This window comes from Oryx dammah, unplaced genomic scaffold (assembly GCF_014754425.2).
Source record: "Oryx dammah isolate SB20612 unplaced genomic scaffold, SCBI_Odam_1.1 HiC_scaffold_28, whole genome shotgun sequence".
NCBI classification, from domain to species: domain Eukaryota; kingdom Metazoa; phylum Chordata; class Mammalia; order Artiodactyla; family Bovidae; genus Oryx; species Oryx dammah.
The window spans coordinates 28,003,870-28,132,765 of NW_024070212.1; the positions used below are offsets into that span (position 1 = coordinate 28,003,870).

Here is a 128,896-nt window from a genome sequence, read left to right on the forward strand (position 1 = left end):
GCACACCCAGCAGTGGCTCCGGGCAGAGTTGCTACGTGACGGATGATTCTGTTGCTCCAGTTAGGGGACTCACTGGAGAGAGATGAGTAATTTCCTTTTATAATATCATCTCCGTGCTGAGTCTCAGGCACAAACCTGGAATTCTCTTAGAGGAAATTGGACATCTGCCCTTGATAGGGTAATACGGATAAGGCATAGCATCTGTGACCAGAAGATTAAGATCTGAGTCCCAGCTGTGCTACTCTTTGCTGTGTGACCTTGAGGAAGTCACTTAATCTCTCTGAGCCTCAATTTTCTCATCTCTAAAAAGAGGCTAGTGGTAACAGTGTTGTGTTGGAGATGTGTATATTAAATGAAGTAATAGATACTTTGTAAACAGTGGTCTTATGATTAATCACAACTTAGTTGTGATTATATATTTTTCCAGCAATGAGGAGAGGATAGGTGAAAGGCAGTGCCCTGAGACTCTCCCTCATGGCTAGAGTCTACATAGGGGTCACCTGGCATTTATAGTCTTTTATTTTTATTATTAGAAAAACAAGCACAGGTGTCTCTTAGAACTTGCAGCATGGACACCTGAGCCTGAGACAAAGGCAGTGGTGAGCGTGGGCAGATGGGGTAACTTCCAGGGGACTGGGCTTTGGGGGGATGAGCCATTTCCTACAGGAAGAGCACAAATGGCTCAGGAAAGTAAATGAAGAAGGGAGAGGCAAATATCCATTATACACAGTTAGCAATCACCCCCCATGGATTCCAGCACCCGCAAAGCTATTGCCTTTCCTACCTCTGTCTCTAACTGCCCAGATACTCCTTCTAGCCTGACTTTGAGGAGGCAAGGATGCTAGAGAAGGAAGACATCTTGTGAGGTTTGCCCCAGGACCCTGCATCCCCTCATTGTCAGAGCAAGCTCGGCTCTATCACATCCTTAGACAGAGCAATGACCACACCCCCACGGAGAAAGGAGTGTGAGCCTTGAAGCTTGGTGTTAGAGAACAAGGAATCATTCAAGTTCTGCCACAAAAGTGCTGTGACTTCAGCAGTTCACTTAATCTCTGAGCTATATTCTCAGGCAAATGGAGATGTTAACATTTGTTCTGACTTCCTCATGTTGTTGATATGAGGATCAAATTTAAAAACAAAACAAAGAAATCATGGGAACAAAAAAGTCTGTTTAAATGTTTATTTTTATTATTTTTAAACATTTTGTTTATTTGTTTACGTAGAGCTGCGCTGGGCCTTCGTTGCTGCCCTTGGGCTTTCTCTGGTTGCGGTGAGTGGGGGCTACTCTCTGTTGCCGTGCACGGGCTTCTCATTTAAGTGCCTTCTCTTGCTACAAAGCACATGCTCTAGGGCTCAGGCTGCAGGCGTTGTGGCACACAGGCCTAGCTGGCCTGCAGCATGTGGAATCCTCCTGGACCAGGGATGGAGCCCACGTCCCTGGCATTGGCAGGCAAATTCTTAACCACTGGACCACCAGGGAAGTCCTAAATGTCTATTTTTATGAGAACAATAAAACAGTTAAAAGCAATAGGCTAGGTGAACACCTCACAACATGGTTGGATCTTAAATACCTGGCCCTAAATAGAAAATGCAAGAAGTATATAATGAGCTCTCTAACACAATGCCAGTCACATAAATTTAAAGCATATGCTCACTAGAAATAATAAAATATATGCTCACAAAACAGTCATTCACATTTTTCAAAAATTCAGCCCTAAGCAAATTAGAACAGTAATAGGAGTAAGGAATGGGGATAAAATGAATGAATGAATGGCAAGGGTTTGCGTGGACCAATGGTGGTAGTATTCCATGAGCTGAGGAGTAGATTAATCCAATCCCATGTACCTAAAATTCACACACACACACAAATTGTTATTATTAATGTGTCAACTGTGGGAAGTAAGAGAGGAGTATCGACAATATTTTCTTCTGCGATGTGGTCATTCATTCAGTTAAACATCTACAACAGACCAGACTATGCCAGCTGCTAGAATTATAGAGCTTTAAAAAAATAGGTCCCATCCTCACATCTGCTGTTTACAGAAAAGGAAACAAATCATTACAGTATGAGTGATGGTATCTGACAGAGATGAGGATGAGCGGACCCAGAGAGAGGGCCTTCACCTAGCTTGGGCCGAGGGAGTGGGCTAGGGCAGCGAAGGCTAGAAGAGGGGTGCTTGGGCTGTACTGGAAGGATAAAAGGTGGGAACAGAGGCTTCAGGTACAGGAAATGGCAAGTTCAGTGGCTTTCAGTTTAAGTTCGAGGCTTAAAAGAGTGAGAACAAGGGCCCCACAGAGCTGAGGCTGGAGACACAGGCTAGACACTGCTCTGAAGAGCCTCTCAGAACAGGATGGGGAGTCTACATTTTCTGTAAACTCATGGGTGCCAATGTGGCTTCACACAGGAGAATATCACACCCAGAGATTCATTTTTAATAACCTCTCTGGACACAGATATTTTCTATGAAGGAAGCTTGAAGGTGAGGAGACCACTTAAGGGGTTGTGGAAACACAGGAAGCCTGATCTAAAGCAGCAGCCGTGGGATGGAGAGAAGAAGCCAGTCTCCTCTGACCACCTCTGACCACCTCTCTACCTGACGTCCAGCTGGACTCCAAGCCACGTGATCCTGGATTCTCCCTCCCTCTTCCTATCTCACGTCCTTGGTCTCGCGTCTCCATCTCCACAGCCACCTCTTTAGTTCCAAGCTTCTTTTCGGACCCCAAGTTCAGGTGATCATGTCCTTCTCCAGAACAGGAAATCCAGGAGGAGGCAGGCTTGGGCAAGACAATGAATTCAGTTTTGGAGAGACTGAGTTTAACTTTCAGTAGGTTGTGCACACAGGAATGCAACTCAGGAGAGGCTGCCGGAGTCCAGCTCCAGCAGCCCAGGATTCAACCTGAAGAGAATAAGACAGCCTCTCATTTTTCTATGGACTGCCTGTTTATTCCAAGTTTAAGATTCTCTTTTATACTTTTACAAAAACATTAGGCCACAGGTTTGACATTTTCAGTTCCCCCTCTCCCAGATTTATTATCTCCATAAATCATTGTTGCTCCTCAAACAGAGTTCCTGCTTCAGTGATTCTCTCGGAATCAACCTTATCATCTATTATCTACCTCCTCTAATGTGTCCTATAGTTAACTTGTGATTACATTGTAACTCATGCTACATTCCTCAGTTTACTACTTATCTTCCTAAATCCTGTTTGCCCCTAATATCCTGAGCTCACTATCTCTTAAAAAGGCTTCTAGCTATCAGTTCAGTTCAGTTGCTCAGTCATGTCCGACTCTTTGCGACCCCATGAATCGCAGCACGCTAGGCCTCCCTGTCCATCACCAACTCCCGGAGTTCACTCAACTCACGTCCATCGAGTCAGTGATGCCATCCAGCCATCTCATCCTCTGTCGTCCCCTTCTCCTCCTGCCCCCAATCCCTCCCAGCATCAGAGTCTTTTCCAATGAGTCAACTCTTTCCATGAGGTGGCCAAAGTACTGGAGCTTCAGCTTTAGCATCATTCCTTCCAAAGAAATCCCAGGCCTGATCTCCTTCAGAATGGATTGGTTAGATCTCCTTGCAGTCCAAGGGACTCTCAAGAGTCTTCTCCAACACCCCAGTTCAAAAGCATCAGTTCTTTGGTGCTCAGCCTTCTTCACAGTCCAACTCTCACATCCATACATGACCACAGGAAAAACCATAGCCTTGACTAGACGGACCTTAGTCAGCAAAGTAATGTCTCTGCTTTTGAATATGCCATCTAGGTTGGTCATAACTTTTCTTCCAAGGAGTAAGCGTCTTTTAATTTCATGGCTGCAGTCACCATCTACAGTGATTTTGGAGCCCCCAAAAATAAAATCTGACACTGCTTCCACTGTTTCCCCATCTATTTCCCATGAGGTGATGGGACCAGATGCCATGATCTTCGTTTTCTGAATGTTGAGCTTTAAGCCAACTTTTTCACTCTCCACTTTCACTTTCATCAAGAGGCTTTTTAGTTCCTCTTCACTTTCTGCCATAAGGGTGGTGTCATCTGCATATCTGAGGTTATTGATATTTCTCCTGGCAATCTTGATTCCAGCTTGTGTTTCTTCCAGTCCAGCATTTCTCATGATGTACTCTGCATAGAAGTTAAATAAGCAGGGTGACAATATAAAGCCTTGACGTACTCCTTTTCCTATTTGGAACCAGTCTGTTGTTCCATGTCCAGTTCTAACTGTTGCTTCCTGACCTGCATATAGGTTTCTCAAGAGGCAGGTCAGATGGTCTGGGATTCCCATCTCTTTCAGAATTTTCCACAGTTTATTGTGATCCACACAGTCAAAGGCTTTGGCATAGTCAATAAAGCAGAAATAGATGTTTTTCTGGAACTCTCTTGCTTTTTCCATGATCCAGAGGATGTTGGCAATTTGATCTCTGGTTCCTCTGCCTTTTCTAAAACTAGCTTGAACATCGGGAAGTTCACGGTTCACATATTGCCGAAACCTGGCTTGGAGAATTTTGAGCCTTACTTTATAGCATGTGAGATGAGTGCAATTGTGCGGTAGATTGAGCATTCTTTGGCATTGCCTTTCTTTGGGATTGGAATGAAAACTGACCTTTTCCAGTCCTGTGGCCACTGCTGCGTTTTCCAAATTTGCTGGCATATTGAGTGCAGCACTTTCACAGCATCATCTTTCAGGATTTGAAATAGCTCCACTGGAATTCCATCACCTCCATTAGCTTTGTTCATAGTGATGCTTTCTAAGGCCCACTTGACTTCACATTCCAGGATGTCTGGCTCTAGATTAGTGATCACACCATCGTGATTATCTGGGTCGTGAAAATCTTTTTTGAACAGTTGTTCTGTGTATTCTTGCCACCTCTTCTTAATATCTTCTGCTTCTGTTAGGTCCAGACCATTTCTGTCCTTTATCGAGCCCATCTTTGCATGAAATGTTCCCTTGGTTTCCCTAATTTTCTTGAAGAGATCTCTAGTCTGTTCTTTACCTCTATTTCTTTGCATTGATCGCTGAAGGTTTTCTTATCTCTTCTTGCTATTCTCTGGAACTCTGCATTCAGATGCTTATATCTTTCCTTTTCTCCTTTGCTTTTCACCTCTCTTCTTTTCACAGCTATTTGTAAGACCTCCCCAGGCAGCCATTTTGCTTTTTTGCATTTCTTTTCCATGGGGATGGTCTTGATCCCTGTCTCCTGTACAATGTCATGAACCTCATTCCATAGTTCATCAGGCACTCTATCTATCAGATCTAGGCCCTGAAATCTATTTCTCACTTCCACTGTATAATCATAAGGGATTTGATTGAGGTCATACCTGAATGGTCTGGCGGTTTTCCCTACTTTCTTCAATTTGAGTCTGAATTTGGTAATAAGGAGTTCATGATCTGAGCCACAGTCAGCTCCTGGTCTTGTTTTTGTTGACTGTATAGAGCTTCTCCATCTTTGGCTGCAAAGAACGTAATCAGTCTGATTTTGGTGTTGACCATCTGGTGATGTCCATGTGTAGAGTCTTCTCTTGCGTTGTTGGAAAAGAGTGTTTGCTATGACCAGTGCATTTTCTTGGCAAAATTCTATTAGTCTTTGCCCTGCTTCATTCCACATTCCAAGGCCAAATTTGCCTGTTACTCCAGGTGTTTCTTGACTTCCTACTTTTGCATTCCAGTCCCCTATAATGAAAAGGACATCTTTTTTGGGTGTTAGTTCTAAAAGGTCTTGTCGGTCTTCATAGACCCGTTCAACTTCAGCTTCTTCAGCGTTACTGGTTGGGGCATAGACTTACTTGGATGCAATCTCAAAAATGACAGAATGATCTCTGTTCGTTTCTAGCTATAGTGTCTCTAAAAATTCCTAACTTCTATAAGCTATAGTAAAATATGCTAACTTTACAACTTTCCTTAAATCTTTAACTTCTAACTACTTAATTATTTCTAAACCCTAAATTCAGTAAACTCCTTTGCCATAAACATTCTTCTTGCAAATAGGCTTCAGATATCAATCCCTCCCATGGCCTCAAGCTGCGGCCTGTGTGCTCATCCTGGAACACTCTTTTGTAAAAGTCCTTGAACAAATGTCAATGATTAACTTTATGAATTATTTTCAGAGCAATGCTGCAGAAGGTTTTGTGCCTTCTCATGCTCCTCTCAAGAACAATAAGCACCTTAATATTCCTTTTCAGTCAACTCAGCCGAGGAGAGGAAAAGACAAGTCAGAATTACAATCCCTTCATCCCGGGATACATGCCTGCAGAATGAGGAGAGGGGGCTGGGGACCATGCCTCCATTTTGTCAGTAATGCCTAACGCGTCTCCCAACAAGAGGCCCTGAGTTGGAAATATCCACATTTGGCAGCACTGAAATGTGAAGCCCCTGGAGGAGATGATACATCAGGGAGAACTTAGAGCTGAAAGAAGAGGGCCAAGAACAGACCATTCATTTAAGGGATGGGTGGGGGAATAGAGACTGTGAAAAAGGGGAAGAAGAGAGACCAGAGGAGATGAGATTAAAAGGGAGTGGTGGGGCTCAGAGCTAAAAAAATTCCGCCTGCCAATGCAGGAGACATGGGTTTGATCCCTGACCCAGGAAGATCCCACGTAATGCAGAGCAACAAAGCCCATGCGACACAGCTATTGAGCCTGTCTGTGCTTTAGAGCCTGGGAGCTGCAACTACTAACGCCTGAGCACCCTAGAGTCCATGCTCCACAACAAGAGAAGCCACCACAAGGGGAAGCCTGTACTCCACAGCTAGAGAGCAGCCCCCGCTCGCCACAACTAGAGACAAGCCTGCGACGAAGACCCGACATAGTCAAAAATAAGATAAACAAATAAAATTTTAATGAGTCATGAAAAGGAGGAGGAAGTCAGATTCATCAGATAATGCAAACAGGTCAAATAACATCAAGACTGAGATGAGTACAGCAACCAAAAGGCCTGTAGTCACAACAGAGAAAATAAAAGCAGCAGGTACAGAAAACTTTTTCAAGAGATCTGGCTAAGAAGAGAAAGAGGGAGATAGAACTGAGACTAGAGGGAATCAAGGAAGGAATTTTAAAAGAATGAGAACATACAGCATATGGAACCGTATTCAATATCTTATAATAACCTATAATGGAAAAGAATCTGAAAAGGAATATATATATATATATATATTATATATATATATGAACCACTTTGATATACACCTGAAACATTGTAAATTACCTATACTTACATAAAACAAACATTTTTTAAAAAATTTTTGAAGAATGAGAACAACTTGAGTATCTTTAGAGGAAAGGTTTGGTGAGAGAGGAAGAGATTGAAGATTCAAGTTTCGTTTAGTTCAGTCACTCAGTCGTGTCCGACTCTGCAACCCCATGGACTGCAGCACACCAGGCATCCCTGTCCATCACCAACTCCTGGAGCTTGCTCAAACTCATATCCATCGAGTCAGTGTTGCCAACCAACCATCTCATCCTCTGTCATCCCTTTCTCCTCCCCCTGCCATCTTTCCCAGCATCAGAGTCTTTTCCAATAAGTCAGTTCTTCGCATCAGGTGGCCAAAGTATTGGAGCTTCAGCTTCAGCATCAGTCCTTCTAATGAATATTCAGGACTGATCTCCTTTAGGATTGACTGGTTGGCTCTCCTTGCAGTCCAAGGGACTCTCAAGAGTTTTCTCCAACAACACAGTTCAAAAGCATCAATTCTTTGGCACTCAGCTTTCTTTATAGTCCAGCTCTCACATCTGTACATGACCACTGGAAGATGCAAGAAAGATGGGAAAACTGACTCTAGGGGATCCCAGAGAAGGTGATGAGGGCAGAGCAAGGACACAGCTGAAAGGGCCCATATGGATTGAAGAAGGGACACCTTTACCCCTGGATGCAATGAATTTTCCATCTTTCCTGAAATAGTAATGTGTACACAGCTTTCTGCTCCCTGTAAAATAAGACTGGTATCCGTTAATGAGATTACTCTAAATTTTGATGACTTCCCCATTTTCTCTTTCCCCAACTTCCTCCAACAATGGCAAGAATGCTGAGGGGGGTGCCTGAGAAGCAGGAAGAAGGGCCAGGAGCCAGTAGAGCTGGGAATGGGAAAGGGAAGCAGCCCATAATGGGACATAGAGAGGCATCAACATTCCTTCTAATCGCCAATGTAATGCCTCTGCTGAACCAGGCAGGCACAGAGAAACTGTCCTGGCTTCCTCACTGTTTAAACCTGTTCTTAGTTGCCCCTCCTCCCAACTCCAGATCCGCCTCTCAGTGTTTAACTTCCCCACTGTTCTTTTATTGCTGGCTCCCGAGGCTTTGCTCCACCTCCAGAGTTCTGCCTTGTATTCAATACTTTGACACTCCAGAGGGCTTTTGTCTATCTTAGGCAAAGGGATCTGAGGTGGTTAACTAAGATATATTGAATATAACAAGATTTTTAAATACTTAGATCACGAATCAAAAGAAAAAGCAAAATTAGAATAAGATAAATTCAAGGTAAGGTGAAAATGCCCAAAATACATTCCATAAATTTCTTTTACTATAAATGATCATAGATTGAGGACTTCCCTGGTGGTCCAGTGGTTAAGAATCCGCCTGCCAATGCAGAGGACATGGGTTCAATCCCTGGTTGAGGAACTAAGATTCCACATGCTGCGGGGCAACTAAGCCCATGCATCATAACTACTGAGCCCACGCTCTAGAGCCCAGGCTTTGCAACAAGAGAAGCCGCTGCAACAAGAAGCTCGCGCATCTCAGCCAGAGAGTGGACCCCATTCTCTGCAACTAGAGAAAGCCTGTGTGCAGCAGTGATGACCAAATGCAGCTTAAATAAATAAAATAAAAATGATCATAGATTGGCCTCCTAACAGCCAATATAAGGCAACAGGAGAAGGTATGAATTTAACGTGCTTTTAAATAAAAACAAATGTATTAAAATCAAGAATAAAGGGAATCCAAAACAAAAGAGGGGCAAAGGGAATCTCCAAGATGAAAGTTAGGACAGTTCCAGAGTACTAGCCATCAGAGAGAATGTTGTAGGAGCTGTCTCCATCAGAGGAAACTGATGGAATACCTGATACGTTTGAAAGTATTAAAAAGTCTAGACAATTAAAGGAATGTTTGGCATGAAATAATGATAAATACTTAGAAATTAAGCATAAAGACATGGTAATAATTATCCCCAGCATTAACAAATAAAACAGTGTAAGAAAGAAAGACTAATAGTGCTGCTACAAATAGCATTTCTGTGGTCCTAATTATGTAACCATGAAATATCAATATAATGTTGATCACGTCTATGCCATAATGAGAGGAGAAGAAAGTCATTGTGAGAGATAATAATGTTTATTGCTTTAATTTGCTAGTTTGGGTGTAATTGTATTTCTCACTATAAAAATGAAAAAGTAGGAAATTGATAACACCTCAAACAACAAAAAAAATCAGGAAGTAGAAGTTTAAGCCTGTTATTTAGAGATATGAAAGTTTGTAACAACAACAAAAATAGCTTACAAAATTAGGGGCTGGAGATCCACTTCCAAGACGGCTCATTCACACGTCTGGCAGGTTCCTGTTGGAAGATGGAGAATGGAGGCCTTGGTCCCTTACCACACAGACCTCTCCTCAGGGCTGATGGAGTGTCCTCGTAACAAGCAGCCAAATTCCCCCAGAATGGGCAGGACCGGGTGGAAGACGCAGGACCTGATGAGGCTCTAGCTTCGGAAGTCACACTCCGTCATTTCACAGGATGACACTACTCAGTGGGGGCAGTGACTAGAGAGAGACGTGAACTGCCAGGTGGCCCGGTGGTAAATAATCCACCTGCCGCTGCAGGAGATGCACGTTCAATCCCTGGGCTGGGAAGATTCCCTGAAGGGGGAAACGGCAACCACACTCTAGTATTCTTGCCTGGAGAATCCTGTGGACAGGGGAGCATGTTGGGCTACGGTCCATGGGGTTGCAAAAGAGTTGGACGTGACTGAGCGACTGAGCGCACACACACACAAGGATTATTGAAGGCTGCTACACAAGTATCCAAAAGTATTATACAAACTTGCTAATAAAGTAAACCACATTCTTAACATTCTTATGATAAGGACATCGTTAGGCCAGTGGCATAGCAGAGAAGTCCTGTTCTAAAAAGCTAGCCAACCAAAGGCCAAAATGATAGGTGCCAGCACCCAGCTCCCTGAAGGTCTCTGTAGGTCTGACTTATCTGTAGATAAGACAGGGAATCCAGAGGGAATGCATGTCTTTTGCCTCCATTGATGCTATTTTTTGCAACCGAGCATTTGGTAAATGTTGAGCTGCAGGAAGCTCAATGTTATGTTATCTGACAAGTACATGGAGTTCAGCTCCTCCCTGCTACCAATTAAGAACAGATCCACAGTCTTTAATAGGCTGAGCTGGAGATGGGCTGTCATCCACCTGGGAAAGTTCAGGAGCCTGGCTGGGACACATGAGTGGTTAGAAGGACAGCCTCTTGGATGTAATATCTGTCCTCCATACAGATACCCTTGGCATTTAGGACATCCCAGCTTTAAATCCATAACCTTCCTTTATGCCCAAGAGCAGAAAAATGATTTGTTTCTCTTTTAAAGTTCTGTTTTTTTTTAAATGTATTTATTTTAAAAAATTATAGTTATTTTGGCTATGCTGGGTCTTCTTCACTGCCCGGGCTTTTCTCTAGGTGCCATGAGTGGGCTTCTTATTGTGGTGGCTTCTCGAGTTGCAGCTCCCAGGCTCTAGAGCACAGGCTCAGCAGTTGTGGCTCATGGGCTTAATTGCTCTGTGGCACGTGGGATCTTCCCAGATCAGGGATCGAACTTGTGTCTCCTGCATTGGCAGGGGGATTCTTTACCACTGAGTCACCAGGGAAGCCCTATCTCTTTTAAAGTTCTATCAACCCTCAAAGTCCAGTTCAAAGGACCCAATCCATCCAGGCTTCTTCACTCCCTCCATACCTGCTATTCTACCTTCTCCCAGCGAGCGCTCAGGCCTCTCAGACTGCTCCCTATACAAAGTATGGTTAACAGGGTGGACGTAGTTACCCCAACAACTCCACGTCTCTTTCAGGTACAGGTCACACCTCATCCAGGCTTGTACCTTCCTAGGCCTCAGGTCTGTCCACAAGAAGCCCTTGGCACTTCTGCATCTACAAAGTGTGCCTTCAGAACTGGATGATTCCGGGGGTACAGGGATGCCCGCAAAGAACAGCCATGATTTTGTGTGTTTGTTCAGACATTTCTTCCCCCTAAGGAAAGAAACAGTTTTCATCAGAATCTCATGGCCCAAAGAGGTTAAGAATCCTTGTCAGAGGACACAAATCAAAGGGCATGCAAGGTTACTGGTTTGGACCACAGAGTGTTTGGAGGAGGAAGGGAACAATATTTAAAAGTGAGAGGGTTTTACACAAAAATAAAGATTTATAGCCATACAAATAAAAAACAGACCCCAAAAATGGAAAAGGAGGCAACACTGAGCCCACATTCCCCGGTGGCAAGAATTAGCTAGTTCGGAGCAGAGCTGCTCTTCAGATGGGACACAGCCTCCCCACAGTCCCCACCAGACCAATTTCTTTTTGATGATCCTGCCTTCTTGACCCTGGTTTAGATTTTTTGTTGTAGATCTTCAAAAACTGGTGACTGTTTCTCTCCCAGCAGTCGGTTTTTACTGGTTTCAGGCCACTGCTGGCCATTTTAGGAACTCTCTGCACCCCAGAGCCGCGTCTCACAGGGGAGCTCACCCTTACGCAGGCTGTTCTTCCCATCAGGCTGTTCTTCCCATCGCAGACATCTCCTTGCCAGGAAGGGACCTATCAGAGCTGACACTCCTGCCTGACCCCGCCCCCCATTCCTGATTGGCGGCTGAGCAGAGAAAGCTGGCTTGTCCTTCCTCCCTCCCTCCCTCTCCTCCCGCCCCAAGCTATCAAGCGAGTGTGCCTCAGTTTCTTCGGGCCTTGTGGACATGTGTACAAGGGAAGGACATTAACAACCTCTTTGCTAGATATCAGAGCTTTTTAGAAAAATAGCTTTATTTAGTTATTTATTGTTTTAGCTGTGCTGGTTCTTTGTTGCGGCATGCTTGCTTCTCAGTAGCAGTGGCTTTTCTTGTTGCAGAGCATGGGCTCTGGGACACGGGCTCAGTTGTGGCTCGAGGACTGTAGAACCGGGGCTCAGTAGCTGTGGCACAGAGGCTTAGCAGCTCACAGCACGTGAGATCCTCTCAGACCAGGGATAGAACCTGTGTCCCCTGCATTGCAAGGCGGACTCTTAACCACTGGACATCAGAGAAGTCCTACATATGAGAGCTTTAATAGGTAGTGAAGGTGATACTTTGTTCTCCATTGGTCTACACAGTTGTGTATTTTCTCTTTAGACTGTATATGCAGGAATCACAGTGCTCTACACTGTGACCTTAGGCAAATCATTTAATCTCTCTTCTGCCTCAGTTTCCGGGGCTGTAGAAAGAGGATAAGACTAGTGTCACCTTCAGTGAGATGTTTAGAATACACCAGATAATCCATTTTTTACTTAATATTCAGGACACAATAAGAACTCAGTAATTGTAATCTATTATTGATATAATTTCTCATCTCATTACTAAAAATTAAACCAAACAAAAGTAAGAAAGCCAATAACAAAATAGACAAATGCAGATTTTCTTTGGTTGGAGCACTCCTCTTCCTCCTTTCAATGGCCTCTGAAATGGTCCCAGGAAACCCCCAGGCATTCACTCCCAGGGGTCCTCCAGTTCAGTTTGGTTGCTCAGTCACGTCTGACTCTTTGCAACCCCATGGACTGCAGCACATCAGGCTTCCCTGTCCATCATCAACTCTCAGAGCTTGCTCAAACTCATGTCCATCACGTTGGTGATGCCATCAACAATCTCATCTTCTGTCATCCCCTTCTCCTCCTGCCTTCAGTATTTCCCAGCATCAGAGTCTTTTCCAATGAGTCAGTTAGTTCTTCTAACTCATTGGTGTGTTCTATTGAATACACCAATCTGGTGTATTCTATTGAATCAGGTGGTCAAAGTATTGGAGTTTCAGCTTCAACATCAGTCCTTCCAATGAACACCCAGGACTGATCTCCTTTAGGATGAACTGGTTGGATCTCCTTGCAGTCCAAGGGACTCTCAAGAGTCTTCTCCAACACCATAGTTCAAAAGCATCAATTCTTCAGCATTCAGCTTTCTTTATAGCCCAACTCTCACAACCATACATGACTACTGGAAAAACCATAGCTTTGACTAGACGGACCTTTGTTGGTAGAGTAATGTCCCTGCTTTTTAATATGCTGTCTAGGAAGGTCATGGCTTTCTTCCAAGGAGCAAGCATCTTTTAATTTCATGGCTGCAGTCACCATCTGCAGTGATTTTGGAGCCCAGAAAAATAAAGTCAGCCACTGTTTCCACTGTTTCCCCATCTATTTGCCAGGAAGTGATGGGATCAGATGCCATGATCTTAGTTTTCTGAATGTTGAGATTTAAGCCAACTTTTTCACTCTTTCACTTTCATCAAGAGGCTCTTTAGTTCTTCTTCACTTTCTGCCATAAGGGTGGTGTCATCTGCATACCTGAGATTATTGATATTTCTCCCAGCAATCTTGATTCCAGCTTATGCTTCATCCAGCCCAGCATTTCACTTGATGTACTGTGTATAAGTTAAATAAGCAGGGTGACAATATACAGCCTTGATGTACTCCTTTCCTAATTTTGAACCAGTCCATTGTTCCACGTCTGGTTCTAACTGTTGCTTCTTGACCTGCATACAGATTTCTCAGGAGGCAGGTAAAGTGGTCTGGTATTCTCATCTCTTTAAGAATTTCCCAGTTTGTTGTGATCAACACAGTCAAAGGCTTTAGCATAGTCAATGAAGCAGAAGTAGGTGTTTTATGGGAATTCTCTTGCTTTTTCTATGATCCACCGAACGTTGGCAATTTGATCTCTGGCTCTTCTGCCTTTTTTAAAACCAGCTTAAACATCTGGAAGTTCACAGTTCATGTACTGTTGAAGCCTGGCTTGGAGAATCTTGAGCATTACTTTGCTAGCATGTGAGATGAGTGCAATCGTGCGGTAGTTTGAGCATTCTTTGGCATTGCTTTTCTTTGGGGTTGGAATGAAAACTGACCTTTTCCAGTGTTGTGGCCACTGCTGAGTTTTCCAAATTTGCTGGCCTATTGAGGAGTGCAACACTTTAACAGCATCATCTGTTAGGGTTTGAAATAACTCCACTGGAATTCCATCACCTCCAGTAGCTTTGTTTGTAGTGATGCCTCCTAAGGCCCACTTGACTTCACATTCTAGGATGTCTGCCTCTAGATGAGTGATCATGCCATTGTGATTATCTGGGTCATGAAGATCTTTTTTTAATAGTTCTTCTGTGCATTCTTGTCACCTCTTTTTAATATCTTCTGCTTGTGTTAGATCTATACCATTTCTGTCCTTTATTTGTCCATCTTTGCATCAAATGTAATCTTGGTATCTCTAATTTTCTTGAAGAGATCTCTAGTCTTTCCCATTCTATTGTTTTCCTCTATTTCTTTGCATTGATCATTGAGGAAGGCTTTCTTCTCTCTTGTTGCTATTCTTTGGAACTCTGCATTCAAATGGGAATATCTTTCCTTTCTCCTTTGCCTTTAGCTTCTCTTCTCTTCTCAGCTATTTGTAAGGCCTCCTCAAACAACCATTTTGCCTTTTTGCATTTCTTTTTCTTGGAGATGTTCTTGATCACCGCCTCCTATGCAATGTCACGAACCTCTGTCCATACTTCTTCAGGTACTTTGTCTATCAGATCTAATCCCTTGAATCTATTTGTCACTTCTGCTGTATAATCATAAGGGATTTGATTTAAGTCATACCTGAATGGTCCAGTGGTTTTCCCTACTTTCTTCAATTTAAGTTTGAACTTTGCAATAAGGAGTTCATGATGTGAGCCACAGTCAGCTCCCAGTTTTGTTTTTGCTGACAGTATGGAGCTTCTCCATCTTTGGCTGCAAAGAATATAATCAATCTGATTTCGGTATTGACCATCTGGTGAAATCCACTTGTAGAGTCTTCTCTTGTGTTGTTGGAAGAGGGTGTTTGCTATAACCAGTGCATTCTCTTGGCAAAACTCTGTTAGCCTTTGCCCTGCTTCATTTTGTACTCCAAGGCCAAATTTCCCTGTTACTCCAGGTATCTCTTGACTTCCTACTTTTGCATTCCAATCCCCTATAATGAAAAGGATGGCTTTTTGGGGTGTTATTTCTAGAAGGTCTTGTAGGTCTTCAAAGAGCAGTTCAACTTCAGCTTCTTCAGCATTACTGGTTGGGGCATAGACTTGGATTACTGTGATATTGAATGACAACTGTTAAAGACAGCGGAGTAGAAGGATGTATGCTCATCTTCTCCTGAGAGCATTCCAAAATTACAACTCACTGCTGAAGAACTGTTGACAGGAGAACATTTGATCCCACCATAAAAAGATACTCCATGTCTAAGAGCAAAGGAGAAGCCCCAGAAAGATGGTAGGAGGGGCAAAATCACATTTAGAATCAAAACTCATATCTGCCAGAGACATTCAGAGGGCTCAAATGCTGGGAGCCAGCATGGGAGATCCCACCCATGACAAGGTCATGTGGAAGAGAACTGTTAAGCAAGGCTTCAGGACTCGAGGGGCTCCCTAGACTTTCTTGGGCATCTACCCCAAAACCAGTCTGTCTGCCTTATTGTATTACGCCTGTCACCAATGCTCCTGACGTTAACAGGGGGCTATCCCTGACCACCTTTCCCTGGAGAAAATCAACTTAGGGCTCTAGCTAATAAGTCTCCTGGACATGAGAGGAATATTTCAAATCAAACCCCCTCTGTTAGCATTCTAGCTTGCTTGGCAGGTATATCCAGACTCTTGCAGCTACGCATATGATTATTTACAGCCTCCCAACTGTGAGAGGCACGGGGAGCCTAAAACATAAAGCCTTTCAAAGAGTTAAAAGTTATCAGAGTAGTGCTGGTGTAGGATTTCATTATTGGGCCAATGCTTGTTGCTAAGTTCCCATATCTCTTATCCACTGTGCACCTGGGAATGCATTAGTTAACATAGTGAGAATGTAAGAAAAACAAGTATAGCCTTGAAATTAACCACATCAGACCTTTGAGCTAACTGGTTCTTTCTTATAAGTCACTGCACATTTGCCCTGTGAAAAATGTAACTCTGTTTAGCATTTTCTGAGGCTGACAGAGATTAGAAATATAAAGAAAAAACACTTTGAGGGAAAATAAGTTTTCTGGTTGAGCAGCCTTTATCAAAAGAGGGTCATAAAATGTTCACAGGCCTCCAAGGCCAGAAGATACTGTACACAACATCATTTGTGGGAAAGGTATGCAGAAAAAATCCTGGTTTCAATAAGGGCAAAACTGCTGGAATGTTTGGGCTGACTCTGTATGACCCTCTATATATAAGGCAAGGTATAAAAGTACCGTTTGAAAAATAAAGTAATGGGGCCTCACTCACCAAAGCAGCTTGGTCTCCCCGTGTCAATCATTCTCTCTCTCTCTCCTTCTCCCTCTCTTTTTCAGGCTGATCCCTTGGAGCATAGATGCTCCCTGCGTTCACTTATCTGCCCGGGTTTCTAAGACCTGAACAGGAAGACATTCTGCGTCTTCACTCCCTCGGGAGACCAGGAGGGCACCTGTGGCCTCCGTGAACAGGGCAAACTTCTTGTCTCGGAGTTTTATTGGCTTTCTATGTAAACCAAGAAACATCAGCCTTTTTCTCTCCTCTATTTTCTTATCTACAATATTCTTTCCTTTTCTCTCTCTATATCATCCACTGATGCCGTTTTTCCTTCAGGTTCCCCTGTATCCTGAGGGGGCTGGACCCCAGCACTCAAACAAAACTTTGTGTGCATCAGGAGACCCAACAGAGCCTGAGCCAGACCTTCCTTTGAGTGTCTGAGTGTCTCCTGTGGACGTACACGTCAGCAGTGGCCTGCCACAGGGGCAGGGGCTCTGGGTGCAGCGGACCTGGATATGGCATAAGCCCTCTTGGAGGAGGTTGCCTTTAACCCCACCATGGAGCTGCCAGAAGTTACACAGGACTGGGGAAACAGACCAGGACCCAGGAGGGCACAGACAAAACCTTGTGCACACCAGGACCCAGGAGAAAGGAGCAGTGACCCCACAAGAGACTGACCCAGACTTGGCCATAACTGTCCAGCAGTCTCCAACAGAGGTGTGGGTCAGCAGTGGCCTACTGCAGGGTTAGGGGCACTGAGTGCTGCAGTGCATGCACGGGACCTTTTGAAGGAGGTCGCCACTATCTTCATTACCTAAACCATAGTTTGGTCCTCAGGTCAAACACCACAGCCCTGTCCACAACAGAAAATTGGATTAAAGATTTACTGAGCATGGCCCCGCCCATCAGAACAAGACCCAGTATCCCCCTCAGTCAGTCTCTCCCATCAGGAAGCTTCCATAAACTTCTTATCCTTATCTATCAGAGGGCAGACAGAATGAAAACCACAGTCACAGACAACTAATCAAACTAATCACATGGACCACAGCCTTGTCTAACTCAATGAAACTATGAGCCATGAAAGATGGGTCATGGTGGAGAGTTCTGACAAAATGTGGTCACTGGAGAAAGGAATGGCAAACCACTTCAGTATTCTTGCCTTGAGAACCCTATGAACAGCATGAAAAGGCAAAAAGATAGAACACTGAAAGATGAACTCACCAGGTCAGTAGGTGCCCAATATGCTACTGGAGAATAGTGGAGAAATAACTCCAGAAAGAATGAAGCAAAAACAACACCAAGCTGTGGATGTGACTGGTGATGGAAGCCTGATGCTGTAAAGAACAATATTGCATAGAACCTAGAATGTTAGGTTTGTGAATCAAGGTAAATTGGAAGTGGTCAAACAAGAGATGGCAAGAGTGGACATTGACATTTTAGCAATCAGTGAACTAAAATGGACTGGAATGGGCAAATTTAACTTAGGAATCTTCCAAACTTAGTTCAAAACCACTTTTTTTTTCTTCAGACAATACTACAAAGCTACAGTGATCAAAACAGTGTGGTACTGGCACAAAAACAGAAATTTGGATCAATGGAACAGAATAGAAAGCCCAAAATTAAACCCGCACACCTATGGCCAATTGTGTGTGTTAGTCACTCAATCATGTTCAACTCTTTGTGACTCCCATGGACTGTAGCCCACCAGGCTCCTCTGTCCTCTAGTATTCTCCAGGCAAGAATACTGGAATGTGTTGCCATGCCTTCCTCTAGGAGATCTTCCCAACCCAGGGATCGAAACAGCATCTCTTATGTCTCCTGCATGGGCAGGTGAGTCATGTACCACTAGCACCACCTGGGAAGCCAAATCAACTATATTTTAATTAAAAAAAATAGTGCTTAAAGGAAAAAAACCCTTAAATATATATATATATATTTTTTTTTTCTTCTGATATTTCAATGTCCTCCACCAACCTGGTGCTAGAGTTAGACACCTGAAAGTTACCATAGATTCCTCTCTCTTCCCTACTCTTCAGCAATGCCACACTCTGTTGGCAATCCCTCCTAAATTTCTCCCCATCTCTCACCTTTTCTACTACCCCTGTCATGAATTCAATAATTCACTCATTTAGCAAATACTGATACCTACTATATGCTAGGTACTGCAATAAATACTATGGATATAGTGATCAAAACAAGCACATCCCTGCCTTCAAGGAAGTTTCATTCTCCTGGAAGAAGACAGGACATAAACAGATAAGTAAAAGATACCATGTGGTAGGTGGAAACAAAGAAACAAACATGGAAGTGGGATAGGGAGAAAAGGACTGTTTTAAGTAAACTAAGGCTCTTCATTCAATTCAAATGATGATTGGACCTACTATTGTGAACAAGAATCCCATAGGAAAAAAAAAAAAAAAGAATCCCATAGAAGAGATGAAGTAGTCCTTATAGTCAACAAAAGAGTCTGAAATACAGTACTTGGGTTCAATCTCAAAAACAACAGAAGGATCTCAGTTCATTTCCAAGGCAAACCATTCAAATCACAGTAATCCAAGTCTATGCTCCAACCACTGATGCTGAAGAAGCTGAAATTGACTTTTTCTATGAAAACCTATAACACCTTCTAGAACTAACACCCAAAAAGATGTCCTTTTCATCATAGGGAATTGGAATGCAAAAGAAGTCCAGAGATACCCAGAATAACAGGCAAGATTGGCCCTAGAGTGCAAAATGAAGCAGAGCATAGGTTAATAGAGTTTTGTCAAGAGAACATGTCGATCATAGCAAACACCCTTTTCCAACAACCCAAGAGATGACTCTACATATGGACATCACCAGATGGTCAATATCATACAGTCAAAGCTATGATTTTTCCAGTAATCATGTTCAATTCTCAGATGTGAGAATTGGACCATAAAGAAGGCTGAGAGCCAAAGAATTGATTCTTTTGAATTGTGGTGCTGGAGAAGACTCTTGAGAATCCCCTGTACTGCAAGGAGATCAAACCAGTCAATCCTAAAGGAAATCAACCCTGAATGTTCACTGGAAGGACTGTTGCTGAAGCTGAAGCTTTGCCCACCTAATGCAAAGGGCCAACTCATTGGAAAAGACACTGATGCTGGGAAAGATTGAAGGCAAAAGGAGAAAGGGGTGGCAGGGGGGATAAAATGGTTAGATAGCATCACTGACTCAATGGACATGAAACTAAGTAAACTCCAGGAGATAGTGGAAGACAGTCCATGGGGTTGCAAAGACTCAGACATGACTTAGCAACTGAACAACAACAATGCTTCATTAGAAAGGAGACCTTAAGCAAAGGCTTAAAGCAGCTAAGGGAGTGAACCTTGTGAACATCTAGAGAAAGATCATTCCAGACAGGAAAGAGAAGGTGCAAAGGCCCTGAGGTCAGTGTGACAGGCATGTTCAAGGATCAGCTAGTAGTCGGTGTGGCTGAGCCAGGAGAGACGGAGTGGGAGATGAGGTCACAGAGATAATGGGTCAGTCTGGGGGCCTGATGCTTCATTTGTAATGGCTTTGGTCTTTACTCAGAGTCAATGGGAAACCTTAACTGAAACTCATTTCTCACCCGCCTCACTGCAATGGCCTTCTGTCTGGCCTCTCTGACTCCAGTCTTCACTGGTCAGTGCTGCCAGAGTCAGCCTTTTAAGGCTCATCACTCCCATTCGTAACACCTTCAGCAGGCCCCCGCTGTTGCCAGAAAATATCAGTTTCCTTGTTGAATTTTTTAAACTTTGTGGTTCAGGTTTAGATACACCTCTCTCATCTTCCTACAGTGCGGTCCAAGGAGCATACCCTGCCCTCACCCAGCTGAAACCCATTCAAATTCCTGTGTGGGGCCCCACCTCTCACCCTGAATTTGTTTCAGCTGTTCCTTCTGCTTACAGTGATCAAGCCTTTCCCTTCCATCTCTTCTGACCACCCAAGCGCTTCCCTAACCAGCCTGGAGGTGGGGAAGGGCCAGGAGGCTCCCATCATGTGTGTGCCTCTGCCACAGCCCTGTCTCGTTGTTTTCTCGTGGCTCATTCATCTGTCTGAGATAGAGAGTGCTTTGAAGGTTAGTGTCTTTTTCAACTCAGTATCTCTAGTGCTCAGTGCAATTCCTTGCACGTAGTAGCCGCTCAATTAAATTTTAGTTTTAAAATGAATGATCTCTTTCCTTCCCTCTTCAGTCCCAACCCATTAAGCTAGAATTAATCTCTCCTCTGCTCTTAAGCACCTTCTTGCATTTGATTTTTAGCAGTTATCACAGTCCAACCTTCATTAGTTTTGTGTGTTATAGCCCCTCCTGGATTATAAACTAACTGTCCAGGAATATTGGAATTAATTTTGGTAACCACATTCCATTCTCATCCCCTCACTACCTAGAATGATGCCTCTCACAGGGAGATTCTAATAAAATTAAGAACATGGGCTTTGGGATTGAACTGACATTTGATTCTCAGCTTCCAGGTCTGTGAGGGCTTGTCCGGCCACACTTTGTCCATCTTTTTTTGGAAAATGAGGATGATGGTGATGCCTGTTTCAAGAAAAATGAGCACAGGGCTTGTCTGCTCATCAAGGGCTCAACAAAGGCAGCTGTGATTATTAGAGGCCCTGTGCAGAATTTTTCAAATTTGTGTGAAGTTCAGCCCTCATCCCCACCCTACCTTTTAAAAAATATTTATTTAATCATTTATTTGGCTGTGCTGGGTCTCAGTTGTGGCATGCAGGATCTTTAGTTGTGGCATATGGGATCTAGTTCCCTGATCAGGGATAGAACTCAGGGCCCCTGCATTGAATCTTCACCACTGGACCACCAGGGAAGTCCTACTCAGCCCCTTTTATTCCTTTTTTTCCCTTGGGTGTGCTGTGAGGCTTTCTTATCTCTTCTTGCTATTCCTTGGAACTCTGCATTCAGATGCTTATATCTTTCCTTTTTTCCTTTGCTTTTTGCCTCTCTTCTTTTCACAGTTATTTGTAAGGCCTCCTCAGACAGCCATTTTGCTTTTTTGCATTTCTTTTCCATGGGGATGGTCTTGATCCCTGTCTCCTGTACAATGTCATGAACCTCATTCCATAGTTCATCAGGCACTCTATCTATCAGATCTAGGCCCTGAAATCTATTTCTCACTTCCACTGTATAATCATAAGGGATTTGATTGAGGTCATACCTGAATGGTCTGGCGGTTTTCCCTACTTTCTTCAATTTGAGTCTGAATTTGGTAATAAGGAGTTCATGATCTGAGCCACAGTCAGCTCCTGGTCTTGTTTTTGTTGACTGTATAGAGCTTCTCCATCTTTGGCTGCAAAGAACGTAATCAGTCTGATTTTGGTGTTGACCATCTGGTGATGTCCATGTGTAGAGTCTTCTCTTGCGTTGTTGGAAAAGAGTGTTTGCTGTGACCAGTGCATTTTCTTGGCAAAATTCTATTAGTCTTTGCCCTGCTTCATTCCACATTCCAAGGCCAAATTTGCCTGTTACTCCAGGTGTTTCTTGACTTCCTACTTTTGCATTCCAGTCCCCTATAATGAAAAGGACATCTTTTTTGGGTGTTAGTTCTAAAAGGTCTTGGAGGTCTTCATAAAACCGTTCAACTTCAGCTTCTTCAGCATTACTGGTTGGGGCATAGACTTGGATAACTGTGATATTGAGTGGTTTGCCTTGGAGACGAACAGAGATCATTCTGTAGTTTTTGAGATGGCATCCAAGTACTGCATTTCGGACTCTCTTGTTGACCGTGATGGCTTCTCCATTTCTTCTGAGGGATTCCTGCCCACAGTAGTAGATATAATAGTCATCTGAGTTAAATTCACCCATTCCAGTCCATTTTAGTTCGCTGATTCCTAGAATGTCAGCGTTCACCCTTGCCATCTCTTGTTTGATCACTTCCAATTTGCCTTGATTCATGGACCTGACATTCCAGGTTCCTATGCAATATTGCTCTTTACAGCATTGGACCTTGCTTCTATCACCAGTCACATCCACAGCTGGGTATTGTTTTTGCTTTGGCTCCATCCCTTCATTCTTTTGGAGTTATTTCTCCACTGATCTCCAGTAGCATATTGGGCACCTACTGACCTGGGGAATTCCTCTTTCAGTATCCTATCATTTTGCCTTTTGATACTGTTCATGGGGTTCTCAAGGCAAGAATACTGAAGTGGCTTGCCATTCCCTTCTCCAGTGGACCACATTCTGTCAGACCTCTCCACCATGACCCGCCCATCTTGGGTTGCCCTGCGGGCATGGCTTTGTTTCATTGAGTTAGACAAGGCTGTGGTCCTAGTGTGATTAGATTGACTAGTTTTCTGTGAGTATGGTTTCAGTGTGTCTGCCCTCTGATGCCCTCTTGCAACACCTACCATCTTACTTGGGTTTCTCTTACCTTGGGAGTGGGGTATCTCTTCATGGCTGCTCCAGCAAAGCACAGCCGCTGCTCCTTACCTTGGATGAGGGGTATCTCCTCACCACTGCCCTTCCTGACCTTCAACGTGGGATAGCTCCTCTAGGCCCTCCTGTGCCTGCTCAGCCACCGCTCCTCGGGCTGCTCCTCCGGCCTCGGGCATGGGTAGCTCCTCAGGGCCACTGCCCCTGGCCTCCAGCGTGAGGTGTCTCCTCCCGGCTGCCACTGACCTCGGACGTGGGGCAGCTCCTTTCAGCCACCGCCCCTGGCCTCGGACGTGGGGTAGCTCCTCTCGGCCGCCGCCCCTGACCTCGGACGCGGGGTAATAGAGGAAAAGAACAGAATGGGAAAGACTAGAGATCTCTTCAAGAAAATTAGAGATACCAAGGGAACATTTCATGCAAAGATGGGCTCGATAAAGGACAGAAATGGTATGGAACTCACAGAAGCAGAAGATATTAAGAAGAGGTGGCAAGAATACACAGAAGAACTGTACAAAAAAAGATCTTCATGACCCAGATAATCATGATGGTGTGATCACTCATCTAGAGCAAGACATCCTGGAATGTGAAGTCAAGTGGGCCTTAGAAAGCATCACTACGAACAAAGCTAGTGGAGGTGATGGAATTCCAGTTGAGCTGTTTCAAATCCTGAAAGATGATGCTGTGAAAGTGCCGCACTCAATATGCCAGCAAATTTGGAAAACTCAGCAGTGGCCACAGGACTGGAAAAGGTCCATTTTCATTCCAATCCCAAAGAAAGGCAATGCCAAAGAATGCTCAAACTACCACACAATTGCACTCATCTCACATGCTAGTAAAGTAAGGCTCAAAATTCTCCAAGCCAGGTATCAGCAACACGTGAACCATGAACTTCCTGATGTTCAAGCTGGTTTTAGAAAAGGCAGAGGAACCAGAGATCAAATTGCCAACATCCGCTGGATCATGGAAAAAGCAAGAGAGTTCCAGAAAAACATCTGTTTCTGCTTTATGCCAAAGCCTTTGACCTTGTGGATCTCAATAAACTGTGGAAAATTCTGAAAGAGATGGGAATCCCAGACCACCTGACCTGCCTCTTGAGAAATCTGTATGTGGGTCAGGAAGCAACAGTTAGAACTGGACATGGAACAACAGACTGGTTCCAAATAGGAAAAGGAGTATGTCAAGGCTGTATATTGTCACCCTGCTTATTTAACTTCTATGCAGAGTACATCATGAGAAACACTGGACTGAAAGAAACACAAGCTGGAATCAAGATTGCCGGGAGAAATATCGATCACCTCAGATATGCAGATGACACCACCCTTATGGCAGAAAGTGAAGAGGAACTAAAAAGCCTCCCTGTGGTCATGTATGGATGTGAGAGTTGGACTGTGAAGAAGGCTGAGCGCCGAAGAATTGATGCTTTTGAACTGTGGTGTTGGAGAAGACTCTTGAGAGTCCCTTGGACTGCAAGGAGTTCCAACCAGTCCATTCTGAAGGAGATCAGCCCTGGGATTTCTTTGGGAGGAATGATGCTAAAGCTGAAACTCCAGTACTCTGGCCACCTCATGGAAAGAGTTGACTCATTGGAAAAGACTGTGATGCTGGGAGGGATTGGGGGCAGGAGGAGGAGGGGACGACAGAGGATGAGATGGCTGGATGGCATCACTGACTCAATGGACGTGAGTCTGAGTGAACTCCGGGAGTTGGTGATAGACAGGGAGGCCTGGCGTGCTGCGATTCATGGGGTCACAAGGAGTCGGACACGACTGAGCCACTGAACTGAACTGAACTGTGCTGTGAGGTACATGGGAATCTGAGTTCCCCAACCAGAGATCAAACCCAAATCCTCTACAGTGGAAGTGCAGAGTCTTAACCTCTGGACCACCAGGAAGCCCCTCGTCCTCCCCTCAACCCTTTCAGCCCCTTTCAAAGGGGACATTTTTCATAGGCTCCCTTAGAACAGAAGTGCAAAGACAGTGACTTAAAAATATCTATAAATTGTGTCTTTATAAAAGGTGTTAGTAATTTTGTAAAACTTACCATAAGACTGAAAAGTCAAAATTCAAGCAATTGTTAAAGAACTTGCGGAAGCTCAGGCTTGTGTCCACAGGCCTTTTTGTTTACTAAGTGGACTTGGGACAGAACCAAAGGCCCAAAGGCAGAGGGGTGGCTGGCGGAGGCAGTGGGCGAGGGAAGGGGTACGGGGAGGGGCGGTTGGGAGTCCTTTGTTCTTCCCATGGTGGGGAGGGGGACGCTAGGGAGGAGGAGTCAAAAAGCTGGTGGTTTGTCCCTGGAGACTCTAGCTTGGTGTACAGCCAGCTGGTAGGAGTGAGGAACCTCCCACCAGAGCCCCAGAACCAGCAGCGCCTTGCACAAGGCTAAGGGGAGATCAACTGTGGGCAGAGGCAGAAAGAAGTTGTGGGATAATGTTGTAACTCAGAAATTTTTATCTGTAGCAGTGGGAAAAATCACCAAGCTAACAGAGGGTCATCCAAGCAAAGAAGAACCAGGGCAACTTCACATGAAGCCAGACCCCTGCTTCTTCCTGGCCCCATACCCTGCCGCAGCCAAGGCGCCTTTGGGGTCTGCTTCATTGCTTGTCTCTAAAGATCACTTCTCAACCCCAGGCCTCCGAGAACACACGCCTCCCCTCTCCTCTCACCTGGCAGAAGTCAGTTTCTGGCAGTGACCCTGGCCACTGACCCAGAGCGGAAACATCTAGAGGTTCTCCGAGATCGTGAGAGCCCCCTCCCCGACCCTAGCATCGTATGGCAGTTTCTCCCACAGTCAGACAGGCCTTGGCCTCCACAGTAAACAGACCAATCACATATTATTCCCCCTCCCCAAGACCGAAAGAAACATCTAAATGACCCAGGCAGCCACAGGCCGACTCCTTCAGCAACTGCAAACAGAGATCATTTACATTCAGAATGAATCTGCAGAGGGCAGTGGCCTCTCCATGCTCTTTTCACACTGGAAGAGGCTATCGAGCTGGGGATGTTATTTTCCTCCACTCAGGAGACTTCAGAAGGAGTGCAGATGTGCAGCTAAGCTGAGCACACTTAAACATTCCCAGTGGCATCTCTGCGGGCTTCCCAGGTGGTGGTAGTGGTAAAGAGCCTGCCTGCCAATGCAGGCGATGTAAGAGACATGGGTTCGATCCCTGGGTTGGAAAGATCCCCTGGAGGAGGGCATGGCAACCCACTCCTGTATTCTTGCCTGGAGAATCCCATGGACAGAGGAGCCTGGTGGACTACAGGCCATGGGGTCGCAAAGAGTCGGACATGACTGAAGCAACTTAGCACAGCATAGCAGCCCTGCAGGGGCAGACAGTGTCCTTTCCCTACAGCCATCGAATGTGACACAGCTCCTGGGAGCCCTCTTTCCCCAGCTGTCCAATCCTTAGTTGTCTCCTGGAAGAGCTGTAGATGAGAGGAAAACCAGCTCTGTTCCAGATCTTTGTAGTGTAGACCAGGATCTGAACTTGGAAAAGAAACTCAGCTGCTGACCCAGAGCCCAAAGGCCCCAGCAGAGCTCCCTTGCCTTCCATCACTGTCTTAGCCCTTCTTCAACCTCCTCCCTCCTCCCTTCCCCACTGGAAGTTGGAACCCTTTTCCAGAGGCCAATTTGGCAACGATGTGCGCCAAAGGTCTTACTAAGTCCGATTTCTAGGAACTATCCCAAGAAAATAATGTTTTGTTTATATCCATGAGTGTTCTCTTTGGAGTGTTATTTATAATAAACACAAAATGACCCAACAGTAAGGAGACTGAGTAGACGATGGTATCCTTATACAATAGAGTATCATAAAATCTGAGGGGAAAAAATATAGGGGAAAGCCCAGGCTACATTGGGAATTGTTTAGAAGCATTTTCCAATACATTATTTCTGCATATTGCCAATGACACAAAGATAGAGGAAAGCAAAAATATGTACAAAAGAGGACTAGAAAGTTATGTTGTTGTGTGGTGGGTATATGGATGGTTTCTTTGTACTCATCATTTTTTCCACAGTAAACATGTCTTATATTTCAGTCAGAGTGTAAAAAGCAATTAATTGTCCATCTTTTTAAAACACAGATACGTACTTTTACCCAATACACGTATTTGTGGAGCAAACATCTTACTGGTTGGTCTTCTGAGAAAAACTAGAGCTGGAAAGGGCAGATGACAGAACAAGTGATAGGTCAGTGAAAGAATCACCGGCTGGTGGGTCTAGCTACATAACTTCAGGACCCAGTGCACAATGAAAGCAAAGGGGCTTCTCTTTCAAAAATTACGAACCGCAAGACAGCAAGAGCAGAGCATTAAACCAGGTGTGGGACCCTTCTAAGTGTGGGGTCCTTTGTGACCCCTGTGCAGGCATCACACGCCCAGGAAGCTGATTCTGTTCATTGGCCTCGAGCAGAACACTGTGGCCCAACAGGTGAGGGTGCGCAGACCAGCAGTGAGCTCGGAGGAACTGCTCAGAGGCCCCACTGCCTCCTCGCTTGTTGCTGAACAGGTTTTCATTCTTCATGAATTCCCCTTCCCAGCAATCAACCTCTGAAACAAAGGCAAACTTCACCATCTACGTGCAAATCAGAAACCAGCCAAGATGACTTAAACCCTGGATCATAACCTCCCTCACCTTTTTTTTTTTTTGAAGGTAACTGCTTATTTATTCTAAGGATAACAGAAAGATGCCAAGCCATCTTCTACCCTGAAATTAATGACTGTCCCTACTGAGAATAGAATGTGGATTTTTTTTTAAAGCAATTTCTGATTGTTTTCTCTCCAGAATCATCAAGAACCCAATTGGCACAGTTTCATGGTCTTTTTCTGCTCCCAGTCCCCCCTCCGTTTTTTTTGGCCAATCCCTTTATTTTGCAAGCAGAGAGGAAATTCATTAACGAATTCACTACAGAGCATTATTCATTCCACATGTCTCATTCGGAGGTTTTTAATATTAGGAGTTACAGTAAATCACCTCTGAGTTGTGATCCTATGAATCTAACAAGGCTCATAGAGCAGCATCCCTGCTAATGACCAAACGAAGGCAAGGTTGGGGGAAAGTGTGTTGATTCCCCTTGTCTGGGGAGGAGCAAACTCAGTAACTAACCCTTGGATTAAATTATGTGCAAAGCAAATCTCTCCCTCTGCAGCCAGTCACAGAGGCCGCCTGCTGCAGAAATGCAAACAAGTCGGATTCAAACCACAGCCAGACACCTGCCTAAACCAGAGCTTGTGAAAATGGATTGGGAGTCGCTGAGGCACAAATGTACACACCAAACTTCTTCCTCCAACTTCTCCAGGAGACTTCACCTGAGGCCGAGTCCGGGTGGGTGGGGCAGGACCCAGGTTCAACCCCTCACCCTAGTAGCCAGAAGAGCGGCGCGCATTTTCCAAGGTGTAGCATGCGGAGCTCTGCCAGCCATTGCCCCATGGCCAGCCATTCCAACGCCTTTGAACTCTTCTCTCTTGACTTCCCTCTTTTTTATCTTGCTAAAAACTTTAACAAAATTTGAATGTTGGAAAATATTCTGAGGGGCATCTATTCCACTCCTCTAACACTTGCCTTCCTCTGTGAAGCCCCACCCAACTTTCACCCAGCCTTTGCTCGAATACCTCCAGGAATAGGGAGCTCACTACCACCAAAGGTAACAAAGCATTCTAGCAAGGGCTGACCATTCTTCCTTTTGTTAAATGGAACTCCCTCTCTTTGTGTAACTTATCCCTACTAAGAGCCTTACTTTACACTTACAGGCCAGATGAAACTGTTATGATGACCTTTCTCATATTTGAAGACAGGGCTCTTACTTCCCACAGGTCTTTTCTTCGGTGGATATTAACAATACCAGATCCCAGTGACCTTGCCTTGTGACAGCCTCTGGAAGCTCAAATTTCTTGCTTGTAGAATAGAGATAATAACATCAACTTTTCAGGACTGTTGTTGGGATTAAAAAGAAGGCATGCAAAGCATCTCACAGGAGCCTAGCGCCCAGTAGATGCCTAATAAATAGTAGCAGATCTAATTCGCCATTTCACCTAGGGCAGAAAAGAACACTCCTTCTCAGACCTGACCCAGCAGAGTGACCAGACTGACTCCCGCAGCCCCCTACCCCCCGCCCCCCACCGCCCCACTAACGCTGTGCTTCTCATTTGGCCTGAGATGTCTCATCTTCAGGGGCAGTCACACGACACACAGTACCTACTAACATAAACCTTATAGCAACTAAAAGCCTGAAGTCTTTTTGTTTGTAGCCTGTCATGCTATCGAAGGTGATTGTGAAATGGGAAGATGCCTATCAAGGACACATTGTAAAGCCTCAAAAAAAGCGAGGAGCTGTTAGCTGTTACCAGTTGACCAAGACTGTTCAGGAGGCGGAGGGGAGGCTGGCTATGAGGCGAGTTGCTGTGGACCCCTGGCAAGTTCCCCTGGCCCTCACTTCTCAGCCCTATCTCCGCCATCTCTTGCTGCCTTTGTGCCAAATTCCCTTTGCTGTTGGCTGTTCCCCTAATTTTCCTTCTCAGACTTAGAGCTGATTCCCAGCCCTCACCTTCCCAACAGCTGATTCTTCCTAAGGTCAACTTTCTCCATGTCACTCGGTGTCTCATCCCTTTGCTCTTCTGCAAGAAGCCTCCTACGCACACACCTGTCCTCATCCTGTGTGGGCTGGTTCCCTCTCTCCATCACACTGACCATCAACCTCTGCCCAGATGCCAGCCTTTCCCCTTCTGGAAACAAACACTGAGTAGAAACAGGAATGGAGCAGCACCCCCCTTTGGGAAGTCCCAGTGCCCTGTGAAGCCCCAGACAGATGCACCATGATGCATGGCTTCCCCCGCTTCTGGGGTCTGTCCAGGACCCTCCCACATGGACACAGGGATGCCTGAACCAGGATGCTCTGCACTGTGTGTGTAACAGTGAGAAGTGGGAACAGCCGGCAGGAGGGGAGAGACGGGCGCAAGAATAGAGCGGGAGTGAAAATGAAGGAGCCGGAGCTCTGTGACCATTCTGGGCAACCTCCAAAATAATGCTGGAGCTTAAAAAGATTGCATACATGTACTTAATAGAAGGCACTGCCCTGGTGGCTTAGCAGTAAAGAATCTACCTGCCAATGCAGGAGACCTGGCTTCAATCCCTCGGTGGGGAAGATCCCCTCTGGAGGAGGAAATGGCAACCCACTCCAGTATTCTTGCCTGGGAAATCCCATGGACAGAGGCGCCTGGTGGGCTACAGTGCGTGGGGTCTCAGAGTCGAACATGACTGAGCAATGGAACAACAATAACATTTATAGAAGATACTTTTTATGTGAATTTTAAAACATACAAAATAATTCTACAAGCTGACTTGGTACAGATATGTGCAATAAACATATTGTTTTAAACACAAGGGGATGATACTGATTTAAGGATAGTAATGACCTGTGAAGGAGAAGGAGATCAACCCTGAGATTTCTTTGGAAGGAATGATGCTAAAGCTGAAACTCCAGTACTTTGGCCACCTCATGCGAAGAGTTGACTCATTGGAAAAGACTCTGATGCTGGAAGGGATTGGGAGCAGGAGAAGAAGGGGACGAGAGAGGATGAGATGGCTGGATGGCATCACTGACTCGATGGACGCGAGTCTGAGTGAACTCCGGGAGATGGTGATGGACAGGGAGGCCTGGTATGCTGCGATTCATGGGGTCGCAGAGTCGGACACGACTGAGCAACTGAACTGAACTGAATGACCTGTGAGGAGAGAAGGGAGGTGAGGGTGGGGAAGATCTTTAACTGAATCTGTAAGCTTATATGTCTTTTTTTTTCTTTCAAGAAAGAAAGATCTACAGCAAGCATCAGAAATGTGAACATTTTAAGTCTGAGTGGTGATTCACGGTTGCCAATTACATTATTTTCTGTACATTTAAAATATCAATATTTCTTAATATAAAATATTTAAACAAAACTTCCCTCAACCCTGCTTCTCTTTCTCTCCACCTCCTGCCCAGCACACCTGCCTGTCGAACACCCAGTTTCTTCAGTGAGCAGCCTTGTTGCACTGCCTCCCCTTCCCTCCCTAACTCGCACTTCTCAGCAAACGCCCTCCAGCTGCTTCCCTCACCTTTCTGGCCTCTCTGAATGTTTGGGGGTCCCGGCTGCCTCCTCCTTCTTGGTCCTTCCTCCTCTCAGATTTAGAAATGAGGACTTTCCCTAGTTCTACGCAGTCTCTTTCCTCCACTGGCTCCTCTTCATTCTCCCACGCATGCAAAGCCGCTTCAGTTGTGTCCAACCCATTATAAACCTATGGACCATAGCCCGCCAGGCTCCTCTGTCCATGGGATTCTCCAGGCAAGAACGCTGGAGTGGGGCGCCATTTCCTCCTACAGGGGGTCTTCCCCACCCAGGGACTGAACCGGTGTCTCATATTTCCTACGTTGGCAGGTGGGCTTTTTACCATTGGCGCCATCTGGGAATCCCCTCAACATGCTTAGTTCGTTAGTTCAGTCGCTCAGTTGTGTCTGACTCTGCGACGTCATGGATTGCAGCACACCAGGCTTCCCTGTCCATCATCAATTCCCGGAGCCTACTCAAACTCATGTCCATCACGTTGGTGATGCCATCCAACCATCTCATCCTCTGTTGTCCCATTCTCCTCCCACCTTCAATCTTTCCGAGCATCGGGGTCTTTCCAATGAGTCACTTCTTCACATCAGGTGACCAAAGTATTGGAGTTTCAGCTTCAGCATCAGTCCTTCTAATGAATATTCAGGACTGATTTCCTTTAGGATGGACTGGTTGGATCTCCTTGCAGTCCAAGGAACTCTCAAGAGTCTTCTCCAACACCACAGTTCAAAAGCATCAATTCTTCAGCACTCAGCCTTCTTTATAGTCCAACTCTCACATCCATACATGACCACAGGAAAAACCATAGCTTCGACTAGGTGGACCTTTGTTGGTTAGCTCAACTCAAAAAGAACTCCCTTAGCAATATGGCCTGATCGAGAGTTTTGGGCTTTTATTTCATTGTACACCCTTAGAGGCAATTTATATTCTCATAAAACTCACCTAGTAGCTCTTTCCTGACTATACTTGCACCTGACCATCTCCACACCTGGGCTCCTGCCAGTGTCCTCTCCTGGGGCACCCTTTCAGTCCAGCCCTTCCTCTGAGGCCACCTCAAACACTACCACTTGATGGCACCTCTTCAAATCCCCCTTCTGGAGTACAGACCACTCCCTCCTTGGAATTCTCATGAAGCACTGCTCTCTAACATCACTTATCCTAAACTATCCAGCCACAGGCAGAGGGAAATCCATGCCTATCTTATCATTCTACCCTTGGCCGCCTCCCCATTCCCCCATCCCAACTGAGTAGTCAGTTTCTGAGGCCTGGAAGTCATCACGTCTTCTTAGCCCCCAGCGCAAAGTCTGGCTCTCATTAAATGTGTTGGGAATCACTGTTTTGAGGCTTAAAACCACTGCATTTGTGCTGTGTAGGGTGGGTGCCAAAGGCTCTGTAAACAGTGCTGCTGTTTATTATTTCTGTGGGTGGCAGGCCTGGAGGTAAGTGCTCTACAGAGGCTGCAGCCCAAGGCGAAGATGAATTCCTAGGAGGTAGGGGGGGGGCATCCAGTGAGACTTGCTCCAGGGGATGCACAACTGGCAACAGGTCCTGTTCCTAGGAGACTTATAAGGAAAACTGTGCAAAAAAAGAACTGGCTAGGGTTCTGGCTGCTGGCTGTCTCATGAGGGAAGCTGCTCCTTCAGGAGAGCTTGTGTGCTGGTGTGTGCTCCATCGTGTCTGACTCTTTGCAACTGTGTGAAGCAAAGAGTAGCTGTGTAGCCCGCCATGCGCCTCTGTCCATGCGGTTGGTTCTTCAGGCAAGAATACTGGAGTGGGTTGCCATTCCACTTGTTGTGAACAAGTTTGGAAGGAGAGGACAGCCCTGGACCATGAGGACCCTCCTTCCTCCCTTTGTGCCCTTCCCTCTCCCTGTTCTTCTCAAACATCCATGAAGCCTGAGGAGTAGCTACCACCGCTATAAAGAGGAAGTCAGTCTAGTCTGGGAAGATGGGTCCATTAACAAGCAGTGACATACAGCAAGACACCATGACACAGGTACTGGAGCCAGGAGAGACTCTGGGGCAGCTCAGTTGGGAGACCCCTGCAGAGGCCCAGCTGAGTGATGATGAGAGTGGTGTGCGGAGGGGTCCTCCCTCCAGCCAGGCTGACGACCCTCTAGAAGTTGACACACCCCCCATACCATGAACAAAGTCCTCTTGTTGCACAAGTCTGACCACACTGCAATGTGGTTTCTATTTACTCATGTCTTTAAACCACAAGTCCACAAACTGTGAAGACATGTCCACGTCTGTGGACATTGACTGTTGTGAGGAAGTGAAGTCGCTTAGTCGTGTCCGACTTTTTGTGACCCCATAGACTGTAGCCTGCCAGACTCCTCTGTCCATGGGATTTTCCAGGCAATAGTACTGGGGTGGGTTGCCGTTTCCTTCTCCAGGGGATCTTCCCAACCCAGGGCTCGAACCTGGGTCTCCCGCCTTGTAGACAGAGGCTTTAGCGTCTGAGCCACCAGGGAAGTCCAACTGTGAGGAGGCACGTAGTATATACTTCACCAATATCCATTACAGTTTTCATTAATCAATTGCCTGTCCAAGCTGGCTTTGACATTGGGGTGTTCCCACAGGTGCTGCTTTTCGCACAAGCTCCATTCAGACTTGAGAGTCTCTCAGTGACCTTCCCTAACGCAGCTGTGTGTCTCACCTCCAGATGTGCTTCCCGCTGTATAACTAGGCGGACTTCCCAGGTGGCTCAGTAGTAAAGAATCCACCCGCCAATGTGGAAGCCACAGGAGATGTAGGTTCTATCCCAGGCCTGGGAAGATCCCTTGGAGGAGAAAATGGCAACCCACTCCAGTATTCTTGTGTGGGAAATCCCATGGACAGAGGGGTGGCTACAGTCTATGGGTTGCAAAGTCGGATGCAACTGAGCATGCGCGCCCTATAACTAGGCATTGGGCTTCGCTCTACACTGCGTGGTGTTCTGACTTGCAGCCTGAACACCATCTATGACTGCGTTTTCTGCCTTCTGATGACCGCTCACAGTGGTTCAATCTCATAACAGGGTCCAAGTTCCGTAGAAATCATATCCCCTTTGAGAGTCTGAGATACCTATTACAAGTTCCTTTCATTTGTAATAATCAACTCTCCTAATGATGTCTTTTTTTATTTGTACAACATCCCCTTTATCCTTCTTGCCAGACAGGTTCCTTGGCTTGTCCCATTCCTAGCACAGTCACGAAACACTCTACGATAAATCTTAATGGAGTGATCTGAGCAGCAGGCCTGTGTGTGGCTCTGTGATTTACAAAACACTTTCACATGTGTTATCTCATTTTAGTCATCACACTGCCCCTGTGAGGGAAATACGAATATTGTTGTTACCTTACAGGTGAGGAAACTGAGATTATGCAGGCAGAATAGAGCTGAACTACAACTTGAATTTCAGATGTCTGCTCTGGGCCCTGCCACTGTCCCGTCCTCAGGGAAATGGTAAGCCATGCTGATCTTTTTCAGACCATGAATCAGTAAGAGTGTTGAGCTGCCTCCCTTGTCCTCATTAAAAACCCACAGATCATAAATCCCAATTTGTGGCTGATAATTTGTCTGCAATTTACAGGCTTTCAAATGAATACTAAAGCCCAGTTTAAATAAGATTACTTCTACCTCAATTTAAAATCCAGTGATAAAGACTTCCCTGGCCGTCCAGTGGTTAGGACTCTGCGCCTTCACTGCTGTGAATCCAAGTTCAACCCCTGGCTGGGGAACAAAGTCTGCAAGCCACAAGTGACAGCCAAAGACCAAAACAAACAAACAAAAAACCCACTGATAAAACTAACGTTTCCCTTACCTACTTATTAAGCTAATGTTTCTAGCTTACATCATTAAACCTTCCCTTAGATATCTAAACAATATACAGCAGTAAAAAATATTTCACCTCAGTCTGGACTAAGGAGGGTTGGAAAGGACGGAGAGAGAAAGAGAAGGGAATTTGTAGGTCATAGTCAGGAATGAGAGGAGAAATCCACAGCTGTGTGCGTTTACTTCCCCCTCTGCTGAGAGGGAAAAATGCTTAAGAATCCAGGTCATCAGGCAGATATTCCAGGGGTAGAACATTGAATCCTCAGTCACTGCCAGCATAAACCATATACCTGCTTCACAAATCACTGAGTAAACTGATCACATCATGCTGGAAGGCACTGGAAGGGCATGGTGAGTTAGAAAATACTTGCATGACTTGAGGGTCCTAAACCAGATGACATTAAGCCTCTTCCAGATTAAAATAGGTTATGCTTCCGGTCTGTAGAATACTCTGCCACATTCCTTGTGATGCCAATAAAAGTACCTGGCATGATTGCCAACTTGAAATCTTTCAGAGCCTTTTAACTCTTGTTCCATCCAAGCCTAAGTGGACAGCCAATTAGAAACAGTGATGGAGATTTCTCAGAGTGGCCCCAAAGGCTACAGGGAGAACTGATAGGTGACAGTGAAGGAGCAGAGAGAAGAAGCATGAAGAAGAAAAGCATCATAGCCGCACTGTACACAGCATAATTGGTTCTGAAGGCATCAGGGCAAAGCAACACCATGCAGTAATTGATGTTGATAACCCTGAGTCACCAAGAGGTTAAATCATAGATATGTCACTGCGAGCTGATCACTCAACTCATTTTCAAAGTATTTATCAGACACCTCATGTGCGCCTGACTCTGCCTGGATCCCCAGCATAGCAAGATGAATATGACACGGTCCCTGCCCTCAAAAGGCTCTCTGGACTGCAATTTCCTCCAGTGTAAAAGGAGAGAGCTAAACTCAATGATTCCTAAGATTCCTTCCTGGAGATCCTAAAAGCTTTATGCATTAGGACTTGAACCTCAACAGTCCTATGAGATGGTAATCCAGATAACATAATCCTATTTTGCAAATGAGCACTGAGATTCAAGGAGGTTAGCATCTGACTCAAGGTCACACAGTGGATGAGGAGCAAAGCCTGGACACTCAGCCACACGAACCCGTCACACTGAGATGGAAAGGTCTTTCTCCCTTCCCTGTGCTCTCTCCACACTGTCTTCCTTCATCCCAAAAGACAGGCAGAATAGATGGAAAACAGCTCATGCATTTCACAGCTGCCTGGATTTACAATATTTATAATATTCAGCAACCACAAAACAAAAATCATGTGCGATTGGACAGTAATAAGTATCTGTAAGACGAAGTGCAACCAAAGTGCATTGAAGGATCTGTCAAAACCAACAGCAAATAAATCCAAAAAAGTCAACAGTGATGGCTACTAGGGACACATGCTGAACAACTGAAATATCTCCAAGGGAGAAAACGTGGTAGAAGGGAAAAGGCAGCTTGGGAGCACTGTATTTTTTAAAAAAGAAAAGAAAACTAAGACCTACCCACACACACATCATTGCTGGTGGGGTTGGTTCAGGTGCAGAGAAAGGGTGGAGGTGCTTCCCCACAGCCTGCTTTCTTCCCCCACTGCTGGCACAGGACACCTGTCAACCCTGCTGTTGTTGATCATGTACCGATTATGGTGGGGAACAAGGGCTCTCTCTTCCCATAGACAGTGTACAAGTGGAGAGCGAAGGCAGCCAGAGAACCAGTGGATTGAGACAGATGGCTGATCACCACACAGGGATGGCAGCTGCATACTGTCTGATATGAGACTGCAAGTCACAGCCCTGGGGACAAGCATGCAGTGAGCTCCTTTATTTTCCTGGATATTCTGCTAGATATTTCATACACAGTAGTCCGTCTACCTCTCACAACACGTCTGTGAGTGGGTAAGACTCACTGACCTCGGAGAATTGATTTGCCCAGGATCATACAGCCAGTGAGTGGCTGAGCAAGGATTTTTGTTTTCCCCTTGGTGGCAAAAAGCTTTATTGTTTCTATTTAGTCCAAGGGTTGGGAGAGGGACCCAGGGTGGTTTAAAACCTGCCTAGTGGTTGCAGAGAGGGGCTTCAGACAGAAGCCCTATTAGGGGGGCTCCTGAAAGGCCGCTGGGTCCCTGAGGCTCCTCGCCGTGCTTAAGGGTGAGCCTTTGGAAGATATATCCACCCAGCCCAGCATGGGGACCAGCCAGCCTGTGGGGTTGGTCAGGTGGTCACCCATCTTCGGAAGAGTTTCAAGTTGCACCTCCTCACCTAGGAACTGGCTCCCCAGGAAGTTACAGAGGTGGGGGTCTGCGCGGGCAGACCCCAGGCCATGCAGACCCAATATGGCCAGGTTTGGGTTCTTCTGTATGAGCAGGGTGGCTCCCAGGGTGTTCCGGGCTTTCCACCACTCATCTTGAGACGGCTTCTGCCCATCCTGAGGAGGGCGTGATGCCACCCCGCTGCTTTTGCGTTTTCAAGAGACCTTTGGCACCCTCTCACTTCTCCTTAGCCAATTTGTAAAAAAAAAGTGGCCCAGGCCCTCCAGAGCCACATCATCTCAGTGGGAATAGAAGCCCAGAGAGAGGTAGATGTAGGAGGCCGGCAGACATGCTGACCAGGTGGTTGATGGCAGGCTCCACCTCAGTGGAATAATTTTGACAAATCTGGGAGTTCGTCAGTTCAGTTCGGTTCAGTCACTCAGTTGTGTCTGACTCTTTGCGACCCCATGGACTGCAGCACACCAAGCTTCCCTGTCCTTCACCATCTCCCGGAGCTTGCTCAAACTCACGTCCATAGAGTCAGTTCTTCACATTAGTTCATGGTTGATCAGTAATAAGGAGTTAAGCTCAAAAAATGATGTTGGCTAAATATCGTATATTAACACATAAGACTGGAATCTAGAAAGATGGTACTGATGAGCCTATTTGCAGGGCAGCAGCGGAGACGCAGACACAGAGAACAGACCTGTGGGCACAGCAGGGGAAGGAGAGGGTGGGACGGATTGAGGGAGTCGCATGGAAACATACACATGACCACATGTGAAATAGATAGCTAGGGGAATTTGCTGTGTGATGCAAGGAGTCAGCACCGGTGCTCTGTGGCAACCTCGGGGAAGGGATGGAAGGCGGAAGGAAGGTTCAAGAGGGAGGGGACATAGGTACACCTATGGCTGATTCTTGTTGATGTATGGCAGAAACCAATACAATATGTAAGGCAATTATCCTCCAATTAAAAATAATTTTTTAAAAAAAGTAAAAAAAAAAAAAAACCAAAATGGTGTTGGCTGATGGAGGACAACTGAGTGGCTGATTCCAAAGGGTGCGAGTGGAAAAAAAGTTGGAGGGTGGTCAGAGGCTGGAGCAAGGAGCCTCCCTGGGTCTTTTTCATCCAAGCACGAGACAGATCCATGGGACTGCGGGGGCGTGCTGCACCTGAGCAAAGATTTGAACTCAGCTTGTGTTCAGAGCTCTAGCTCTTCCAGCTCCTCCACATAGCCTCTAAGACTGTGTTCTGGCCCCACGACACTCATGATGATGCAATCTTAGACCAATCATTAAATCTCTTATATTCCTCAGGTTCCTGAGAATTGCCTGTCTCATGGAATTGTTGTAAAGTCCGAGGAGATAAAAAGCATGAGCCTTTCTTAATCTGAGAAGACTCCTGCAACCAAGATGATGTTGATAACGATAACAATGCTTATTGAGCACCTATTATGTGCCAGGCACTGGTTTGCTGCTTTACAAGGATTACCTCACTTCGTTCTCACAGCAATACGTGGAATTGGTATTATCCGCATTCTATAGATGAAGAAACCCAGGCTCGAAGAGAAATAATAGGAAATAGGAAAATAGTAAAGAGAAGTTAATAGGAAACCCAGGCTCAAAGAGAAATGATAGGAAATGGCAGGGCTGGGGAGGGAATGGGCTTAACTGCTCCATGATCCCTGCTGTGAACCAGATGCTGAACAACAAAGGTCTCCCCACTGCCTTCTGTAGTTTTATTGCCTTCCTCCCCTGGGGCCACAGGGCTTAGCCTCCTTTGAGACATTCTCCGTAGATGTAGGAGCTAGAAATTGTCACTGTGAGAAGGCCAGCATGTCCCGCAGTTGAAAAGAGACTGCATTCTGTTTTTATCTGTAGCTTGTCTTTGTCCAACTGAATTGAAAAATGTCACCAAAAACGTTTACTTCTTGCTGAACTGAGTTAGGGGACAAATCTGCCCAGAGTTCCAAGGGTTCACAGTCTCCCGGGGGACCACAAATACAGTATTTATTGAGCCCCGTCTCTGAGCCAGGGTCTGGGTGAGGCCCTGGGGACTCAAAGAATAGCAAGACACAACACATGATGGTACGGGCTCCACCTGGGATGCGCACAGGGTAAGTCAGGGCCCAGAGGGAAAAGACCCTGGCCCTGCTGGAGGGTGGGGGGACCAAGGGAGATTGGAAACAGCCAGAAAAGCCTCCCAGTGGAAGTGGGGCTTGAGAGCTACATTCTGATAAAGAGTCGGCATATATCGTCTCTAATCCTCATTGCAACAATCCTCTTGGGCAGATATTATTATCTCATAGATAAGGTATTAAGCAACTTGTTCAAAGCATCAGAGCACAGCCAGATGCCGACCCAAGGATCGTTCTGACTCCAAGCTTGCCAGACCCTAAAGGAGCATCAGGCTGCTGCAGAGAATAGTGTTACAAGCTACGATGGATAAAGAAGCAACACACCAGGAGGGGCTGGTACAGGGGAGCGTAACTGAGTCGCCATCTCTGAGGTGTCAAGAAGGACAAATGGTGTGAGCCAGTCGTGGTACAATGATTCAGGACAGGCCTGCACAGATTCTTCATTATTCTAGTGAGTCCTCTAGGTCCCAGGCAGGGAGGAACATTTCTAAAGCAGGGGTCCTCAACCCCTCTAGCAGGCCCCACGCCTATTAGGAAGCAGGCCACACAACAGGAAGTGGGCGGTGAGCGATGGAAGTTTCATCTGTACTTACAGCTCTTCCCCATCACTCCCTTTACTGCCTGAGCTCCGCCTCCTGTCAGATCAGCGGAGGCATTAGATTCTCATAGGAGCACAAATCCTACTGTAATTGTTCATGCAAGGGATCTAGATTGCATGCTCCAATCTCGAAACCATCTTTCCCACACCAGTGCATGGAGAAATTGTCTTCCACAAAACTGGTCCCTGGTGTCAAAAGGTCAGGAGTCACTACACTAAAGAGTCAAGGCCTCAAGGCCACGTGCCCAACAATTCAGGGGATGGGGTGATGTTTTTGGTGGGAAGGTAAGGTAAGATGAGGAGTCAGATTTGGGTTGTAGGAAACCTACTCATATAACTTGAACAAAAAAATAAATTAAGAAAAGCAAACAAGAAAAGGGAGTATTTAAGGATTCAGGCATTTTGTAGAACCCAAGGGCTAATGAGGTATTGTGACCACAGGAGGGCTGGTTGAGATCACTGCTCACAGTCCGCATCAGCTGCCCCCTCCCTCCTGCCTCTGCTTCTGTCTGGTGTCTCCTCATCCTTTGCCCTCTGTGATCTGGCTCTCACTGTCTCTCCACGGCAGGGAAAAGATGCTTCCAGACACTCTCTCAGACCTAACATCTCTGATCACAATTCTAAATCCTCAGGAGAGGCAATCTGATTTGTTCCCCTTGGGCCACACAGTTGTGGATGAGGAGGTAGGGTGTCCATTCTCAGAGAAGGTGGAGTTGGGAAGGCTGGAGGTCATGACCCGGAGGTCATGTCAGGGTGTTCTGGAGATGTGTCCAACTGCAGATATTGTCAGAACCCATGTTCTGGAGAGAGGCTGCCAAGAGGCCTTCGTTTTTACTTTCTCATTCTGCTCTGCAAAGTAATACACTGGCTTCCACATTTATAATTCTTCTATGGCATAATTAAATCCATAAATAAAGATTTAATCTTTTAAGCTCTGCATTGTGAGAGCAGAAGTTAAAGAGCAGGCAGAGGAGAGCTTACCAGGCCTAGTGGCTGGGGCAGCAGAGGAGGATGCATCCTGGCTGCAGGGGCAGAGCAACAGGAGAGGCTGCAGCTGCAGAGAGGGGCTAAGGGTGGAAGGATGGCTCCTGCCCTCTGGCTGAAGCCTGGAAGAGCCCTCCTAGAGCACAGATGGCACTGCTGAGGCTAAAAGTCGTCTCCTGCAGGCTGGGAGACACACCAGGACCGTCTCCACAGCTCTCACGGTGAGCATGTTCTGACATAAAGCAGATGGAGAAATAAGGATCGGTGGAGGGGATGCTTCCAGGAAACTTGGGGAAGAGTCCCTATGCAAGGAGAAGAATCCAGAAAGTTTGCGACTGGAGGAGGAAAAGGGAAAGGACTCTGGTTCCTATTTAGCTCAGAGCCCGATCCCAGAGGAAGCACTGACAGCTGAATCAACAACTTCATTCCTTATAACTCTGCCCTCTCCCTTCCCACCATTTGGGACTTAGACAACACTGGCTCAGGTTCCTCCATGAAAAAGTGACAATATGAACACGTTGGTTTCTCTCGTGGGCAGACACAAAGGCCAGCACTGGGGAGGAGAGGATATTGAGAATAAAGAGGAGAGCTGGGAAGTGAGGGTGGGGAACTCTTGAGGGCAGAATAGGGGTAAAGGGGACCTCTTCAACCTTGCTTGTGATGCAGAGACACGCCTGGACCAAACATCTGGCAGACAGCTGTCCCCACAGCAGCAGCACCTCCTGCTTCTTGACTCCATTCCTGCATCCCCATCCCTGGAGGTTATTGTCTTCAGGCTGGGGGTTGGAGGCAGATGTGGAACTTCTCTATGAACTCTTAGCCCCTCCTTCTCTCATTAGGGCCACTGCTTCCCACTGTCTTTTGTTCAATCCAAACCAGAGGTCATAACCTGCTTCTGTCAAGTGACATGTAATGGAGGGTCTGAGAAGGGGCTGTGAAGCTGTTTTCTGATGATAGGATTCAGCCACCAAAGTACTGTCTCTGAGCAGCAGTTAATTTCCGTTAATGAATTTGGACAGTTCATTGGATGGGCCCACACAGTTCCACTAACCTTCTAAAACGGCTTCCAAAATAGCACTAGCTATTGTACAGGAGCCAAAAAGAAAAAAAAAAAAAAAGCAGAAAGTAGTGACAAGACCTCAAAGATTTCTGCCCTTTCAGAAAAGTCTGAGTGAACTTTTCCAAAAAAATTTTAAGCGAAAAAAAAAAAAAAAAGTAAATAAAAAAGCTACTTTTTTCCTCATTGAGGAACCGGGAAAAGAAAGATGACATAAAGATAGGCACACACATGGTGAGGTTGAAGTACCAGTTCTTAGTCCTCACTCCTCACACTGATGGAGAAGGTAATGGCACCCCACTCCAGTACTCTTGCCTGGAAAATCCCATGGACAGAGGAGCCTGGTAGGCTGCAGTCCAAGGGGTCACCAAGAGTCGGACACGACTGAGAGACTTCACTTTCACTTTTCACTTTCATGCACTGGAGAAAGAAATGGCAACCCACTCCAGTGTTCTTGCCTGGAGAATCCCAGGGACGGGGGAGCCTGGTGGGCTGCCGTCTATGGGGTCGCACAGAGTCAGACACGACTGAAGTGACTTAGCAGCAGCAGCAGCAGCCTCACACTGATGTCATTTACACAGAGTCCCAGAGCTATTAACTCCTCAGGGTCTTCAAAAAGCCACTTCTGCCGTTTGGTGCTGTATCAAGATACCTCTACAGACAGGGCCCGGTCCTCGATCCAGCAGCCTAGGGTCAGGTCCTTCCCTGAGTGTCACATTAAGGAGCCGAGCTCGTCCCCTCCCCAGCCCCACCCCGCGTACACGCCCCCTCCTCGGAGCCCGGGCCCCTTGTCTCCAGGCCTGCGGGAACTCCTCCTCCTCCACAGCCTCTCGTGCACCGTGCGCTGCGGAACCAGATGTTCCGTGGGCAGACCCCTCTGTGGGCTGACAGGTGGTGATTACTGCTGCCAGCCTCACATTACAGAGAACTGAATGGGAGCGAGCCCCCACCCGTCCTGGGCTCCCCACAATAGGGCCTTTGTGAGGTGCTTCAGGGCTTTCTTTTCCCCTGCCTCCCCAACCTACGTCAAGAGCAGCTCCGCCTGGGGAGACAAGAAAACAAAAGGAGGATGACAGAGCCCTGACTGATCAACCTTACCTTGGGTTGGGGCTGGGCGAGGGAGAGATATCCTCGGGGGAGTGGGGGGGAAAGACCAGGTCCTTTTCCCCTCCTGCTAAGAGGTTAATAACCAGGAGGACCCCAGGGGCTGCTCCGAGGTCAATTTCACTGTCAAAGCAGTGGATCTTGTCCATCAGAGGGCCTTGCTCCTGAATGTTGGTCATGAGGATGAGGCTGGAACGGGGCCTGGTACAGAGCTCAGCAGATGCCTAGAGAATGGACTCCAAAACCTAGGTTTCCGTCTCCTGTCCCTTCTCCCTTCCCGCAATGGTCTTCTGCATGTCTCGACCAGAGGCCAGGGTGCTAGGCAGCAAAGGGTTAAGTTTCCAGGACTTCTGGACAGACTTCCCCGAGGTCCAGGACTGAGGTAGGTAGGTGGGGGCGAGGTGGGTGGAGAGAAGGATGTGTTGGGAAACTGGTAAGGACGTGGTCACTGCCCCTCCTCCTCACCCAAACCGCAGACGCTGTGGCAGCTGGAAAATCAGAGTGCTGCAGACCAAGAGTGCAATTGAGCAACCTGGCCCTGGGGGTGAGCCCCATGCTAGAGATGGGAGCGGGCTTCAGTGTAAGGGGCGGCGCAGAGTCCACTTCAGAAGTGAGACAGTTCTTACTGAACACATGCGTATATTCAGGGCTCTAGTTCCCACGTTCGACTGCAGTGTGACTAAAATCCATTTTCTGCTTCAAAACCTCAGAGAATTGGAATTGGAAGCTCTGCCCCTGGGCCCCAGTCCCATGGCCACAGGCACAGTGCCATTTGGGGTTCTGGGAAGGCTGGTGTGGACAACGGTGGGTGTGGAGGGAAGCCTTTTGCCCAACCTCCCTAAGTGGCAGATACCCCGCCTCCCCAGGCGCCTCCCGATGAAGTCTGTAACTAGAGAAGCCCCTCTGCCTTGACCTGGGAGCCTATCCAAGGCCCTAATGTGGCTTAAGGAGTGGCTATGTGGCGGAGAAAATGGACGATCACGGGGAGAAATCTGATGCAAGGGCTACCCCAAACACACACAGGCGAGGAGCAGTGGATTTTCCTTTTAATGCAAAAGTCTGCAGTACAGAAGGAGTCCCATTCTCTAGGGCACTGAAGGGAAAGGGAGAGAGGGCAGAGCTAGAAGTCTCCTCCTCACCGTCTCTCCCCTGACTCCCACTGAAGCCAGAAACATTCTGTTGCCTGATCATTGGGGTTGCCCCCATGTATTTAAAGGTCAGAGCTCTGGAACGGGGTCTTCTTTCACTGGCTTGTAATTTGTTTACATGGGGCAGCAGAGGAGTGAACATTTGGGGCTTTCTTTTAGCTCGGAAAGGATTCCTTAAGATCTGGAGTCCCATGTGAAATGCATGGGGCCAGGAGAATTTAGCTTCCATGGATTAAAAACATGAGATTTGAATCACAACTTGCCCACATCTGGAGAATGAAGAGCAGGAAACTTAGGATATAAATGTATGGAGGTGAAAGAAATTCAAAAAAATAAGACCAGCTCCCTCAAACTTCTTCCTCTTTCTTCCTCATCTCCAGCTTGTAGACAATCTGGTAGCCATCATCCCAGGCGTAGAGCTGGCGCTCACGGGGGTTATAGCGCAGGCTGGCATGGGCACCATATCGGCGGGGGAAATAAGGGAGTGCTGCCCTTTCAGGGGTCAGGGTGCCGCTGGCGTCAAAGGAGCACTGGACGCGAGCACGACTGGCAGGGCGGGTATTATAGACGACGTAGAGGGTCCCACAGATGACAAAGGCGGCCTCGGCATTCTCTCGGGGACATGGGGTATCCCACTGCTGTTCTGTGTCCAGTGTCTGTGGGTCTAACTTGGCCAGACACAAGTGCCTGTCATCCTCCCGGGTGGCATAGACAGCCCAAAGGCCCTCCTCGTCAGCAGCCAGGTCTATGTACGTGTCTGCCGTCAGCCCGTACGGGGGGATCAAACCCTCTGCTGGGAACACTGAACTGTCCGCCACTGTCCGGTTCGCCAGGTGGAACTTGATGAGCTGCAAAGTGTTCTGCAACTCACCGCCCCCTCCAGGCTCTCCGGGGGGCCTCCGGGCATAATACAGAAAGCCACCATATACCAGCTGGCCCGTGCCTACCCAGGGGAAGGGCACCCGGACCCGGGAAGCCTTCCGGGCGGCCATGGCAAGGGTGAAGTCCCGCAGTCTTGGGAAGACAAAGGCTGTGTCATTCTGGGTGCCATCTAACACGTAGATCTTCTCTGCTGGGCCCAGTGGATCCTTTGTCCATAGACCGGCTGGGCCACCAAACCGCTTCAGGATCTTCATTGATCTCACCTGAGAGATCGTGTAGCCACAGTCTCATGGGAAAAGAGAAAAACACAGAACAAGGAAATACAAGCAAGAGTTAGATGCTCACTGCAGGAACCTCCCTGGGTGGGCAGTTTGGACAAGAGCAGGCATTTGCCCAGTGGATGCCTCTACTCTATGGAAGATTGGGAAAAAGGGCACCAGAGGCCTGGGTCCCCAGAAACTCTCCTTAATGAACCTGATATTACAGAGATTTCCCTAAAAGAGACTCCAGAAGATAGAGCCAAATAGACTGGGATAAGGAGAAAAAAGGGAAAGACTCAAGGAAGAACACAGGGGTCTGTTTCAGATTGCTTACCTGTTATCATATCATACTTCTCATTTCTTCTGCCCTTGCCTTTGGTTCCAGGGCCTCCGGTCACCTTCTCATCAACCTCTACACATGGCAGGGCTGGATTCTGGGTCTCCAGATAGTCCACCTCCCGCTCCAGACGGTCTACTCTGCCGGAGATGGTGTCAGCTTCGGTTCTGAGTGCCTCCCGTTCCTTCTCGGCCACCTCCAACAGCGGCAGCATCTTGTTCTTGAAGTCCCGCAGTTCAGCAGCATGCCGACTACTCTGGTCCTGGCACTGGGCCAGCCGTTCCTGAAGGGATGGGGCAGCAGGAAGGAGGGCTGCAGGGTCACAACTCCCAGGCAGGAAGAGGCCCGAGCAGGGAGTCAGGAATGGAAAAAGGCACAAACTCAGCCAGGCATCAGCATTCCCCACAATCCCCACAGAAAGGAAACAAAATGTTCAAGATGCTAAATGTGCAAAGAGCCGGGCTAAGACCCATGCAGGCCCCTATCCTGACTGCATCCTCTGGCCTGCTCTCTGTGAGCAGTGCCACCAAATCATCTGAGCCTCTAGGGCAGTCTAAGTGCATGAGGGTGAGAAGGGATCTCTGCTCCATTATGCTATTCCCCCTCTTAGGAATTAGGACGCTACAGGCTCCAAGCCATTAAATAGAAAGTTGCAGATTCTCTTGAGAACAGCCAACTTTTAATAGAACCATCAGCTCCTTTTGAAATCCTGGCAGTCCTAGCTCTCACTTCCACTCTGTTCCCCTATCCCATTTAATCCCAGGGGTGAAACACAGAGGTCAGTTTGCTTTAGAACTGCACTATGGATGCTGGCTTCCCTGGTGGCTCAGTGGTAAAGAATTTGCCTGCAATGCAGGAGATGCAGAAGACTGGGGTTCAATCCCTGGGTCTGGAAGATCCCCTGGAGGAGGAAATGGCAACCCATTCCAGTATTCTTAAGAATCCCATGGACAGAGGAGCCAGTTCATGGGGTCTCAAGAGTCGGACAAGTCTGAGCACACATGAACTGCATTCTATGGATGTGGGGAAAGAGGGAGACTTGGAATTCTGAGACTCCTCTTATTAAAAGATGGGAGTTTTCTGTAGGTACTTACAGAGCCTAATTTGTCATCCATCCCCAGGTCCCTGACAAACTGGATGAATCAACTTAGAAGATATGGAATCCTTCCGGGCTGGGCCAGAAGAGTCACTTACCTCTAAGGCAGCTAATCGGCGTTCCATATATTCCACAAGGTGGTGCTGCTGTCCTTGAAGGGGTCCCAACCATGACAAAAGGAACAAGATCTGGAGCGGAGTGCGGGGCCCCATGGCAGTGGAATAGTAGGGCCAGAGTGTGTAGTCGTGTGTGCGGTCGGCCTCTTCCACTCAAGCCGGCGGGTTAGCTTTGGAGGCGGGGTGGGGGCGGTGCCTTCTCTCCTCCATCTCTGGTCTCTCTCACTACTCTGGAATGCTTTCAGTCTCTTTAAGGCCCCCGCCCCCTCCTTTCCGCCTGGATTGATCAAACACAGATGGCCCTATTGCAGAGCAGCCAGAAGCTTTAACCACTTCCTGCCTAGGCTGCAGGCTCCCCAGGAGAGGAGACGGGGACTGGAAACCTAGGGCAAAGGCCTTCTGGGCAGTCATCCAGGAAAAGGAGCTAGCAGGGGGAGGCAGAAACCCCAGAGAAAACTCAATAAACTCTTATTTCTGCTTTAGAATGCTTCCGACGCTGACTTCAGAAACATTCTTCATTTACCCTTCCTTTCCCAGCAATAATAGCATGGATTGTTTTCTGCCTTTGGTGGAAGTTGGAAGCAGTGGAGATGAGGTCTGAGGGGAAGAGATGGGAAAAAAAGGCCATAGTGCTCACGTCTGTAGTACCTTCCTCTACAGCTCCCTGGCGCCACCTTGTGCTAAACACCCGGTGTCATCTCAGAATTAACAGGAAAACCAAGGCTTAGACTTCACCTCCAGTGGAAAATTTTCCACAAGGCAAGCCAAGCAGACTGAATTTACAAGGGTTTTCATGATTAAAATGCACCTTTCCCCACAGACTATCCAATTACTTAAGGAGCCTCTCTTTGATTTAGCCTAAGAAAGACAATGTAACTGAGATTAAAACTAAAGAAACAAAAAAACCCAAAACAGGTCATTGAAAAATTAGTAAATTAATTCTTGATTATCTGGAAGACAGCCTGACAGCAGAGTCATTCTATATTCCCCTTTGCCTGAAAGCTCCTAGAATATTATCTTACCAAAACTAGGGAGTGTTCAGTGAGTTCACAATAATTTCACTCATTTAGGGGGAAAAATATGAGAAATTTGTTTGTAGTCTAAATTAAAATAAATGTACTCTGACTTCCCTAGTAATGGGAGAGAACAGACTATTGATAATTTCTCTTGGTTATGGCTCCAAAGGGCGTTTCTGTTTTCTCATTTCTATATTCCGACTATGACTGCAGGAGCCCCAAATGAATTAATGGCCACTGTAAGATAGACTTGTCTTGAAACACATACATCAAAAGAAGTCAAATGAACATAGCATGTATTCAGAGACCCACGGTGATGAATCTAGACAAATCAGGAGAAATTTTATTCATTTTAATCATGAGAAATCTGATCAGAAATTCTCCTCTAAAAAACAGACAAAAACTAGTCTTCTAACAGTACAGCTTGAAAGGAGGGGAAAATAGTATCATCTTGTGGTTAATTCTTATTTTCATTTTGGTACTTTAAATGTTTGGTGGAACATGCTAGGAAGCAGTTTCATTAATGAGAGTCAGAAGTTTCTGCCTTTTCCAAAGGGCTAGATCCAGATGCTCTTAAGTTAGGGCCCTGGACACTCCATTCTGGGGAAATGTCCCCTGTCAGGCCCTAGTCATTTCTGCTGTGGAGATTTGTATGAAGAAGGAACTTGTCTCTAACATTCTACCAGTCTTCAGATGCAACATATTCAGCCACTCCAAAGATGCCATTGTTGATCCTCTTTGCACCCTTTGTAACCCAAGTCAAAACCAGTCACATGAATCAGAAAATTTACCCATTTTATTGATGCATTGCAATTGCTCTACATTTTACCATATTATGTAGAAAATACTGAAAATACAAGCTACTTTGTAAAACCAAAGACAAACATTGAATCCAAAGATAAACTATGTTTTACACAATGGACCCTTTTCCCGTAGTTAGTATTAAATTTTAAATATCTATTTTTTTTGTTAAAATGATTATTTTACATACTCCCTAAGTACATCTGCGTTACAAACATAGCTCAGTAATTCTCAGAAACTGTTTCTAGAGGCTTGCTGTAAAAGGAAGCGCACAACCAGAAAAGGGAGAAAGCAAAAAAAGTTTAAATCGCACACAATAACTACCATATCAAATACATTTTTAATAAAGTTGGAATTTCATTGCAATTTCAAGGATTCAAAGCAGAAATACTAACGTTACATATAATGTACATAAATGTACTGCTACATGTAGTGAGATTATTTTTCAAGCTGAATCAAAACCACACATTATATAAAGTTTAGCAACAAACAACCATGTAGACATGCTGCACCATCCATCAGTTTAAAACAAAATCGAAATAGGAAGCAGGCTTGGGTCATTCCTGTCACTGAGAAGCAATTTCATTTCCTATCCTAAAACAAACCATCCTAACCAGTGGGTTTCTGCGTAATAATGCTGAATAAAACACACATTACTGCACTTGCCTGGCTAAGGGCAGTCAAGCTAGCCCCTCCAGTGGAGGACGATGGATGGCCAGAACTGTTTAAATGGTGTTCTCATTCCTGGGGCTGGGGTTTTAGCTGAGCACTGACCAACTCTGGAGTGATCAAGTGTCCTGATGAGCCTAGAGTGGCTGCACCTTCCCACTTTCTCTCTCACCCCTGAAGTGGGGAAGCTGGAAATACAAGTTCTGAGAGGACTTAAAACCTTAAGCCTTTTAAGCCTGAGGTGAGGCCTCTGTGACCTGGACCAGCTGCTCACTTTATTCAAGGGGCTTCCCTCATCCTGTCAGGGCTAGCAATGTTAAGCCCCAGAGACAGAATCTAAGCCACATTGAGCACATACGCATTCAGCAGACACAGATGCATTTTCATCTTGGTAAATCTGAAATGCCAATTTGCCAAATTAAAACTCAAGATCTCTAAAATTCTTAAAGCCACACACTGCTAGTAAGGTGACTATGATAACAATATAAGCTCTGAGTATTATTGTCTTCTCCCCATGAAGACTCCTACCTTAAGTGGTATCCACTTACTAGACTGAAGGTGGGGGGTGGGGGGGCGCAGGAGTGGAGTGTTTTGTGGTTTTTCCCCCTCCTGCATCTCATTTCTTACAAAAACAAAACTTATCCCTTGTAGAGGAAAGATAAGGAACAAAAAAAGCTTCCATAGATCTGCCTTTCAGCAAGAAAATGAGAATGTGTTTGGCAAAAAGAGACACAAAGATCACCCACGCTGACACAGAAAACTGTATAATACTAGTGACAGAAACTGTACAAACTGCTTGGGTATCTTGACCAATACAGTGCTGAAAAGAGACCTCAATATAATGATGAAAAGAAAGTAGAAAAACATCAACATGTTCCTGGTAGGCTGTTCTGACTATCTGCCCCATCCTGAAAGCCCTTCCTCCTTCCAATGAAGAAATTCCAAATACCTTGACAGCTCCTCGGTGTTCAACCTGGTACAGAGCTTGCTGACCAGGTCCCATGAAATCTCCCATCTCCATCCTGCACCTCCTTGACACCATCTCTACAAAGAACCAGTCCTAGACGTATCCCTCAAATCTATAACCTTCAGTTCAGATGGAACACATCCACATCTTAGGGTTAACCTTCTTCCCCCAAATCTTTTACGGGCAGGAACTTTGCCATCCCCAGTACCCTCTTCTTGACCCAGATCCGTGCAGGAGCTGAGAGTACAAGGACAATTTCACAGTTTGAAGGGCCCCAAGAATACAGAAGTTGTTAAAAAGAAACCTCAGAAGCCCAATGACTCAACAGGCTTTGGTTCCTTCTTAATATTCTTCACCGGTTAAGAAACCTTTCTGTGAGTTCCTGGTCACCAGCGGCATCACAAAACTCCTCCTCATAGTATTGGGGACATGGTAAGCAATACAACAGGCTCTTTGGTATAAACACATCTGTTACGTGTTTTTTTCAACAAGCAAATATTTTGCTAGGAATGTTGACTATTCACAGGAAGGACTGCCACATGGGAAAAGGAAAAAATCAATCATCTAAAAGTGATTGCACATACTTAAAAAAACAGGGCGGGGGGAATGCATATTTAATATTGACTTGACTCCTCTCACCTGCTTCCTAAATTCTCACAGAAGCAAGGTAGCAATGCACAGTGAGAGAGCCACATGGGGAAAATGCTTCTGTGAGAACACAGCTGAGAATCCAAAACAGAAAAGGGTAGAGGTGGTGGTGAAAAAGAGAAGCTGCTGTTTTTATTTTCCAATGTTGGCAGGGAAACTGAGAACAATGCATATACACAACACAGCTACTAATCCTGTTCTGATAAATCCCAGTGAACAGCTTTGGGTCCACGGGGGCTTGCTGGTCCGTCCTAAGGCAAGCTCACTGTAAACTCTATGAACCACTACATTATCATATAAGGCACTACAATAAGGGAAGGAGGAGAAAGGGAAGGAAGAGACACACACTGAACAACTCCTCACCAGACACACCTGTGCAAAACAATTCCAAGGGTCTCCTCTCCTTGCAGGCAATGCCCCTGCTCACTCAGCACTACAGTAATATGCTCTATTATAATCGCAGTTAGTTCACATACATTCCAACAAGTATCAGTTCATTTTGGTTTAAATACAATGGAGACATCAATTTTATCTCCGGGGTAACACTGGAGGATCAGATACACACTAAATACACAATTCAAGTGTAATCACTACACATTTGATTACAAATAACATTTTGGGTTAGCAGGAAAAATTGCTTGTTATAGTCTTCTAATCAGTATGTACATATTTAATTATGCAAAATATTAAAACACCACCATTACAAAACTTCTAAAATATTTTTAAATTCAGTAATAAATTTTTAAAATATTTTTTGCAATTCCTACATGCACTTATTATATAAGTCTTAGTAAGAGAGCATTCAATTTGCTGCTGGCATACAAAGAAAGCTACTTTTAAATATAAAAGCTATACACAACGTTCTTATCTGATTTCAGATCCTTTAGCTTTCTCCCCAAATAAATCACATAGAACAAAGGGAGAGATGAGGCAAAGAGAGAAAGAGGTGTATTATTGAAAATTCATACTAATCTTCAGGCAAAGCTCATCAATGCTAGTATCGCCTAATACAAAAAGAGCTTGCATATAATAAAACAACCACCACCATACAATAATAACCACCTTAATGGCTTTTCCAAGAATAAAATTGAAGCTGAATCAGAGAAAGACTTTTTAAAAATAATTTAAAAAGAATGCACAGGGCTTCATTTAAAAAGAACACCCGGTGCTTTCTTGGTAGGTATGGATTCTCTCACACTAAGTTACCAGCAAATGGTGAGCTGCCTTTTTTAACACTACTTTATAATAAACACAGGAGCAACTGAGAGAATCCCAATAGTAACAGAGTAGTATGTAACCAGTTTTGCAAAAATAAAAATTTCCCACTAAATATAACATGACATGAAAACAAAACTAAAACACTGTAAGCTTAAATGTCCCATTAGCAAAGGTAAAATTCTGAGAAATGCGAGACAGTAAAATACAGACTTGTGCAAGCTGCTCTTAAGAGAAGCAATTAAGTCTTGATTTTTAAACAAGCAGAAAGTAATGGTTTTCCTTTCCTTACTTGTTACCAGATTTCAAGTCCTCCTATCAGCATGTTTCCTCTGACCAGGAATTACAATAAAATAAAGTTAAATAAAGAGATACTTCACTTGTTTTTAAAAGCATTTATAGAAATCAAGTCAGAGAGGGAAAATGTTTTTCAAAGGTAACTTCAGAATGATCTCTCTTCCTTGGAAACTGCAGACAACGGGCATCTGAACTCTTCCAAATACCAAAAATGCTGTCACAAAAATAAAGAATTAAAAACAGGGCAGACTTTGGGAGACTACAACAATGCAGTCAATACTGAGACAGGGTCCCCAGAGAAAAGCCTTCTGCTTCAGTGGGCCCCTGTGGAGCAAGTTGCTGGCTAATGAGTTTCAGGAGAGGGTAAGGGAGGGGCTCGTGACAGCCCATTAAGAACTCGGACCCCTCCCCTCCCTTATGCTCACCAACTACAAGTAAGAATACTGGCTGATCTTGGTAGGACTCAGTGGGTATCCAGTGTAAATGGTTGAGCCTCGGGAAGACCCAATGTAAGACTGGGTGGCAAACTGGTGTTGGTACTGAGCAGGGGCCACGCTAGCAGAAGTGAGGAGACTGGGCCCAACACTGACAGGGACCTGGTGCACCAGAGTGCTCGGATGGGTGGCATAGGCTGCAGCGTGCCTTGAGGAGCCCTGCGGGGAGAAGAGATGAGCAATGGAGGTGGTGGAGCCCAATGCAGCCGCAGAGGTGGGGGCAGCATACGTATACAGATGAGGCTGGCTCGGCAGGTGAGCAGGGGCTGGGGCCAGGTGAGGGTGCCCCGTCGAGTGTAGTGGGCTGCCATGCTGGAAGGCGTAGGGGGCTTGGGAGAGCGGGGCCACAAATGCCTGCTGCCTGCGGGGGGCAGGGTTGCTGCTTCTCTCCTGCGAGGTTGGAGCTGATGATGACTGCTGGTTCTGGAAGGAGGAAGAAGGGAGTGAGGAATCTTGAGGTCACTAATGGCCAATTTTGAGAGTTGAGGTTCTAACATAAACTGCTTTGGGCTGCCAGAGCACAGAACTCCCAGACTGAAAATGCTGTCAGAAGGCAGCCATCCATCCCTCTGCCTCCTGGCAGAACAGATCCTAACCCAGCCCAAACAGCAGCAGTTTGCTCTCCAGTATGACAGAGGAAAGGGGCAAATAAAGAGTTCACAGGGGTTACCCACTCCTACAAGCGAGTAACTGTCAGCTCAACTCACCCTATTCTGGCGTCAGTGACTTTGAATCTTCCCTAACCTCTCTTCCTTGCCATTGTTTCTTTTGTTCTCCTCTAAGTTCTTCACATCCCTCTTGAACTCTGGTGCCTAAAACACATGCACTAACTCGAACGTACATCTGCACCTGCATGTGCTCTCTCTCTCTTCTCACACACACACGTGCACACAAACCCACAGTTACACACTCAGTTACACTTTCTCACTGCTAATAGCTTTCATACAAGCACCAGAATTTTAGCTGAGGAAAAAGTGAACACAAATAGAGTAGGGACCCTCCTCACCCATCAAAAGATCAGATGCGGGGAAAAGAGGCCCGAATCCCAGACTCGAGCAACATGTAAGGCTAGAACCAGTAGATTAAGTGTATAGACAGCTTTTCCCTGTCCCTTGCTTCAAGTAAACAGAATGAGGCTCAAGTTATTTATGACCCAGGTGATAAAAGAAGAGAATCTGGTCTCAATGCTGGTGGTGGTGCAGAACTAGGCATGGACTAAAGCATCCTTGGTGCTTTCTAAATTCCAGGCATTTCTCTAATTATCCAGGACAGACTTGGAAGGTCTGATGGAAAACCTGGATCGTATACTCTGAACACACTCACAGAGGGAATAGAGAGACACGGCACATGCAGATACGATGCGGGCCATGAACACCAAGCTGTTTAACACAAAAGGTGCTTCATTTGGCTTTATTCAGCAACCCAGCCAGAAGCGGGCTTCTCCAGAAAGCAACAATAAGGGGGGTCCCAAACAGAAAGCAGCAGCCCCTAGCGCTTACCTGGCTAAGGTTGAGTGGCTGCGCTGCGCTGGTCCCCCCGCGTTGAGCTCGGTACCCTGTGGGGGTGATACAGCATCCAGATGACTGCCCACTCACTGAAGCCACTGGCTTGGTCTTACTACTCAGGAGACCTAAAAAAAGAGTCAGTCAGGCCTTAGTTATGAGCTGACATGGGCTCAGTATCACTGAGCTAAACCTCACATGCCAGCACATTAATCTGTATGAGGTTTGCAAGAGTTAAGGTTTCATGTATATCTTATTTCCTCAATTATATTTACACCAGAGGAACAAAAACTATGTTATCCCTTTTTGTCTTCCTATAGAGCTCCAAGAGGGTCCTCAGAAGGGTCACTTCAGTAAATGGTATCTGATCTCCAGTAATGTGTTAAGGTGGTATTAGAAATATAAATGCAAGTAAGAACAGACCCTGCTCCCAAGAAGCCTAGGGTTTTATGTATGAAGGAATTAAACAAGAACAGAAATGACAATGTGAAACTAAGATACTGGTAATACTTCAGAACATTAAGGTGTCAAAGGGGTTTAAAGGAAGACAAGATTGTATCTTGTTGGGCATTCACTGTCTTGAAATTCTAAGAAACTACAGCTGAATATAAGCATAATCAGTTTTCAAAATTTTGCTTCCTTCTGTGGCCTCATGAGGAAAACCGGAGCATGTATTCAGTGACTGGTGGAGCATGCTATTTCCTTTGGACCCAGTACAGGACAGAGCTCCTAGTAATGCTGCTCAGGGATTTCCCAGTGGCTTAGTGGTAAAGAATACACTTGCCAATGCAGGAGTCCTAGGTTCGATCCCTGGGTCGGAAAGATCCCTTGGAGGAGGAAATGGCAACCCACTCCAGTATTCTTGCCTGGAGAATCCCATGGACAGAGGAGCCTGGTGGGCTATAGTCCATAGGGTTGCAGAGTCAGACATGACTGAAGCAACTTAGCACAGCTTGGCATCAGAAAGTTTTGCCCTGTCTGCAGTGGACAGCTATTTCTGAGGAGAAGAACCACACTCAAACTAGAACCCTGCTTATGTCTCTGGTAGTATTATAATTCACAGTAAAATACTAAGTTATAAAAGTATGGAAGGGATGGCTATATTGATGCCAAAAATTCACAAGCCTCTCTATAAAGAGAGTATAAAGTTGCCACTGAAAAAGAGCTGCCTAGACAAGGACTATGTTTTCTGGGCCCCCTTGCTTCTAGGTGGGGCCATGTGATGAGTTTTCACTATTTCCAGGGCTAAAGAGGTTACAACTGTGTGTGCCCACTCCATACTTCCTTCTTCCTTCCAACTGGATACTGAGGATTCCAAGGCTCTGATCCCTAACCTTCTGCAGGCCTACCAACCAGGAGCACTGGGAACTCATGTGAATAAGGAGAAAATTTCTATCATGTTAAGCCAGGAAAACTGGGAGTTGTTATTACAGTTTGCATTTCGTTACCCAATAACTAAACCAGGAAGCCTAACCCCAGCATCTCACAGAACAAAAAAAGATGGAGGTAATTCAGTTGATAATACAACCCATAAAAGCATCACTGCTATGCCACTGGGTAAGAAAAGATCTAAAGTACCTACTGCTTTCCAAAACAACTTTTGTAATCATTTTTAATATTATCAGTATTCAATATTATCCTATTTCTGGACTGTCAAATTTGAATCACCTGTGGCAAAAAAATCCCCACCAAAAACTGCCTGCTAATTCTCCATGCCACCCAACACATCTTATCTACCTTCTTCCATCAGCAGTGAGTACATTTCTGAGACTACACGCTTATTCTTATATTAGTCCAAGCAAAATGAACACAAGATAAAAATTGATGGCAAAAAATAATTTCCCATTACAAGGAACTAATTCCTGAATTAGGTAACTTTTAGGAAAATCTATAGCACGAGACTGTACCACTGGCACAAGTTGTCGTTGTTGTTTAGTCGTTCAGTCGTGTCCTATGGACTTCTGTCCCTGGGATTTCCCAGGCAGAATACTGGAGTGGGTTGCCGTTTCCCTCTCCAGGGGATCTTCCGAACCCAGGGATCGAACAGGGATGTGTGTACTAAGGATACACACATTAAAGGATAATTCAATTCCAGCTATGACAATACTCACCTGAGGCCTGGGTTGCTGCAGTGCAGTCACCAAGCTGAGTTTTCAGTGGAGGTACAATGATGGTGCGGGTGCCAGGACCCTCTCCCACGACTCTGCCAGGCCCCTCCGGAAGGGGCCCACTATTGCCCCGGAGAGCACTCAGGGTCTCAGTGGAGTACGGGCTGCTCAAAGAAGAGTCAGAGTCTGGAGAATCATTGACAGTGACGTAACTGATGACATTAGACCTTGCCTTCAGGCCAGAGCTGAGGAGAAGAAAAATACATGAAAATTCAACCTTCTTATAGCAATGTTTCTTTGCTAGTCTCCAGTCCTCCCGTAACAGCAATGATGATAATCGTGATAGTAATAATTAACAGTAGTGGCAACAAATTTCTGAGTACTTTTTATGCGTCAAGCACTATTCTTACACTCTACATGTATCTCATTGAATCCTCACAACACTTCCAGGAAGCAGGTACTTGATCCGTGTTTTGCAGAGAAGGAAACTGAGGCAGAGGGAGATTAAGAAACTTGACTGCAGTCACACAAGTGGTATGTGGTGAAGATAGGATTCAGATTCAGGACAGAGTGACTCCAAAGTACACACTTTTAACAACTATTCTATGTTGCCTCTTAGCCATTCCTATTCACAGTAATTTCAACAGTATTCTTCAAACACCACCTTTTTTTCATATCACCCTGCTATAAGGCAATGGCACCCCACTCCAGTACTCCTGCCTGGAAAATCCATGGAGGGAAGCACCTGGTAGGGTGCAGTCTATGGGGTCACTAAGAATCGGACATGACTGAGCGACTTCACTTTCACTTTTTACTTTCATGCACTGGAGAAGGAAATGACAACCCACTCCAGTGTTCTTGCCTGGAGAATCCAAGGGACAGGGGAGCCTGGTGGGCTGCCCTCCATGAGGTCACACAGAGTCGGACACGACTGAAGTGACTTAGCAGCAGCAGCAGCAGCTAGACTATAAGCAGTTCCTTACTCTATCTAACTACTATAGGTGTTTTCTAAAAAAGTTTCTTCACAAACTGATCCCTACCTTACTACTTTTACTTTTTCCTTAATTTTAAATAGGCTCTGCTCCAGTCAAAGCAATCCTGCTGGTTATATAATTTTTGTCATTAGTATGTTCCTCAGTGGAAAATTTACTTTTTTCTTCCCCAAATCAGTTCAATGACCACTCTCAAAACTTAGTTATCACCTCTTCTATATGCCAAACACCAAAAACCCAATGAAAAAGAACACAGAACAATCAAGGCAACTGACTATGCTCAGACCAAGAGAGGTATGTATCACAGTCCTTAAATGTATCCACTCTCTTAGTTCACTGCTCAATTAAACCCGGATTAAGATGTTGAGATAAAAGGAAACAATCTGGTACTTAAACTCTTAAGCTGAATGATCATGTAGCAGTTGGGGGAAAGAAGGCAGCCCTACTTAAAGCTCTACCTCTTCCAAAGAGGTCTGTTTACATAAAAAATTACACGAATTTCAAATAATCTCGTATCTTCCAACTTGTTCCAATCAACTGTTGTTTATATAATTCTGTTACAGTATCTGTTTTCAGACTCTGAAGTTCCTTAAAACCAGAGGATCATGTCTATAGTATATAATGTGCGTTCTAAGCCAGAGTAGCCCGAGTAACCATCAAATGTGTCTGAACGAATGACTTAACTGATGAACGTAAGTAATATTAAAGAAAACCTGACAGTGTTCAGTGACGGAAACGTCAGTGTTCCGGCTCACTCACGAAAGGCCATGCTTCCAAAATAGTCCTTTTCAGTCCTTCCTTTCACAGCCACTAGTCTGAAGCCAATAGACTAAGACCAAGAGCAGGAGCCAGAGAGCCAGGGGAACTTTCACCTGTCCTACCTATTGGGTTTGTATTTGTTGTCCTCTTCCTCATCAGTGTCGCTGCGGATGGTGATGACACTCACAGCAGGGCTGGGAGTATCTGGAATGATGATTGGCTGATGCTGATCCTGAACAGGAACTAGGGAATTATAAGAAGACGTGGTACGGAGGGGGCTGCTCCCAACCAGAGAATAGACTTGAGATGGCAGAACATCCAGAGAGGACCTGCAACAAAAAGTCATCAGAAAGATCATTCAGGCTTGGTCCCCCAAACTGTAATAGATAACTTTACCCCAGAACTCTTTGATTTCTTTTTACCAAATCATTAAGCCAATATATTTAACTATAAAAGTTCTAAACTAACTGCTCTAGCCAGAGTTTCCAGGGGCAAGAACACCAAAATTAGAATATAGATTTTTATTTTTGTATGCCTTTTTACCCTGTGGTTAAATTTCACTCTGTTAAGTGGGCAAAAAAATAAAACATCAGCCAAAATCAGGCTGGATTCAAAGTAGAAGCAGAAAGAAATGATTAGTGTCACCAGGACACCACTGTTCTGTGTGCATGCCCAAAGGTTAGCTCTTTTCCATTTGGCAGCTTCTTGCTGCTTCATACCACAAGTGTCTATACTCCACACTCTAAATGCCAGGCAACATTTCTCTCAAACTGGCAGTTTAACTATCAGCCCTAACAGAGACTTACTTAGAAGAGACTGGAGCAGACTGCTTATTCTTCTTTGAAGGGAGGGAACTGGATTGTTGTTGTCTGACAACATGGGCAACGCCAACATTAAGGGGCTGAGCAGTGGCCAAAGTCACATGGTTCGTCAGCAAGGATGGCTGCTGCATGATAGTGCTGTACTGGTTGCCATGAGAGTGGGCACTCCTGTAGCGACAGAAAGAGAAGCGTGAATGCTGCAAACACTCAGAAATTAGGACCAAACAGGTACAAAAAGCAATGAAAACAACCAAATAAATAGTTTTTATTTAAGGCTGGGCACCTGGATTATAAAGCTTTGGGGGTTTTCACTGTATGGTTTCTAATTGTATAAGACTTCCTTTAAATCTGAAGAAATCAATTCCTGAACTTAGAACCTAATGTTTCCCTGTATTCGAAGTTTTCTTGTAACTCCATCTCCTAGCCTGATAATGGATTCTTTTCTTCAAGGGTTTCAGAGAGATAAATCTTTCCTTTATATTCTTCCTGTCTCACCAAATCTTCAAGTGCCCCTTCCCTAAAGGATCTGCCCTTGTAAATCTCCCAGAAAGGAACACAGGGCACTTGCCTCCAGTCTGTGAGCTGCTGGCCGCTGCCCATGGCCTCTGGGATCACTGCAGTGGGCTGGACAGAGTTGTGTAGAGCTACCCCAGGCAACTGTTGCCAAGTGGAAGGCAGGAGAATTTGTTGGGTTCCTCCAGGCCAAGCCTGCTGTAAGGAAACACACAAAAAGATCCAGACTTGACTCATTCTTGGCTTTTTCTTTTTTTTTAGATGAAAGAAAAATTCATATCTTAAAAGAAGTTCCTTGTAGATTGTTAACTTGCAGAGATTAAAAAAGGAAGGTCAGAGGGGCTCAAGGTTACAAGTCTCATACACAGGGAAAAAAGAATGCACTGCTTTCTCTTGGCCACCTCCATAACCTGATCACCAGGGTATTAAAGAAAGGCAGATCCCTGTGGTTAAGAGTTTCTACTGCACTGCAGAGTAAAGAGGTAAGCTCCTGTTAAATGCCAAAGTAATATTTTTGCAAAGGGTCTAAAAATGTCCCTAGAAAGAGTTAAGACAACTCCCTTGAGATTAAAAATAAGAATTTAAAAGTGTGAGTGCCAATCAGATAAAAGATATCAGGTCAATTCGACCCATAAAACAAAGAGAAGAATTGTTCCTTTTTAAAACTGTAGTACTTGGAAAATGGAGCCAGATGTGGATGACCAAAGGCCAAAATCCTTTGGCAAACAAGCTTATGCCAGCAAGAGAAAACTAACATCATTTATAGTCATGTGATAGAATTTTTTAAAGGCAATAAAAAATATTTAAGAAATAGATGCAGTGTACCATATTTTGTATTTAGTAGTTTCCTAACTCGACATAAAAACTAATCACTGAAACAAAATACATTATTTGTAGTTTTTAGCAAGCCATGCCACTTGCAATAGATATCAACAAATATGTTTTCTGTACTTCTTATGAAAATTGTGGCATTTCCTTAGAAAAGGGGAACAGATTTGAAAGTCTGCTTTTTAAACCTGAATTCTACAGCAGAGTCACCTACAATGCCTGAGTACATATTGTTCTGTTTCTTGAATTTCAAACTGCAAGGCCATCAACACACTGTTTTAAAAATATTTCTGCAAGTAACAGATCCACTTGTTACAAATACCGGTTCCAAACAAGAAGCCTTCAAATCAGAGAAACTGCAAACATGTCTGCTACCATAAGCAGAATTCAAAACAAAACAAAACAGAAAATAAGAGAAGTATGTTAAGTCACACCATGCGTCTTTCCATAAGCCAACACCTGCACAAGACAAAGCATGTAGTTTAATACAGAGCAAGAAATGACATGTCAACGTGAGGCAGAAATCTGGCGTTCCAAGCGACGAACTGTTTTGACAGAGGAAGAGCAAAAATATGCAAAGCTTAGCAAATGACTAGTGCAAACTTAAGAGAAGCAGCAAAGGAGAAGTGTCAACTACCATTCCCAACCTCAAAACTAGAGGTGTGCAAGTTAAAACCAGTGGCTTGGATCACTCCAAGTTGGAAATTCATCTGACTCCCTTATACTCAGCATTTATGCTTATGATGGAATTATTTTGGCGGTGACAGACTTTTAAACTGGAAACTAAACAAACCCCAGCAACCAAAATATGTATTCTGAAAGTGTTTTTCACTCACATGAGTCCTTGAGAAACAACAAAAGAAATTTAAAGCCACTTTGAAGGATGGCGAAATATCAGGATTCAACAGTATCAAATAGGTTTTCAAATGCTTATCTGATTTTAATTTTTAAATAATAAAATGCTGGACATCAAATAAATAATTCTAACTCCCCCCCCAAAACCAAAACACATCCAAAAATCACTGTTAGGGTTCCAAATGTTGAAATATACCTCAAAGTTCTATCTGAGATAGAACTAATTTCTAAGACCCATACTACTACATTTGATGCTGTATTTAATAACTTTTCTCCATGACTTTTGATAACAAAGATATTATTCTTACATAAAGTTTTTCAATCATATTTTCACCTTGGTATAAAGACCTATTTGTAAAATAATTTATTTCCCTATAAATGAGTTCACTTTTTATTTCAACCAACAAATGAAATATGATCTAAAAAGGCTGTAAGGGGAACATGTTTAAATGGAAGATATAAGCTGCCACTGATCATGAGTGCCAAAGAGTTATCTTCATAGGTTCATGGAGGGAAAGTTAATACCAACTAATGAATAAATTAAGAGAATTTTAAACATTTCTAATGCACAAAATGTTTAGAAGCTTGAAACAGTAGGTAAAGGAAGGAAGCTAACTTGCCAAAGAGTTCAAATTTTGGCCATCCAGGTACCTGCAGCAGAGGCAAACTAAAGGCCACCTCCTTCATTCTTAAGGTTCAGAAGGTAAAAGATAGGGCAGAGAACAGATAGTAGTGCTGAAGCTCTTCTGAGGCTACACCAAGAGCTTTCATCACACTAGGCTGGCAAAGAAGAACCAAAGGATCTGACTCTTCCAGAGTCACACTGAACACCAGAGTCAAACAGTGAGTGCTTCAGCAAATGTCAGGGAGGAAAACAATGAGACATTAAAGATGCAGCAAGAACACAGCCACAAGATGGCACATGCTTCCATGCCCTCTGCAAAGACTAAGTTAAAAACATTTTTTTGGAAAAATGAGAAAACCAGAAAAAAACAGAACAAAAACAAACAGGAAAAATTAAAAATAAGAAAGAAACCAAAGAAACTCCGTTAGTAACACAATCAAGTGAGGGGAATTACCAGTACAGCGGCAGTCTGTTCAACCAGCGCCGGCCGGCCGGCTGCGCAGCTCAGAGTAAAGGGCACCGCATACTGCGGTGTGATGGTGGCTACTTGAGGGTGGAGAGTTGCTACCATTAGTGGTGTACAGCTTCCCTGAAATGTAGATTAGGCAGGTGAGTGAAACAAACACCGAGGCAGGTAATCTGGATTCAGAAGGGTTTTCATCCCCCCCACCAAGTTATTACCAACAATATGCAGTAGTTTCACATCACTTAAAATTCATGTACCAAACACAACTTTCCCCTCCAACTCCGCACAGCATTGGCCAACTAGGTCAAATGTCAATGGCCTAAAGCAAAAAGAAATATATAGGAATCCTTCTTGGACCAGATTCAGAGGATCAGGAAACTGAGTTACTAAAAAACTCAGTTAACAACAGCATGTATTAAGATTTCTCCTCTTCCTGCTCACAATGAGGGTTTTGGATTTCAGGATTTGCTATATGTCGTGGACCACAAACATTTACACACAGAATTTAAAATACAGTATCTGTTGTTTACAGGAATATTTCATGAGTTTCTTGATCACCTTAGTTGCATTTTGCATGGCAGGTATATAGTTTTAAAACTTTCCACTTAAACACAAGGAATGAAGGGATGTATTACTTGAAGAGATATCCTGATATGATCCAACCTCTCAACTGTGATGAAATTCTCAAAGAGTAAAGGGGACACTAAGAGAGCAAAAGGGAAACCTTTTACGTTTAGAATTCAAGTGTTAAAATTACATGTTGTACTTTAAAAGCATCTAAATAAAAGATTAACTTCATCCTACAAAATTAAATTTACTCGGGATGATTTCTCAAAGTCTGGCTATTTAAGTCTCCAAGTATAAGGAAGACCATGGTAGAGCTGCAACAGCATTAGGAATGAGTACATCATTCCATTATAGAGGTTCCTAAGTCCACTGAATATGACCAAGAAAGATCTTATGGTCAAAGCAAATTTCATTTTCTAGGACCAAATATCTGATTCTCAACAGTGCTTCAGGGAACTTCGGCACTATTGAGTGTCCAAGCTGCTCTGGCTCTTACCTGTGTGAGAACCCCCGACTGTATCTGTAGTGGCTGAGCAGCTGGTGCCTGGGGGACAATTGGCACTGCATTATCCATCCTCACAGGGAATCCCGAGTGTTTTGTTGTTGCTTGCAGTCCAGCTGTAAAAAGCAACATCACAATTATATTGCTTTGCTAGGTCTGGGGGGTACTACCTGTTTGGGGGCTTTTTGGTTTTTAGCTTTTCAGTTCAAATAATCCACCACCCAGGTTTTCATTCTAGACGCTTCAAACAAAGGAGTTTCACCAAAGTCTGAGAAGTTAAGAAAATGGAGACTTGATTCCCTTCAGGTTAGATCAACAGAAACATGCTTGATGGGGGAGGGCTAGTTTCAGGAAATTCTAAAACTTTTTTTATCCAACAAAGCTTAAAACATTACACTCATTCCACTCCCATTAACAGTAGAGGCAAAAATAAACAACTTTGCTTCGTAAGCTACATTCACCTTTTAATCTACTAAAGACAGAAAAACACTTGAGCATTTAAAAAAATATAATCTATTAAAAGCAAAGACTTCATAACTTTTAGTTAGATAAGGAACATTATAAAAAGCTCAATAATTTATTATCTCAGTCATCTTCTTGTTTAGAATATTTTAAGGGGATGTTTTTACTCAACTCCTCAAAAATATATAACCTAGTCACAAATTAGTCATATATTTTATCCTTAACTATTACGTGAACTGAAGGAATTATACCTAGGACAAAAGTATTTTAAAAGTAGACATGTGGTTTACAGAAATATTTTTCAGTACTTATTTTAGAAATCTGCTCTCATCACTAATAGCTTTCTAAGAAGACTCTTTTGTTGCCTTTAAAACAATGACCGTATCTCATTACTGTTTTACTCATTATCCTCTGGGCACACATGCTGAAGAAATGTTTCCTACAAATCAGGAGTATCTCATTCTGGGGAAAAAGGAGGCTCAAGATAGCTTCCCCTTTTACTAACACTTGAGAAAAGAACCTTCAAAGCTTTCTTTTAAATCTATCCTGTCAAAGCTTTCTATGTAGAGAATTTAAGCTTCTATTATGCCTCTAATTGACTGAAGCTTGCATTTTTGTTAAAAGAGAGGATACAGCCATTTTAATTAGAATACTCTGTCAGTGACACTTTCTGGGCTATCACCAACTAGTTTCTCTTGAAACTTACTATGGAGGTATCAAATGAGCACAACTCATAAACTCTAATATGTTGCTTCTGGGAATTTTCCATTTCATAGTTCAAGTAACTTAGTAACTAACTGTCATTTAGGAAAACATAATCCAGAAATGTACAAAGTAAGAGAGACTAGTAAAATAAGAATTAGAATACTGTGATAATAACTTTTTAAAAAATGCTCAGTTCAGTTTCAGTTCAGTTCAGTTGCTCAGTCGTGTCCGACTCTTTGCGACCCCATGAATCACAGCACGCCAGGCTTCCCTGTCCATCACCAACTCCTGGAGTTCACTCAGACTCACGTCCATCAAGTCAGTGATGCCATCCAGCCATCTCAACCTCTGTCATCCCCTCCTCTTTCCGCCCCCAATCCCTCCCAGCATCAGAGTCTTTTCCAATGAGTCAACTCTTTGCATGAGGTGGCCAAAGTACTGGAGTTTCAGCTTTAGCATCAGTCCTTCCCTGGTGACTCAGATGGTAAAGCGTCTGCCTGCAATACGGGAGACCCAGGTTCGATCCCTGGGTTGGGAAGATCTCCTGGAGAAGGAAATGGCAACCCACTCCAGTATTCCTGCTTGGAGAATCCCAGGGACGGAGGAGCCTGGTAGGCTACAGTCCATGAGGTCGCAAAGAGTCGGACATGACTGAGCCACTTCACTTCACTTCACTTCACTTCACTTCCAAAGAAATCCCAGGGCTGATCTTCAGAATGGACTGTTTGGATCTCCTTGCAGTGCAAGGGACTCTCAAGAGCCTTCTCCAACACCACAGTTCAAAAGCCATCAATTCTTCGGTGCTCAGCTTTCTTCACAGTCCAACTCTCACATCCATACATGACTACTGGAAAAACCATAGCCTTGACTAGATGGACCTTAGTCGGCAAAGTAATGTCTCTGTTTTTCAACATGCTGTCTAGGTTGGTCATAACTTTTCTTCCAAGGAGTAAGTGTCTTTTAATTTCATGGCTGCAATCACCATCTGCAGTGATTTTGGAGCCCAAAAAAATAAAGTCTGACACTGTTTGCACTGTTTCCCCATCTATTTCCCATGAAGTGATGGGACCAGATGCCATGATCTTCGTTTTCTGAATGTTGAGCTTTAAGCCAACTTTCTCACTCTCCTCTTTCACTTTCATCAAGAGGCTTTTTAGCTCCTCTTCACTTTCTGCCATAAGGGTGGTGTCATCTGCATATCTGAGGTGATTGATATTTCTCCCGGCAATCTTGATTCCAGCTGGTGCTTCCTCCAGCCCAGCGTTTCTCATGATGTATTCTGCATAGAAGTTAAATAAGCAGGGTGACAATATACAGCCTTGATGTACTCCTTTTCCTATTTGGAACCAGTCTGTTGTTTCATGTTCAGTTCTAACTGTTCCTTCCTGACCTGCATACAGGTTTCTCAAGAGGCAGGTCAGGTGGTCTGGTATTCCCATCTCTTTCAGAATTTTCCACAGTTTATTGTGATCCACACAGTCAAAGGCTTTGGCAAAGTCAATGAAGCAGAAATAGATGTTTTTCTGGAACTCTCTTGCTTTTTCCATGATCCAGCAGATGTTGGCAATTTGATCTCTGGTTCCCCTGCCTTTTCTAAAACCAGCTTGAACACCTGGACGTTCACGGTTCACGTATTGCTGAAGCCTGGCTTGGAGAATTTTGAGCATTACTTTACTAGTGTGTGAGATGAGTGCAATTGTGTGGTAGTTTGAGCATTCTTTGGCATTGCCTTTCTTTGGGATTGAAAACAGACCTTTTCCAGTCTTGTGGCCACTGTTGAGTTTTCCAAATTTGCTGGCATATTGAGTGCAGCACTTTCACAGCATCATCTTTCAGGATTTGAAATAGCTCCACTGGAATTCCATCACCTCCACTAGCTTTGTTTGTAGTGATGCTTTCTAAGGCCCACTTGACTTCACATTCCAGGATGTCTGGCTCTAGGTGAGTGATCACACCATTGTGATTATCTTGGTCATGAAGATCTTTTTTGTACAGTTCTGTGTATTCTTGCCACCTCTTCTTAATATCTTCTGCTTCTGTTAGGTCCATATCATTTCTGTCCTTTATCGAGCCCATCTTTGCATGAAATGTTCCCTTGGTTATCTCTAATTTTCTTGAAGAGATCTCTAGTCTTTCCCATTCTGTTGTTTTCCTCTATTTCTTTGCATTGATCGCTGAGGAAGGCTTTCTTATCTCTCCTTGCTATTCTTTGGAACTCTGCATTCAGATGCTTATATCTTTCCTTTTCTCCTTTGCTTTTCACCTCTCTTCTTTTTCACAGCTATTTGGAAGGCCTCCTCAGATAGACATTTTGCTTTTTTGCATTTCTTCTCCATGGGGATGGTCTTGATCCCTGTCTCCTGTACAATGCCATGAACCTCAGTCCATAGTTCATCAGGCACTCTATCTATCAGATCTAGGCCCTTAAATCTATTTCTCACTTCCACTGTATAATCATAAGGGATTTGATTGAAGTCATACCTGAATGGTCTAGTGGTTTTCCCTACTTTCTTCAATTTCAGTCTGAATTTGGCAATAAGGAGTTCATGCTCTGAGCCACAGTCAGCTTCCGGTCTTGTTTTTGCTGACTGTATAGAGCTTTTCCATCTTTGACTGCAAAGAATATAATCAATCTGATTTCAATGTTGACCATCTGGTGATGTCCATGTGTAGAGTCTTCTCTTGTGTTGTTGGAAGAGGGTGTTTGCTATGACCAGTGTGTTCTCTTGGCAAAACTCTATTAGCCTTTGCCTTGCTTCATTCCGTATTCCAAGGCCAAATTTGCCTGTTACTCCAGGTGTTTCTTGACTTCCTACTTTTGCATTCCAGTCCCCTATAATGAAAAGGACATCTTTTTTGGGTGTTAGTTCTAAAAAGTCTTGGAGGTCTTCACAGAACTGTTTAACTTCAGCTTCTTAGCATTACTGGTTGGGGCATAGACTTGGATTCCTGTCATACTGAATGGTTTGCCTTGGAAACGAAGAGAGATCATTCTGTTGCTCTTAAGATTGCATCCAAGTACTGCATTTCAGACTCTTTTGTTGACCATGATGTCTTCTTCATTTCTTCTAAGGGATTCCTGCCCACAGTAGTAGATATAATGGTCATCTGAGTTAAATTCACCCATTCCAGTCCATTTTAGTTCGCTGATTCCTAGAATGTCAACATTCACTCTTGCCATCTCCTGTTTGACCACTTCCAATTTGCCTTGATTCATGGACCTAACATTCCAGGTTCCTATGCAATACTGCTCTTTACAGCATCAGATCTTGCTTCTATCACCAGTCACATCCACAGCTGGGTCTTGTTTTTGCTTTGGCTCCATCCCTTCATTCTTTCTGGAGTTATTTCTCCACTGATCTCCAGCAGCTTACTGGGCACCTACCGACCTGGGGAGTTCCTCTTTCAGTATCCTATCCTTTTGCCTTTTCATACTGTTCATGGGGTTCTCAAGGCAAGTGCTACTTACATAAAAATAAAAGGGAACAAATCCAGGTATAGATTTAAAAAATTACCAGCCATTCTTCCTAAGGCAATGCTATTTAATTAGAAAGCTAGGTAACATCAAAATTCTTGTCTATATCCCCATAGCTTAACTACATTATTATATATATACATATATATAATAATGTAGTTAATATATATACATTATTATAATAGCCTCTTACAAATTGTTAGGAACTGAGGAGACAAAATTTAGAAAGAAATGTTCACTACAGAAGCTCATCTTTGTGTCCTAGGATGATGAAATAAAAAGAGGACAAAATTACAGAATAATAGTTTCCACAGAGCAAAATGTATATCTATTTTGGTCAACTGGAATACTAAAGAAAGTAGTATTTATATACCGACCCACAAATGTGACTCTAAGTATTAGATTGCTACAGTAATTTAGGCTAAGCCACAGCAGTCAAGATAGTTTAAAACTAGCTTTTCCAGGGACGCCTCAAGTGGAAACAAAGAATTAACCAAAGGCAACACTTTGGGAAGGCTCTCCCTGAGTCCTGAACTAAAAGGATTAAAGTTTTATTTTTGTTTTTGAACACAGCTCTTTAAATTAAAACAAAAAACCATGAAAGTATGGAAAGAAGAGTAAAACTATCTAATGAGGATCTACTCTCCTCTAAGTATAGGCATCTTATAAGAGACAACAAAGGAAGGCAAACCTGTAATAGAGGACTGTTGGGCAGAGACCAGCACATGGCTCTGGCTGGCAAATCAACCGACAACTCTTTACCACTATTTGAGTTTAAATACTGAAAGGCAGTAAAGAATAACACACTATATAAACCATGGGCCCCACTGCCTGGGTTCAAACTGTGGTTCTGCCACTAACCAGTCATAAAAAAACTGGGCAGATGAGGGAATCACGATCAATTTTCTCATCTACAAACTGGGGATAATGACATTACCCACTTCCAAAGGTTGGTTGTGAGGATGAATTAATACATGTAAAAGCACTTATCTGACATGCAGTAATACATATCAGTTTTCAACACTGTCATCACTTTATTCTGAAACTCCCTTTCCTTTGGAAATTTTAAAATTTGCTCTACCTAGCTCCTCAGGTTATTTAGGCTTCCTATATAGGAAAAAATTTTCTAAAGCTATACTTACCTAATTATACCAAAACCAGTTAAAACACTTTCCCCTTCTACCTCTTCTGTTTACATTTTTCTTTGTTAAAAGAACTAAAAGTTCTTCTGCCTCATCTCTTAAATATCATCTGAGAAGCAGGAGAAAACTTCAGAGTCCCACATCTGAAAATTGTTACAATGAAATTCACTTTGGAAAAGGTGATGGGGAAGGAGATGGCTATTTGCTAAGTAGAAGAATCACTCAACATATGATAACCCAAAGTACAGAATTTACTATGAAGCACACGAAAAAATAATTTGGTAAATTAGGCTAAATTTGCATTTACGGATTTTGAATCTGCTCCTCCGCTCTCCCTGTGGTTTCTCCCTGGTTTACATCGCTATCGCTCTCCTGTCCTCCCGGTAATCTCTCAGTCTCCCCTAGCCCCTCTTTGCCTTCTGCTTGCTCCGACTCTGTCAGAAACCAAACAAACAAGAGAGTCACAGTCAATAAGTAAGTGAAGTAAGAAGATAAAAATGCTAACCGCTTCTATGGGAACTGCTGTGAGTGGCCTGAATCCAGGTTTATTCCCAGAGGACACCGACACTGACTTTCTAATGGGAAAGTCGAGATGTTGTCAGAATACATCCTTAAAATAATTTAACTTTTTAAATTACTTTTTAAATGGTTCATGAGATCAATGAACACTGAACAACAATGAGAAAATGAGGAAGGACGGAAATGTGAAAATCAAAATCTTATTGTCACACATTGGGTGAGAGCTCCCTTCTTCAGCTATTCTGTTCCTGTTGACAGGCGTTTGTAGGAACAATATAATTTATAAGCTGAAGAAGATAATCTTAATAATGCCTTCCCCACCCAAATACCTCAGCTTGTAGAATTTTTCAGTTCAATAATGATCTTTATTTCTGAATATAACAAGAGATTTTTATATTCTTAAATAAGAGTTTTACATTTTTGAATGAAATTACTTTTTCACTTGGAATACTAATTTTATTTTATAATGGATTGATAGAGGAAATACGATTCAGTATACAGCAGTTCTGTTTCAAACAATTTTTTTCAAGATGTATATACTTTGCACATTGAGAAATACATGTTTAGGCTTCCTATATAGGAAAAAATTTTCTAAAGCTATACTTACCTAATTATACCAAAACCAGTTAAACCACTTTTCCCTTCTACCTCTTCTGTTTACATTTTTCTTTGTTAAAAGAACTAAAAGTTCTTCTGCCTCATCTCTTAAATATCATCTGAGAAGCAGGAGAAAACTTCAGAGTTTGCACATTGAGAAATACATGTTTATGCCAGATACAGGACATTGGTACAAGGTCTCAATGTACAAGAAAACTGGTATCAGGCAATTCAAATAAGCAAACAGTAATTGAACTATGTGTCAGAGAATATCATAATTAGACATGTAACCATTGTAGAAAAGGTCAGCCTTCTTCAGTTATCTTCATATCAGAGACTGAGTTTAAATCTATCAAAGATCAAAACTAAGCAACTAGATACCTAATGAGGAGCTGCCTAAAGCAGGTAGGTCTGATATAGATAATTCTTCAAGAGTTTCCCCACTTACTTTGAAAAGCAGGTGGACATACTATAAATGTTTGCTGGAATGGATCTGTCTGAGTGCAAATCTGGGTAGTTCCAGGCTGCAAGGAAACACCCTGCTGGGCGACACCAGGAACGGGTGCTGCAGATGATGGGTACAAAGCTGACTGGTAGTTTAGCAGGGAGACATCGGAATTAGCCAGGGAAAGAGTAGCAGCTGCTGCAGTAGAACTGGAAGCTAGAACACTGGCCTAAAAATAAAAGGATTACAATTGGTATAAACATTTTCACATACACAGACTCTATCCAGAAAACTAGGAACAAAGTTTTAAAATGTAATGCTAACTGTCTTTGAAATAACTCTCTGCTTAAGAAATTCTTCCTATCTCTAAACTTAAGGTCAATTATAAAATTGGAAAATAAAAAAAACAAGAATAAAAAACAGTTCTGCTCTAGTTGAAGCTATATAAATAAACCCCTACACCTCTTCCTTCTTTGTAAAAAGCTACTGGATATGAGATCCCACAGAATTTCATATGCTCTTCCATTTAAAAGGTAGAACTAGCTAAGAAATTAGCAAACAATGTCTTCAGAAACAAACTTAAAAGTAAATATCACTGTTTGGCAAACAAATGCAAAACCACTCTTAATGGAATTCATAGAAACAAAGAGTCGATCAGTGGTTGGTGGGCAGGACAAGATTCCAGTTTATCAGATAAGTTAATTCTGAGGATCTAATATACAGCATAAAAAAAAATTACTGAAAACACCTTTTTATACATGTAATGAGAACTATCTAACAAAGAGAGTGTCATTTGTCTGAAGTCAGGTATTATCAGTCTGAAACTTCTTATGAAGCAACCATCAAAGCAAAGACTGGTTTCTTTACCTCACCCTGTACTCTTACTAGGTTTTACCCCACTTAGGTTCTGAGTTTCCAAAATCATTTACTGAATACCTGATTGTGCACTGTATTGAGCTGGTTGCTGAAGCTCATAGTTAGATTTGTGCTTGTATTTGGAGCAACATGCGTGGTGAAGGGACTCTTAATCTGACTCACTGTATCATACATGTGGACCCTCCGTTTGCAGATCTCCATGTTCTGGAAACAAGACTTAACACTGAAAAGGAGATTAAAAAGTCAATGAAATAAATCTGTGATTTAAGAAGATAGCAAATAACTCAAGATAAATATGATCAATGTCTTTCCCTCCTGAGTACTTTCAGAGAAAATGAACCAAGCATCTTTCAGAGAAAATGAACCAAGCATTTTTATAACCATAAAGAGGAAAAACACACATCTGATTTTTAATCTCATGACTTTTCAATGAGAAGAAAAACCATCACTGAGCCAAATATGCAAGTACCAAAGCCCACTGCTCATGGGATACTTCCATTTAGCTGTAAGATAAACAGAGAACCTGTTGAGTGTAAGTCAACAGACAACTACATCATGGCAAAATGCCCCAGATCACACTATACTCACTGATTGCTATGTGGAAAATCCAGAAGGTGAGTCATTGTCACAAACTGGTGGTTAAGAGTTTTCAGAGGGGTAATTCTCTTATCTGCATCAATTGTTAGCATTTTTTTTAACAGATCAATGTATTCTCTTCGATCCGCCTTCTCTGCCAACATATCTGTTCCCTCTAAGTCTGTAGACATGTTCACCTTCCAAGGAAAATTTAGAAATATTACAGTTCATCACTTAACCTTTAATGCTGACATTTAACATCTGTATTGTGTATATATATTTATACATATATAATATTAATACGTATGCTTTATGTGTGCGTGTGTGTGTTAGTCGCTCAGTCGTGTCCAACTCTTTGTGACCCCACAGACTGTAGCCCACCAGGCTTCTCTGTCCATGAAATTCTCCAGGCAAGAATACTGGAGTGGATTGCCATTCCCTTCTCCAAAAGAACTTCCCAACCCAGGAATCAAACCCTGGTTTCCTGCATGGCAGGCAGATTCTTTACCAATGTATGCTTTATAGATAAATACAAATATATGTGTATAGATAGATAGATAGATCTCAAGAGAAACACCTGATGAAATTTTTTCACAAATGGAAGCTCTTATACTAAAATATTCAATTTCGTACAGTTCATTGGTAGAATAAAGATGAATAAGCTCTTTTCATTCAAAATCTGTATAAAAGAGGTTAAACAAAAATGACTGTTATTACTTAAATAAAAGTTTCTATTGCTGAAAAAGATAAAATGAGACAGTATGTGATTAAACAGAATTTGGAATAAAAGCCCTAAATAAATGCAGCTTTTATGCAGGAGCTATTTATTCAGTAGAGAAAATGGACAAGAAAGAAACCTTCATAAATAGTATTTCAAAATTCTGACATGCATCAAGACTAGTTAAGCAAAAGCAAAGGAGAAATAATTCTAAAAATATCCTTTGCTAGGATTCAATCATTCTTTTAATACATGGCAGAATATTAATGTGTTTATGTAAAAAATGAAAAAAAACACTATATGATAATAAACTGAATCTATCTTTAATATAACTAATGGAAGTGTATCTCTGATTAAGGAGATACACAAATGTCTGACTTTCTGAAACAGTCCATACTCACCTGAGCCATATCATCTAAACAATTAAAAATGTACTTTCGAGCTTCTTTTGACTTGATCCCGGTTTCCAATTCATGTTCTTCAGGTGTCTACAAAATACAGTTTTTTAAAAATTCTATCCGTATGATATTTCCACATTTTATTCTAAATTAAAGCCAGATTACAAAGAAACAAGTAGCATCATCTTCCCAATCAGAGGTCACAAACATGAAAGTAATTTACAACCAGGAAGTCTTCCAGTAGAGATGGGACCTTGATACCTGGCCTCCCTTTCAAGAGTGTTAAAATAAATGTGCAACCAATGATGTAGCACAGTTCCTGAAGAATGCCAGTTAAGAACAGACATAGCCATTTTTCTGTAAACGCTACTTTCAAATGAAACAACATTTCAAATGCTACCTATTCAAAAGGTTCAGAGACAGAGAGTACTACTGGATTAATTAAATTACTCACATTTCAATGTTTTCAAGAAAATAGGTAAGGTCTTAATATGGGCGGTTATTAAATTATGCTGTTGTATCATATTTATCGAGAATTCACTAAAAAAAAAAAAATAACCACTACTGAATTACTCTAGTTCTTCCTATCACTCAATGATGAGTAAGCACTACTCTCCATACCCTCTTCTTAGCTGCTGATTCAAATATATAAAACAATCTCAGCTAACTGTACTGGAATTTAATGTTTTTTTTTTAACTGAGGATAAGGCATATGAGTACAATGAAATAATTTCTCGAAGTATTTCCTCCTGCAAATATACATTCTTACTGCCCACCGTCCTTCACCTCAATTTAATAACTAAACTTTGAATTCAAATTGAGATTAAGGAGTACAGGAATGAGTAGTATAGAAAAGAAAAGTCAGACCTTAAGTCTCCAGAGCGGGTACCCCAGATTAGGATCTCTGTTGAAAAACCTGGTAGTTTTTGTTCCGGCACTGAGAAGATATTCAGCTGGCAGGCCTTGTGTTTGTGAAATGTAACGAATCTGAAATGTCAAAATCAACAAAACATTGATTTGGAATGAAAAGGGAAATTATTGAAAACTTTCACACTAAAATATTATTAGCTCTAGCCCCCCCAAAAAAGATAGCTACCACAAAGAAATTAACTATTTGATCAATACAAATGAAATTTATCTGTAAATACATATATTATTCCCAAATATTTATTCAGTAACTTTGTCACTATACCTGTTATTTACAAGGAAAACTCAGTTTTGAAAATTTTCTGTGTGACCTTTATTGGTTTCCTGTAGACTTGATACAGAGCTCAAAAAAAAGAGATTTCTAGGACAGAACAGAAAGTTTTCAACAAACTATTTCGTGGATTACCAAGGTTATGTTTGTTGATACATTATCAGATTCAAAAGATCAGGAAAAAATTTCCATAAGCCTCTTTCTTCCTTAGCTACCTCTGGCTCCAACTCTAGCTCAGTCAATGGTCCCTAGTCAACTGTCCCTACTCTAAACTGCCCCAGAGCTTCTCTCTCATACCATAAAATTAAGCACTTAATTCAGTTTCTCTATTCCCACATCAATAAAGGGCAGGTACTATGCTCATTCATTCACTGTTTATTGAACAACTACTTTGATCTAGGCTAGCAGTTCTCAAAGTGTGGTCTGGGGAACATTGCTGCTAAGCTGCTGCTAAGCCACTTTAGTCGTGTCCAATTCTGTGCAACCCCACAGACAGCCTCCTACCAGGCTCCCCCGTCCCTGGGATTCTCCAGGCAAGAACACTGGAGTGGGTTGCCATTTCCTTCTCCAATGTATGAAAGTGAAAAGTGAAAGTGAAGTCGCTCAGTCAGGTCTGACTCTCAGGGACCCCATGGACTGCAGCCTACCAGGCTCCTCCACGCATGGGATTTTCCAGGCAAGAGTACTGGAGTGGGGTGCCATTGCCTTCTCCGGGGGAACACTGAGGGGTCCCCAATATCTACTTAGGAATCTATGAAATATAAACTATTTTCATAATAGTACTAAGAAGTTATTTGTTTTTTTTTTATTTCTTTCTCACAGGTATACAGTAGAGAGTTTCAGAAGTGATGTGTGATGATGTAATTGCTCTAATGGCTAATGAGACATGTGCTTGTATATTCTTGTGTTTTAAAAGTTTCTCAGTTTTATTGTCCACACCTGTCTTTACTTTCACAATTCTCTCTATCCCACAAGGCAATCTGCTCCTTTCCCATGTGGCTCAGCTGGTAAAGAATCCACCTGCAATGTGGGAGATCTGGGTTTGATCCCTGGGTTGGGAAGATCCCCTGGAGAAGGGAAAGGCTACCCACTCCAGTATTCTGGCCTGGAGAATTCCATGAACTATATATAGTCCACGGGGTTGCAAAGAGTCAGACACGCCTGAGCAACTTTCACATAACCAATTGAAAGGAAAATAATAGGTGTGTTTTTTTTTTTACATTCCCCACACCCCTCAGATATGCAGATGACCCCACCCTTACAGCAGAAAGTGAAGAAGAACTAAAGAGCCTCTTGATGAAAGTGAAAGAGGAGTGAAAAAGTTGGCTTAAAGCTCAACATTCAGAAAACTAAGATGGCATCTGGTCCCATCACTTCATGGCAAATAGATGCATAAACAGTGGAAACAGTGGCTGACTTTATTTTTCTGGGCTCCAAAATCACTGCAGATGGTGATTGCAGCCATGAAATTAAAAGACGCTTACTCCTTGGAAGGAAAGTTATGACCAACCTAGACAGCATATTAAAAAGCAGAGACATTACTTTGCCAACAAAGGTCCGTCTAGTCAAGGCTGTGGTTTTTCCAGTAGTCATGTATGGATGTGAGAGCTGGACTATAAAGAAAGCTGAGCACAGAAAAATTGATGCTTTTGAACTGTACTGTTTGTGAAGACTCTTGAGAGCTCCTTGGACTGTGAGGAGATCCAACCAGTCTATCCTAAAGGAGATCAGTCCTGGGTGTTCACTGTAAGGACTGATGTTGAAGCTGAAACTCCAATACTTTAGCCATCTGATGCGAAGAGCTGACTCATTGGAAAAGACCCTGATGCTGGGAAAGATTGAGGGCAGGAGGAGAAGGGAATGACAGAGGATGAGATGATTGGATGGCATCACCGACTCAATGGACATAGGTTTGGGTGGACTCCGGTAGTTGGCGATGGACAGGGAGGCCTGGCATGCTGCGGTTAGTGGGGTCGCAAAGAGTCGGACACGACTGAGTGACTGAACTGAACTGAACTGAACACCTCTAGGAGCTTCCCAGTTGGTGCTACAGGTAAAGAATCCATCTGCCAACACAGGAGACACTAGAAAAGGGTTCGATCCTGGGTCAAGAAGATTCCCTGAAATAGGAAAATGCCAACCCACTCCATTATTCTTCCCTGGAGAATCTCATGGACAGAGGAGCCTGGTGGGCTACCGTCCACAGGGCAGAAAAAAGTCAGACAACTGAGTGACTGAGCACACGTACTCCATATGAGAATGGCTGTATTTAATGATGAAATTAGAAACTTGTAAGCAAGTTTCTCATCTCTCCTCCCCAAAAACTTCAGTTTTAATTATTAATGCAATGTATATTTATAGACATAAGCTATATAAACAGAGCTGTTTGGGGTCCTCAACAATTTTTTAAGAGTATAAAGCAGAGGTCAGTCTACAGGCCAAACCTGGCCTGCTAGCTATCACAAGACAATTTTAGACAACAGCAGGATATTACCCTGAGTCTGTGGGACATACTTAACTGGAAGCTAAAATAAAGCATTAGCAAAACAGAAAGAAAATTTTTTAAATTGTGAATAGGAACACTTTAAATGTGAACTTCTTTTGCATACACAAAGGGTGAAATACCAGGATAAATCTGTACAATTAAATACTATGCAGACATTTTAAATGATAGAAGTATATTTATTGACATTGTAAGAAAGATATTTCGTAATATCCTAAATGAAAAAGCAGATTACAAATTAAACATAACCTCACTTAAATTACACTTCCCTGATTCTAAGAGGCACGTTTTTTCACATTAACATCTTTGCAATTAGGGTATGTGTTAAAAACTTATAGCCATGATAAATCATGGTTTAATTGCAAGCATTCTTTCTTAGACGTACAGAAAAGTAGTACGTCTCTCAACCAATGGTGTCTTAGATTTGACAAACACAGTGTGTATGTTCCTCTATATCCGTTTATATTTGAAACATAACTATATGCAGCGCATATTCATTCATTCATTCTTTCTTTCAGTAAGTACTTATTGAGCCAGACAATGATTTTTAAAACAAACATGGCTCCTGCTCTCATAGACCTTGCAGTCAAGTGAAGGAAACAGACACTGAATGTATAATTCAAACTGAACAAGTACCCTGAAGAAAATAAATAGGCTCCTACAAAAGGAACCTGACCAAGATGGAGGACTGGTGAGGAAAAGGTCCTTGAAGACACGACACTTTAGCTAATAAATGAGTAGGGACTGACTACATGAAATAAATGAGTGGTGGAGAAGCTTTCCCAACTAAGAGAACAGTACGCATGAGGGCCTGTGCTAGAAGGAAACACTCTTAACCAGTGCTGAAATAATGCCAGTGGGTCTAGAGCAAGAAAAGCAAGAAGTGGTGTGAGAGCAAATCTAGAAAGGGAGAGAAGAAGGGGAGGAACAACCCACATAGGGGCTCGCAGGCCATATTAAGAATTCAGCCCTTTAATCTAAGTGACAGGAAACCACTAAAAGAGCAGAGGAGTGGGATCATCAAATTGGTGTTTTAAAAAAAACTGCTCTGGAAAAAAGACTGGAGGGAGGCCAGAGTAGATAAAGGGAGGTTGTCTAGTAGCCCATGTAAGTGATGGAGACAGACTGGACTAGGGTAATAGCAGCAGGAAAAAATGAGTATACTCAAGAGGCATTAGGACACAGATGGTCAGGTGATGCATGCGTGTGCACATGCACACACACACTGCAAAACTACACTTTCCTTCAAAGAATTTATCTCAATTGTTCTACTTAATTATTTGTATAATTATTAATGTCTATTTCCCATCACCAATATATAGGCTCCATGAGGGCAAGGATAATGTTTTATTCAGTGCTGTATCCCACATAATCAGAGCACCTGTGATACAAAGTAGGTACTCAATAAATATATAAAGAAAATTAACAATTAAATGTGTAAATAAATATAAAACATACCAAAATGTAACAGGTTGCCTTGGAGGGGTAGAACTACTAAAGCATGAAATGTTTGTCTCCTGGCTCACTGCATCTTTTCTAATTTTTCTACAATGATGCACTTACAAAATTAAACCATTAAAAAATTTTAATAACTGTTAAAGTAGAATGGGAACTATCATACAGATACTGCTTTTCATAAAGCAACAAAAGCCCCACCTTTATGTAAATAGAAAGTGTTACTGTCATTTGTTATTTTAAACAATTGAAATGTTTTCAACAAAGTTGATGCTATTAACTAATATCTGGAGAGGGTACACACATTTGACTTTAAGATTCACAAACATTTGCTGTAAAATCTCAACTTTAGCATTTCCAAAAACGCCACAGCTGATATCATACTTAACAATGAAAGACTGCTTTCCCCTTAAAATCAGAAACAAGACAAGAAAACCAACTCTTGGTATTTCTATTCAACACTGTACTAGTGTGGTTCAGTGCAAAGCAGTTAAGCAAGGAGAAGAAAGGAATCCAGATTGGAAAAGAAAATGGAAAATTTATTTGTAGATGACACGGTCTTCTAGTTAGAAAACTGTAAGGAATTCATCACAAAAACTATTAGAATTAGAATCATTAGAAAAAGAGTTCAAGAAGGGTGCAGAATACAAGATTACAAGATCACTGCATTTCTATACATGACCACTGAACAACTGAAAATAAAATTAATAATTCTATTCACTATAGCACCAAAAAAAGAACACTTAGAAGTAAACTTAACAAAAGAAGTAAAAAAACTTGAACTCTGAAAATTACAGAACACTGCTAAAGAAAACCTAAATAAACCTGATCATGTTTATGGATCAGAAGCCAGTATTGTTAAGATGGGATACTTCCAAAAGTCATCTTCAGATTAAAGCAATCCCTTAAAAAAATAAATAAATAACTTTTTTGGGACAAAAATAGAAAAATCCACCCTAAAATTCATATTGAATTTCAAGGGACCCTGAATAGCCAGATCAATCTTAAAAAGAACAGTTAAGAGGATTCACTCATAGCTCAGTCAGTAAAGAATCTGCCTGCAATGTAGGATACCCAGGTTCAATTCCTGGGTCATGAAGATCCCCTGGAAAAGGAAATGGCAACCCACTCCAGTATTCTTGCCTGGAAAATCCCATGGAAAGAGGAGCCTGGCCGGCTACAGACTATGGGACTGCAAGAGTTGGACACAACTTAGCGACTAAATCACCACCACCTGAGGACTCAAAATTACTGTTTTAAAAACTGACTGCCACCAGACAGACAAAGACAAATACAAATGGTGCCACTTATATGTGGAATCTAAAATATGACACATAGGAGCTTATTTACAAAGCAGAAACAGACTCCATGACATAGAAAACAAACGTATGGTTACCAAAGAGGAAAGGGAATGAGAGGGATGAATTAGGAGTTTGGGATTAACAGGTATCCCATACAGGGAACTATATCTATTATCTTGCAATAACCTAGAATAGAAAAGAATGTGAAAAAAAAGTACACACACACACACAGGAATCACTCTGCTGTACACTTGAAATTAACACAACATTGTAAATCAACTATACTTCAATTTAAAAAAAAAGAAAGAAAGAAAGCTGACTACCAAACTATAGTAATCAAAATGGCATGGTACTGGCATAAAGACAGATATAGGATATAGGTCAATGGAAAAGAACCAACAATTCAGAAATAAATCATTACATTTATTTATGGTCAACTGATTTTTGACAAGAATGCCCAGACAATTCTTGGAGAAAGGTGTCTTTTAGAAAATAGTATCAAGATAACAGAAAACCCACATGCAAAAAATTGAAACTGGATACTTTGCTCACCCAATATTCAAAACTTAATAAAATGACTCAAAAACCTAAATGTATGAGCTAAAACTATAAAACTATTTGAAGAAAACATAGGAAAAAAGCTTAATTTGATTCGCCAATGATTTCTTAGATATGATACCACAAGTATAAGCAACAAAAGGAAAACTGACTTCATCAAAATTTAAAACTTTTGGGTAAACACTATCAACTGAGTGAAAAGACAGCCACATGGAATGGTAGAGTATTTGGAAATCATTTATTTGATAAGGGATTAATAATAAGAATACAGAAAGAACTCCTGTAGCTCAGTAACAACAAAAATTCAAAAATGGGCAGTGGACTTGAATAGGCTTCTCCAAAGAAGATATACAGATGCCCCATAAGCACCTAAAACAATGCTCATCACCACTAATCACTAGAGAAATACAAATCAAAACCCCAAAGAGATGCCACGACATCCCCATAAGAACAGCTATTATTTTTTAAGAAAAGAAAGAAAATAACCAGCCTTGGCAATGATGAAAGATGTAGGGAAACTGGAACTCTTGTACATTGCTGGTAGGAATGTAAAACGGTGTAACCACTGTGGAAAGAAGCTTGTTGGTTCCTCAAAAACTTAAACATAGAATTGCCATAGGACATTACCATATGACCCAGCAATTCTATTGGGTTGGCCAAAAAGTTCTTACAGATGTTACAGAAAAACTTGAATGAACTTGTTAGCCAACCAATACTTTTAGCTCTACACCCAAAAAAAGTCAAAGTGTTAGTCACTCAGTTGTGTCCAACTCTTTGCAACCCCATGGACTATAGCCCACCAGGCTCCTCTGTCCATGGAATTCTCCAGGCAAGAGTACTGGAGTGTGTTGCCATTCCCTCCTCCAGGAATCGAACCTGGGTCTTCTGCATTATAGGCAGATTCTTTATTGCTGAGCCACCAGGGAAGCACCTTTAATACCCAAAGGAATTGAAAACAGGGACTTAAACATTTTGTTTAAGGCAGGAGAAGGGGACGACAGAGGATGAGATGACTGGTTGGATGGCATCACCAACTTGATGGACATGAGTTTGAGCAAGCTCTGGGAGTTGATGATAGACAGGGAAGCCAGGCTCAGGGCCCAAGGTGTCACAAAGAGTGGGACACAACTGAGCAACTGAACTGAACTGATCCATAGCACCATCATTCATGACAGCCAAAAGGTGGTAACAACCCAAGTGTCCATCAACAGATGAACACATGAAAAATGTGGTATAACAGAAAGCCCAGAGATAAATCCACACACCTATGGACATCTTATCTTCAACAAAGGAGGCAAGAATATACAATGGAATAAAGACAATCTCTTTAACAAGTGGTGCTGGGAAAACTGGTCAACCACTTGTAAAAGAATGAAACTAGATCACTTTCTAACACTTCACACAAAGATAAACTCAAAATGGATTAAAGATCTAAATGTAAGACCAGAAACTATAAAACTCCTAGAGGAGAACATAGGCAAAACACTCTCCGACATAAACCACAGCAGGATCCTCTATGATCCACCTCCCAGAATTCTGGAAATAAAAGCAAAAATAAACAAATGGGACCTAATTAAAATTAAAAGCTTCTGCACAACAAAGGAAAATATAAGCAAAGTGAAAAGACAGCCTTCCGAATGGGAGAAAATAATAGCAAATGAAGCAACTGACAAACAACTAATCTCAAAAATATACAAGCAACTTATGCAGCTCAATTCCAGAAAAATAAACGACCCAATCAAAAAATGGGCCAAAGAACTAAATAGACATTTCTCCAAAGAAGACATACGGATGGCTAACAAATACATGAAAAGATGCTCAACATCACTCATCATTAGAGAAATGCAAATCAAAACTACAATGAGGTACCACTTCACACCAGTCAGAATGTCTGCGATCCAAAAATCTGCAAGCAATAAATGCTGGAGAGGGTGTGGAGAAAAGGGAACCCTCCTACACTGTTGGTGGGAATGCAAACTAGTACAGCCACTATGGAGAACAGTGTGGAGATTCCTTAAAAAATTGCAAATAGAACTGCCTTATGACCCAGCAATCCCACTGCTGGGCACACACACTGAGGAAACCAGAACTGAAAGAGACACATGTACCCCAATGTTCATCGCAGCACTGTTCATAACAGCCAGGACATGGAAACAACCTAGATGTCCATCAGTAGATGAAAGGATAAGAAAGCTGTGGTACATATACACAATGGAGTATTACTCAGACGTTAAAAAGAATACATTTGAATCAGTTCTGATGAGATGGATGAAACTGGAGCTGATTATACAGAGTGAAGTAAGCCAGAAAGAAAAACACCAATACAGTATACTAACACATATATATGGAATTTAGAAAGATGGCAATGATGACCCTGTATGCGAGACAGCAAAAAAGACACAGATGTGTATAGCGGACTTTTGGACTCAGAGGGAGAGGGAGAGGGTGAGATGATTTGGGAGAATGGCATTGAAACACGTATAATATCATGTAAGAATCGAATCGCCAGTCTATGTCCGATGCAGGATACGGCATGCTTGGGGCTGGTACACGGGGATGACCCAGAGAGATGTTGTGGGGGGGGGGGCCTGGGGGGGGGTTCATGTTTGGGAACGCATGTACACTCGTGGTGGATTCATGTCAATGTATGGCAAAACCAATACAGAATTGTAAAGTAAAATAAAAAATAAATAAATACAAAAAAAATAAAAAAAATAAAAATAAAAATGTGATATACATATATTAATATATTTATACACAGACACATATACACAAAATGAAACACTAACCAGCCATAAAAAGTAATGAAGTTCTGATACATGCAACAGCATGGATGAAAAACATCATGCTAAGTAAAAGAAGCCCATCACAAAAGACCACATATTGTATATACTGAATAAAATATACTAGAACAGGCAACTCTAAAGAGACTGAAAGGAGTCCCTAGGGTGGTAGTGGTGGGGCAGTTAGCGGACTGGGTATTGACTGCTAATAAGTACTGGGTTTCATTTTACAGTCCTGAAAATGTTCCAAACTGAGTGTAGTGATGGTTCACAACCCTATGAACATACTAAAGACCACTTGAAATGGCTGAATTATATGGTATGTGAATTATATCTCAATAAAGTTGTTTAAAAAAACCTCAGCTGTAGAAATAATGATCCTGCCTCGTGAATCTTTTTGTATAAGCAAAGATACCTCAAGATAAACTATCCCCAATCCTGCTCTACAACAACAACATCTGATTTATCCATTATTCAACATGGGAAAAACAACTTTCTCCTACTACCCATAGTTTCAATCTATACACCAGCAAAAATTCTCAAAACCACCAGATCATTTCTTTACATGATAAGCCCCCACTGTACCTTAGCTTCTAGATCTAATTTTACTTGGTTCTACTTCCTAGGAACATTACAATATAATCTGTTCACTAAGTTTGACGAGATGCCACAAAACAGCTGCCTAGGAATGGCACTTTGGAGGCTATAATTGCTTGGAGCAAGGTTTCTCAATCAGGTGGTCCATGAATTCCCTAACTTTGTGTATAAGACACTGTATATATATTTTTCTGAGAAGATTCACACCAGATTCTCAAAAGAGTTTAAAACCCAAAGGGGAGAATTAGTGAATTGGTTCAACTAATGGTGGCTTTCCATCATTTAATCTCCTTCATACTTATTTGTGGTTGTTAAAATAAGGAAGGTGGCTCCTGGCTATAAGGTGGATGAAAGACTGAAAAATTAAAAATTACAAAACTCAACCTAACTGGTTACTTATCAAATGAGCAACTCATTGTTTATGTCAGACTCTGATGACAGGAAAGACTGAAGGCAAAGAGAAGGAGGCGGCAGAGGATGAGATGGTTAGACAGCATCAACGACTCAATGGACATGAACTTGAGCAAACAGTGGAGGGGACAGTGGAGGACAGAGGAAACTCGGGCGACAGTCCACGGGGCTGCAAAGTGTCGGACAGGACTTAGTGACAGAACAATAACAACCATAGAGACAAGTCCAAAGAGCCAAACTGTTAGAAATTGGAAAATGCTACATCTACTCTAAAATGGATCTAGGTTGAATAAGAGAAAACACTATTTTACTCTTTTTCCTTTTAGAAATTCAAAATAACCATTCACTTCTCAAAAAAAAAAAAAACAAAAAACAGAAAACAACAAAACAAAAACCTCCTGTATCTACTGTGTCCCAGATACAATGTTAGCAGTTGAGGATACATTGGTAGAATCAAGCAATCTCTGCCCTCAAAGAGCTCACAGCATAGTAGTTAGAATTGGCTTTTTGAAAGAACAAGAAATGAGAATTCACAATTTTCTTCCAAGGCAAAACTTTTCCCTTTAGGACCAGTTTCTTAGGAAGCCACAGCATATCTTCTAAAGCTTGTCTATTCTGAAACATAGATCATTTATTAAAGTACCTTTCAACTCTTACGCTTTCCCTCCTAAATCCTATGTTACAGAGACCTAATACACATTGCAGCTTCTGGGATCCAATGTGTTTCAGTATGCAGAGAGTAATTACTCTAGTGGGGGTCATGTGTAAAAGGAAATAACAGCACTGAATGAGCCAAAGTTCGCTCTTAAAATTCCAACTTCACATCCTTACATTACTTTCATACCTTAACTCACAAGACACATTAGCTAACTAAAGTTAAGTCTCACTACAGGTCTGGAAAAGTAGCAATCTAAAGTAGTACGAATAAAATCCTTTTTAAAAGTACAGAATTGCAAATATAACTTCCAGACTAAAAAGCAGGTAGACAAATTTTAATTCTTTATAAAATTACTTCTAATTGGATTATTCTTTCCCTGCAATCTAAATACTTCACTAGTAACTTCTATTCCTCTAGCATCTTTCACCAGTTAACTACTTGCTTTCTATCGCTATCCAAATAAACACTCTTACCTGATCATATTCTGAAGCACCAGGATAAAGAGGCCATCCCAGGAACAGCTCTGCTATCACACAGCCCAATGACCACATATCAATAGCTTCACAAAATGGTAAGCCAAGAATAATTTCAGGGGCTCTAGCAAAAACAAAAATAGCAGATTAAAAAAGATACACACTAGTTTGGGAAATTGTGCTGTTACTATTAGTTTTAGTATTAATAAAGGTATACTGATTTAATGACACTAAATACAATCTTGGGTATAAAATCTGTAATTTGAAACTCGGCCCTAGATGTGGTTCTTGAATTTCAGAAAAGTCCTACCCATGTATAAACTACAAACTGCATAATAATCCCTATAGAGTTCAGGAAGCATCACATAATCAAACACATTAATATTTCTGCAACAAAACATATGAGCAATCACACTAAGCCAGACAAATACCTTTAATAGCCTTACATTGATTCAAGTCAGGTCTTGCTAATAATAGCTTACACCAAACTTAGAAAAAGATTTAGTTTTGAAAGCTTTCTGAATTTTGAAAATTTAGCACTTTTTATCCTTAGCACCTTTTCAATTACAGAAAAATCAATTAAGTGGCCTGACCAATATGCCTTCTGTAGAAATAATGGTGGTTCATACCCTAGTTCCATTACTTGAAAGCTGCAGGCAATTAATTTCTCTGTATGTCATGTTCCTCATTCATAAAATGGAGATGAGTACCTACTACATAGGGCTGTGGTAAGGTTTAAATAAATAAGTAAACAAAAAGATGATAATGCTGATGATGTTGTTGCTCAAATACTAAAGCTCCTGATCAGTGCCTAGCACACAGTAAGCACTATGAAACTGTTAGATACAATGACTATTATTATTACATCATCATTTTTAAAAGACTGAACCCTCTGTGTGCTTTCAGAAATATTCATTTTGATTAATACTCCAGTGAGAAACCCAACCCTAGGGAACCTTAAAGAGAAGACTACAGTAATATCATAAACTAAGAGCTATATATATATATATATATATATATGAATACATCCAAGGCAAAGTCCCACTTACAGAGAAGGAAACAAACACAAATAGATTAAGAAATTTACCCCAAATCATATAATTAATTAATGGCAGAGCTAGAATTTGAATTCTAGCAGTCTAGCTCTGAAGTTGAGTAAACTGTACTATTACTATCTCTAAGTAAGCAAAAGTTAAATACATACCCTGACATGAAAAGCCAACTCACTGAAAAAGACCCTGATGCCGGGAAATATTGAAGGCAAAGGGGAAGACGGAGGCAAAGGATGAGAGGTTAGATATCATCACCAACTCAATGGACATGAATTTGAGAAAACTCCGAGAGATAGTGAAGGACAGGGAAGCCTGGCATGCTACAGTCCTTGGGGTCACAAAGAGTCAGACATGACTTAGCGACTGAGTAATAACAACCAATACATACCCATCTATATACATCTATTTGGCATTGTGGTATACATGGTGTTTTCCAAACTGTAACAAATAGATAAATGGATTCGACAGGGGGATAATAATAATCAACGACACATATGTAGGGCCAAGTGTGTACCATGCACTGTTCTAGGTTCTTTATAAATATGGGGTTTACTTAATCCTGTTTACAACAATCTTATCAAAGTATTATCACTGTTGAGCCCTCAATTACATGATGCATATTTTTCACATTTTAACATCTCTGAAAGTGAGACTCTTGCAAATGACAGTATATTTTAGTTTAATAGTAATGTTTTTACTTTCTTATTAGTAACATAAATATTTCATCTTATAATCAATGGCACTTTGCCTCTACATTATAAGTATCATTTCTATTTTAAAGATAAAGAAATTGGACATGGACAGGTTAAGGTGCTCAAGGCTGGCCACCAGGCAGTCTGGGTCCAAGAACTGAGCTCTTAAAACACTTTATTATCTCCAAATAATTTCCTTTCCTTCTATTAAGTCTCAGAATTTGAATCCGTAAGGACACTCCAGATCCAGATCCCTCATTTAACAGGAGCTAAATGGAAAAGCAGATCTCTCCATTAGGACCCATCTCATAGCTGTCTCTTTGCAAGTGTCCCAAATTTTTACTTTCAAGCAGTATGTGTTTATTGTTGCACTGTGTGTATGTGGAAGAAGGGGGAGGGGGACAAATATTGAGTGAGGAGGGTATAAAGGTATTTCTTTTAATAAGAATATTACTTTCCTAGAGTAATTTTCTAAACGGCCCCTAGAAAACAGGGTAAATTAGAGGACTCCAATAGCGTAAGCTCCCAGCCCGCTGGGACTTACACTATGTGACCAGAAAGGGCAGAACCACTAATACCATCAGATTTTGTTCCATTTGATGTGCCCTGTGTCTTTTTTAGCCAAAGAAAACAACTTTCAAAAGTGACATTCCTGTTGCAGGAGGCTAGAGCCCCATATTACTGATGGAATTTCAGAGTTCAATTAAATACAACCATGTGTCATATTTGAGAGCCTTAATAAACTAGAGGGTAAGAGTACCCTGAAACATAAAAGCCTTTCTAAAATTAAAAAAGAACAAAATTTTTACTTTCACTGAGCAGACTCATTAATTTCTAAGTTCATGACAGTGCCAAAAATAGCTGGCAGGGAGAATGCAAATGGCTTTGTGCCAAAATAAAAACTGGGCTTAGAACATTCCTAAACATCAATTGAAGAGCAGCAGATTGATTTTGCCATTCCCACTATACCAGGAAGACATTTCAAAATCTGAAAGGTAGGTCACAGGGAGGGGCCAGGCCACCCAATAACTTACTTTTTTTGAAAGATAGCCATAACATGTGATAAGTGTTAGGCTTCAAAGGCTTAAAATTTCAGAGAAATTAAGAAAAATGCTAATCCCATCCCCCAAACTCCATAAAACAAAAACCCCTGAAGATCGGCTGGAATCAGTTTTTCCATTTGGTCTTGCTCTGCTTCTAGAGTAACAAAAGCAGCTAAGGATTTTGAGCTAAAGCTCATTCAAAACAGTTAACTCTGCCACTTCTACTATACAAAATGGTAAGTATCAAAAGAAAAAATACTAAAGCAGTAAAAATAAAATAAGGCTGCTCAATCTACTGAGGATTTTTTACTACCATTACAGCCTCAACACGTTAGACTTATGTAAACTCTAGGAAGCAAAAAGACTGAAGCTATATACTTTTATTTTTTGAAAATCATTTACAGCAGGTTCACCTCTAAAGACAGAATGGTTTAAACTTTGAATTCAGATCAAAATTCTTTGTAATATTCTCATTACGATAACATCTCTCCCCTTGGCCTCTATTATTTCTCAATCCCTCAATATAAACTAGACACTGAAATTCTGGTTCTACCTCATCTATATAATAAGTTACTCACTCTTCTAGGTTCTTATCAGCTCTGACATTCTAACAACTAGGCAGTAAAAAAGATTACACACAGGAAAAAGAAAAACTAGCAGCCTTTAGTAGAAAAATGGCATTAATTGTACTTTGGACATAGTGACTCTCTGAAGATACATTCCGTCCTTAAAGAAAAAATACTAAACAAGATTTCCCAACTTCAAACTCCTGTAAAAATTGAAAAATTCCACCTAAATCATAAAGCTCTGTTTCACTGGAACCCAGAGCAAGCTGAAGTTGGGATAACTTAAGAACACAAATCATTCTCTGCTCATTTTCACGAACACTCTTGTTTCATCCCACCCATCTCAGAGGCATCAAACCAAGTTAAGAGATGTTATATAAAGTCTAACTTCCTGTATCTGTAGCTTAGGTGTAACTGTGGTTTCAGTGTCAAACGAAATTGCATTGCTTTTTGTCTAGGATAAACTAACGATTATACACTGGAAGTGAGAAATAGATTTAAGGGACTATATCTGATAGACAGAGTGCCTGATGAACTATAGATGAAGGTTGGTGACATTGAACAGGAGACAGGGTGCAACCCATCCCTAAGAAAAAGAAATACAAAAAAGCAAAATGGCTGTCTGAGGAGGCCTTACAAATAGCTGTGAAAAGAGAAGCAAAAAGCAAAGGAGAAAAAAGAAAGATATACCCATTTGAATGCAGAGTTCCAAAGAATAGCAAGGAGAGATAAGAAAGCCTTCCTCAGTGATCAATGCAAAGAAATAGAGGAAAACAATAAAATGGCAAAGACTAGAGATCTCTTCTAGAATTTAGAGATACCAAGGGAACATTTCATGCAAAGATGGGCTTGATAAAGGACAGAAATGGCATGGACCTAACAGAAGCAAAAGATATTAAGAAGAGGTGGCAAGAATACACAGAAGAACTGTACAGAAAGGATCTCCACGATCAAGATAATCACGACAGGGTGATCACTCACCTAGAGCCAGACATCCTGGAATGTGAAGTCAAGTGGGCCTTAGAAAGCATCACTACGAACAAAGCTAGTGGAGGTGATGGAATTCCAGCTGAGCTATTTCAAATCCTAAAAGATGACTGTGAATGTGCTGCACTCAATATGAGAGCAAATTTAGAAAACTCAGCAGTGGCCATGGGACTGGAAAAGGTCAGTTTTCAATCCAATCCCAAAGGAAGGCAATGACAAAGAATGCTCAAACTACCACAGAGTTGCTCCCATCTCACACACTAGTAAAGTAATGCTCAAAATTCTCCAAGTCAGGCTTCAGCAATATGTGAACCGTGAACTTCCAGAGGTTCAAGCTGCTTTTAGAAAAGGCAGAGGAACCAGAGATCAAATTGCCAACATCCGCTGGATCATCAAAAATGCAAGAAAGTTCCAGAAAAACATCTATTTGACTATGCCAAAGCCTTTGACTATATGGATCACAATAAACTGTGGGAAATTCTGAAAGAGATGGGAATACCAGATCACCTGATCTGCCTCTTGAGAAACCTGTATGCAAATCAGGAAGCAACAGTTAGAACGGGACATGGAACAACAGACTGGTTCCAAATAGCAAAAGGAGTACATCAAGGCTGTATATTGTCACCTTGCTTATTTAACTGCTATGCAGAGTACATCATGAGAAATGCTGGGCTGGAAGAAGCACAAGCTGGAATCAAGATGGCCAGGAGAAATATCAATAACCTCAGATATGCAGATGACACCACCCTTATAGCTGAAAGTGAAGAGGAACTAAAAAGCCTCTTGATGAAAGTAAAAGAGGAGAGTGAAAAAGTTGGCTTAAAGCTCAATATTCAGGAAACTAAGATCATGGCATCCGGCCCCATCACTTCATGGGAAATAGATGGAGAAACAGTGTAAACAGTGACAGACTTTATTTTGGGGAGCTCCAAAATCACTGCAAATGGTGACTGCAGCCATGAAATTAAAAGACGCTTACTCCTTGGAAGGAAAGTTATGACCAACCTAGACAGCATACTACATTACTTTGCCAACAAATGTCCATCTAGTCAAGACTATGGTTTTTCCAGTGGTCATGTATGGATGTGAGAATTGAACTATAAAGAAAGCTGAGTGCTGATGAATTGATGCTTTTGAACTGTGGTGTTGGAGAAGACTCTTGAGAGTCCCTTGGACTGCAAGGAGATCCAACCAGTCCATCCTAAAGGAAATCAGTCCTGAATATTCATCATTGTAAGGAGTGATGTTGAAGCTGAAACTCCAATACTTTGGCCACCTGATGCAAAGAGCTGACTCACTTGAAAAGACCCTGATGCTGGGAAAGACTGAAGGTGGGAGGAGAAGGGGACAACAGAGGATGAAATGGCTGGATGGCATCACTGACTCAATGGGCACGAATTTGAGTAAACTCTGGCAGTTGGTGATGGACAGGGAGGCCTGGAGTGCTACAGTCCATGGGGTCATAAAGAGTCAGACACAACTGGGCTGAACTGAACTGAAACTGAAAATATGCTTTCCTTATCTAGACCTTGTCCTTCCATACATAATAAAGTGATCTCAGCTCTAAAAAAGGCCAGCTGGCCTGTTCAAAATGGAAAAGCATTGAGCTGTAAGTATGGCAAACCTTTGTGTCTAAAACCCAAGCCCCAAGGACAGCAAGTTTTCTTGGAATTAATCTACATTTACACTTACAGTGGGTTAGGAAATAAAGTATTTTCATCCAGCCACACCTATGGCCAACAGAAACAGCACAGTGGCAAAAACTTATGTCAACTGATAGTATCCTGGCATATTATCAGCGAGATGAAGCAATGTAAACTAAAAGGGAGGCCAGGGGAAGGCTGGCTCTGGAGCCAGAATGCTCCACTAGTCAAAAGGATTACAGAGAATTTTTCTGAAAAGACAAGAGGGTAAGGATTTAATGGACTCTAATAAAGCAACAATGCAACATGAAGAGGACCACTGTGGATAAAATTAATGATGAAAAAGGAACACCTGAGCTGCTACTCCCCTTGCCTTAGGCCCGCCATCAAGTATTACTGTGATACAGCTTTATAAAACTATAAAAAGAAAGATGAAAATAGACAAGGGTGGACTGGAAGACAATGTTGTTGAGATATTGGTACTATACAAGATGATTTGCAGATTCAGTGTGATCCCTATCAAACACCAAGGAGTTTTTTTCAGAAACAGAAAAATCCATCCTAAAATTCATACAGAATTTCAGGAGACTCCAAATAGCCAAAACAACCTTGAAAGAAAATAAAACCAGAGGTCTCACACTTTCTGATTTCAAAACGTATTACAAAGCTACAAGCAGTCAAAAAAGCATGGTACTGGCATAAGGACAGACGTTTAGAACACTGGAAAAGAACAGACAGCCCAGAAATAAACTCTCATACTTATGGTCAAAGGATTCTGACATGAGTGTCAAGACCATTCAACGGAGAAAGGATAGTCTTTTTAGCAAGTGGTGATGGAAAAACTGAATAATCAACATGCAGAAGAATAAAACTGGACCCATACTTCAGAGCATACAAAAATTAACCCAAAATGGATCAAAACCTTAGCTATAAGAGCTAAAGCTATTCAAAGAAAACACAGGGGAAAAGCTTCATGACACTGGCTTGGCAATGATTTCTTGGATATGATACCAAAAGTACAAAGCAACAGCAACAAAAGACAAAATTCATCAAAATTTAAAACTTTTGTGCAAATGACACTATCAAAAGGGTGAAAAAGAAATCCCACTGGATGGGAGAAAATGTCTGCAAATCATGTATCTGACCAGGCATTAATACCCAGAGTATATAAAGAACTTTTACAACTCAACAACAACAACAAAAAAAGACAATCCAATTCAAAAATAGACAAAGAACTTGTCCAAAGAAGATGGCCCCAAAGCACATGAAATGATGTTCATCATCACTAATTATTAGGGAAATGCAAATCAAAACTATATGAGATATCATTTCACATACATAAGGATGGCTATTATCCAAAAAAAAAGAGGGAGAGAGAAAGAAAATAACAACTGTTGGTATATGGAAAAATTGGAATCCCCCTGCAAGGCTGGTGGGAATAAAATATCATGCAGTGGCTGAGGAAAACAGTTTGGTGGCTCCTCAGAAGGTTAAGTAATTACCATCTGAACCAGCAACTCTAATTCTAGTTTTATACCCCCCAAAAAGCAAAAACAGGGACTCAAACACTTGAATGTCAATGTTCACTACACCATTATTCACAATAGCCAAAAATGTAGAAACAATCCAAGTGTTCATCAACAGAGGAAAGATAAATAAAATGTGGTATAGACATGCAATGAAATATTCAGTCCCGAAAAGGAATGAAATTCTAATACATACTACAGAATTTCAGAGATTAACCTTGAAGACATTATGCTAAGTGAAGTAAGTCAGACCCAAAGGACAAATACTTTATGATTCCACTTATCTGCAATATCTAGAACAGACAAATTCACAGAGACAGAAAATCAAACAGAGGTAACTGGGGTGGCTGGTGTAGGAGAACAGAGTAGTTACTGCCTAATGGTTACAGAGTTTCTGTTTTGAGTGATTAAAAAAAATTTGGAGGGACTTCCCTGATGGTCCAGCGGTTAAGAATCTGCCTGCCAATGCAGGGGACATGGGTTCCATCCCTGGTGGGGGAACTAAGATTCCGTGTGTGTGTTTATGTGTGTGCGAGCGCGAGCTTAGTTGCTCAGTTATGTCTGGCTCCTCTGTCTATGGGATTCTCCAGGCAAGAATACTGGAATGGGTTGCCATTCCCTTCCCAGGGGATCTTCCCGACCCAGGGATCAAAGCCAGGCCTCCTGCACTGCAGGCGGATTCGTTACCGTCGGAGTGCAGTGCAGATGACTTGCACCTTGGGGCAACTAAGCCCGGGTGCCACAGCTAATGAACCCGCACACCGCAACTAGAGAAAAGCCCGAGCAACAGTGAAGAGCCCACCTGCCACTGAAGATCCAGCAGAGCCAGAAAACAAAATTCAGAAGCGGACAGCGGGGAAGGCTACAGGGCACTGTGAAGGCACTGCATGACACTGAACGGTACGTGTTAAAGAGCTAAGCACCAAAATTAGAAAAACAAAAAATAGATAGGTGGCATATTTTCTGAATCCCTGCACAGGTTAAAATATCCTTGTATTTTTTTCACTTGTAATATAAAATTCTTAGTTCAGAATTTCTATTCCCTCAAAATGTTTATTAGCCAAACATAAAACTTGACAAAACTTATTTTGGGGGTTATCTTTATTACTGTTTCACTTCTTGATTGGGTGTGTGTACAATCTGTGTTTAATGCATGACCATTAAAATAAATATCAGTTTCCCTAAAATTAATAACTAGACAAATAAATGAGGTACTGAGAAATAAAAGTTCATATAAAGATTTTCTCCTTTCTTTCAGTAATGCGCCTTGATTATAGTACAGACAAAATTCTATATTTTAGCATTTAAGTTCTGTTCCAATAATTACTATGTATTGAAAAGGTAGCTTTATTAGAAGTATCAATATGGAAATATAAATCACTGAAGTATAAGGTGCTTGGGTCAAGGCCATTTTAGGATAACCAAATGAGTTCATATGCAAATAAGTTCAAAGACCTATGGAGAATATTAAAACAAGAAGAGATCTTAGCAATCATCTAATCCAATTCTATTATGCAAGAGAGAAAACGTAAAATAATAAAATGATACTACAGTTAAAACTTGGAATTATTCCAAAGCATCTCACCTGCCAAGACTGGAACCTGGAAAAAATAGCAGCATATGCCCAAATTCATCACAATTAAGTAAATATCTTATATATTTAAAGATACTTCAAAATGGGAAGATTATGTATAAAGGTAGCAAGAAGGAATCAGATGCTAGAATAATTCAACTAGGAACAAATTTCAGAATCAGACTGAATTAATTTTTCTAGAGTTAAAATTTCAGAAATAAAATAATGTTACATTCAGGAATGCCACATATAGGGAATAAACTGAAATATATTACCCTATTCTGTGCTGAAATCTGTAAATAATTCATTGTTATATGTAGCCCTTTGTAGTACATGCTAAATATAAAGACAGATCTCTAGTTTGAGACACGTTTTTTTGCATTTGCCACTTGCCTGTAGTAACGTGACTGTAAGTAGGTTGAGCACACAGCTTTGGAAACGTGACTAGCAGAACCAAAGTCAATGACCTTCACTCGGTAGGGCTGGCGCACTGGATCAACCAGCATTATGTTTTCAGGCTTAAGGTCAGCATGAATTAGACCAAGGCTCTTGAGCTTCATCAGGGCAGTGGCCACCTGCTGCAAGATTGGCCTGATGTACTTGAGTGGCAGTGGACTAAACTTGTTTTGCTTTAGAAAATCATATAAGTTCTGTTCCAGCATCTCGAACACAAGGCAGGTATGATTCTTATGCTGAAAGCACTCATAAGAACGGACAAAATTATACTCATCAGCATTTTCACTGCTTAGGCGGGAAAGGATGCTCACTTCAATCTGTCCCTGTCTGGCATAGGAGGGGTGGTTCTTCAAGATTTTAATAGCCACAATTTCCTTGGTGCTCCGCTTCCAGCACTTAGCCACCTGTCCAAATGTTCCCCGGCCTAGGAACTCCAAGACTTCATAGCTGTTTGTCATAGAGCAAAGGATCTCATGCTGGACCAGCTGGTAATCCCCTTCTCCGCTGGAACTGCTACTCTTGGTGGTGACAGTGGTGGTCGTGGCAGCAGCACCCACCACAGTCCTGTTCTGCAGCATGAGAGGGGGGTGTTCTTCTATGATTTGCACGCTACCGTTGCTGTCAACTTCCTCACTTTTTCTTTTCAATCCACATTTTTGATATGGCTCAAGCAAAGAAACGTTGCTTCTGTGAGTCAGGGTCTGGCTGCTTTGGAAGGTTGACGTAGCAGCACTGGCTGAGCTATCAGCAGCTGTTACAACAATATGCTCCACTGCAGGAGCTGGGAGGAGGAGTCCCTGGTCGTAAGCAGGGATGTTGAAATTTGCTACCTGGTGAGAGGAGTTGGCTTGCCCTTGTGTGGCTGGGAGGGTTTTGCTGTGGGTATAATATTTGTCGTTGCTGCTCTGTCCAGAAACATCCCAGCCAGAGGGCTCTATTTTCAGCTTCTTCGCACTGCAGAAGGCACTCGACGACACTGATGGGGGGGAAAACACCTGCAGCTGTGATGCCATACCTACATTGAGAAAGAGGAAGAGGAATTAAGCCCTTAATTTTATACAACTCCTCACTTAGTACAGTAGGAAATTTTCAGTTCAAAAAACCCACAAGTGAACGTGTATCTGGCTGACGTTTTATTTTATACATTTTCCAAAACTTGTTGCCCATTAAAGAAGGATAAACTTTTTGGTCTAATTACACATCCTGAATCACTCTTTGAGACTCAGCAATAACAGGACAGATTGTTAAAGAGTATGAACATCTGTGATGGTTTATAAAATTAAAACAACATCAATAACAATGCCTTAGATGACTGGTCATCTACTATGTACCGAGAGGCAGTCTAAGCACTTCAAACACAGTAATTTAATTCTCACCACAACATTTTGAAAAAGGTACTATCCTTACTTCCACTCTACAGATGAGGAAACTAAGGCAGAGAGTGGTTAAAGTAACTTGCATCAAATAAGAGAGCCAAGTGGCAGGACTAGAATTCAAAGCCAAGCTCTTTGGCCTCAGAGTTTATTCCACAGCTCTGTCTTCACTAGAGAAGGCAATGGCACCCCACTCCAGTAATCTTGCCTGGAAAATTCCATGGACAGAGGAGCTTGGTGGGCTGCAGTCCATGGGGCCGCTAAGAGTCAGACACGACTGAGCGACTTCACTTTGAATTTCACTTTCATGCACTGGAGAAGGAAATGGCAACCCACTCCAGTGTTCTTGCCTGGAGAATCCCAAGGACAGGGGAGCCTGGTGGGCTGCCATCTATGGGGTCGCACAGAGTCGGACACGACTGAAGCGACTTAGCAGCAGCAGCAGCAGCTGTCTTCATTCCTGTCCTAATTAGCTTTTTAATCAATTATTTAAATTTAGACATAGATGGTATATAATAACTATACAATTCATAGATGAATTAAATTTGGGCAGGATACTCAATATTGCTAAGTAACAGGTCCAAAAGGATCACCAAGAACAGAAACCATAAAGTAAACCTAGCTGATGACATTTAACACAAATACAGACTTCCTACTTAGCTCTGAAATCTGGCTAGCACAAAACACAAGGTTAAGAGATACAAGGTTAAGCAGGAGCATATATGAAAAACACACTTTTGTTAGCAAGAGAAACCCTATGTAATAATGTTCCTCTCTCCTCGAAAGCGAATTCAATCTTAAACTATGTTCACAGAAAAAGTAGTGTCCAGAACGTGGCAGACAATAGCTCTGTCCACTGCACTGTAAAAGGACACTGATAAACTGACCAGAAGAAAGGAATCAGGATGAGGTGAAACCTAGAGAGGATATTCTGAAGAACCCTGGGGAAATCATCCTTAGAAAAATATGGGGAAAGGTAACAAGAATTGCCCACTTATATACAGACACCTCGAGCTCAATAAGCCCAAAGACTAATTAGAAATTTGGACCAATATGGACTTTAGACTAAAGTCCAAACTTGGCACTGTGGTAAAGAATCTGCCTGCTAATGCAGGAGACGTGAGATGTGGGTTCCATCCCTGGGTCGGGAAGATCCCCTGGAGGAAGGCATGGCAACCCATTCTAGTATTCTTGCCTGGAAAATTCCATGGACAGAAGAGCCTGGCAGACTGCAGTCCGTAAGGCTGCAAAGAGTCAGACACAACTGAGTGCAAATGTCCAGACAGTTGACTGAGCACACAAGCCATTTCATATTTATCTTCTCCCTTCCCTATTATATAACCCTCAGATGCCTCAGGGCTCATACTATCCTCCTTCTCTTGTTTCCCTCTTTTTACTACTTTCCAACATTATATATCTGTTTCTCTATTTGTAAATTTTCTCTAACCCAGACTCCTCTCTTCAGGTCCAAATCCTTATTTCACACTTCAATCTGATCCCTTAGAGACATCTCAATTCAACATGCCCCAAATTCAACTTTTTAAGACTCCCACACCCAGTTGTTTACCTCAACTGAGAGACACTACCACACATCCAATATCTCAAGCAGAAAATCTAGGTGGCAATGAGTCTCTGTTTCCTAATCTACAAAATGGTGACAGCAATACCTACATTATGGGGCTCTTCTGAGAATTAAATGATTTAATACAGAGGACAGGCTTAATGTCTAGAACTCATTTAATATTATTATCCTGACTCATTCTCCTCCCTTACTACCTTCCCTTAATCCCCATGTCTAATCTATAACCAAATCTTATCACTCCACCTCCTAAGTGAAGTGAAGTGAAGTCACTCAGTCCTGACTCTTTGGGACCCCATGGACTGTAGCCTACAAGGCTCCTCTGTCCATGGAATTTTCCAGGCAAGAGTACTGGAGTGGGTTGCCATTTCCTTCTTCAGGGTATCTTCCCGATCCAAGGATTGAACCCAGGTCTCCCGCATTGCAGGCAGATGCTTTACCCTCTGAGCCACCGGGGAAGCCGCCAGGACTCCACCTCCTAAGCATATTTCAAATCAGCCATTTTTCTCTACCCTTATTGGAACCTTTGTAGTGCAAACTGCCAGGAGACTCCAAACTCATCTTGAATGCACTCAGGGAATCTTTGTTTTTAAACCATGTAGACTGGTGGACTACTCTTTCTTAACCATCTCCTTCCTTCCGCCTCCAGGGTCTCTCATTGCTTTGAAGGTGAAGGTGAAGGTGAAGTCGCTCAGTCGTGTCCGACTCTTTGCAACACCGTGGACTGTAACCTACTAGGCTCCTCTGTCCATGGGATTCTCCAGGCAACAATACTGGAGTGGATTGCCATTTCCTTCTCCAGGGGATCTTCCCGACCCAGGGATCAAACCCGGGTCTCCCGCATTGGAGGCAGACACTTTAACCTCTGAGCCACCGGGGAAGCTTCATTGCTTTAGATAAAGTTAAAAATCCTCAACCTGTCTTAAAAAGCTCCTCCCAAATCTGGCTGCTGTCTTACAAAATCTCCTCACTTCAATTCCTCCACCACTTCAGCCATGCTGCCGTTTTTGCAGTTTTGGGGAGGCCCTCTAGTATGCTGGGAGACTTTCTGTTAGGGAAACTGTTTCTTCCCTCTCACAAACTCCGTCACCACTGCATTCCCAGCAGCATGCTGTTTCTACCTTATAACATTAAATTATTTATTTATAAGGTTATATTCCCAGGTATGGTAAAAGTTCCATGAGCGCAGGGACCGTATCTGTCTTGCGTCACCAGAACGTGCCACACACGCTGGCGATATACAGACACTCAGTATCTGCTGGGTGATTTGACCACTGCCAGCCAACCTCATTTCTACTCCCTACTACTTGTGCTAAACTCCAGGATACTCAAATGCTTGTTTTGGCTTTTTGACATCCCTCTCTTTTAGCTGTGCTGTCCTTGCGATAATGGGGGAAGTCTCCCCTCTAGTATAGACTGTAGCTTTATTAATCATAAGAGAATAAACACACATACCTAGAAAGGAAGGAAACATGGCAAAGGGATGTTACAGAACATAAAGAAGCAAAGTGTGTGTTTCTTTGTGCCTGAATGTAGCTAAAAACCATCTGCACTGGACCAAAGAGCTCAAAGGAAGAACCCTCAACCTTCAATTTCTAAAATGCTGTCTGGACTTACTTTGAACAAAGAGTTTCCATAATTTATAAGAACCTTGAAGAGAAAAAAAGTGTAAATTAAAAGAACATTATTGCAATTTAACTCCTAGGTTACAAATTCACAAATCATCTTGTTCCACCTATATCACTGACATAATACCAAACTATAATAAAACAAAAACTGAAATCAAGTAGTGCCTTTACAAAATTTACCTATTAATACATGAAAAAATAACATCATAAAATCAAACATTTTTGAAATTGGTTTCCATCATATATTTGCTAAATCTTTTAGCACAACCTTCTTATACCTGAAAGTGAAAAAGTGAAAGTGAAGTCCCTCAGTTGTGTCTGACTCTTGGCAACCCCATGGACTGTACCCTATCAGGCTCCTCTGTCCATGGGATTTTCCAGGCAAGGGTATTGGAGTGGGTTGCCATTTCCTTCTCCAGGGGATCTTCCCCCAATCAGGGATTGAACCCACGTCTCCCACATTGCAGGCAGACGCTTTACCAACTGAGCCACCAGGGAAGCTTCTACCTAAGAGTTTTGTAAAACTATCTGAATACAAAATTTGCAGTTTGTAGCTATGTTAGGAATATGAAGGTTTAAAGTAATAACACTGAAAAGAATTCATGAAATATAACAACAAATTTTTAAAGTATGCTCATAACTAGACATTCGTAAAAATATTCTATTTACCAGAGCAATGTAATGACAACTTGTCACCCAATGAACAAAATAACAGATACTGATGGCTTCAAATTCACACTGAGCACTGCAAAAACTACAAGTTCTAAGAAACTGTTCTGAAAGTTTAAGTATATAAATGAATATAATTCTTATCCAGTAAGACAAATTTAAGTCCACCCATAGGGAAATAACAACCCACAATTTCAGTGGCCTTCCCCCTTCCCCCACCCCCCAGCAAGGGTATGTGATACTGCAGTCAACAGTTTGCCACCAGAACTCTAGTGTGGGTGACATTCATCCTGACCTCAACTAGCACTATGCGGGAAAAAAAAAAAACAGAATCAAAACTGCCTAGAAAAATCTACACTCTTACTTACATTACCATTTGAAACTCAGCTAAAAACAGCCATCTCTAGACACAAAATACTATGTCCCACAAAATTTGCTTTGTCAAATGGGGAGACACTTTTCTTCCTAGGCTGAGACTTCCCAAACAAAACATGCAACAGAATTAACATCTGTGAAAAATTTACTATGTATCACACTCTGTTGAGCATATTACACATATTTTCAATTCACATGAGAACTGCTCCCAATAAATTAAAAGCTAACTTCCTGAAAATGTTGCACCTCTTGACTCTAGCAGTAAACTAGTCTTTGCATTTCAAACCTGATTTTCCAAGGATTTAACTATCTAAATATAATGACAAACTTGCCCACTGAATTAATCCCAAACCAGAACTGGTAGCCAAAAGGCTACTGGTATTTGTATGTATTAACTAAAAAGAGAATTGAGTCTTGCTAGGATCCAAGGCTGGAGAAGGCAATGGCACCCCACTCCAGTACTCTTGCCTGGAAAATCCCATAGACACAGAAGCCTGGTGGGCTGCAGTCCATGGGGTCACTACGAGTAGGACACAACTGAGCGACTTCACTTTCACTTTTCACTTTCATGCACTGGAGAAGGAAACAGCAACCCACTCCAGTGTTCTAGCCTGGAGAATCCCACAGACGGAGGAGCCTGGTGGGCTGCCATCTATGGGGTCGCACAGACTTGGACACGACTGAAGCAACTCAGCAGCAGCAGCAGGATCCAAGGCTATCAAAAACAGTCAAGTTAAGAGCTTCCCCACTCCCTCCCATGGGCACATCTATCTGACAATATTAACGGGGTGCCCCACCTTAGCGGCAGGATTCCCTGGTAGCTCAGTGGTACAGAATCGCCTGCCAGTGCAGGGGACACAGGTTCATTCCCTGGGTGGGGAAGATTCCCTGGAGAAGGAAATGGCAACCCACTCCAGTATTCTTGCCTGGAAAATCCCACAGACAGAGGAGCCTGGCAAGCTACAGACCATGCACGGGGTCTCAGAAGTGCTGGACATGACTTAGCAACTAAGCAACAACCACTACCATCCTATGGGCACTACAGGTAGATAAGCGAAAAGTGAAACTGTTAGTTGCTCAGTTGTGTCAGACTTTGTGACTCCATCTTCTGTAGCCTGCCAGGCTCCTCTATCTATGGAATTCTCCAAGCAAGGATTCTCAAGTGGGTTGCCATTTCTTTCTCCAGGGGATCTTCCGACCCAGGGATGGAACCCCAGTCTCCTGCATTGCTGGCAGATTCTTTACCCACTGAGCCACCAGGAAAGCCCACAGGTAGATAATCTTACCATAAAGAATTCAGATATTATAATTATGAATGAAACTGCTGGGTATGACAATCAAAGTTACCACTGGTCAGTGTTTTGCCTTAGTCTTCAGTAACTTCCTTCTTCTCCCTGAGACACCAATAATAAATTCCCAATGCTTTTACTTGGTGTCACCTTTGTCTTTTTGATACAATTTAACAATTGGTTAACTAAATAACTATAAAATCAGTACTATATACTGATTTCTTCCTCTAGAACTTGTCCTCAGCTGCCATGTACACAGATGTACATATTCTCCAGTACACTGATAAAGAAAGAGTATTCAGTGGGTAAATAAGAATACACATTCTGTAAAAAAAGGTAAGACTGGGAAGAAAACTCTTCCACTGGAACACCAAATATCTCTCACTCCACCCCTACTGTACAATCCTGTACTGCTTACTTCAACTGCCTAACCTGTATCCCCAAATGGTACTCTTTGGCCTTCTTTTTAAGCTCCCTTCTCCAATTCATTCTTCACCTTACAATCAAAGCTTTTACAAATGCATATCTATCTCCCACTTAAAATTTTAGAATAAAGTCCAAAATCTCTAATTTGGATTGTCAGCCTTTGTAAGCTCTGGACCCTGACTATTTTGTAGCCTCATTTCACCGACTCTTTCCCGCAGCACTCCCCTTTCCAGTAGTTCTAAATATCTCTGGGTCTAAACTTGACTTCTCCTGCCTCAGTTCCTTCACACATAACATTGTCTCTCTAAATTTCATTCTACCCTCTTAGTTAGCCTTCTTTTAACTACCATTTATCCTTTTAGCCTCTACTTAAAGCTCATGTTTTCAGTGTGGCACAAGACTGTTGGTCTGGATTATAGTTTAGTCTCTCCTCCATCCCATGCACAAAGCCAGACTCCATTTACCAGTCCCTCTCTCCAATACAAAGTGATACACGAGCCTTTAGCATTCTCTTCCTTTTCCACCAAGAGAAACCCATGAAGACCCAGTTTCTGCCATGAGACAACACTCGAGGGAGGGCAGAGCAGCAAGATGGAAAGAACACGGGTACCTGAATGACCATATAGAGCAGAGTCCCCTGCCCATCAAAAAGTAGAAGGACCCAAAAAGGAAAACAAGGGCCAGAACACATACTGACTTGTGGGCCACTCTGGATTTTTATTCTAAGTATGACTATTTGAAATTATTTATTTAAAAGTTAACTTCTAAAAAAAGGTTGACTTCCCTTCTGAACTGCAAGTTCTAAGAGGGCAATTGTCAACAGCAGAGTATCACCTTCCTTTGTATCACCAGCATCAATCATAATGGATGGAATACAGCATGTGTCAAATGTTTGATAGAATGAATGACTATAAAGAGACCATGTTATTTCTCCATATATAAAGGATCTCAGAAGTCATTCTCACTAAATTAGAGAAATACACGTGATAAAAATTGCAGCCTCTTGTCTACAAGAGAATACTTTTCTAAGTATAGTAATACAGAAGAAAAAAATAACCTTGAAGCCCTGAGGACACTATTTGAATCAAAGTTCCCCACCCCCTTTCCTGTAGCACTTCCTTCATATGGAACCATGTGAAAGGAGCCAGTTCCCCAACCAGTATGCAAAAACAGGGTGTGGAATAGTGGTGTTAGCTGACAAAGTAGTAACTCTACAATTCTATGTAATTTCCAGCCATTTAAACCAATTTTGGAATATTTTGGTAAACTGGCTGAGGTGCTTTCCTTCTAGGGAAGAAATTTTTTTCCTAAATTTCAATAGCTCTCTTAGATTTATTTGGAATGATGAACCTAAAGCAACAGAACAAAAGAAAAGTAGGTTTTTCTGGTGTTTGGTAAAATGGTACTATCCTAGTATGTGCACAGGACAGTCTATTAGATCTATAAAGCTTACAGTAAAGGAAACTATACCTCAGTTTCTATCATAAGAAAAATGACAAATTAACAAAACAGAAACCAATATGAAACACAAACACTAAGAAAGGACCTTTAGCCAGAAAGAGCCTAAGGAAAATAGGACTCAAGTAAGGTAACAACAGTCTGACAGATGGAAGGCAGATGAAGGTCTTACAGATGAAAGAGCTAACTTGGGAAAGTATTCCAGGGGATATGGAAAAATGAAAAGCTGTTTAGAGTATCTGACTGGAGAAGACACTGGCAAAAAAAAAGTATAGGGATTCTTGCAGCTAAAATAGAGCTTAAAAGACCCTTTCTAAAACACCCTAATTCCAAGATGAGAAAAAGTAGACCCAAGAAAGCCACGCAAGTTTTACCCAGAGCTAATGAACAGTAATGCTGTCAAAAAATTCAGGTTTTCTGATTCTTCTTCATTAAGTATGGTGGGAAAGCATTGTCCCAGGCATCCTTAAAGAAGCCAAAAGAAATGCACCTAAGTTTCCCTGTCTTCAAAGAACTTAAAATGTTGCTTAGTTAGTGTGACACATAAAAAAGAAAAATATAAAAACAGGATGTAAAAAATTTTTTAAGTGTCAAATTATGCTCTACAAAAATACATAAGGTATTTAGGGGGCTGGGAGATTGGAAACAAAAAATAAAAACAAAAAAGTAACCAAAAGCAAATCAATGACTGTTGAAGTGGTACTTGAAAGAAAAACTATTTTGATGACTTCTGTTCAGAATGGCATTAAATTTAAGGGAAGAAACTGGGGAGGAATTAATAACTGTAACTTTAAAAATTATGGATTGCTTTATACAGTCATGAAAATAAAAGGGCCAATCAGGAAGTTCATGTTTGCAAAATTACCTCAAATTACAGAAGAACCAGTTACAATATATAACTAACAAGTTGCACAAGTTCCAAGTGTAAGAAGTTCATAAGGCAGGTTTGGCTCACTGATTTCTACCAACAGAACCAATGACTAAGCTGTGCTTATGAAAACCAAACCACAGAAAAAAAGAATTCTATTTTCCAGAGAATTGTGGATGTTGAGATTATCTTTTTTTTTTTCCCCCTGTTAGTAGAAAGTTCTGGTTTGGTTTTCAATCTCAAGTTACCAATCAACTTGCTCTGCAATTCATAAAACTACAGTGTCCAGATAGGATAAAGATATCGCCAGCAAAAGTCTTATTATTAACCAGAGTCAGTATATTTACAAGATCTCATTCACCATTTTACTGGTAAAATGCTTTACTGGCCTGACTGCCTCCAGTTGCAACCACAAGTACCTTACCAAAATATTCTTCAAGCCAGGGAACAGTGTCTTAAAGTCAATGATATCCTTCTTCACACCATCATACCAGTTCTACAACACAGAACCCGGAGATTATTACATGTATCTCCAAAATCACCAGCTGCATTAACAACAACTATATAAAATGACCTGTTAGTATATTTTTTAGATGTTTTACAGAAAGCTTTAGACCTACATATGAAAAAGAGCTGGTAATGATTTGCATTCTCTATAATCTTAAAAAAAAAAAACTACACTACAGACCAGGAATCAAAAATAGCTTTACACAAACAAGAGCAAAATTGTAGGTTTTGCTGAGGGCATCAGCCACTTAATTTAACCCCATTTCATCAGGAGCAGGAAGCCATGCTGCTGTTTTCATCAGTTACTAGGAAACAAGATAAAGGAAGGATTGGGCAGAAGAGTCTATAGCTGAAATTAATAATTTGATACAGTGACTGAAAATTCCCAAAGGAAAAAAGCACCTAGAGCTGCCTCAAAAAGAGAATCTGCAACATAATCAATGGTTTAATTGGAGAAAAGACACACTCGAGCTTGGGGCTGTTTTTTTTCCCCCTTCTCTAGCCCCTCCTCCCTTCCCCCACCTAAACAGGAAAGAAAGCGCGCCCAGCGTAAACACAGGCCAAACCTCACGGTTTGTCACCACAACAAACTGGAGGTTAGACCAGTGCTCTTGGAGACTGAGTCCCAGGTCTCGGTTGCTAGGCACAAAAACGGCCTCTTTCCCACAGACCTGTGAACACCGGGGCGGGGGTGGGGGTGGGGGGCTGGGGCGCGGAGGCTCACCCAAGAGTTTTGGTGGTTTCCTCCCACCCCACCCCCCAGACTTTTTTTTTTAACGAAAGCTTTGGCAAAGTGGCGACAAACAGCAAAAGTTTCCCTTTGAGCCAGACTTCTAGATCTACCTAACACAGATATACATTTAGGTTGGCCGGTCCCACGTAATCTCCACCATCATCACGATTTACCAAGCTCACGATTAAAGAACACAAGCGGAGAGGTAGGAGGGTTTCCACACCCACCCCACCGCCGCCGTCCGTTCCAGACGCCGCTTCCTTGTCCCCAACAGCACAGATAGCCCCAAACCAAGGCGCTAAGCAGAGCCGTGAAATTCACGCGCGCAAGCCATACAGTGGGAACCGGCCACGACACCCGAGGAAAAACCGGCCGGGTGAGGAGACGCCAGGCGGCCCCCTGTCATCTGAGGACAACACGCCCAGGAGAGAAGCAGCAGGACACAGGAGGAGTTGCCCCGAGAAGAAGCCCACAGCCTCCCCACTTTCTTGGGAACGCCATCCCCTCCGCGGCCGGGCCGCAGGGCTTGGCGCCGGGTCCCGGGTGGGGGCTGCCGAGGGAGGCGCCCCCCGCAAGGCCGGGCGCCCCGGAGAGCCCGCGGCCAGCCTGGCCCCGCCTCGGGGACCCGATAGGAGATCGCTCCCCGCCGAGGCCCCTGCCCGCCCGCTCTCCCGCCTCGACTCACCGCCGGTGTGTCTTCTGGTTCTCAGCCGCGAGCTGGGGCTGCCGTGAGGAGGCGGCGGAGGAGACGAGATCCGGGGCCCCGCCGCCGGGTCATCATACCCCCTGCGCGAGCCGGCCCGGGCCCCGGCCCCCGCCCCCCGGAGCCGTCCCCGCGCCCGTCCCGCGAGGGGAGCCTTCTCAGCCTCCCGCCCGCTCCACCGCCCGGCCCCTCTCCGCCGCCGCCGCCGCCTCAGACCCGCGCGCTCCCTCCTCGGCCTCCCGCTGCTGTCCGGGGCCACCGCCGGGCCCCTAGCTCCGCAGCCGCGGTTGTCGCCAGACCCGACAAGCTGAGCGCCGAGCGTCCGCCCTCATCCGGCCCGCCCCGCCTCGCGGGAACTAGTCCCGGGTCCCGCGCCATGACACCTACTGAGGCGGAAGTCCTTGAGAGCGGGAGGATTACGACGACCTCATATTACGGGTGGGAGTGGAAGTGGGAGTGAGTGGACCTCCGTGGGGAGCCAGCGTGGATAGAGTGCTGGGGCCATCTCCCCGCCCCCTCCGCACGGCCAACACCGAGGTGACTTAAAGGTGCCTAGTGTCGGTGTGAGGTCCAGGTTTAAAATGTCATCCCCGCCAGTGTGACATCACCACCGCCTAGTGTGACACCTCCAGAGATAGAGCAGCGCGCGGGGAGGCAGCTGGGCAGGAATGTCCCAGGTTTAGGCTTTAATGTTTCCTTGCTATCTAGAGACGTTCTAGCTGCTTGGCAGAGGTGTATGGGATCTGTGAGCCTCCACGCCCATTAGGACCCCCTCAGGGGGCTCTTCCATTCCCTCCTTGAGAAGCTGGGTTTGCAACAGGAGGTGAGAAAGAATAGCTGTACTCTGAACCCTACCCCTCGAGCGCTTCAGTGAGCTCATACTACCATAATTTTCTCTCCTCTACCAGGAGATAGTAAAACCGGGTGTTCAGGAAAAGGAATGCAACGTTCTGGAAAAAATAAACACTGCCTGAAAACTAGGTTATTCTAAAAGAAAAACAGTTGCCATCTCCCTTGGCCAAGAGATTCTGAAAGTCTTCAGATATACCTCTTGGTGTGTAAAATGCTCTGATTCCTAAAGTGTGGGACATTTTAAGGCAGACAGTTTATTTTTTTCCTTCCTACAAGTTCTGGAGGCAGCAAGGATCTGAGCCCTAGAAAGTGACTGTTCAGAACTATGGTATTTACTTGCATATTACTCTTTAAGGGGGCTTCCCAGATGGCGCTAGTGGTAAAGAATCCACTTGTTAATGCAGGAGATTTAAGAGATGTGGGTTCCATCCCTGGGTCAGGAAGATCCCCTAGAGGAGGGCATGGCAACCCACTCCATTATACTTGCCTGGAGAACACTGGAGGAGAGAGGAGCTTGGTGGGCTATCATCCATAGGGTGGTAAAGAGCTGGACACGACTGAAGTGACTTAGAATGCTGGCACTCTTTAAGGAGAGGTCAGATGCAGCTAAAACAAGATTATACTATCAGGTTACATTCCTCAGGTCCCAGTCATTTTACCTCTTCGGGTTTTGTTTGTTGTTATTATTCAGTCCCTAAGTCGTGTCTGACTCTTTGTGACCCCAGGGACTGCAGCACCCCAGGCTCCTCTGTCCTCCACTATTTCCCAGAGTTTGCTCAAATTCATGTTCATTGAGTTGGTGATGCTATCTAACCATCTTATCCTCTGCTGCCTCTTTCTCCTTTTGCCTTCAGTCTTTCCCAGCATCAGAGTGTTTTCCAGTGAGTTGGCTCTTTGCATCAGGTGGCCAAAGTATTAGAGCTTCAGCTTTAGCATCAGCCCTTCTCATGAATATTCAGGGTTTATTTCCTTTAGAATTGGTTTGATCTTCTTGCAGTCCAGAGGGCTCTCAAGAGTCTTCTCCAACACAATTCCAAAGCATCAATTCTTCGATGCTTAGCCTTCTTTATGGTCCAATTCTCACATCCTTACGTGACTACTGGTAAAACCATAACTTTGACTGTGCAGTCCTTGGTCAGCAAAGTGATGTCTCTGCTTTTTTAATATACAGTCTAGTTTTGTTATAGCTTTCCTTCCAAGGAGCAAGCCTTTTAATTTCATGGCTGCAGTCACCTTCTGTAGTGATTTTGATGCTCAGGAAAAGAAAATCTGTCACTGTTTCCACTTTTTCCCCTTCTATTTGCCATGAAGTGATGGTACTGGTTGCCATGATCTTAGTTTTTTTGAATGTTGAGTTTCAAGCCAGCTTTTTCACTCTCCTCTTTCACCCTCATCAAGAGGCTCTTTAGTTCCTCTTCGCTTTCTGCCATTAGAGTTGTATCACCTGTCTATTTGAGGTTGTTGATATTTCTCCCAGCAATCTTGATTCCAGCCTGGGATTCATCCAGCCTAGCATTTCGAATGATGTACTTACTCTACATAAAAGTTAAATAAGCAGGGGGACAATATACTTGTTGTACTCCTTTCCTAATTTTAAACCAGTCAGTTCCATATCTGGTTCTAACTGTTGCTTCTTGACGTGCATACAGGCTTCTCAGAAGACAGGTAAGGTGGTCTGATAGTCCCATCTCTTTAAGAATTTTCCACAGATTATTGTGATCCACACAAAGGCTTAGGCATAGTCAATGAAGCAAAAGTGGATGTTGTTAATATTTATTTTATTTATTTATTTGACTGCACCAGACCTTCGTTGGGGCATGCGGGATATTTTAGTTGCTACATGCAGGATCTAGTTCACTGATTAGGGATCAAACCCAGCTCCCATGCACTGGGAGTGTGGAGTGTTAGCAACTGGACCAACAAGGAAGTCCCTTGTTAAACCTCTTTGGATCAAAGAGATCATTTTTGTGAAGATGTACTCAAGTGGTTATGCAGCCTGTGGATTTCTCTCTTGCCTTAACAACACTAGAAACAGTTCTATTGGGAAAAGGAAAGTTTATTTCCCTAGAGAACCAGGGGTAGCAAGAATGTTCAATTCCACAGGGAAGTTTTGGTTACTTATTTTAACAGAGACTTGGAGGACATGAAGTGCTACACTGGGCTGACCTGGGAAACATCGAGACATGGAGAGTGGGCAAACAGGGCTGCTTGGGGAGCCAGGAGAAAGGCAGAGCTTGAGCTCCGGGGAAGAGCAGATCTCGCTTGAAAAGCAGGCTTCCAGTACACCAATTGCTTACTGTGCTTAGGTTCAACCCAACGGCATGACAGGCCTCTAAGCTCCTGTTAGGAGAATAGAACATTATGCCCCTTTCTGCTTGTCAAACACATCTCACAATTTGCCCTGAGGATGCCTTTTCCGATTAACTCCCACTTACTTCTAGTTAGTCAGTCCTGCATCGTTATTTGACTACTTCACTTGCTTCTTGTACACTATGTATTTATACTTGTTGGTATCATTTTCATTGCTCTTTGGTCATTTCCTCAGTCAGACTCACTATATGGAGACCTTTTCAAATCTGGTATTTTCCCCTCTCTAATATTTATATCCATCCAACAAACTCTGCCTGCTCAGTGGCAGGTACTCTCCTAGACCCTCAGTCAGATGTGAGATGAATAAGACATGGTCTTTTCCCTCAGAAAATTTAACAATGTAGTGCGGGGGTGGGGGTGGGTAATGCATGGGTGATGTATTTCCATGAAGAAATACATCTACCTGAAGAAGATTTGAGTGACAGTGTCAAGACTGTCATTCGCCATCAGAGAAGGTGATATTTCAGCATGGTCTGCTCAAAGAAGCTTCAGAGTTTAACCAAGGTTCATTTGTACATTCAGCAGAAATCTATTGAGTATCTTCTGTGTGCCAGGCACTGTGTTAGAATTAAAGATACGAAGAAGTAAAGGTGTGGTCTGTGCTCTGAAGGAGCTTCCAGTTCAACAGAGGAATGTCAGGATTCGGGAACTAAAATGGGCTGAGTCAGATTTGGAAAGGCAGCGCAGAGCTAGTAGAATTTAATCAGCCAAGTAACATGAAGGAATGTGTGCTTTAAAGAGAGAACTGGTAGCAGTGAGGAGGATGGCAGGCTGGAGTGGGAAAAGACTGGAGAAACAGAGCGTACTTAGAAAAGAAAACTATGATGAGGGTTTGATGAAACAGAAAACATGGAGAGAAGGGGGCAGATATGTGAACTACTGGGCTTCTCAGGTGGCGCTAGTGGTAAAGAACCCACCAGCCAATACAGGAGAAGAGACGTGGGTCTGATCCCTGGGTCGAGAAGATCCCCTGGAGGAGGACATAGCAACCCACTCCAGTACTCTTGCCTGGAAATTCCCATGGACAGAGGAGCCTGGCAAGCTGCAGTCCACAGGATCACAGAGTCAGACATGGCTGAAATGACTTAGCAGGCACGCATGTGACCTATTTCCTCCCAAATTCAGGGCAGCTGAAGAGGGAGATGGAGCTGTTGCCAGTTGGAAGCACTGATGTCTCATCTAGGGTATGATATTCCTCTAGGGCTTGGAGCCTGGATTCATTATTGTAGGCCAGAAGTCTCTTCCGCAGGAACTGCAGTGCATAAGGCCAAGTAGAAGCTGACCAAAAGGCTGTCTTGAGAGAAACTAAGGCAAAGTACCTACACAAGTAGTAAATATGAGGGACCAAGAAGAAAAAAGATTTCAAATAGAAACCAACAGTTGCAAAACTGGGAAAACCAGATGAGAGTGAAAGGCTGAAGTGAAGCATAGAGGGCAAAACATGGGAAATTTTTTGAAAGAACAAGAGAGAATGCTCACTGATTTTTAAAATTTATTTATTTTTAATCGGAGGATAATTGCTTTACAATTTCATTGCTTTCTGCCATATATCAACATGAATCAGCCATAGGTGTATATATGTCTCCTCCCTCTTGAACCTCCCTCCCATTTCCTGCCCAGTCCCACCCCTCTGAGCTCCCTTTTCATAGAGCAAATGACTACTATCTGTTGTCCATATGGCAATGTATGTGTTTCAGTGCTGCTCTCCCGGTTTGTCCCCCGCTCTCCTTCCCCTGCTGTGTCCACAAGTCTCTTCCCTATGTCTGCATCTCCACTGCTGCCCTGCATATAGGTTCATCAGCACCATCTTTCTAGATCCCATATGTATGTGTTCACATATGATACTTGTTTTTCTCTTTCTGACTTACTTCACTCTGCATAATAGGCTCTAGGTTCATCCACCTCATTAGAACTGACTCAAATTCTTTTTTATGGCTGAGTAATTTTCCACAGTATATATGTACCACAGCTTCCTTATCCATATGTCAATGGACGTCTCAGCAGCTTCCATGTCCTAGCTATTGTAAATAGTGCTGCAGTGAACACTGGGGTACATGTGTCTTTTTCAATTATGATTTCATCAGGGTGTATGCCCAGTAGTGGGGTTGCTGGGTCACATGGTAGTTTTATTCCTAGTTTTTAAATGAATCTCCATACTGTTCTCCACACTGGCTACATCAATTTGCATTCCCACCAACAGTGCTGCAGGGTTCCCTTTTCTCCAAACCTGGCTAGGTTGGTCATAGCTTTTCTTCCAAGGAGCAAGTGTCTTAATTTCATGGCTGCAGTCACCATCTGCAGTGATTTTGGAGCCCAAGAAAATAAAGTCTGTCACTGTTTCCATTGTTTCCCCATCTATTTGCTATGAAGTGATGAGACGGGATGCCATGATCTTCGTTTTCTGAATGTTGAGCTTTAAGCCAACTTTTTCACTCTCCTCTTTCACTTTCCTCAAGAGGCTCTTTAGTTCCTCTTTGCTTTTTTGCCATAAGGGTGGTGTCATATCTGAGGTTATTGATATTTCTCCTGGTAATCTTGATTCCAGCTTGTGTTTCATCCAGCCTGGAATTTTGCATAATGTACTCTGCATATAAGTTAAATAAGCAAGGTGACAATATACAGCCTTGATGTGTTCCTTTCCTAATTGTGAACCAGTCCATTGTTCCATGTCTGGTTCTAACTGTTTCTTAACTGCATACAGATTTCTCAGGAGGCAGATAAAGCAGTCTGGTATTCCCATCTCTTTAAGAATTTCCCAGTTTGTTGTGATCAGCACAGTCAAAGGCTTTAGCATAGTCAATGAAGCAGAAGTAGATGTTTTACGAGAATTCTCTTGCTTTTTCTATGATCCAATGGATGTTGGCAATTTGATTCTCTGGTTCCTCTGCCTTTTCTAAATTCAGCTTGAACATCTGGAAGTTCTGAGCTCACATATTGTTGAAGCCTAGCTTAGAGAATTTTGAGCATTACTTTGCTAGCTTGTGAAATGAGTGTAATTGTGTGGTAGTTTGAACATTCTTTGGCATTGCCTTTCTTTAGGATTGGAATGAAACCTGACCTTTTCCAGTCCTATGGCCACTGCTGAGTTTTCCAAATTTGCTGACATATTGAGTGCAGCACTTTCACAGCATCATCTTTTAGGATTTGAAATAGCTCAGCTGGAATTCCTTCACCTCCACTAGCTTTGTTCATAGTGATGCTTTCTAAGGCCCACTTGACTTCACATTCCAGGATGTCTGGCTGTAGGTGCATGATCACACCATCATGGTTATCTGGGTCATTTAAATCTTTTTGGTTCTTCTGTGTATTGTTGCTACCTCTTCCTAATATCTTCTGATTCTGTTAGGTCCATACCGTTTCTGTCCTTTATTGAGCCCATCTTTGCATGCAATGTTCCCTTGGTATCTCTAATTTTCTTGAAGAGATCTCTAGTCTTTTCCATTCTATTGTTTTCCTCTGTTTATTTGCATTGATCACTTTGGAAGACTTTCTTATCTCTCCCTGCTATTCTTTGGAACTCTGCATTCAGATGGGTATATCTTTCCTTTTCTTCTTTGCCTTTCACTTTTCTTCTTTTCTCAGCTATTTTTAAGGCCTCCTCAAACAACCATTTTGCCTTTTTGCATTTCTTTTTCTTGGGGATAGTCTTGATCCCTGTTTCCTGTACAGTGTTACAATCCTCCATCCATAGTTATTCAGGCATTTATCAGATCTAATCCCTTGAATCTGTTTGTCACTTCCACTGTATAATCATAAGGGATTTGATTTAGGTCATACCTGAATGGCCTAGTGGTTTTCCCTGCTTTCTTCAATTTAAGTCTGAATTTGGCAATAAGAAGTTCATGATCTGAGCCACAGTCAGCTCCTGGTCTTGTTTCTGCTGACTGTATACAACTTCTCCATCTTCGGCTGCAAAGAATATAATCAGTCTGATTTTGGTATTGACCATCTGGTGATGTCCATGTGTAGAATCATCTGTTGTGTTATTGGAAAAGGGTGTTTGCTATGATCAGTTCATTCTCTTGGCAAAATTCTGTTAGCCTTTGCCCTGCTTCATCTTGTACTCCAAGGCCAAATTTTCCTGTTACTCCAGGTATCTCTTGACTTCCTACTTTTGCATTCTAGTCCCCCATAATGAAAAGGACATCTTTTTTTTGGTGTTAGTTCTAGAAAGTCTTGTAGATCTTCATAGAACCATTCAACTTCAGCTTCTTCAGCATTTCTGGTTGGGGCATAGGCTTGGATTACTGTGATATTGAATGGTTTACCTTGGAAACAGAGATCATTCTGTTGTTTTTGAGACTGCACCCAAGTACTGCCTTTCAGACTCTTTTGTTGACTATGATGACTATTCCATTTCCTCTAAGGGATTCTTGCCCACAGTAGTAGATATAATGGTCATCTGAATTAAATTAGCTTATGCCAGTCCTTTTAGTTCACTGTATAAGCTGTATAAGCTGTATGAGCTGTTTATATTTTCTGGAGATTAATACTTTGTCAGTTGTTTTAGTTTGCAATTATTTTCTCTCATTCTTAGGGTTGTCTTTTAATCCTATTTATTGTTTCCTTTGCAGTGCAGAAGCTTTTAAATTTAATTAAGTCTCATTTATTTATTTTTGTTTTTAATCCATTATTCTAGGAGGTGGGTCAAAGAAGATCTTGCTGGGATGTATATCAAAGGTGTACTGCCTATGTTTTCCTCTAAGAGCTTTATAGTTTCTGGCCTTACATTTAAGACTTTAATCCATTTTGAGTTTATTTTTGTGTATAGTGTTAGGAAATGTTCTGGTTTCATTCTTTTACATGTAGCTCTCCGGTTTTCCCAGCACCACTTATTGTATAGCCTCTTTTCTCCATTGTATATTCTTGCCTCCTTTGTCAAAGCTAAGGTGCTCAGAGGTGTGTGGACTTATCTCTGGGCTTTCTTATCTTGTTCCATTGGTCTCTATTTCTGTTTCTGTGCTGGTACCATACTCTCCTGATGACTGTAGCTTTGTAGTATAGTCTGAAGTCAGGACAATTGATTCCTCTAGCTCAGTTTTTCTTTCTCAAGATTACTTTGGCTGTTTGGGGTCTTTCGTGTTTCCACACAAATTGTGAAAATTTTTCTTCTAGTTCTGTGAAAAATACCATTGGTAGTTTCATAGAGATTGAATTGAGTCTGTAGGTTATTTTGGGTAGTATAGTCATTTTCACAATATTGATTCTTCCAATCCTAGAACATGGTACATCTCTCCATTTATTTGTGTCATCTTTGATTTCTTTCAAGATTTTTTCTGTTAATTTATTTATTTTCGTCTGTGCTGGGTCTCCGTAGCTGCACATTGGCTATCTCTAGTTGCAGTGAAAGAAGGCTACTCTCTAGTTGTGGTACACAGGCTTCTCCTTTCCATGGCTTGTCTTGTTGTGTAGCATGAGCTCTAGAGCGTGGGCTCATTTGTTCTGGTACATGGGCTTAGTTGCTCTGCAGCATGTGGAATCTTCCCAGACTAGGGATCAAACCCATGTCTCCTGCATTGACAGGTGTATTCCTAACCACTGGAACACCAGGGATGTCCCTGTCACTGATTTTTTTAAATCTAGACTCCAGAAAACTTTTTATTTGCAAATAATTTCAAACTCATAGAAAAGTTGCAAGAATAATAATAATAATATAACCCATATAACCTTTTACTCAGATTTACTAATTAACCTTTTGACCCTCTTGCTTTAACATTTACATGCTTAGTTGCTCAGTTGTGTCTGGCTCTTTGACCTGTAACCTTCCAGGCTCCTCTGTCCATAGGATTTTTCAGGCAAGAATACTGGAGAGGGTTGCCATTTCCTCCACCAGGGGATCTGTCTGACCCAGGGATCAAACCCGCATCTGTTGCAGAATAATGATATTGTGGCCTTCTCAGAATATCACACCCAAAGTCGGATGATGTCCCTGTCCCTCATTGGGTAATAATATTTTTTTTATTGAAGTGTACTTGATTTACAATATTGTGTTAGTTTCAGGTTAGTTACAGTGAAGTGATTCAATTACATACATGTCTTTTTCAGATTATTTTTCATTATAGTTTATTATAAGATATTGAATGTGGTTCCCTGTGATACACAGTCAGTCCTTGGTGCTTATCTATTTTGTGTATAGTAGTTTATATCTGTTGTGAGTTCCCAAGTGGCACAGTGGTAAAGAAACCATCTGCCAATGCAGGAGACTGGGGTTCAATCCCTGGGTCAGGAAGATCCACTGGAGGAGGAAATGGCAGCCCACTCCATGATTCTTGCCTGGAAAATCCCATAGACAGAGGAGCCTGGCGGGCTACAGTCCATGGGATCACAAAGAGTCAGACACAATTGAGCACAATGCATGAAGTTTATATCTGTTAATCCCATACTCCTAATTTATCCCTCCTCCTTTTCCCCCCTTTGGTAAACATAAATTTATTTTCTACATCTGTGAATCTGTTTCTGTTCTGTTTATAGATTTATTTGTATTATTTTTTAAATTCTACATATAATGATAGAGGCTGAAACTGCAATACTTTGGCCACCTCATGTGAAGAGCTGACTCATTGGAAAAGACCCTGATGCTGGGAGGGGTTGGGGGCAGGAGGAGAAGGGGACGACAGAGGATGAGATGGCTGGATGGCATCACCAACTCGATGCACATGAGTTTGGGTGAACTCCGGGAGTTGGTGATGGACAGGGAGGCCTGGCATGCTGCGATTCATGGGGTCGCAAAGAGTTGGACACGACTGAGCGACTGAACTGAACTGATAATGATAGAGTGATGATAATTTTGATCACCTTGTTGAGCTATCTGATTTCTCCACAACATATTTACTATTTTTTTCTTGTTATAAGTAATCTGTGGGAAGACACCTTAGACCACTAGAATATCCTGCTCCTCATTAAACATGTTCCTTTAGATTTAGCATCAATTGGTGATTCCTGCCTGTACCAATCCTCCCTTCTCTCAATTAATTTAGTTATCTATTTATTAATGATATAGACTTGTGGATTACTATGTTTTTCAATGGCCTTACTGTTCTTAATTATTTGAATGCTGAAAATTTCCAGCATACTCTATAACAAGATATTCTAGATTCCTCTTGTACTTTCTCTTCCTTAACCCTAAAATCAGCCATTTCTCTGAGGAGTCCTGGTTCTTTTTGTGGGGAATTGTATTAGACAACAAAGTCTGGGCACGAGGGATGTAATGTTTTCTTAAAGGATGCCTGTGGCCTTGGGTATGACTGCCAAGCCTGAATGGACAGTTTGCTTACTCATCCCTTCCCCCAGGGTTGCAAGACTCTGGTATCCCCAAGATTTTTCTTTCCAAGACTCCTTTAGGTTGTCTTTAGCAAAGAAAGCTTTGGTAGAAGAATATGGCAGACATTGCTTATTGCCTATTCCATGAAGAGTTCGGGTTCACAACTGCTGTAGCAAATAAAATCCATAACTCTGTGGCTTAACACAATTAAGTTGCATTGCTTGCTCATGTCATTAGTCTGTTGTTGGTGGCCAGAGCAAAGTATCAGGGATGAGAGAGTTGCTCTGCTCTGTGAAATCATTCAAGGATTCAGGTGCCTCCCATATAAATTCTTTCAGCTTCACCATTCCTTGGAGCCTTGAATTTCTCCACTGAGTATTTTGCATCTGGCCAGGAAAAAAAACGGGAAGAGAAAATAAGGGTGATTTGTGTGGGAAGTTTTCATTTATAGGCCAGAACTGGAGGTAGCAAATACATTCATCTACTCTGTACACTTTACATTGGTGAGAACTCAGGAACGTGGATGCTGCTAACTGCCGAGAGATTAGGAGACGATGCAATCTAGGTGTGTGCCTAAGAGGAAAATAGATATGATTTAGTATCTATTCCCTTAATCTAACTATTAAGGGAATAGTTATCGACTCAGTACTCTTGCCTGGAGAATTCCATGGACAGAGGAGACTGGCGGGCTACAGTCCATGGGGTCACACAGAGTTGGACACAACTAAGAGACTAACACTGTCACACTTATCCAGACGCCATTCCCTAGATCCGTTCTTCCCTATTAACAGAATCCCAGTTTCATTCAGATAGAAGGAAGATCCTTTGATTTCAAGGAAGCTAAGTTCCTCTCCGTTAAGTGAAAAAATGAAAGTGTTAGCCACTCAGTCACGTCCGACTCTTTGCGACCCCATAGACTGTAGCCTGCCAGGCTCCTCTGTTCTTAGAATTCTCCAGGCAAGAATACTGGGGTAGGCAGCCATTCCTTTCCCCAGGGCCTCTTCCCGACTGAGGAATTGAACTCGGATCTCCTGCATTTCAGGCAGATTCTTTATCAGCTGAGCCACCGAGAAGCCCTTTCCCACCCCCCAAATCAGGGGATAAATCACAATTCATCTAAATCAATCCTGGTGATACTATTTCTCCTTGCCAATGATTGGTCTAGGAGTGGGTACAGGACAGAGTTCTGGTTAACGAAATATGAAAGGAAGTCTTCTGGGAGGCTCTTAGGGAATTTTTTATTTTTGCATAAAAAGAAAATTTTCTTTTGCTCCTTTCTCTGTCTTTTGGCTAAGACAAAAGGATAAATACCCGAGGTCTGGAGCTACCATGGCTGTCTTTTGTTCAAATGGGGCATCAGTCTTTGTTCTTAGTAACTATCTTAAGTACATTTTTCATGTAAAATGTGAACAGAGGAATAAATATGCCATTATGTTATCACATATAAGGGATATTAGCTGAAGTATGACAGGTACACTCAGGAAGAAGTGGTTATCGTCTGCACTAGGCTGCCAGACAGCCCTGGGATTAGAAGCTAAAACCAGGGCAGAGAAGAGCATGATATACAAAATTAAAAACTGAATCACCCATGCACATTTGGAAGCTGCCCAGGATAATCAGGTGAGCAAGGACTCTCCATATCATCATGAAGGTCCCCTCTACATATTGGGAGAAGGCTATGTTACCTCACTGCATCCACATTACTCTCCTTCCCCAGCATCTCCCCATTAAAGCTAGGTTAGTTACTGGGCTGCATAGTGTGATTGCAGGCAGGAATCTGACTTGCTTGCTCTCAAGTCTACATCTTATTTTCTTTTTGGATCACAATAGGACATTTTGAGGATTGGGTTCCAGCATAAGTGATGGCTTTGGCCGAACATGAGCTTGGGTGAAGACTATGCCTATGGGGTTAAAGAGAAAGAGTCAAGGACTTCCCTGGTGGCACAGCAGATAGGAATTCACCTGCCGATGAAGGGGAAACTGGTTCGATCCCTGGTTCAGAAAGATCCTGCAGGCAACTAAAGCCTGTGTACCACAACTACAGTAGCCTGTGTGCCTAGACCCTGTGCTCCCCACCAAGAGAAGCCACCACAATGAGAAGCCTGTGTACTGCAACCAAGAACAGGAAAGTGACTCAAGAGAGAGGTGGTGTTGCACAACATTGTGAATGCATTAAATGCCACTGAATTGTACACTTAAAAATGGTTGTTTGTTATGCGAATTTCACCTCAATTTTTTTTTGAAAAAAAAAAAAAAAAAGGAGGATGGAAGTTTGCAGGATTTAGAAATAATGGGTAAAAGACTTCGCCCCTAATTTTTCTGATTTTCAAGGGTCAATCCAGAGACTCTTCTGAGAGAAGAGCAGATGCCTTAACCACTTATACAACAATTATGAAGGAAGGAGGGTTTGAGGTTTCATTTCTGTTTCCTCCCTTATCCATACATAACCATCGTCCTGTCTCTCACTTTCTTCATATACTAGGTCTTTATTCAGCAAAACCAAGGGATAATGCTTTTCTCTCCCTTTACCTGGATCAGCATCATTCCTCATTATCATGCCTCCATCATTTCCTAGCTTTTCACCTTTTCTTTGACCAACTGTTACACGCATGAGCTTTTATCACCTTCATTCCATACGTCATTCCCTATCATCAGTTCTAAGCAAAAGCCAAAACAAATGCTGGAAGAATGCACACAAAGGCCTACAAGGGAGAGGGCAATAAATCAGGACAGGACCTCACATTTTAATAACTGATTATTATTTATGCTGTGTCATTTTGCAGTTCTACAAACTCTGAAATCAAAAAGACTTTAATGAAGTATCCCTTGCCAAACACAATTCCTGATATGTGGTCGGTAATAATACCTATTTTGCTGAGTAAATTACTGAGTGTTTATTCATAGTACTCAAAGCATCAGAATTCAGTAAACTATAGAATAGAGTTTCAGAAATTTCAAAATAGCAGTCTTCACCTTTGGCCATGCATTTAACTGATTTTTTTTTTCTATTATTGCTTTTGGAAACTAATTTGTATGAAATCTGTAAGTTGTCATCAAGTGATTAGCAAGTGGTTCTCTCTGGTGGGGGTCGGGGAGCTGCCCTATCAAAACCATAGAGGATAAATTTTCTGATGTGAAATAGGGCTTCTGCCTGATCAACCTCAGTGCTCCCAGAATGTCCAGTATAAACAAAAAGCTTGGGCTTCGGAGCTTAATGTCACTAGGAATCCTAACTCTTCTAGTTATAAGGGTATGATAGTGGGTCTGCTCATGAGCCTCACTTATCTCATCCTTAAAATGGAGATGGTAATAATACCTTTTCTGTATCTCCCTCATTCTGTCCATTGGAAAATTTCTTCAATGTTACTTTCAAGCAATATCCTGAAATCCACTACCATTCATCTCTACTGATAACTGTCTACAAAAAAAGGAAGTCTCTGGAAGTAGAATATAGAATAATAACAAATATGGATTTCTCAGTCCTATCTTGAGTTAAAAGTGCAGTTTTTAATTATGTATGTACTGACTAAGAGCTTTGAAGAAAGAGACTGCTCTTTCCTGAACCAAAATTGCCTTGCTCATTAGGTGCTTTTCTGTAAGGACATAAAGTATCACTACTCGGTGAATTAAACAGAAAGGATTAAATCAAACTAAATATGGTAATGCTGTGTCTTCTACTGTATCTTATCTTAGATCTCTCCTAGAAGATGCAGCTATTCAAAGGTCAGGACTAATGTTATTTGCTATAACATTTCATAATAATTTAAATAATTAAAAAATAAGCATTCTCTGATAAATTCATTTTTGTTTACTGAAAACTCCTAGTCTCTCAGGAAGTGTAACCTCTAACCCCAAGGCTTGTGTTGACTCCAAAGCAAGTAAAACATGTTTTTTCCTCTTAAGTACATAGTTCTAAAACATGTCTATTATAGGAAATAATGTTGATTCATAAAATATTTCAATTATTTACTTATAGATAAATCATTTTTTTTCTTCTTCCTTTCTTCATTTCCTCCAAATATGTTTATCTATGTAATATCTTTGGGTATATAGATATACTTTTCCCTTGTAAAAGCTCTGATAGAAGAAAAGGGATGTCTTTCTCCCTTCAGCTGCTTGTGCTAAAGAAGTAACTCTGATTTTTATCCAAACGCAACACAAAAACACCAGTATCTCTCACTGCTGGAAGAGCTTCCTGACTGGTATTCTTACTTCATTCTTGCCCCATTCTCCATCTGTTGCTTTCAAAAATATGTATCAGATCTTACCACCCCAGTACACTAAAGCACTTTCCATAACACTTAGACTAAAACCCAAACTTCTTGCTCTGTAGGTCACATCTGATCCGACTCCTACCTCTGCCTCTGATCCCATCTCTTCTTCTCTTCACTTGCACAGCTCTTGCTAATGTTCCTTGGCCATAGAGCTTATGGCCATCACGTGCGCCCGGATCTTCACCTGGCCAGCTCCTTTCAGGTCTTGAAGTGTCATTCCCACCGGGATACTTCCTTGACCTTTATCTGAACTGCTCCCCACCCCCATTAAACCAGTATTAATATTTTCTTCTTCCTCTTCTTTAAAAAATTTTTTTATTTTTCTTTTTATTATTTATTTATTAATTTATTTGGCTGTACCAGTCTTAGTTGTGGCATGTGGGATCTTTAGTTGTAGCATGCAAACTTTTAGTTGGCGACACACAAGATCTAGTTCCCTGACCAGGGATCAAATCCAGGCCCCCTACATTGGGAGCATCGAGTCTTAGCCACTGGACCACCAGGGAAGTTCCAGTCTTATTTTCTTAACGCATATCACCATTTGATATTTATTTAGGTATACTGCCTCTCTCCTTTAGAATGCTGAAGTTCCATGTGGGTAGGACTTTTTCTATCTTGGTCACTATTTCATATCCCCAATGTCTAGAAAAGATGCCTGGCACATAGGCGTTCATTAAATATTTGTTTAATGAACAAATGAATGAAGAGATTTATGGACACTAGTTTTCTCACTGGGATAGTTGCAAGTTATAGAGATATTTATACTATATCTGCCAAACTTAAGCATTCAGTATTGGTCAGCTCCTTGGGGGCTTTGAACTCTGCTTTATTCCCTCTTGGAGAGAAATAGTGTTTATTGAAGGAGGATTCCCTAAAGGATGTGCCATCCATCCATTCCTCTGGGTTAATTCATTTATTCATTCACCCGATGTTTATCATTAAGAACCCGGTATGTGTTCTAGACAGCAGCGATAAAACAGTGAACAAAACAATCAAAAAGAAAAAAAAGAATCCTAGAGTTTACATTCTAGTCCATGAGGCACACACTAACCTCAATAGATAAATTATATCATATGGAAGGTGCTCTGTGGAGAAAATGCAAGGCAGGGAAAGAGGGAGTGGTGGGCAAGGCAGTTGCAATTTTAAATGAGATGGTCAAGAAGAGCCTCATTAAGCAAAACCTTGAAGTAGGCGAGAGAGAGCCATGTGGGTGGAAAAGACGGTGGGGAGAGGGAAGAAGTGAGGTGATTGTTTACAGGGTAGATTGGAGTAGCTGCAAGGAGGTCAGCATGCCTGGAGCAGAGTAAGTGAAGGGTTGGGGAGGAGGAGGTGAGGCAATCTGGAAATCACAGAGGCCATGCAGATCACCAGGAGAACTTAGGTTTTTATTCTGAGTGAGCTGGAAAGCCATTGGAGGATTTGAGCAGAGAAATAACCTGCTATGACTTATATCATGGCTATCATGGGGACTCTGTGTATTTGGAGAAAAGGGGGACAGTGTTGGAAGCAGAACATTTAGGAGGCTATTGAAGAACTTGCACAAGAGACAAAAGTTGCTTGGACAAGGGTAGTAGAGGTTAAGATGGTGAAAGGAAGATTCAGGATATGTTTCAAGGTAGAGTCAACAGGATTTACTAAGACGTGGGTGGGAGGGGAAAGCAATGAGAAAGGGAGAATATGAAACCAAGCTTACTAGGGGCAGTAATAGGATTGCTTAGCAGTATGGAAGGCCATTCTGATGTTTGAAATCATGATTTTAAAATGAAACCAGTCTGATAGAATGATTTTTCCAGGAACATCTAGCCGCTCCAGTGCAGGCAAAGAGTAAATGAATATTACGGTTTATCCAGAACTGGAGTTTTTCAAGGCAAGGTTGAGTGAAGGGAGTGATATTATAAAGACGGATTGTAGGATACAGTTCAGTCAAGGAAGAAGTGAAGCTCAGAGAGGGCTCATGAACAGTGAAACATTGGCAATGAAGATACTTGAGCAAGTCAGCTGGAGAAAAGAGGGTTTACATTTGAGATTTCAAATATAGTATAACTTCTATTAATGACGGGGTGGTAAGGTAGAGGGAAATGAGGTCTTTGGAAATGATGAGGTCAGAGACTCAGACACCAGAATGCTGATATCATCCAGGGTGGAGATGGCATTCAGAAGGAGAACAGAGCAGGTGGAGGTGTTGGGGGAGTGGCCCTCAGAAAGCGTGAAAGCTCCCACCCCTTCCCACATACCTTGCCCTGTGCGTTGCTTCTACCTGGCTGTTCCTGACTTATATCCTTTTATAATAAACTGATCTAGTGAGTAAGGTATTTCTCTGAGTTCTGTGCATTGCTTTAGCAAACCAGTCAAATCCAAAGAGGGGATCACTAAAACCTCCAATCTATTGTGGTCACTCAGAAACACAGATGATGACCTGGACTCGCAATGGGCATCTCAGGTGGTGAGGGGACAGTCTTGTGAGACTGAAGCCTTAATCTGTAAGATCTGATGCTATCTCCAAGTGGACAGTCTCAGACCTGAATTGAATTGTAGGACACCCAAATGGTGTTAGCATTGCTGGTTGGCAGGGAAACCCCTGGCTCCAGTTTAGGAACTGGATGCTCAGACCTTTAAGCAAGTTTTCTCCACACTTTATATTCCGGACTCTCTAAGCACCAAGAGTCTGGTTTCTCTCTCATGCTTTGTTTCTACAGAGTCTGGTTAGTAGGGGGAGTGGGCTTGACCCAATCTTCTTCGCTTCTCAAAAGCACACCTTTCAGAGAGCACATTAAGGATGGGCCTGTAGCACTAGGGATGAACTTCATCCTCCAATCCCCAAAGTTACTAAGAATTGATGAGAGAAGTCAGGACTGGTTAGATAGCCCTAATGCCATAGTTGGCTTGTGTTTTAAAATCTTTCACTGGGCTGGGTCTTTACTGCTGGGTGAGGGCTACTCTAGTTGCGGAGCTTGGGCTTCCCACTGTGGTGGCTTCGCTTGTTGTGGGGCACAGGCTCTAGGCATGTGGGCTTTGGTAGTTGCAGCATGCGGTCTCAGTAGTTGTGGGGCAGGGACTTAGTTCCCCCTACATCGTGTGGAATCTTTCCAGACTAGGAATTGAACCTGTGTCCCTGGCATTGGCAGGTGGATTCCTACTCACTGGACCACAGGGAAGTCCCAATAGTGTTTTGATTATGTAAATATTGCAAGGGAAAAACTAACTCAAGGTGAGCCAGAAGTTTTGTGATTGAAAGGTGATTCAGTAAGCTTTCTGTTTAGGAAAAGAACCAAGCCCAAGATTCCGGGAGCTTTCTGTGGTCTGGTGGGTCAAGAAGGTGTTCAAAGAGAAGGTTATCTAGGATTGAGGTAGTCAAGGTGGAAGGGTATATCTAAATAAAAGCACTGTGACCAAAATAAAGACAAGCTTGGGGCTTCACTGGTGGTCTAGTGGTTGAGAATCTGCCTGTCAATGCAGGGAACACGGGTTGATCCCTGGTCTGGGAAGATACCACATGCCTCTGGGCAACTAAGCCTATGCGCAACAACTACTGAAGCCCACATGCCCCAGAGCCTGTACTCAACAGAAGCCACTGCAGTGAGGAGCCCATGCACCACAACAAAGATTAGCCCCTGTTCAGTACAACCAGAGAAAGCCCACTCCGAGAAAGCCCAGCAACGAAGACCTAGCACAGCCAAAAATAAATCATCTGAAAAAAAAAGAGACAACATTCTGAGGATGAGAATCCCCCATGGGCAGTTGTAGACACAAATATTCTATAAGGGCAAGCAGAATCATTTTCTAGTGATATAGATGGGATATCCTACAGAAGAGAAAGGGAAAAGTGCCAAGAACTCAAGACAAAACAGCTTGTGGTGGTGGTACTCAGGGAAGGGTGAGAGGTGGGAAGAAAGGAACAGACCAAGGGCTATTCATCAGCGATTGCATTGAAAATTCATGCACATACAGGGAACTACATTCAATATCCTTGATAAACCACAATGGAAAAGAATATGAAAAATAATGTATGTATGTTTAACTGAATCACTTTGCTGTACAGTAGAAATTAATACATTATAAACCAACTATACTTCAATAAAACAATTTTTTAAAATGTGTACATGAAAAAAAAAAAAAAAATGTGTACATGGACCTCCAGATGGATTTTCTCTTATTTATGAACCACTCCAAGAATGCAGAGGGAACTGTCCCCTTAGGAGTGGACTTGAGATAAGAGAGCCCAGATCTGAATCCCTTTCCTTGAACAAGCAGACTCACTTATCTTCTGTTTCCTACCACAAAGGGCAGTCTGGTCACGTGTAAGAGATGGTTGCCCAAGGCCAGTCAGGCAAATTTTCTTCCCTAAAGGGACTTAAATCATTGTCAGTCTCCTTGTGGAAAAGTACAAGTTTTCCCCACAGATCATGAAGCAAATAACTAATTGATCTCTAGGGAACTTTCTTTCTCCCAGTAACTTGAAGCTTAATTGCAAGATCTTCACAGATCAATGGGGTCATCCTTAGATTCTAAAAATAAATTGGCTTCTTAAAGATACATGCATTGGAGCATTTTTGTATGAGTGTTAAGAAATCAAATAATACAACTGCCAATCTCTAAGCCAGAAAATTTGATTTAGAATAGTATGGAATCTTACCATTGTTATTACATAGACATGCCACCGACAACTACATTTCTCAAAGCCCTTTGCTTCTCACCCTCCATCCACCATCTGAATTCATATAGATCCCACTTCAAGGAATACGTGTGACACAGCATGTGCCAAGAGTGGACAAGTATCCTCGTTGCTAGAAGATAACTCCCATCTGGGGGCCCTTGTACTGAAGACTGCCTTATCTCTCCCAGCCACCTTTGCATAGCACAGAAGTGAGACAGCAGAGGCTCCCAGACGAAGTCTAAACCTTGCCCACATAGCTTAGTAAATATTTATTAAGTATGCAAGGTGATTTCCATGTGTTGACATCTACCATTTGAACTTAATGAGTCTGCATGGTATTTTTAAATTTTATTTATTTTTGGCTGTGCTGGGTCTTCCTTGCCGCCTGTGGGCTTTTCCCTAGTTGCGGAGTCGGGGCTACTCCCTAGTCGAGTGCAGGCTCCTCACTGCAGTGGCTTCTCTTGCTGTGGAGCACGGGCTCTAGGGTCCACAGGCTTCTACAGTTGCAGCACACAGGCTCAGACGTTGGGGCTCCCGGTCTCTAGAGCACAGGCTCTATAGTTGCTTAGTTGCTCTGTGGCATGTGGGATCTTCCTGGAGCAAGGATCAAACCCTTATCTCCTGCATTGGCAGGTGGATTCTTTACCACTGAGCCACCAGGGAAGCCCTTTCATAGTATTTTACTGCTATCCTCTTCTGCAGAAAAGGTAGTAAGGAAACCTTCTAGGCACCATTTGCATCAAGAACTTAAAACTGTTGGGTTTAGCAGATGCAAACTACTGCACAGAGAATGGATAAACAACAAGGTCCTACTGTACAGCACTGGGAACTACACTCAATATCCTGTAGTAAACCATAATGGAGAAGAATATGAAAAAGAATGTATATGTACATTCTTTTTCATATTCTTCTCCATTATATGTATATATGTATATATACGTATAACTGAATCACTCTGCCGTACAGCAGAAGTTAACACAACACTGGAAATCAACTACACTTCAATAAACTAAATTACAAAACTTTAAAACTGTTATCCCACTCCCAGCAATTTAGTCCAAGAAAATAAACACAAATGCCATGATATAGGCATAAAGATATTCATTGCAATATGTATAATTGTGAAAAAAAGAGCACACAAAATGATAAATAAAACAAATAGTTTAATTAAGGTATACCCACAATAGGGTATTATAAAACTATTAAAATGATTTTGTATGAGAAAGTGCTTAAGATATTAATAAAGTGAAATGCAGGATATAAAACTGTATACAATATTACCCCAATTTGGAAAAATATTGTACATTTAATATATTTGCAGACACAGAACAAGACTAGAAGACAATTGATCCACATGGAAGAAGTTTGATTTTTTTTCCTTCTTTATATTTTATGACTTCCAAAGTTTACTTTATCAGAGAATAATTTTAAGAACCAGAGGCTAAGAGAACCAATATTTGAAATACCCAGCATGTGGAAGGCACTGAGCTAGGAATCTGACCAATTATCTAAGCTCCACAGCAGTCAGGAGAGGCCAGGTAGCCCTAGTGGTCAAGGACCCGCCTGTCAATGCAGGAGACACGAGAGATGTGGGTTCGATCCTTGGGTCAGGAAGATCCCCTGGAGACGGAAATGGCAACCCACTCCAGTATCCTTGTCTGGGAAATCCCATGGACAGGTGCTGCAGTCTATGGGGTTGCAAAGAGTCAGACACGACTGAGCACACACACAAGCATCTCAATGCCTGGTTTACAGATGAGAAACTGAGGCTCTGCTACGGAAGCCTGGGATCTCTATTTGCCCAGGCCTTGGACTCATGCCCAGGACAGTGCCCATGTCCCCTGCTGCCCCACATGCCTCACCAGTATGGTTCCTAGTAGGCCCACAGGAGGGTTGCAGTGAAGGTCACTGACAAAACAGAACTGTACACAGCTTGCCCTAGAGAAAGGCCTTATTTTGCTTTCTAAACTCTTCATATCTTCCTCCAGAAGTAGACAATTTCCTCCTCCCTGGAAAAGAAACACAGGCCTCTTCACTGGGAAGGTTTGAGCTCCACTGTGAAACAGTTTTTATCCATGTGTCCAGCTCCACATGCCTGTGCCCTCTGAGACCATGGTATCGGCTCTCATGCTTACTGGTTTGGCATTTTGTCAGGCTGTGAGCAGAAGGACAGGGAAGAATGTCACACCCCCACCCCTCCACCAGCTGGCTTCTTGGTCTCTGCCCTGGATACTAAAACCAACAGGCTGTGTCCTCTGGCTATCAACCTGAGGACAAGGGAGGAGAGAGAGAGTGGAAGGGGGCACAGCAAATATCCCAGCTATGTGACCAATCAGGACTACCTGGCAGCATATTTGATCTTCTGTAACCTTATTTTGCCAGACAATCGGGGCCTCCAGGCGGCTGGGAGGCCCATTCTAACCCTTAGCCTAACTGTCAGCTGAGTTCCAGGTACTGCCTTGGTGAGGGGCGTCCAGTCCCCTCAGCTGGCTCTCTTCCAGGTAGGTCCCCAGGGACACTAACTGCAAACTCTCACAGAGGAGAGGTGGAATTTTTCTCCACTTTTCTAAGGACATTCATCACTTCCTGTTCCCTCCCTGAGGCAGAGACAGGAAGTGACTTAGATGGGGTCAGTGACATTCAGGACTGGAGCATGCTGCCTGGGTCACCACTCTATCTTCCTGCACTACAGTTTAAGAATTAAAGAACAGAACTACCTAGGGGCTTTTATCTAGGAAGGGACAGAAGGGGACATGGGGAATGACACATGACATGCAAAACAGGGGGAATAAACTGGTCCTTTCTGAAAAGACCATCTCTCTCTGCAGTCACAAAAGAGGACTACATGTTCAAAAAGGTTACAGAAATACTGGGTTAAACAAACTTTAAAAGTTCCTATAGGACTTCTCAGAACCTTTAAGTGCTCACAAATACTGTAAAGGTATTATAATGGAAAGTGTTTCTTAAACACCAGCCAATTAGGGAACCAAGGATTCCATAAGCACCAGGAGTCCAATGAACACACCTTGAGAGGTGTTGTTACAGGGTGGGCCTGTAACACAGAAGAGGCCCCAAATAAGCCATCTGCCAC

General features: G+C 42.7%; 2 protein-coding genes and 1 pseudogene across 4 annotated transcripts; all 3 read right to left on the reverse strand.

Annotated features, from left to right (window-relative positions):
* Positions 1-36,684: 36,684 nt before the first annotated feature.
* On the reverse strand, positions 36,685-43,093 carry LOC120856516 (annotated as a pseudogene).
* Positions 43,094-43,942: 849 nt separating this feature from the next.
* OLFML3 (olfactomedin like 3) lies at positions 43,943-52,584 on the reverse strand. Its single transcript, XM_040230993.1, has 3 exons — positions 46,736-52,584; positions 45,539-45,824; positions 43,943-45,230 (listed from the first exon to the last, which is right to left on the reverse strand). Exons 1-3 carry the CDS (start codon positions 46,847-46,849, stop codon positions 44,410-44,412), a joined length of 1,221 nt encoding a protein of 406 aa, XP_040086927.1. The 5' UTR covers positions 46,850-52,584; the 3' UTR covers positions 43,943-44,409.
* On the reverse strand, positions 48,548-106,646 carry HIPK1 (homeodomain interacting protein kinase 1). Of its 3 annotated transcripts, none has more exons than XM_040230991.1 (16): positions 106,377-106,646; positions 94,724-95,801; positions 85,249-85,372; positions 74,179-74,298; positions 73,315-73,401; positions 72,208-72,392; positions 71,680-71,842; positions 70,747-70,972; positions 63,393-63,514; positions 62,318-62,452; positions 59,611-59,750; positions 59,028-59,210; positions 58,344-58,550; positions 56,474-56,715; positions 54,360-54,490; positions 48,548-53,283 (listed from the first exon to the last, which is right to left on the reverse strand). In XM_040230991.1, exons 2-16 carry the CDS (start codon positions 95,797-95,799, stop codon positions 52,795-52,797), a joined length of 3,630 nt encoding a protein of 1,209 aa, XP_040086925.1. In that variant the 5' UTR covers positions 95,800-95,801; positions 106,377-106,646; the 3' UTR covers positions 48,548-52,794. The 3 variants fall into 3 exon arrangements, with proteins under 3 accessions (XP_040086925.1, XP_040086924.1, XP_040086926.1); XM_040230990.1 differs by having other exon boundaries at positions 59,611-59,753; XM_040230992.1 differs by lacking the exon at positions 48,548-53,283 and adding an exon at positions 53,290-53,672 and having other exon boundaries at positions 59,611-59,753.
* Positions 106,647-128,896: the final 22,250 nt, after the last annotated feature.

What these genes read in the sequence shown, in the direction of transcription:
- OLFML3 (XM_040230993.1), bottom strand. Translation starts at nt 46,849, where the DNA reads ATGGGGCCCCGCACTCCGCTCCAGATCTTGTTCCTTTTGTCATGGTTG. An exon ending in GCCGATTAGCTGCCTTAGAG is followed by an intron (nt 45,825 to 46,735) that starts GTAAGTGACTCT and finishes CCATCCCTTCAG; the next exon opens with GAACGGCTGGCCCAGTGCCA. An exon ending in GAAGTATGATATGATAACAG is followed by an intron (nt 45,231 to 45,538) that starts GTAAGCAATCTG and finishes TTTTCCCATGAG; the next exon opens with ACTGTGGCTACACGATCTCT.
- HIPK1 (XM_040230990.1), bottom strand. Translation starts at nt 95,799, where the DNA reads ATGGCATCACAGCTGCAGGTGTTTTCCCCCCCATCAGTGTCGTCGAGT. An exon ending in TTACAGTCACGTTACTACAG is followed by an intron (nt 85,373 to 94,723) that starts GCAAGTGGCAAA and finishes TGTTTTTGCTAG; the next exon opens with AGCCCCTGAAATTATTCTTG. An exon ending in GTGCTTCAGAATATGATCAG is followed by an intron (nt 74,299 to 85,248) that starts GTAAGAGTGTTT and finishes TTGACATTTCAG; the next exon opens with ATTCGTTACATTTCACAAAC.